This window comes from Anolis carolinensis, unplaced genomic scaffold, assembly GCF_035594765.1.
Source record: "Anolis carolinensis isolate JA03-04 unplaced genomic scaffold, rAnoCar3.1.pri scaffold_11, whole genome shotgun sequence".
Taxonomy (NCBI): domain Eukaryota; kingdom Metazoa; phylum Chordata; class Lepidosauria; order Squamata; family Dactyloidae; genus Anolis; species Anolis carolinensis.
In genome coordinates this window covers 7,653,488-7,797,666 of record NW_026943822.1, presented here as the reverse complement: position 1 = coordinate 7,797,666, position 144,179 = coordinate 7,653,488, and the positions used below count along the sequence as shown (strand labels likewise).

General features: G+C 42.8%; 2 protein-coding genes across 2 annotated transcripts in view; both read right to left on the bottom strand.

The window, feature by feature from the left end:
* The window catches only part of igdcc3 (immunoglobulin superfamily DCC subclass member 3), a 117,747-nt gene extending 86,612 nt beyond the window's left edge, over positions 1-31,135 (bottom strand). Inside the window, exons 1-2 of the mRNA XM_062963240.1 lie at positions 31,005-31,135; positions 10,104-10,409 (exon numbers count right to left, since the gene is read on the bottom strand). Coding sequence (XP_062819310.1) covers positions 10,104-10,409; positions 31,005-31,068 — 370 coding nt within the window. The 5' untranslated portion in view covers positions 31,069-31,135. The remainder of the gene's footprint in view (positions 1-10,103; positions 10,410-31,004) is intronic.
* Positions 31,136-38,097: 6,962 nt separating this feature from the next.
* Positions 38,098-129,572, bottom strand: igdcc4 (immunoglobulin superfamily DCC subclass member 4). Its single transcript, XM_008120841.3, has 20 exons — positions 129,311-129,572; positions 106,071-106,394; positions 103,657-103,798; positions 103,394-103,527; positions 93,564-93,701; positions 84,822-84,977; positions 82,080-82,490; positions 79,163-79,327; positions 77,551-77,688; positions 75,148-75,318; positions 73,982-74,215; positions 70,111-70,218; positions 65,113-65,296; positions 63,077-63,204; positions 55,005-55,175; positions 54,278-54,415; positions 52,762-52,867; positions 52,038-52,278; positions 42,954-43,115; positions 38,098-41,095 (listed from the first exon to the last, which is right to left on the bottom strand). The coding sequence occupies exons 1-20, from the start codon at positions 129,369-129,371 to the stop codon at positions 40,595-40,597; spliced, it is 3,813 nt and encodes a 1,270-aa protein (XP_008119048.2). The 5' UTR covers positions 129,372-129,572; the 3' UTR covers positions 38,098-40,594.
* Positions 129,573-144,179: the final 14,607 nt, after the last annotated feature.

The window sequence follows — 144,179 nt, the reverse complement described above, 5'->3', positions numbered from 1 at the left end:
TTCCTTCCGTCCTAGCCTTCCTTCCCCCTTCGTTCTTTCCTTCCTTCCTTCCTTCCTTCCTTCCTTCCTTCCTTCCTTCCTTCTCTTCCTTCCTTCCTTCCCTTTTTCCCTTCCATTTCCTTCCTTCTTTCCTTCCCTCCTTCCTGTCCTTTTTTGTTTCCTTCCATCCTAGCCTTCCTTCCTTCCTTCCCCCTTCGTTCCTTCTTTCCTTCCTATCCTTCCCTTCTTCCTTTCCCCTTCCTTCCTTCTTTCCTTCCCTCCTTCCTATCCTTTTTTTTGTTTCCTTCCATCCTAGCCTTCCTTCCCCCTTCTTTCTTTCTTTCCTTCCTTCCTTCTTTCCCTCCTTCCTATCCTTCCCTTCTTCCTTTCCCCTTCCTTCCTTCTTTCCTTCCTTCCTAGCCTTCCTTCCCCCTTCCTTCTTTCCTTCCTTCCTTCTTTCCTTCCTTCCTTCCTATCCTTCCCCTCTTCCTTTCCCCTTCCTTTCTTCTTTCCTTCCCTCCTTCCTGTCCTTTTTTTTGTTTCCTTCCATCCTAGCCTTCCTTCCCCCTTCTTTCTTTCTTTCCTTCCTTCCTTCTTTCCTTCCTTCCTTCCCTCCTTCCTATCCTTCCCTTCTTCCTTTCCCCTTCCTTCCTTCTTTCCTTCCTTCCTAGCCTTCCTTCCCCCTTCCTTCTTTCCTTCCTTCCCTCCTTCCTATCCTTTTTTTGTTTCCTTCCTTCCTAGCCTTCCTTCCCCCTTCCTTCCTTCTTTCCTTCCCTCCTTCCTATCCTTTTTTTGTTTCCTTCCGTCCTAGCCTTCCTTCCCCCTTCGTTCTTTCCTTCCTTCCTTCCTTCCTTCCTTCCTTCCTTCCTTCCTTCCTTCCTTCCTTCTCTTCCTTCCTTCCTTCCCTTTTTCCTTTCCATTTCCTTCCTTCTTTCCTTCCCTCCTTCCTGTCCTTTTTTGTTTCCTTCCATCCTAGCCTTCCTTCCTTCCTTCCCCCTTCGTTCCTTCTTTCCTTCCTATCCTTCCCTTCTTCCTTTCCCCTTCCTTCCTTCTTTCCTTCCCTCCTTCCTATCCTTTTTTTGTTTCCTTCCGTCCTAGCCTCCCTTCCCCCTTCATTCTTTCCTTCCTTCCTTCCCTCCTTCCTATCTTTTTTTGTTTCCTTCCATCCTAGCCTTCCTTCCCCCTTCTTTCTTTCTTTCCTTCCTTCCTTCCTTCTTTCCTTCCTTCCCTCCTTCCTATCCTTCCCTTTTTCCTTTCCCCTTCCTTCCTTCTTTCCTTCCTAGCCTTCCTTCCCCCTTCCTTCTTTCCTTCCTTCCCTCCTTCCTATCCTTTTTTTGTTTCCTTCCGTCCTAGTCTTCCTTCCCTCCTTCCTTCCCCCCTTCATTCTTTCTTTCCCCCTTCGTTCTTTCTTTCTTTCTTTCTTTCTTTCTTTCCTTCCCTCTTTCCTATCCTTTTTTGTTTCCTTCCGTCCTAGCCTTCCTATCCTCCTTCCTTACCCCCTTTCTTTCTTTCTTTCCTTCCTTCCTTTCCTCCTTCCTTCCTTCCCCCTTCGTCTTTCTTTCCTTCCTTCTTTCCTTCCCTCCTTCATATCCTTTTTTGTTTCCTTCCGTCCTAGTCTTCCTTCCCTCCTTCCTTCCCCCTTTCTTTCTTTCTTTCTTTCTTTCTTTCTTTCTTTCTTTCTTTCTTTCTTTCTTTCCTTCCTTCCTTCCTTCCTTCCTTCCTTCCTTCCCATCCTTTTTTGTTTCCTTCCTTCCTAGCCTTCCTTCCCCCCTTCCCCTTCTTTCCTTCCATTCATTTGTCTTCCTTTGTCAGTTACCGCTTGCTCTGCCTTTCCTTCAGGCTGTATTTTACTCACACAAACCTCATTGCCATCCCTTGCTCTCTGGCCTGGCGATGAACTTGTTGCCATGGCAGGGGTTTAAGTATGCGCCGCAATGCTTCCAATGGGCTTCCAAAGCCACACTGGCTTTCAGGAAAACCCCATCAAAAGCTTATTTCTCACCATAAGCAGAAACCGGGTCCAGTATCACTGCCTTTCCCAAAGAGGAGTGGCCAAAGCATGAGCTTTAGACCCACACTTTGTGGACCCCAACAGTTCTCTAAACACTCAAACCTAAAATACATGGAAAAAATAGGAGGGCGGGAGGGATCGAATCTGTGGTTCCTATTTTATGTTATTGAAGGTAAAGGTTTTCCCCTGACATTAAGTCCAGTCCTGTTTGGGGGTTGGTGCTCATCTCCATTTCTAAGCCAAAGAGCTGGCGTTGTCCATAGACACCTCCAATGTCATGTGGCCGGCATGACTGCATGGAGTGCTGTTACCTTCCCGCTGGAGTGGTAACTACTGATCTACTCACATTTGCATGTTTTTGAACTGCTACGTTGGCAGAAGCTGGGGCTAACAGCAGGTGCTCACTCCACTCTCTGGATTCGAACCTGTGACCTTTCAGTCCACAAGTTACTGTAGAGGGTGATTAAAATGTCACTCAAATGGTGTTGCAAAAGAAAAACTTGCATAAGAACGTAAAACGGTCCCAAAAGGGCAAAAAAAAAAAAGAATTGAATATGTATCTCTTAAGGGGTTTTAGAGCTCGATGGTATTTGTGGAGTGATCGTTTGGAAATAACGTTCAGCCTTTGCTGCCAAAGAGTCACCAAACGACGGATGCAAGCAATCCATGACACAGAGACAATGGCAAGTAGTATCAAACTGCATTGATTCCACAGTGCAGATGTCAAACACTTCTTGGAAAGCCTCAGCTTTTGACAAAGTGACCAGTTGCTCCAAAATAAAGTTTAGCTAAAGTACGGTAAAGGTTTCCCCTGACGTTAAGTCCAGTCATGTCTGACTCTGGGGGTTGGTGTTCATCTCCATTTCTAAGCCGAAGAGCTGGCGTTGTCCGCAGACAACTCCAAGGTCATGTGGCCGGCATGACTGCATGGAGTGCCGTTACCTTCCCTATTGATCTACTCATATGTGCATGTTTTGAACTGCTAGGTTGGCAGAAGCTGGAATTAACAGCGGTCGCTCACTCAGCTCCCGGGATTTGAATCTGGGACCTTTCGGTCTGCAAGTTCAGCAGCTCAGCGCTTTAACACACTTTGCCACTGGGCAAAGTCTAGCTACAGTGCTTAAAAATTGGGGAGCAAAGGCACATTCGAAAAGAGGAAAGAATTCTTTGGAGAAGGGATTTTTGTCTTCATTCCCTGGAACAAGATGCCTAGAAGATTGCATCATGCCAGACTGTCTCTGAATGCAAAGAAGTGAGAATCTTAAGGGAGCCGAAGGAACACATTCCCATCTTGCTAGAAAAGTACACAAAGCCTTCAAAGACTTGCCTTCAATGGTCAACCCAGAAGAAAGAAGAAGAGAGGGGGCTCATGAGCAATACTGGGCTGTTCGCAATGGAAATACTGATTTTAAAAAGAAAATAATCTCAGAATTCGCTGTAATGTGGACAGACAGACAGGCACTTGGCTTGACATTTCTTGACCTTGTACCAAATGATAACATCCATCAAAGACTAGGAATAAAAGCAACCAGCAAGAAAATGCAAGAAGCAAGGCTGTGGTGGTACAGCCACATCAGTTGAAGGGAAATGTTGACAAGCTGGAAAGTGTCCAGAGGAGGGCGACTAAAATGATCAAGGGTCTGGAGTACAAGCCCTATGAGGAGCGGCTTAAAGAGCTGGGTATGTTTAGGCTGCAGAAGAGAAGGCTGAGAGGAGACATGATAGCCATGTACAAATACGTGAAGGGAAGTCATAGGGAGGAGGGAGCAAGCTTGTTTTCTGCTGCCCTGCAGACTAGGACACAAGGGAACAAGGGCTTCAAAGTACAGGAAAGGAGATTCCACCTGAACATCCGGAAGAACTTCCTGACTGTGAGAGCTGTTTGGCAGTGGAACTTTCTGCCCCAGACTGTGGTGGAGGCTCTTTCTTTGGAGGCTTTTAAGCAGAGGCTGGATGGCCATCTATCGGGGGTGCTTTGAATGAGATTTTCCTGCTTCTTGCAGGGGGTTGGACTGGATGGCCCATGAGGTCTCTTCCAACTCTACGATTCTATGATTCTATGAGAAGATAACCAACAGCACTGCTTTTGGAGATTACAGGACGACCATGACAAAGGCCAAAGAAAAGCTGGATGGACACCATCAACAAAGACATGTGTGCTGCCAACCAGAGACTTGAGAATGCTCAAAACAATGCCCTGGGGAAACTACAGTCACAATGCTATGAGCCAGTGCGGACCTTAAGATCTTCCGGGGAGGTTCTTCTCGCGCTCCCACCACCGTCTCAAGTGCGGCTGGTGGGACGAGGGAACGAGCCTTCTCGGCAGTGGCCCCCGACTCTGGAATGCACTGCCAAAAGAGATCAGGCAATCCCCTACATTATCCAATTTCCGTAAGGAACTGAAGACCTGGTGGTGTCGGCAGGTTTTTGAGTAATTACATTGGACTACCACCGATTTCTGGGCCTGAATATATTGCACAAGATTTCCCTAGCCTAAAATGATACATTTTAATATATTGAGTTTATGGTTCCCGTCCCCTTGATCTGGTCATGTAAGTGTGATTTATTGTTATAATTGTATTATTTTACTTTGTTTAATAATGTGTATTATGTTATGTAATGTTTGTGTTTGCTTTTATGACTGTAAACTGCCCTGAGTCCCATCCGGGAGATAGGGCGGTATATAAATAAAGTTTTTATTATTATTATTATTATTATTATTATTATTATTATTATTATTATTATTATTAATGCTAACCTCTCCATTGGGAAAACAGCTTGAGGAGGAGGAGGAGGATCCATAGAAATCTCAGAAAGTACAGTCTCTGCTGGACTCTCTTCACCAATGCTGCCCCAGGTTAGATCCTCCTTCACAGTGAAACCCAGGAACTTAAAACTGGCCACCCTGGTCTCCATTTATGACCAAAGGCTGGATTTCTGGTCTGCTCTTTCTATTGTCCACTATGAGCTCCTTGGTCTTATCGATGTTAAGAACTAGATGATTGTCCCTGCACCACAAGAGCAGCCGAAATCTTGCTTTGCACATTTATTGTTAATATTTTCAAAAGGAGGCAGCAATGCCGGAGGTGTAACCAATCTCCTCTAGAACCCTCCCTGCCTTTGTGTGCAGTGAAAACAAAAATCCTTCTTCTTCTTTGGGCCTCTGGTCGCAGTGAAATCATTCTAGTCGCCTCCCGCGGCCATTGTTCCCTTCCTGTGATGTGTGAAAACGGAGCCATTGAGCTCAGTGACAACCTCCAGCATCAAAGGGATGGGAAAGGAGGGAGGAGGAGGAGGGGGAGGAGGAGGGGGAGGAGGAGAGGGGAAAGGAGGAGAGCGGGAAAGCTCTCGGCCTTGACAAAGAGCTGTTGCCTCTTTTGAGAAAGTCGCCAGCCCTTTGAAAGTACCCCAAACTTATCTCTGGAGGAGAAAAAAAAGCAAGTTGGATAGGAAAGTATAGCCCTTCTATAGCACAGGGTGGAAACTAGTTTTATAACTCTTGCCTTATTAAGACAAGGACAAAATCCAAGCAATGTGTTGGTTTTGGTGCTCATATAGGGTGCATCCACACTGTAGAATGAATATGGTTTGATCCCATTTGAACTTCCATGGCTTAATGCTATAGAATCATGGGAGTTGTAGTCTGGAGAGATACCAGCACTCTTGGTTAGAGAAGACTGCAGACCTTGGAAAACTACAACTCCAGTCATTCCATAGCAATGAGCCATAGCAGTTCAAGGGTCCTAAAACTCAAAGTATGTAGGTATGTATGTATATTGGAGCCTCTGGTGGCTCAGTGTGTTAAAGCACTGAGCTGCTGAACTTGCAGATCAAAAGGTCCCAGGTTCAAATCCTGGGAGTGGAGTGAGTGCCCGCTGTTAGCTCCAGCTTCTGCCAACCTAGCAGTTCGAAAACATGCCAATGTGAGTAGCTCAATAGGTACCGCTCCGGCGGGAAGGTAACGGCTTCCATGCAGTCATGCCGTCCACATGACCTTGGAGGTGTCTACGGACAATGCCGGCTCTTCAGCTTAGAAATGGAGATGAGCACCAACCCCCAGAGTCGGACACGACTGGATTTAACGTTTTAACGATTTAAGGGGAAACCTTTACCTTTACCTATGTATATTTGTCCCCACCATGGCTGTTGTTAGGTGAAGTGGCCCTTGGTGATATCACTGGACGGGCTGTTTCTGGGTGAAGTGGCCCTGAGAATGAAAGGAGAGGAAGGAGCCACCAAGAGAGCCATGTTTCTCTGGAGACATTGTGAAGTAGGCCCTCTCAGAGCTGAAGAAGGGGCAAGGGGATGGAAAAGAAAGAAGTAAAGGAAAAGAAAGGGAAGGAAAGAAAAGAGGGGAAAGTATGAGGGAAGGAAAGAAAGTGAAAGAAGAGATGAAAGCAGCAGAGAGACAGCTCCTCTGACCCAGGAAATGCCAGGATTTTTTTTTTCCTAGAGAAGGTTCTCCAATGCCTTCCTTGGTGAGGAAGACACAGCCTTGAATAACCCATTCTGCGTGGCCACCTCACTCATTCCTGTTCGGATGGAAGAAACCTGCAATGCCCCAGGAAAAAGCCTGGCTCCATTTGCCTCCCTGCTTTCGGGGTTCAACTCTCTTTTGGGTTCTCTCCCATGTTCTTATAGCACTTTTAACTTCCTCCATGTTTACAAGTCTCAGTGCACTTTGATCAGCCCATCCTTATGTTTTATTGCTGTGCTTTAACTTTGTCTTATTAATGGTTTGATTTAATCATATGTTTTAATTTTTCATTTGTGCGTTTTCGGTGTCTTTGTATGTATACTTGTTTTGCATCTGTAAGCCGCCCTGAGTCCCTGCGGGGAGATAGAGGCGGGGTACAAGAATATAATTATTATTATATAAAAATTATAAAGCAAAAAAAGCCGGAGGGTGCCGAAGGAGAGGAAAGGATGGGTCCAGAGAAAGTCGGTGCCACTTGTGCCTCGGCTGGGAGGCTCTTAAGGATGCCGGCCCTGCAAAAGCCTAGCAATCCCTCTCCAGAATCCATCACCATCTCCCAGGCTCCTGCAAAGCAGGCAGCCTCTTGCTTCTTTTTTTCCAGCAGTGCTTCATTCAAGCTGCTACACAAAGAGGAACAATGGGCACAGGCGAAAGGGGAGCCCGCTTTGAGCGGCGCTGAAGAGGCCATCTGCTCCAGCCGTCACGGCCGAGGCTGGGAACCGGGACGGTCCCAGGTTCAGACGGAAGCCTAGCCACTTAGCAAGCCAGCCGGGGACCGAGGCACAGCTGACCACCCCGCCCCCTCTCGCCCCATTTGGAACAACCAAGACGGCTGCTTTTATTAAAACTCAGACTGAAACAGGGTCAAGTTGAAAGCCCCTCCCTGTCTTGAAGCAGGAGATGCTACAGAGAGAGGATTGTCATCACACTAACATTAGCTTCAGCATCATCACCATTATGACCACCACCACCATCACTATCAACATCACAATTATCACCCTCATCACCATTATTATTATTATTATTATTATTATTATTATTGTCGCTATCATCACAACCAACACAATCACTATAATCATCATCACCATCATCACCAACATCATAATTATCACCATTACCAACATCACCCTCATCACCATCATCATCATCATTATTATTGTCGCTTTCACCACCACCACCACCACCATCACTATCATCATCACCAACATCATAATTATCACCATTACCAACATTACAATTATCACCCTCATCACCATCATCATCATTATTGTCGCTATCATCACCACCACCACCATCGCTATCATCATCATCATCACCAACATCATAATTATCACCATTACCAACATCACAATTATCACCCTCATCACCATAATCATCATCATCATCATTATTATTATTGTCGCTATTATCACCACCATCACTATCATCATCATCATCACCAACATCATAATTATCACCATTACCAACATCACAATTATCACTCTCATCACCCTCATCATCATCATCATCATTATTGTCGCTATCATCACCACCACCATCACTATCATCATCACCATCATCACCAACATCACAATTATCACCCTCACCATCATCACCATCACCCCATCATCATCACAATTATCATCAACATCACCATAATCAACACCACCACCACCATCACCACCAACATCACAATTATCACTCCCATTATCATCACCATCACCCTCATCATCACCACCACCATATCATCATCACCACCATCATCAGCGCCAACATCACAAATATCGCTATCATCACAATCACCATCATCCTCATCATCACCACCATTATTACCATCATCATCACCATTATTATCATCACCATCACCACACCATCATCATCATCACCCCCACTTTTCTCTCCTGATTGTGTCCCAAGGCTAATAGTTCTGTTCTCCAAAGGCCTGGCAGACATTGTTTGGTAATGTCATACTCAGAGAATTCGCTGCCAAAGAGTTCTAACATAAAGGAGACTGGAACTACAATTCCCATCTTTTGGAATCCCTCTGTTAAATGGCTCTGAAAGTGGTTCCTGATGGCAAATAGCAGACATGGCTACCTTCTTCATGGGTACCTTCTATTTTAATATGCTGCTGAAATCTGCTCCGGTTTTTGATCCAAATTTTAAAGGAAAACACCAGGAGTAGTTTTCAGCACTTTGGATAGCTCCCTTAAAGTAATGCAGTCAGCCCTACATAATTGCTGAGGTCAGGGGAGGAAATATGATCATTGTTTTAGAAAACAAGTACTTTTTTCACCTAAGAGAACATCTGTCTGGAGATCTCTACTGTGACTCTATAGTCAACCTCTGCCAGAAGTTGACCACAGAGATGATGATGACGGCAACAATATTATTTATTTCTTACCCGCCTCTGCTCAAGGCAAGGTACAACATAGTTAAGACACATAGATGAAAACATAAAACATATTTTGGAAGACGTAAAATCGGTGTAACGAAGTGTGATTTTTTATTTACAGATGCCATGTTTAACTGTGTTTTAAAAGGGTTAATATTTCAGTTACTCTGCACCATGAGTTGGTTGCCATAGAGAAGGGGGCGGAGCCAACTGGTTTAGCTGAAGAAAGAGTAGAATTTGGAGGGAAACTCAGTGTGTGGTCAGAGAACCACAGGGAAGGTTGAATTTAGTATGGGCTCTGGTGAAGCTCAGGGAAGGCTGATCCTAAGTTAGGGGATCAGGGATAAAATAAGTTTGGTGACTTATTTTAAGGTAGTCTGTAATTGGAGGAATTGCAGTTAGGAATGATTCTCAGTTGGAGAATCAGGGTGGCTCAAAGGTTGGATTTTGAGTCAAGTCTAAAATAAGTTTGGTGACTTATTTTAAGGTAGTCTGTTTCCAGATAAGAAACAGATAGTCTGTGACTGAAATCACTGGGTGACTGCAGTTTTAGGCAGTGGAGAAAGAAGTGACATTTTAGGAAGTTTGAATCACCTCAATATAGCTTTGCAACTGTTCAGTAACGTGCCTCAAACAAGAAGAAAAGTTATTGTAACCATCAAGCTTGTGCCTAAATAAATTTTTCCTTCAAACATCTCAGTCTCTGTCATATACACATATTCATCAAGAATAAACAACAACAAGAAAGAAAAACCAAGATTTAAAAGTCTCCTCTAAGTAACTAGTGGCTACGTATTCCTATAGTGGTGGCAAGAATTGATGATCTCCTTGACATTTGGTGGCAGCATTATAAAACCTCTATAATTTGGTGGCAGCTTTTAAATAAAACATCTTTAATAACTGGTGGAAGTGGATATAAAATATAGAATAATTAATTAATGAAAACAACCTCCATCTCCACAGATGATGATGACGGTGACAATTTTATTTATTTCTTACTCACCTCTCCTCAAGGCAAAGTACAACATAGTTAAAACACATAGATGAAAACATAAAACATATTTTGGAAGACGTAAACATCGGATTCAAAGACATGCGAGTTGTGCTGGAGGAACTAGAGAATCCTATAGAGACCATGTCAATAAAATACTACAGGGACTATCAACAGAAGATGGAGGAGAAGGAAAAAGAGGAAGATGAACAACAACAACAACAAGAAGATTATTTGCCAAGTTCAACCAAAGCCAACAAGGCAAACTTACTTGCAGCCTGGATCCTGGCCTTGCGGCTCACCACCAACCCAAAGCGATTCCGGGCCATGCAGTCATACTCGGCCTCATCGGAAGACCCATCGTCCTTCAGCTTCTGGAAGTGGGCCAAGTAGAGTGAGCCGTTTGCAAGCGTGAAGGAGCCCTCGCTGTCCGCCATCGGCAGCCCATTCTTGCGCCAGGTGATGCTGACAGGGGGGATGCCTTCCACCCGGCAATCCAAGGCCAGGGGCTGCTCCTGGACCGCCGTGTGGTCACTGGGCTCTAAGGTGAAGGCAAGCTCCGTTGAACGGCCAAGGCCTGGAAAACAGAGGCAGGAAAGATTTATTCCAATGGGCATGCAGTTAAGGTGCAAATGCACTGCAGAATGAAGGCAGTTTGATACCACTTGAAGTGCCATGGCTCAAGGCTATGGAACCCTAGGAGATGGAGTTTGGTGAAGCATTAGCAAAGAAGGCAAAAGACCTTCTTTACCCAAGAGTGCATCTATACCGCATTCGTCCTACAGTGTGTCTTCCCACTTTGAAATGGGACTCCCATACCTGACGATAGAACCAATGAGGATTACAGTATGTAACACAATTTTTCTTCCGAGGTTATAAATGCCATTCCCTAATTGGTTCTATCATAAAACATGAGGAAAGTTCATTCAGCTGCACATTTTGCTCTAGTTTTTCAGTGAAAATAATAATAATAATAATAATAATAATAATAATAATAATAATAATAATAATTTATTTATATACCGCCCTATCTCCCGGATGGGACTCAGGGCGGTTTCCAATCATAAAAACATTACATAGCAACATAACACATTATTAAGCAAAGTAAAATAATACAATTATAGCAATAAATAACACTTACATGACCTGATCAAGGGGACGGGAACCATAAACCCAATATATTAAGATGTATCATTTTAGGCTAGAGAAATCTTGTGCAATATATTCAGGCTCAGAAATCAGCGGTATTCCAATGTAATTACTCAAAAGCTCAATGAATATCTCATCGAGGCTCAACCTAGTTTGTGGCAGCCACAAAAACAACTGAGTTTCTGGAGTAGAACAACTACAGTAGAGTCCCGCTTATCCAACCTTCGCTTATCCAATGTTCTGTATTATCCAACGCAGTTTGCCATTTAGTAGTCAATGTTTTTGTAGTCAGATTTTCAATACATTGCGAAGTTTGGGTGCTAAATTCGTAAATACAGTAATTATTACATAACGTTATCATGTACTGAACTGCTTTTTCTGTTGTAAAACATAATATTTTGGTGTTTAATTTGTAAAATCATAACATAATTTGATGTTTCATGGGCTTTTCCTTAATCCCTCCTTATTATCCAACATTTTCGCTTATCCAACTTTCTGCCGGTCTGTTTATGTTGGATATGTGAGACTCTACTGTACTTTCAAAGTAAGGACCACACAGTTAAACAGGAAGAGCACTTTCAAACCAGGAACATGATTTTTTTCCCCAATTTTGTTACTTCTTCTTATTGTTATTCTTCTTATTATTATTATTTGTATCCCACTTTTTTCCTCTGAGGGGGAGACTCAAAGCTGCTTACAGTAAAACCAATATGTTACAACAGAAAACCTAAAAAAATAGAAACATTGAAATAGGATTCAATATTAATAGTATTAAAAATACTATTAAAACTATCCTATAATTATGGAACTCCCTGACTTGACTGTTTAGTGGGTTGACTGCTAAATTTGGAACAGGGTTCCACCATGGAAATAATAATAATAATAATAATAATAATAATAATAATAATAATAATAATAATAATACCAAAAGATTTCAGCCAGCATTTGGAAACAATAGACATTGACAAAATTACGATCTGCCAACTGCAAAAGGCCACCCTACTGGGATCTGCGCGCATCATCTGAAAATACATCACACAGTCCTAGACACTTGGGAAGTGTTCGACTTGTGATTTTGTGATACGAAATCCAGCGTATCTATCTTGTTTGCTGTGTCATACAATGTAATAATAATAAAAGCATTGTGTAGTGGTCTAAGAGTGCATCCACACCATAGAATTAATGCAGTTTGATAGCACTTGTGATGGCTTGATGCTATGGAATCCTGGGCATTCCAGTTTTCAAACGACACCTTCTGCGATTCCACAGCATTGAGCTGAGATTAATTGGTCCCTGCTCCACCGCATTCAATGTTTAGGATTGCTAATCTCCCAATTTCAAACCGGAGGAGCTCTCAGAGGTGAAACCAAGCCTGGCAGGACGACGCCTGATGTTTTTAAGATGGTTAATGGGTTAATAAAAGCATCAGACAAAAGCCATGTTTATTCTCAGACGCCACCACTAAATGGAGTCTCTCTCCATTTGGAAAAATTCTGCAGCCTGGCCTTTGACCCCGGGCTCGGTAACCTTTTCTTCCTTTGTCTGCCCCGTCCATCTGCCTCGTCTCAGGTTACACTCCAAGCTGATCCGCTCATAATCCAATTTAAGTTGCCATCTTATAAAGTGAGAGTATTTTTTTAAAACGAAATGCCCCAGCTTCATAAAGAAGGGAGATAAAAAAATTATCTCGACATATAGAACTTTGTGGCATCTTTCTCTTTGATTTTGCACGAGGAGAAAAAAAAAAAAGGAGGAGCGCTGTATGAAAGGAATGCCATTCCTCGCCAAACAGGCTCAGTTTGGATGCCTGGGAGCAATTACCACCAACATTGGCCGGAAGGGGGGCAAAACAATGGAGAGGCCGTTGTAGAGTGTCCCATTTCGCAATCCCGGAGCATGAAGGTCCACTTGCGGAGTAATGCTTTCACTCTGCATCTCAGTCCTTGGGGTGAATGGCAAGGATGAATCCACTGAATGCACAACCCAATCACGGGTCATGTCCTGGGCCCGGTGCTATCCAACATCTTTCTCAATGACTTGGATGATGGAATAGAAGGCACACTTATCCAATTTGCAGATGACACCAATTTGGGAGGGATGGCTAATAACCCAGAGGACAATGATCTGGATCCAAATGACCTTCACAGTACTTCCCAATCTTTTTTATCAGGGACCGCCCTGACCCGGGACCACCCTGGCCAGGAACCACTCTGACCCGGGACCACTCTGACCCAAGATCACCCTGGCCAGGAACCACTCTGACCCGGGACCACTCTGACCCAAGATCACCCTGGCCAGGAACCACTCTGACCCGGGACCACCCTGGCCAGGAACCACTCTGACCCAGGACCACCCTGACCCGGGACCACCCTGACCCGAGACCACTCTGGCCAGGAACCACTCTGACCCGAGACCACCCTGGCCAGGAACCATTCTGACCCGGGACCACTCTGACCCGGGACCACCCTGACCCGGGACCACTCTGGCCAGGGACCACTCTGGCCAGGGACCACTCTGACCCGGGACCACTCTGACCAGGGACCACCCTGATCTGGCCAGGGACCACCATGACCCGGGACCACCCTGACCCGGGACCACCCTGACCCGGGACCACCCTGACCCGGGACCACCCTGGCCAGGGAAGACTCTGGCCAGGGACCACTCTGACCCGGGACCACCCTGATCCGGGACCACTCTGGCCAGGGACCACCATGACCCGGGACCACCATGACCCGGGACCACCCTGACCCGGGACCACCCTGAGCCGGGACCACTCTGACCCGGGACCACCCTGATCCGGGACCACCCTGATCCGGGACCACCCTGACCCAGGACCACTCTGGCCAGGGACCATCCTGACCTGGGGCCGCCCTGACCCGGGGCCGCTCTGACCCGGGACCACTCTGGCCCAGGACCCCTCTCCAACATTAGTACCAAAAGGGTTACAAATCAGTTTTTAGTCAACTTTAGATTTGGTTTGGTTATTTGGGTTGCTGATTCAGAAAATTGCATTGGATTGACCACATCAGCTCTAGTTTCTGATACAGAACATACGCCGTCCATGTTTAAGTCACTTTCCCATAACAACAGGAATAAATAATGTTGTTAGCAGCAAAACAAAACATTCTTTAACTAGGCTTTTTTCCTGCTTGGAGGCATTTCAACAAATGCTGGATGACCATCTGCTGCATGTGCTTTGATGGTGCTTTTCCTGCACCATCAGAAGGTGCAGGCAGAAGGGAGGTTGGACTAGATGACCTTTGGGAATCTCTCCCAACTCTGATTCCCAGGTGTTTTGATTTCAAATACTATTGTCCTAAAGAACAGGGGTCCCTGGGACTTGTCTGTGACAAGACAAGAGTCCTCTTTGGCAGAGAAGGCCGAAGACCTTGCAAAACTACAACTCCCAGGATTCCATAGACTTGAGCCATGGCTTTTCAAGAGGTGCCAAACTGCATTAACGATACAGCGGAGGCTCGTCTGCCATTCCCAACCCCGTTGCTTCCAGTCTTGGGGGGAGGAAAGTCATTTACAGCCATGTTCACTTCCTTTCGCCACGATTTTACGGGCTTGCCGAACACGCGGAAACAATTATTTTTACTCTCCCGCAAAAGGCAAAACTGTCTATATTTCTCCCACACCAGCCCTCTTTTTTTCACAAGCCCTAACTCATAATTTATGAGTTTTTTTAAAACTCTGTAAAACTTAAAAAAAAATATCCAGTAAACTTCAGAGCAGTTGGGGAGACCGAAGCCATTCCGAGGGAGCACAGCCTGACTCATTATTGGGACTTAGTGGATGTTTATGGACCACGGAAAACCTCTCCGGATTGATTTATGGAGCTAATGTAATTTTTTTAAAAGTTGTTCCAAAAGTTTGGGTTTCCTCATCACCTCTAAACCAAAAAGCCAATTGCAATGAGAAACCAAGATGCATTTATAATCCCAAACAACCACTAATATCGTATATACTCATGTATAAATCAAGTGCAAGTTTGGGAGTTAAAATTATGAATTTTCTATGATCTATGGACAAGTCGAGGGTCGTTCCATGGAGATGGAAAAGTAACCAGAGCCACTTCGGTGACAACCTACCCTTTTGCTACTTAAGAGATTTTAAAAGTCCGTAAAAGAAATAGAGAAGATTGATGCTTTTTAAAGATTCTCCTGTGAAGAGGTCTTGCCTTTTAGGCGCATCTACACTGAAGACTTAATGCAGTTTGATACCACTCAAACTCCCATGGCTCAATGCTATGGATTGATATCTTTGTGTGCTATTTTGTAAGCTGCCCTGAGTCCCAATGTAATTTCTGGTCAATACTATGGAATCATGAGAGTTGTAGGTTTACAAAGTCCATTTTTAACTATGAATTCTAAACTCATGTCTTGTGTTCACCTCGGTTCTGTGTATTTTAATATATGTATTTCATAAAAATACACTTTAATATATGTATTTTGAAAAATGTTTTATCATTATGTGTTTTAAACTAAGGAGCCCCCGGTAGCGCAGTGGATTAAACCCTTGTGCCGGCAGGACTTGAAGGTTGGGTTGCTGACCTGAAGGTTGCCGGTTCGAATCCAACCCGGGGAAAGTGCAGATGAGCTCTCTCTGTCAGCTCCAGCTCCATGCAGGGACATGAAAGAAACCTCCCACAAGGATGGTAAAAACATCAAAACATACGGGCATCCCCTGGGCAACGTCCTTGCAGATGGCCAAGTCTCTCACACCAGAAGCGACTTGCAGTTTCTCAAGTCACTCCTGGCACACACAAAAATTAGAAATATGCTTTAATATATGTATTTTGCATAATGTTTTATCATTGTGTTTTTAACTGTGCAAAATACACATAATGTGCCCTGCTTTGAGGCTTGAGTAGAGGCAGGTAAGAAATAAAAATTACTATTATTATTATTATTATTAGGTCTAATACTAATACTATTACAGTAGAGTCTCACTTATCCAAGACTCGCTTATCCAAGGTTCTGGATTATCCAAGCCATTTTTGTAGTCAATGTTTTCAATATATCGTGATGTTTTGGTGCTAAATTCGTAAATACAGTAATTACTACATTACGTTACTGTGTATTGAACTGCTTTTTCTGTTGATTTGTTGTAAAACATGATGTTTTGGTGCTTAATTTGTAAAATCATAACCTAATTTGATGTTTAATAGGCTTTTCCTTAATCCCTCCTTATTACCGAAGATATTCGCTTATCCAAGGTTCTGCCGGCCTGTTTAGCTTGGATAAGTGAGACTCTACTGTATAACATAAATAATGTATTGATTTAGATAGATCTGTTTATAGATTAGTCCACTGTGTTAATGTGGAATTTGTGTATTGGTAGTGTTTAAATGAAATTTGTGTCTTGCCTGTATTGCATACCGATTGCATCATCCAGAGTGTACTATAGTCTGGAAAGAGTTAATTACTAAGAAGCTGTGATGTCCTTGATGTGTGGCTGGAACTGGGGAGTGTCCAGACACAAGTGTGTGCGCATTACTGATTGCATCAGTTATGTTCTGTTCTGAGTTGTGTTGAGTGCTGTCTGCTGAGAGTCAAATCCTGTGTTCGTCTACAAGTCTGTTTGTCTTTATTACTGCTTTCAGTAAAACTTTGTATATACAGTAGAGTCTCACTTATCCAACACTCGCTAATCCAACGTTCTGGATTATCCAACGCATTTTTGTAGTCAATGTTTTCAATACATCATGATATTTTGGTGCTAAATTCGTAAATACAGTAATTACTATATTATGTTACTGTGTATTGAACTGCTTTTTCTGTTGATTTGTTGTAAAACATGATGTTTTGGTGCTTTTCCTTAATCCCTCCTTATTATCCAAGATATTCGCTTATCCAAGGTTCTGCCGGCCCATTTAGCTTGGATAAGTGAGACTCTACTGTATAACATAAATAATGTATTGATTTAGATAGATCTGTTTATACTGTGTTAATGTGGGATTTGTGTATTGATAGTGTTTAAATGAAATTTGTGTCTTGCCTGTATTGCATACTGATTGCATCATCCAAAGTGTACTATAGTCTGGAAAGAGTTAATTACTAAGAAGCTGTGATGTCCTTGATGTGTGGCTTGAACTGAGGAGTGTCCAGATACAAGTGTGTGCGCATTACTGATTGCATCAGTTCTGTTCTGTTCTGAGTTGTGTTGAGTGCTGTCTGCTGAGAGTCAAATCCTGTGTTCGTCTACAAGTCTGTTTGTCTTTATTACTGCTTTCAGTAAAACTTTGTATATACAGTAGAGTCTCACTTATCCAAGACTCGCTTATCCAACGTTCTGGATTATCCAACGCATTTTTGTAGTCAATGTTTTCAATATATCATGATATTTTGGTGCTAAATTCATAAATACAGTAATTACTACATAGCATTACTGCGTAATGAACTACTTTTTCTGTTGATTTGTTGTAAAACATGATGTTTTGGTGCTTAATTTGTAAAATCATAACCTAATTTGATGTTTAAAAGGCTTTTCCTTAATGCCTCCTTATTATCCAACATATTCGCTTATCCAACATTCTGCCGGCCCATTTATGTTGGATAAGTGAGACTCTACTGTAGTTTTACTAATGTCTCTGGGTGTCTCTTCGTTCTGCGTTCCACTGACTACTGCTAAGCTGCAAAATACTCTGACACACTGATCATATCAACAATACTCGTAAAAGACAAAATTACACAGACAAATAGACACTAATCACTATCCTAAAACTCCTGTAAAATAAATTAAAACATGATTAAATAATGTGCATGGTTTTCAAAGAAGAGAACTGCATGTGAAGCCGAATCGCGGAGGCTTTGGGCCTTTGCTATTCATGGCACACCAAGCAAGGACCTCCATTGCAAGTTGCATAAAACGGCACATCGGTGTCCTGATGGCGCAGATACCATGGGAACAGGAGCAGGGCCTTTCTAACCAGAGCCAGGCCTCTCATAGCAATAAAGCCCGGCTCTCTTGATCTCACAAAGGAGGTGGTGTCAGAACAGAGAGGAGGGAAGGGCCGGGATGAAAGAATGCGCCCAGAATGGAGAGCACACTAACTTCCAAAGGCAATGCGCACAGCAGCTGGACTGTTGAGGCCTCAACACAGAGTCGTCCCTCTCCAGGGAAGGAGAAGAACAAGGAACGGCCAAGAACAAAGCGCAGAAAGAAGGGAGGGGAAGTGGGCAGAACCCATGGAAAAAGAAAACTATCATTCCTAGACATCCGCAAACGAAATCAACAACTGGGCCACACCATTTACAGAAAACCTACACACACTGATGGATAGGTAAAGGTTTTCCCCTCACATTAAGTCTAGTCATGTCCAACTCTGAGGGTCGGTGCTTTATTATGTAATTACATTTTAACTGTGTTATTGGGCATGGCTCCATGTAAGCTGCCCCGAGTCCCTTTGGGGAGATGGGGTACAAAAATAAAATTATTATTATTATTATTATTATTATTATTATTTTATGACACAGCAAACAAGATAGATATGCTGGATTTCGTATCACAAAATCACAAGTCGAACACTTCTCAAGTGTCTAGGACTGTGTGATGTATTTTCGGATGATGTGCACAGATGCCAGCAGGGTGGCCTTTTGCAGTTGGCAGATCATAATTTCGTCAATGTCTATTGTTTCTAAATGCTGGCTGAGATCTTTTGGCACGGCACCCAGTGGGCCCATCACCACCAGGACCACCTGCACTGGTTTCTGCCAGAGTCTTTGAAGTTCAATCTTGAGGTCCTGATAGCGGCTGAGTTTTCCTGTTGTTTTTCGTCAATGCGACTGTCACCTGGGATGGCAACATCAATGATCCAAGCCTTTTTCTTTTCCACAACTGTGATGTCTGGTGTGTTGTGTTCCAGAACTCAGTCTGGATTCGGAAGTCCCACAGTATCTTTGCGTGCTCATTTTCCAATACTTTTGCAGGTTTGTGATCCCACCAGTTCTTTGCTGCTGGGAGGTGGTACTTGAGGCACACCTCCCAGCCACATAGTTGTGCCTCTGTTTGTAGTCCGTCTGTGCAATTTTCTTACAGCAGCTGGGGATATGATCAATGGTTTTGTCGGTTTCCTTGCACAGTCTGCATTTTGGGTCATCAGCTGATTTTTCGATCTTGGCCTGAATTGCCTTTGTTCTGATGGCTTGCTCCTGGGCTGCAAGGATCAGGCCTTCTGTCTCCTTCTTCAGGGTCCCATTCGTGAGCCAGAGCCAGGTCTTCTCCTTATCAGCTTTCCCTTCAATTTTGTCAAGGAACTTTCCATGCAATGTTTTGTTATGTCAGCTGTCAGCTCTAGTTTGTAGTGCGGTTTTCTTGTATTGGTTTTTTGTCTGCTGTGCTTTGAGGAGTTTCTGATTTTTGACTTCAATCAAAGCAGGTTCTTCTTCTTCTTATTATTATTATCATCATCATCATCTCAATTTCTAAGTCGAAGAACCGGCATTGATCGTAGATGTCTCCAAGGTCATGTGGCCAGCATGACATCATGGAGCGCCGTTACCTTCCCACCAGAGTGGTTCCTATTGATCTACTCACATTTGCATGTTTTCGAACTTCTAGGTTGGCAGAAGCTGGGGTTAATAATGGGAGCTCATCCCACTCCCCGAATTCGAACCGGCAACCTTTCAGCCATCAAGTTCAGCAGCTCAGCAGTTTAATCCACTGCGCCATTGGGGGCTCCACACTGATGGATACTTACATTAAAACTCCAACCGTCCCCTAGGTCAAAAAAGAAGCACAATCAAAGGTCCTGGCAGACCGTGAAAAAAGAATCTGTGAACCCCACCTCCTCCAAGGTGAACGGAACCACCTAAACTGGGCTCTACAGGACAATGGGGATGTAATTGGCGATCCCTTATGTCGGAATCTGATTGTCTTCCAAGTGTAGGGTCTTGGTGGAGGGTCCATAGGTGACTGTAGAGAATTATTCTTGACCCGCATGTTCTTCCAGAGTAAGGACATCAGAAGTTGGAAAGCTGTCCTGGTCAGGGTTGGCTTGACATGCCGTCTTCCTCTTGACACATTTCTCCCTTTCGCCCTCATTTTATGTCTCTTTGAATTCCACAGCACTTGAGTTTGTTTGGAGGTTCTAGCAGGAGAGCGTAGCTATCCTATACCTGGGACCGAAGACTGGAGACCTTGGTACACTCCTTCTATACCTGGGACTTCATACTCTTCCACCGAGCACACAACTTCGAGAGGGACACACATGGAGCAGTGATGGAGGAAGAGGACACCTGCCTAGCCAGCCAGATCAGCCGAATCAACCCTGGCGATCAATGGGGTGACAAAACTCACAGTTAGATTGCCCTCACATCCATTTCACAGCACTGTTGGTCACAGCTGACCTCCAGTTAGAGCTCTCAAGGGCCAGGGCTCCCCAGTTCTCTCTCTGTGCCTATGCCACAGTTTTTAAGGTTGGCTTTAAGCCCATCTTTCAATCTCTTTTCCTGCCCACCAACATTCCATTTTCCATTCTTGAGTTGAGAGTAGAGTAACTGCTTCGGGAGGCAGTGATCAGGCTTTCAGACAGTGTAGCCCTCCATCCAACAAAGTTGATGGCGGAGGATCATCGCTTCAGTGCTGGTGGTCTTTGCTTTGACATTTGTCTGCCCGTCTTTCCAAAAGATTTGCAGGATTTTTCGGAGGCAACACTGATGAAATCATTCCCGAAGTTGAGTGTGATGTCTGAAGACATCCACGTTTCGCAGGCATAGAACAGAGTCGGAAGGACCATCGTTTTATAAACAAGCATCTTGGTCTCCCTACGAATGTCACAAACTTCAAACACTTTCTGAAAAATGCTGCAAGACCAAGAATAAGCCAAAGATCCATGTCTTACCATACATCAAGGGAACCCCTGACCACATAGGGAAGCTGATGAAGAAGCACAACTTATCTACAGACGCACTAAGAAAATTCAACAAATGCTACATTCAGCAAAGGATGAAAGGGATCCTCTAACCTTTGCATCTATCTTTATACAACAGCACTTGAGCATCCATGGATTAACATTATGATACCAAGTCTCCACTGTAGAAAAGTCATGTCAACCTTATTCATATCATAGCTATCAAATGATCTGGTTTTCTGGCTCTCTTAAAATGTCAATAATAATAATAACAATATAAAATAATAATAGTTATAATAATAGGAGCCCCGGTAGCAAAGTGTGTTAAAGCACTGAGCTGCTGAACTTGCAGACCGAAAGATTGCAGGTTCAAATCCCAGGAGCGGAGTGAGCGCCCACTGTTAGCTCCAGCTTCTGCCAACCTAGCAGTTCGAAAACATGCAAATGTGAGTAGATCAATAGGTACCACTCCGGCGGGAAGGTAATGGCGCTCCATGCAGTCATGCCGGCCACATGACCTTGGAGGTGTCTACGGACAACGCCGGCTCTTCGGCTTAGAAATGGAGATGAGCACCAACCCCCAGAGTCAGACATGACTGGACTTAATGTCAGGGGAAACCTTTACCTTTACCTTAAAATAATAATAAATTGCATTTATCAGCCGCCTCTCCTGATGGCTCGATCACTGGGTATTTTCTCTCAGCACATCCATCTCACCCAATATATTGGCACTGGGTTGGTTCCAGGACACCCCAGCAGTTGTAGCCCTTTGGAGGGGAAAGGCTTGGAAGACTTGCAGGGACTGAAGCAACACAAAAGCGTGAATAATCGGGGAGAGAAACCAATTGAACCCTTGACTCTGTTCCCATCCATTCGCCTTCGCCAGTCCTTCCCGCGCAATTCCGTTCACACACCATCCAGCCAATCCGGCCTTCTCCCTTTTGTTTAGAAAGGAGAGCGGCTCCAATCTTGCCACTGCTTTCAAGCCCCGCTGAACACCAGCTTGGATTTCATCTATCATGTCAACATTTCTTTTTTTATTAGCAAAATGATACCCAGCATGTATTGTGAGCAAGGGACCAAGGGCAGCATAGCAGCAATTTCGGCCATCCCCTTCGACAGCCAAACCAAAACTAAACCCACACAAGCAAAGGAACGAATGAAAGCTTAGATCCCTGAATAATTTTTAAAAAGCAAAGCCTTGGCTAAATATAAATGGCAAGATTCGATTCCAAGGGCTGTAACTGAACCTACGGCTCCTGTGCTGCTCTTCTTCCTTAAAGCCAAACTCGTGCAACAGAAGACAAAAGCTGCCTATCCACCAAAACAAAGCAATTCCAAGGGGGAAAAGAGGATAGATCAACAAGGCTTGTAGAGGAAACATAGCTGAGACCTTAAAGTCATCCACTGGCATTACAGTTTGAGGAAAAGAGATGTAACCAGATAGTGGAATTTTGCATAGGATACCTGGAGAGAGTATAGGGACTTCAGTAGTATCCATTTAAAAAACCAAGCAGAATGGTAAGATGGGCTAGAAATATTGGCCGCCCAATAAACATGGATGAATGGGAAATATTATGGAAGAAAAAAACTAAATATACTTATGGGATTTAAAGGAAAATTGGTTGAAATCCTTCCACAGGTGGTATATTACGCCTAAAAAGTTGGGGGAAATGTATAAAGGAACTCAAAACACCTGTTGGAAATGCAGAAATCATATTGGGTCATATTATCATATATGGTGGACATGCACAGTAACCAATAAATATTGGAAGATGATTCATGCGGAATCCCAAAAAGTATTACAAAAAACTTATCTGATGAAACCAGAATATTATTGATTGGGTTTGACAGATGCAGAAACAAATTTTACACCAAATGAAGATAAATACTGTAAATAAATAAATAAATAGTTCATGTATATTAGTATGGCAGCAAGAATAATACATGCGAAACATTGGAAATCACAAGTCATCCCTACAAAAGAAGAATGGCAGGGAAAAATGGAAGATATTAGAGATATGGATGAACTAAACTTTTTTATTAAAAATACACAGAGGTCAGCCAATAAAAAAGACAGACTGGACCTTATATAGAGTATAAGAACAATCAATAATAAACAAGCCTTGATTTTGAAGAATTAACTAGACAAGACTAGGGCAACCAGGACTACAAATAAGTAAAATACACAAATTATATGGTCCAGGTGAGGGAAGAATGGAAGTACGAACTATGTTTACCTTTACCTTTAGTATGTGTACTTAGTGGGGTTTTTTTCTTTTTTCTTTTCTTTTTTTCTTCTTTCCCTGATTTTATGTAAAAGATATTTATGTAATGTGTTGTGAAAAACTTTAATAAAAATCATTTTAAAAACCCAAGCAGAATCCATTTCTCCAAATGCATTTATTTATCGTGTCAGAAGTGAACCGAGGGTACAAGTTGTAATGTATTTGAAAACACAAAGTTTAAAAAAACAGCTTGGCATTATACTAAATGTCCTTTGACCAGTAGCTGGCCAGTTTGAGTGCCTCTGGTGTTGCTGTAAGATGGTCCTCCATGGTGCATGTGCTCAGGTTGCATTATAATAGGTGGTCTGTGGTCTGCTCTTCTCCACACTCGCATATCGTGGACTCCATTTTGTAGCCCCATTTCTTAAGATTGTCTCTGCATCTCGTGGTGACAGAGCACTATCTGTTCAGTGCCTTCCAAGTTGCCCAATCTTCTGTGTGCCCAGGAGGGAGTCTCTCATCCGGCATCAGCCACTGATTGAAGTTCTGGGTTTCAACCTGCCACTTTTGGACTCTTGCTTGCTGAGTGTTCCGGCAAGTGAATCTTAGGAAGCTATTTCTTGATTTAAGACATCGGCGTGCTGGCTGATATCCAAACAGAAGATTGGCTGGAGATATCACTGCCTTGCTGCTTTACTGGATGCTACTTCCCAATGGATATCACGTTGTGTAATACCGGCTAAACAGTATAATTTCTCCAAAGGTGTGGGGCAAAGTCATACTGTCTCATTAAGAGCCACATACACTGTTTTAACGTGGCGAGATGTATTTCACTCTGGGCATGCATATTCAGCAGCAGAGTATCACAGCACAAGGGCAGATGTCTTCACTGTGTCTGGTTGTGATGCCCAGGTTGTGTCAGTCAGCTTTCGTATGATGTTATTTCTAGGATCCACTTTTTGCTTGATAGTCAAGCAGTGCTTCTTGTAAATCAGGACACAGTACAGGATAATTCCTAAGTATTTGGATGTGCTGCAATGCTCCAGTGGGATTCCTTCCCAGGTCATCCTCAGAGCTCGAGATGCTTGTCTGTTCTTATGGTAAAAAACACACATCTGTGTTTTAGATGGATTAGGGATCGGCTAGTTTCCCCTGTAATAGGCAGTAAGAGCACCTAAAGCTCCAGAGAGCTTCTGTCCAACCATTTCAAAGCTCCCTGCTTGGGCGGTGATGGCACAATCATCAGCATAGATGAAACTCTCTGTGCCTTCTGGCAATTACTAGTCATTTGTGTAGATGTTAAAACATTGAGGGTGCACTGATAAAGGACAATATTCATCACACTTGATGCACCATTACATCACTATAATGCCATCAATTGTACTCTAGCAATTCATTGGAACCATTTTATTCCACTCTGGATTCATTCTACAGTGGAGATGCACCCCAAGAATCTGGCACTATGTGAGACATCTTCGTAAATCCAAATAGGGAGGGAAATCACTTGAAACCAAAGGATGCTTCGTTCCCTTTGAGTCTCACTGGATTCCAAAGAACCAGAAAGTAAAACTCTCAGATGGAAAAATCACAATGTTTTCCTCTCCTGAATAGCTAACTGTCTGGTGGCTTGCCTTGTTTTGCTTTCCAGAGAGCGCGTGAAAGCATCGTCAGGGAGAGAGAAATCAGCATCCTTTCAATCATCCTAATTGCCTGCTATCATCTACCCTTGGCATCATGGCAAGCACATGCTAATAAGCAGAGCTGCCTAATTGCATTGGGTTAATCAGCACTTTTTGTGCTTCGGAAGGGCCGCAAAAACATGCCTTTGCCTTCACCTTTGCCTGCAAGAAGGTCAAGAGCCAGGGACCTTATTTTCCTGAAATCAACAACCAATACTTCTACTTCTTTCTTTCCAGAGAGTTGTCTGATCTACAATTAACAAAATGCACATTTTTTCTCTCTTGGTCCCCTTTGGAAACCTCCATTACACCATCTCCATCCTGTGGTGATAATTCCATCCTGAGATTTATAGTTTGGGGAGGTTCTCAACATTTTCTGTTAGACCAGAGCACAAGGGAGAGTGGATAAGAGCTCTCAAGTAGTCAATTGTAAGTTCTCTCCAAACTACAAGTCCCAGAATACTGCAGAATGAAACCATGGGAGATAATAATAATAATAATAATAATATCTTTATTTTATATCCCATCTCCATCTCCCCAAAGGGACTCGGGGCAGCTTACATGGGGACAAGTTCAATCCAACAAGGATTAAAACCAAACATAGATTTAAAATATATCAATAAAATCAACAACATTACAACAAGCCAATTAGAAACCAATATAACTGAGTAGTGTCTGCACCACTGGTTGATCATTCTAGCCCATTTGCACTGCACACTCATGGGACTCTGATACTACAGTAGAGTCTCACTTATCCAACATAAACAGGCCGGCAGAATGTTGGATAAGCGAATATGTTGGATAATAAGGAGGGATTAAGGAAAAGCCTATTAAACATCAAATTAGGTTATGGTTTTACAAATTAAGCACCAAAACAACAACAAATATGACAGAAAAAGTAGTTCAATGTGCAGTAATGCTATGTAGTAATTACTGTATTTACAAATTTAGCACCAAAATATCACGATGTATTGAAAACATTGACTACAAAAATGCGTTGGATAATCCAGAATGTTGGATAAGCGAGTGTTGGATAAGTGAGACTCTACTGTACTTCCGTTGTCTTGTGGAATCCTGAACTTGTAGTTTGGTGGGGGGTCCTTGGAATTCTTGGGTCTATGGAGAATCCTAGGCCCCTCACCAAATTACAAATCCCAGGATTTCAAAGGGCAGAGATGCTACAGTATTATATTCAGCAATGTAGCAAAAGTGCATCCCTAGGCAACATGGCAAAAAGAAATCAAGATTGGCGTTTTGGAATACAGCCAGCCCTCTGTATCCACACTCAACCACCCACAGCTTGAAAACGTTACCAAAAACAACAAACTTTGATACCTCCGTTTTATATATACAGAACATTGTATTATTATGTTATCATATATCATAGGCTTTGAGCATTTCTTGGGTATCCAAGAAAGTCCCTGGAACCAGACCCCAGTGAATACCAAGAACCCACTGTTTTGGGTTTGTGTGTATGTGTGTGTATGTGGCAGAGGTGTCTACTTTCACAAACAGCCTCCCACCTCCACAAACAGCTATAGTTCCAAGTGCTAAGAAGCCTTCAAATGGACTCCTTCCACTAACATGGCAGGTTACAGTGAGCGCCATGAACATTTAGCCCAAATCCTGCTGATGTCCTCCCCAAACACCCAAGGATTTGAGGACAATTTCAGTTTAGAGTTTACATGTTTCCTCCACCACAGAAAGGCACCACATGGTTCCTTTCTCTCTCCACTGGTGTGGAATTTGCATGATCCCGCCCACTGCCTCTCCCTTAACCCTTTCCTACCCTTTTCAACAGTGTCTATATAACAAATAGAGCAGAACTGAGCAGCAACTAATCATACTGGAGGGGTTTGGGGGACTGAATCTACATGATGGAAGTTGTAGTTCACCCTGTGTCAAGTCAGAGCACTGTGACCCCCCACCAACAATGGACCCAGGCAACATTTGGTGCATAGAACCCCCATGGCCAACAAAAATACTGGAGAGGTTTGGGGGGAATTCACCTTGATTTACAGCCATTGTAGGTGCTGAGATTTATAGTTCACCTTTTGACTCCTCTAACAATGGACCTGGAAGTAACTTGGCACACAGAATACCCATGATCACCAAAAAATGCAGGAGGTCTTTGGAGGGATTTATAGGAGTTCTAGTTCACCTACATCCAGAGCGCACTATGAACCCAAAAAATGATGGATCTGGATCCAACCTGGCATGCATACTCAATACAGTAGAGTCTCACTTATCCAACGTTCTGGATTACCCAATGCATTTTTGTAGTCAATGTTTTCAATGCATTGTGATATTTTGGTGCTAAATTCGTAAATACAGTAATTACTACATAGCATTAATGTGTAATGAACTACTTTTTCTGTCAAATTTGTTGTATAATATGATGTTTTGGTGCTTAATGTGTAAAATCATAACCTATTTTGATGTTTAATGGGCTTATCCTTAATCTCTCCTTATTATCCAACATATTTGCTTATCCAACGTTCTGCCGGACTGTTTATGTTGGATAAGTGAGACTCTACTGTATTCCCAAATTTGAATATTGGTGGGTTGTGAAGGGAATTGGCCTTGACATTTTGGAATTGTAGGCACTGGGATGTAGGTTCACCCAGCAACACCAGGATGGATGGATGGATGAATAGATATTTAAAACATGGGTGGGTGAATCGATTGACACAGAATCTGTTGCTACAGAGAGCCAACTATGTTTCTGAGTTTTAGATTAAAACTTTGCTGAACATGCTGTGCTACTCATCATTTTTGGAATGTAGGAACCCAACCCAGCATATTATCTGGCAAAGATGCCATGCCCAGGAACAGATCTACTTGGTTAACCATGGTAGACCAGTTCTGCAGATACATCTACCAAGTTCTTGGGAAGAGAAAGGTCCTTCCTGGCTTCTGTTATTGAATCCTTTTCAGCAGAGACTCAGAGAGGTTTGGCATGTGAGGCATGCGCTCTGCACACCGATCTCTGGCTCCGCCATGTGCTCCGATGAGGATATATGAATAATAAATCATAACAACAACAAGGCGGTGTGAGGTTTTCCAGCAGGATCCCCCAAAAGGAGGGGCAGGGAGGGGAAACCACATGTTCTCAATTCACTCCTTCCATGCTTTTCCCCATACATTTGGGGCCTGGACAGCAAAAGAGATGAAGATAGAGGTAGGGAAGCCTTGTAGTTCATCCACCAAGGACTGAGCTCAATGGATCAAAGGGGAAATCCCTGATTTTTGCTGTTTTTGTGCAATACAGTCGACCAGAGTCCTGCTCCTTGCACCAAACGACATCTTTTCCATTCCTCTTTTCCATGGACAGTTGAAACTAACACTTCTGCCAACTGTGTTTATGAAATCATAACACAACCTTTATATCTGTGGGATCATTGATCCACATTTGACAAAATATGACCTAGTATCTGGGCTTTTCCTAAATCTACCAGCATAACACTGTATGGCATTCTGAGAACTGTGCTCCAAAAAAAGATGCAAATACGGATGCTTTCCCTCAGAGACATAAATCCAGATGAGATCTAGCACAAGAGAGAAATCTCCAACAAATCTCCATTCCTTCTGGTGCACAATCCGTTGTGGTCTGATGTATCTTTAAGAAATGCTTTGACACTTTTATATATTGTTTTTTTCAATAGAGGAAGATACTAAAAACCTAACAGCACCACTGTATCACCATCCTGTTATTTTGGGTCTCTCCAACCAGCCGAAGTCTTGGTCTCATGGTTTACATCATGTCAACAAAACTCTAGAGTATGGTCAATATAAGTCAACTTGAAAGCACATCACAACTACCAGTTGAACATCCCTGATCCAGAATTCTGAACATGAAAATACTCCAAAATCCAAAAGTTTTTTTCACTTGGATAGCTGAGAAAATGACACCTTTGCTTTCTTATGGTTCAATGTACAGAAACTTTAAACATTGCCTATGAGTAGAAGGTGTATGTAAAACATTAATGAATTTCATGTTGGGTCCCAGAGACTTATTACATGTGCATATGCAAATACAAGTACAGCAGAGTCTCACTTATCCAACATTCTGGATTATCCAATGCATTTTTGTAGTCAATGTTTTCAATACATCATGATATTTTGATGCTAAATTCGTAAATACAGTAATTACTACATAGCATTACTGCGTACTGAACTACTTTTTCTGTCAAATTTGTCATATAATGATGTTTTGGTGCTTAATTTGTAAAATCATAACCTAATTTGATGTTTAATAGGCTTTTCCTTAAACTCTCATTATCCAACATATTTGCTTATCCAACATTCTGCCAGCCCATTTACGTTGGATAAGTGAGACTCTACTGTATTCCAAAATCCAAACAAAATCCAAAATCCAAGACATTTCTGATCCCAGGCATTTCAGATACAGGATAGGCATACTATATTACTCTTCAAAGCACCATCTAGTCCAAAACACCTGGAGGGCCAAAGTTTGCCCATGCCTGATCTACATCATGGAAAGTGTGACCCATATGGGCCTCGAGACCATTTTGGGGTCCAGTGTGGAGTAATGGTTTGAGTCCTGGACTAGGATTGCAAGGGACTGGAGTCTTGGCCTCCCATTGAGTGGCCTTGGTCAAGTCACACTCTCTCAGCCTCAGAGGAAGGCCATAGCATTTCTCTTCTGAACCAATCATGCCGACAAAACCATAATAGGGTCACCAGAATTCCACTTGAAGACACAGAACAACAATGCCTGACTGTCTCAAAAGTCCCAGGAGATCAAGAGAAGAGCATGGTGAAAAGAAACACGTATACATTTGATCACAAAGAGATATTTATCCCCAGGATCAGAAGTCATTTGCCTCTCCAAATCAGGGGGAATGTCCACCTCTGAAAGGCAGTAGCAGGGCCAAAACCATGGGGAGGTAACCAAAGTATAGAAAACAGAGCTCCCTTTTTCTCCTCTATGCCAACAGATCTCCAAACATTCCCGAAAGTAGAACCAATTTCACAAAAGGAGTGAAGTAACAACCACAGGATCCACAGAGAATATAACACATCTCACATACAAAGGATGCTAGCTATACAAGGAAAACAAGCCATCTTCAGAAGATCTCACACACACACCCCACATACATAACAAACTGTTCACACAAACCTGAAAAACCAAAACAAAGAAAGGCATCTCAAAGTGATTCCTGTGCTGAAACCACCTCTAGTATTTGGTGCTGCCTGTATTGGGATCACTTAAATATAACAAACATGAGGTTCTCCAGAACGTTTGAGTGGACAATAGAAAAATCAAGACACTAAAGAAAGAATGAGTTTTACTCTTTTTTGAAAAAATGTTGCAAATTTTATAAAATATTTCAGACACCACTCTCCTGGCTCACTGCTATGGAATCCTGGAAGTTGTAGCTGTACACCATCTTTCGCCTTCTCTGCCAAAGAATGCTGGGCCCTCACCAAAATATAGATGCAAGATTCCATAGCATTGAGTCAGAGCAGCTAAAGTGGCATCAAACTGCATTAATACTACCATGTAGATGCACTCCGAGTCTTACAGCAGCCATGAGCAACTGTGGCCAAAATAAGTTTCCTTACACAGAGGCAAGTATACTTTTGAGTACCAGATGCTGAGGCTAAATCCCCGACAAATTCTCAATTTCGAGGTGTTCAGTGAATGGTCGCTTCTGGAAACAGAGCAGAAACTATAGGATATTTCCAAGGTGCCAACCTTATGAAATGGCAGAGGGAAAGAATGGATTCCTTTGCAGGAAAGGTGTGAGGATCCAGCAAAGGTTGTGTGTGTGTTTGTGGTGGGGGAGAAGCTGGAGAAAGGAGGAGGAGAGAAACAGCCAGTCGTGGGTTTATTTACTGCAACTTGGCACCTTTCCCTCTTTGGAGGAGGACTTGTTGACGGAACCATGTGCTTTTCCTGAGAAGAGGAAAAAATCAAAATACAGCCAAGTGAGGGAGGAAAAAGCAAGGGATCTTGGAAAAGGGGTCCCAATGTGTCTAGGCTGCATTTCAGACCCACAAAGAGGTGCTTGGGCGAAGCAGAGGGAAGAAAAAAAAACCCTTCCCAAATGGAAAGAAAGAAAGTGCGCCTTCAATGGTTCCTTTATCTTCCCAAGGGATGGATGGATAAGGTTGGAGGATGCAAGGCTACACAGTGGATTCAATTGATCTACTTCTGCAGGGACTGGTTGAAGGGTCCAGGTCGTGTCTCCTGGCAAAGCCACCCCTTCCCTGCCTTTTCTCCCTTTGCTTACCTGCTCCCAAGGCGACCAAAAGGAACCATCCAAGCGCGCGAAGAGGCGCCGGTGAGGAAGCCATGGGGTCCAGGGCGAGGGCAAAGGGGTCTCTTGTGGGCTTCTTGGACGAGAGCCCCTCTCCCCGAAGCCCTTTGGGTCTATCTTCCCGAGCCTTGGAAGCAGTGACCAAAGCAGCAGGCGTGGCGAGGGGCGCACACAAAGCTCTCCACGTGCGCCTTTTTTTCCTCCTTCCTTGCCGAAGAAAGACGGCGTTTGGAGGCAGCTAGAGCTGCTTCATCCTCAAGCCGGGGGCTCGGCGGGTCGTGGAGGGGGCTCAGCAAGTCCTGGGGGGCGAAAACGGGGCCCCACTTGCGCCATTTTGCCGAAGCAAAGGAGGAGGGAGCATCTCCAGCTCTTGCGCGCTGGCGGCTCTTTGCGAGCAGTGCCCGAGCCCCCTCCCTTTCTGCTTGGCCAGCCCCCCAACCCCTTTCTCTCTCCCCTCTCCTTCCTCCTTCTCCTCCTCCTCTTCTTCTCTCGGGAGGCCCAAGCGAAGGGGGCAGAACAAAAGGCCAGCGCCGGTGGGATGCCCAAAGGAAGCAAGGCTTTGGACAAAAGGCAAACACAAGCGCCAAGGCAAAGAGTCTCTCTCTGTCTCCCTCCCTCTCTCTCTCCCTCTCCCACCCACTCAGCCTTTTGGAGAAAGGATCTCACCCTCTCTGAGGAAGGATCTGACTTTATCACACCCCTCGAAGAGGATCTCATCCCCACCCAGCCCTCCTCAGAGCAGCCAAAGGAAAGCGCCCGCGCCCAGGAGAGAGGAGCCTGTGCGTAAAAGGCGAAAAGAAACACACATCTCCTCCCCACGCGCAAAGGAGTAACTACTAACCCCTTTCTTCACACACACCCCAGCAAACTGGAGCGGAGGAGATTGTTCTCTGGAGAATATAATGCACACCTTCAAAGATATATACACATACACACACCCAACACACACACTAAAGACGCCAGGGCTCTCCAAAACAAAAGCGCAAAAGGGAAAAGAAGAGGCGCGCGCGTAAAGGGATTTCACCAAAACCAGGTGGGAAAAAAGAAGAAAAAGTTCACTGATGCAAAAGGAAAGCGAATGGGGTCTTTTTTATGGGCTGGTTGCGTTTTATTGTAAGGGAGGAATCCCCAGGTGTGGGAAATCAATCCAGAAGCAAGAGGCAAAGCCAAAGGGAAACCAAGGGAAGGAAGGAAGGGAAGGAAGGAAGGCCTCTCGCAAAAAGAATAATAATAAAAGTTGGAAGAAACACATGGGCCATCTAGTCCAACCCCCTTCACAGATTGGGGGCTTCAGTCATTTTTTTTTAGGAGGCCAAAGAGGTCCAACCTGGCGTGCTTTTGCTCATGTTTATATGCACAGGTGAAGATAAGCTGGAAGGTGTCCAGAGAAGGGTGACTAAAATGATCAAAGGTCTGGAGACCATGAATCCCTGTGAGGAGCATCTTAAGGAATTGGGTATGTTTAGCCTCAGAAGGGGGGCCCTGGTGGCACAGTGTGTTAAAGCGCTGAGCTGCTGAACTTGCAGACCAAAAGGTCCCAGGTTCAAATCCCGGGAGCTGAATGAGTGCCCGCTGTTAGCCCCAGCTCCTGCCAACCTAGCAGTTTGAAAACATGCAAATGTGAGTAGATCAATAGGTACCGCTCTGGCGGGAAAGTAACGGCGCTCCATGCAGTCATGCCGGCCACATGACCTTGGAGGTGTCTACGGACAACGCCGGCTTTTCGGCTTAGAAATTGTGATGAGCACCAACCCCCAGAGTCAGACATGACTGGACTTAACGTCAGGGGAAAATCTTTACCTTTACCTAGCCTCAGAAGAGAAAGTTGAGAGGAGATATGAGAGCAATGCATAAATATGTGAAAGGGTGTCATAAGGAAGAGGAAGCAGGCTTGTATTCTGGAAACTAGGACTCAGAGCAGATCCCCCAGTGGCGCAGCAGATTAAACCGCTGAGTTGCTGAACTTGCTGACCAAAAGATTGGCAGTTCGAATCCAGGGAGTGGGGTGAGCTCCCGCCTAGCTTCTGCCAACCTAGCAATTTGAAAACTTGCAAATGTGAGTAGATCAATAGGTACTGCTCCGACAGGAAGGTAACAGAGCTCCATGCAGTCATGGCAGCCACATGACCTTGGAGGTGTCTACGGACGATGCTGGCTCTTCAGCTTAGAAATGAAGATTAGCACCAACCCCGAGTCGGACACAACTAGACTTAATATCGGGGAAAACCTTTACCTACATTTTTAGGACTAGGAGCAATGAGTTCAAATTACAGGAAATGAGATTCCAACAGAACATTAGGAAGAACTTCCTAACCATAAGAAGAGCTGTTCAGCAGTGGATCTCTGCCTCGGAGTGTGGTGGAAGCTCCTTCCTTGGAAACTTTTAAACAGAGGCTGGATGTCAATCTGTCAGGAATACTTTGGTTGTGCTTCTCCTGCATGACAGGGGGTTGGCCTAGATGGCCCATGTGGTCTCTTCCAACTCTATTATTCTATTAATCTAAGAATTGGAATTTTAAAAAACTGTTTTGTGTTATCATTGGAATTTTATTAGAATGACCCCTTCCTCTTACCTGAAGCCCCCAATGGAGCAGTGGATTAAACCCTTGTGTTGGCAGGACTGAGGACTTGAAGGTTGGGTTGCTGACCTGAAGGTTGCTGGTTCGAATCCAACCCAATGAGAGCACAGATGAGTTCCCTCTATTAGCTCCAGCTCCGTGCGAGGACATGAGAGAAGCCTCCCACAAGGATGGCAAAAACATCAAAATATCTGAGCATCCCCTGGGCAACGTCCTTGTAGACACTCAGTTCTCTTACACCATAAGCAACTTTTCAGGACACAGGAAAAAAAACCTGAAGCGGAGAATTGTTGTGCACCATGTGCAATCTCAAGGCCCCCAAGGCCGTGTCTACACTGTAGAATGAATGCAATTTGACATCACTTGAACTGTCCTGGCTCCATGCTATGGGATCTTGGAGCTGTAGTTTGGGGAGGCATCAGCACTCTTTGGTAAAGAAGGCTCAAGATTTTATCAAACTCTCACAATTCCATAGCTTTGAGCCACGGCAATTAAAATGCTGCCAAGCTGCAGTGTAGATGCACCCTCCAGTTTCATCATCTTAGTTTCTTGTTTAGGTCTTCTGTACTTGTAAGACCCATTCACTTCCATCATTACAACTCTCTTCCAATGCCACATTACAAATGAGTTTATTCTCTCTCCATAGCTTCCAGTCACTGTCCAAATATAGTCACTGGGAATCTCCACTATTTGTAGTCATAACTTCTTCTGATCCAAAAGAAACTTTGAAGATCCCATAGAAGATGCCACGTATAGACACAAATCTGGGGTTCTAAAACAGCCCAGATTCAGTTGAAAGGGCACACGTTCCATTCTCGCTCCTTTAAAAAAAACTCACACGTCTCTAGCTGAACTAGATTATATTACAAAACATTGAAACCGTATTCGACCCTTTGCCAGTGAGAACAGATTTGGATGGTTCATTTCGCGGCACAGCTACTGAATTCCGCCACCGTCACTAACAGATTAGGCCCAAGCTTGTAATAACAATTCCAGCTGCATCGGTTGCAACTGTGCTTTCTGGGATAATGAGAGCAGGAGGGAAGCCGGGGAATGTGGGAAGCAAGGCATTCCAGTTGGAAAGTGTTTGCAACAACGTGTTTATGGATGTTTTCCCCCCTCAATGTCAAAGTTGTGTGAAACCTTGGCTTCAGAACATTTGATGGCTGTCATGCCCTTAAAGCACTTCTTGGCATAACGTAAACATTGTGTATATTTTAGATCAACAGAAACACATTGGCTTGATTTCTGTTTGTTAGCCGATGGTTGAATGCAAGTTAATACAAAACTGTATTATATTAATTCAATGGGACTACTCCAGTTGACAGTAATGATATGGATTCAGGATTTAAAGTTAAAAGTTATGGCTAGATCTGGATTATTTGTGCAGGGGCCCTTTTACATTACAGAATTACAGTGTGACTCCCATTTCCATGAATTCTGTATCTATAGATTCAACTATCCACAGCTATCTATCTAGGGCATACCTTGATTTTGCCATTTTATATAAGAGATCCCATTTAACTACACCGCTGTATATAATGGGACTTGAGGAACCATAGATTTGGGAAATGAACTCAATGGATACCAAGGATCTAATATATTTGACTCCATTTCACCTGCTTTAATTTAACCCATTGCGGTGGTGCAATGGGTTAAACCCTTGTGCCGGCTGAAATGGTGAATGATTCCTCACCCTCGTGACAGGTCTCATCCTTGTGATCAATACCATATCTGTTGCACTTTATTCTACATTTTCAGCTGGAAATAGCCCCCATGTTTACCTCATCCCAAGCCCCTTACCAATTGTAGCATTTTGTTTACCTACTTCACTCTCTAGTTTACAATTCTCACTCCATGCACTTTTTTTGGCCCAGTTTGTTTTTATGAGCTTGCTCAGGTTTTTAAACTGTTTGTGTTACTTTTGATGTGAGGGTTATTTGATTATGTTCTACAGGGATCTGTATTTTATTTGGATTACAATTGTAATCACCTGGGCATGGCCCCATGTAAGCCGCCCCGAGTCCCTTCGGGGAGATGGAGGCGGGGTATAAAAATAAATTTATTATTATTATTATTATAACTGCTGACCTGAAGGTTGAGTTGCTGACCTAAAGGTTGCCAGTTCAAATCCGCGAGATGGGATGAGCTACCATCTGTCAGCTCTAGCTTGCAGGGACATGAGAGAAGCCTCTCAGCTAACACATCTCAGCATCCCCTAGGCAATGTCTCTGTAGACGGCCAATTCTCTCACACCAGAAGCAACTTGCAGTATGTTCTCTGACCTGACTTAATTTGAAGATGGCTGGATGGCCATCTGTCGGGGGTGCTTTGAATGCGATTTCCTGCTTCTTGGCAAGGGGTTGGACTGGATGGCCCTGAGGACTCTTCCAACTCTACTATTCTGTGATTCTATGAAGTTGTTGTTAGTATATTTGTTACTATTATGATTATTATTATTACCCTGCTATTCTCTCTTGATCAAGACTCAATGCAGCTCACAACATTTTAAAAATGTAATCTTTAAAATCTACACCATATAAAAATACCAGTTAAATCAGTTCAGTGGATGTTTTATCTTCTCCCCACCAACTTCTCTTCAAAACTGGAGAAAGAAAAACTAGACATTTTCAGGAAAAATATAGCTGGCTGAGAAAGGGTTAAACCTTCTTCCAGCCCCTTCCCCATTGCAAATTTTTTGGGATAAAGGGAATACAAGTTCATTTAGTCCAACCCCATAACTTGAATCCAGCCGTCTCTCAAGATCTCGACATCCTTGCACCTCCCTGCGTTCCCTCTCCTTTTGGCATTATGTTTTTCCCTCTTTCCTGCCCATAATTAAACCAACATCTGGTTTTCTGCCCTCAACTGTTGCTACACACAGAGCAGATGTTTCCAACCTAATGGCTGCACCGGGATGTAAACCTATTTCCTGAATGGTTGCAGTTCATTTAAATCCCATCAACGTGTGTATAAATAACCACTGCCAGGTCGAGATTCCTTAGAGTCATACAATCATAGAGTTGGAAGAGATCATATGGGCCATCTAGCCCAACCCCCTGCCATGCAGGAAAAGCACAATCGAAGTATTCCTGACAGATGGACATCCAGCCTTTGCTTAAGGTTCCAAGGAAGGAGCTTCCACCAGACTCCGAGGAAGAGAGTTCCACAGTTGAACAGTTCTTCTTATGGTCAGGAAGTTCTTCCTAATATTCAGGTGGAATCTCCTTTCCGGTAATTTGGTGTTTTGGGGAGGGGATTTGGAGGTAAAAAGCAGTACTATTGGGTCCTATTCTGGGAGAAAGGCAGCAGACAAATGCAGTAAACAAGTAGACTCTATCTATCTATCTATCTATCTATCTGTATGTATGTATGCTTGTCTTTTTGGACAACAAAGGCTGTTGGTAGGTGAGATGGCCCTCTGTGATGTCACTGGATGGGTTGTTGCTTGATGAGGGATTAGGCTGTTGTTAGGTGGAGTGGCCCTCTGTGACATCACTGGATTGGCTGTTGCTCAGTGAGTGGTTGGCTGTTACTAGATGAAGTGCCCCTCTGTGATGTCACTGGATGGGCTGTTGCTCAGAGAGGGATTTGCTGTTGCTAGGTGGAGTGGCCTTCTGTGACATCACTGGATTGGCTGTTGCTTGGTGTTGCCTGTTGCTAAGTTGGAATTTCCCTCTGTGATGTCATTGGATGGGCTGTTGCTCAGTAAGCAGTTGGTTGTTACTAGGTGGAGTGGCCATCTGTGACATCACTAGATGGGTTGTTGCTCGATGAGCGATTGGCTGTTGCTAGGTGGAGTGGTCCTCTGTGACATCACTAGATTGGCTGCTTCTCAGTGAGAGATTATCTGTTGCTAGGTGGAGTGGCCCTCTGTAATGTCACTGGATGGGCTGTTGCTCAGCGAATGATTGGCTGTTGCTAGGTGGAGTGTCCCTCTGTGATGTCACTGGATGGGCTGTTGCTCGGCGATTGAATGGCTGTTACTAGGTGGAGTGGCCCTCTGTGACATCACTGGGAAAGTTGACATGTGTTTCAGGGGAATGGAGGAAGGAAGGAAAGAGCCACAACAAGAGCCATGTTGCCATGAAGATATTGTGAAGTAGAGGGAGAAAGAAAAAGGAGGGAAGGAAGAGAAAGAAATGAGGGAAAGGAAAGAGAAAAAAGGGAAGAGAAAGCAATGAAAAGAAAGAAGAGAGGAAGGTGTATGAGGGAAAGTAAGGAAAGGAAGGAGAAGATGTTGTGAGGCAGACATTTTCAGAGCTGGAGAAGGGACAAAATAGATAAGCAATGGTCCCAATGACACCCAGGCAACACAGAATGTATATGCTATTAATACGAATTTTAAAATGGATTTTGCAGGCCTGGGATTATTGCCCGTCTTCACAGTCGAACGCTCAGCCTCGATATCATTGATCCTCACATTTTGCAGAAATGGATCCCAATTACACACACACCCCAAAAAGATATTAAAAAACAGACCAGCAAAAGAGCAAAATCTATTGCTTTTATTTTTTTCCTTTTTTAAAACAAGCTTGAGGTAGTTGTTGTGTTAAGAAGGAAAAAAAACACAATAGAGAATGGAGCAGTACAAAGGCTAGGCTAAAACACACGCGACTAAATTTTCTCCCCTTTTTTTCTTATATATATAAAAATTAAATAATATAAAGATGCTCTGAGGAAATAAAAAATACATTGTCGTAACATTAAAAAAGGCGGGAGGGGGGATCAATACCTAAAATATTAGGTGCAAGGACCGAAAGGGTGCCGTTCGACCAGAATCTCCTCTGGGTTTGCTTGTGGTTGGATGGACATCCTTGAGATTATCATGTTAATACAAATGTCCAGGCCACCAAGAGTTGGACAAGAGTTCCCTAATATTATCGAAGTTGTTGGAAATACTCTTAGACTCAACCTTCCAAGGCGATGTGAGTTGTGTGTTCAAATTTCCCCCTCTAAACACGAAGACACACAAACCTGTGAGTAGAAAGCTAGCCATGCTGAGCTAGATGGACTCTGTCTCAAGTCAGAGATACTTAGGGCTCTGTTTTTGCACCGGAAAGGGGTTGGACTGGATGACCTTTAAGGTCTTTACCATCACACAGATCCCACTCCTGAGATTTCAAACTTGGGAGTGGATCCACACTGAACAATGACAACAATTCCATACCATGTTAACTCCCATGGCTCCACCCTATCTGTAAGGACGACCTTCTTACAGCAACACCAGAAGCACTCCAAGTGGCCAGCTACTGGTCAAAGGACATTTAGTATAATGCCAAGTTGTTGTTGTTTAAACTTTGTGTTTTCAAATGCATTACAACTTGTACCTTTGGTCCCCTTCTGACATGATGAATAAATATCCTATCTTGACATGTGTACCTTGGTGACAAGATACAGTAGAATCTCAGTTATCCAACGTTCTGGATTATCCAATGCATTTTTGTAGTCAATGTTTTCAATACATCGTGATATTTTGGTGCTAAATTCATAAATACAGTAATTACTACATAGCATTACTGCATATTGAACTACTTTTTCTGTCAAATTTGTTGTATAACATGATGTTTTGGTGCTTCATTTGTAAAATCATAGCCTAATTTGATGTTTAATAGGCTTCTCCTTAATGCCTCCTTATTATCCAACATATTTGCTTAGCCAACGTTCTGCCGGCCCGTTTATGTTGGATAAGTGAGACTCTACTGTACCTTCAAAGTCCACTCCTTTGAACACATAACTCTCAGGACACTTCGGCACAGAATTCTGATTATCTTATGAAACTACTATAGGAGCCTCCGGTGGCCTAGGGGATAAAAGCCTTGTGACTTGAAGGTTGGGTTGCTGACCTGAAGGCTGCCAGGTTCGAATCCCAGCTGGGGAGAGCACGGATGAGCTGCCTCTATCAGCTCCAGCTCCATGCAGGGACATGAGAGAAGCCTCCCACAAGGATGGTAAAACATCAAAAACATCCGGACGTCCCCTGGGCAACGTCCTTGCAGACGGCCAATTCTCTCACTCCAGAAACAACTCAGGTTGCTCCTGACATGTAAAAAAAATGAAACTACAAGTCCCAGGGTTCCATATGACACAGCCCTAACATTTACAACCGTCTCGGAGTGCCTTCATTGCACAGTGTAGATCTAGCTGTGGAATAGCTTCTTCTATCTCAATCTTATTGGATACATGGATCTGAGCTAAACTGTGCAATCCAAGCTCTCCCGACAGATGGACATCCAGCGTCTGCTTAAAAACCTCCAGAGAAGGAGACTCGACTGGACTCTGAGGCGACAGCAGATTTCATTATTGAACTGCATTTATTGTGCTAATGTTTTGGAGTAATCTTTGACTCCACTGCTCTGTGTCCTAGTCTCTGGAGGAACGGATCAGAAGCTTGGTCCATCTTTATTCCACTAGTGCCTCAGTTCCACTTTAACTGCCATTGCAATATCCTATGGAGTTTGCCATTTGATGGCTTAATTCTTTCAAAACTCCACCATAATGTGGCACCATGGCAGTTAAAGCGGAATCATAACATTCTAGTTGTGCCATGTGAAAGGGTCAACACTCTACTGCTCCTGATCCCTTAATGTGGCACCATGGCAGTTAAAGTGGCCATGTGAAAGGGTGACAGCACTGCAATGGGTGGCCAGGGTGGGATCCAGTGGACATTGCGCCACATTTCCTGCCACATCAACCCAATGCCTTACACCTCCTTGGTTTGCTCAACGTTTGGCCTCTTCTCGACTCTTTGCTGTCGACCGGAGAGGACTCGAAGGCAAAGGACAGCCTTTAGGGTCCCCAAGCAACGAGGAAACACTCACACGTGGGCAGGGAGTACAAAAAACAATAAAATAAGGGAGGCACTTCTGTATCTCCTTGTCTTCCAAACCACGAGTTACTGTTTAGTACCACGGGAAGGCTATGCCTTACTTTGTTATGTTACTTCTAGCTCTGCGGTAGCCAAGAGTATGGTCAGTGTGGTCTTCAAAGATGGTGGACACATGTCATGTTCTCAAAACCAGCAGGCGAGCTGCAAAGAAGGGCCTGAGGCTGTCCCATGGGGAAGGCATCCTGCAGGATGGGCTCCTTCTTCCCCCCTTGGAGGGCCTCGGAGTCCCCAAATTGCCCCGAATCCAGGCTTTCGTCCATCCCAAAGAAGCCAGAAGTGGCCGTCTCGAGCAATTCGGTGGCCACCTGGCAAGTCTGCTGGTCAGTTCCCCGCCAAGAAGCGGGGATCTCAGGTTCGCTCTTGTCTCCTGCTTCCTTGCTGAGATTGTCCTTCAAGGAGATGGGGGAAGACTCCGGAGTGAGCTCTTCCGCGGGCAGGGATTCGAGGCTTTGGTCCTCAGGAAGCGTCTCCTCCATCTCCTCTGCAGGAAGCCGGGAGACGTCACCTCGGTGCGAGGCAGAGAAGTCGGAATGGACAATCACCTCGGCTTCCACCTGGTTGAGACTGCCAGGTACGTGCTCCTTGTTCACTTCATTCTGCATTGAAACACATAAGAAAAGAAGCAGAGAAGATGGGTGCAGAGCCGGCCCTAGGTATTTTTCAAGTGTAGGCGAACAGAATTTTGGCGCCCCCCAAACCAATCACTGAAAAATAAAAGCGTTGGATAAGCGAAAATGTTGGATAATAAGGAAGTATAAAGGAAAAGCCTATAAAACATCAAATTATATTATGATTTTAAAAATTAAGCACCAAAACATCATGTTTTACAACAAATCAATAGAAAAAGCAGTTCAATACATGGTAATGTTATGTAGGAATTACTATATTTGCAAATTTAGCACTAAACATTGAACAGGGATATAGGGCAGTGTGGACTTAGATAACCCAGATAGCCCTCAGTATTAAAAAAAAACCTCTAAAATCAGGACAATAAATAAAGAACAACACTCTGAAAACAGAAGAAATCCAGACAGTAAACAATCAGGGACAGCTAACTCCTCCCAAAAAAAGATTCTCCCAGGCAAGAAGAAGCCAGGCCTTGAAGCCACAGGGCCATTAAATGCTAATCAAGGTGATTAATTACAACATTCACACCTGCTTCAAAGAAAAGTTCTTTCTCCCACCCTGGACCTTCTACAGATATATAAACCCCACATACCTAGCTTCCAAGTTCCTACAGACCTCACAATCTCTGAAGGCCCCAAAGGTGGGCTTGCATGGTGCGAAGGTGGGTCTGCGCTGGCCGGAAGGCCCGAAAGAGAAGGAGGTGGAGAGTGGTGCCCTCCTCCCAGGACGATGGTGCCCCCGGGACGATGGCGCCACAGGCAAATGCCTATTTCGCCTTATGGTTGGACCGCCTCTGGATGGGTGTGCCATGGGCAACATCCTTGCAGACTGTCAATTCTCTCACAGCAGAAGCGACTTGCAGTTTTTCAAATCGCTCCTAACATGAAAAAAAATCCATTAACTAACTTCTACGCTTGACTGGGGGGCCCTGGTGGCACAGCTGAGCTGCTGAACTTGTGGACCAAAAGGTCCTAGGTTCAAATCCCGGGAGCGGAATGAGCGCCCGCTGTTAGCCCCAGCTTCTGCCAACCTAGCAGTACGAAAACATGCCAATGTGAGTAGATCAATAGGTACTGCTCCGGTGGGAAGGTAACGGCGCTCCATGTAGTCATGCCGGCCACATGACCTGGACAACACTGGCTCTTTGTCTTAGAAATGGAGATGATCACCAACCCCCAGAGTCGGTCACAACTGGACTTAATGTCAGGGGAAAACCTTTACCTTGACCTACGCTTGACTGCAGTCAACTGTCTACATATCTAAAAGTTAATTTCTTTTGTTAGCACATTACTAATATACATGTAAATATTTATTTTAATTATCTTTCACATAGGCTTTACTTATAATAAATCTTCTTATATAAATGTATATATCTACAGTATCAACCTTCTGCAGCCTTTCCCAATCCAATGTTCTCCAGACATGTTGGACTATTACTACTATCAATCCTTAGCTACTGAGTGTTACAGGACGTTGCCTCTGGAGACCAGCAGGCTGGAGAAGGCTACCACATCTGTGCCAAACACACTGCTTATTGGAGTTGGCCACTTCCAGGTTTGGGCTTTGTTTTAGGAGGTTTGGTAGTCCATGTAGCTTTTGAAAGGTCCTGGGGCAACCACTGGCCTGGAACCTGTTGCAGTTGTCTATCCTATGGTGATGCTTCAGTTCTCCGGGATACAGAACCTATGGCTTTTCTTTATCCGCCCTGATTCAAAAGCTATAGGGGACTCAAAGACCTTAGTACAAGGCTACGAGAATCCTTGAAAGAAACTGTGGGTCTGCTTTTCCTATTCTGAACAGAAGAGCCTTTCTGCTCCGAACACCTACCGCAACCACCTCGTAAACCAAAGCTTGCAATAAGAGCTTCTGTCCCCCGTTGGGTGCCATTTTCAGTGATCCGTTCAAAGCCACGGTCGACTCTTTGGGAACTGTGTCTCCATAGTTGACCATGGTGTTTGCCCAGCTGTTCAGTGATTTCTCCCAAGGAGGCTGCAAAAAGGGGGAAAAGAGAAGGATGGGTTTGTTATGGGTGCAGCTTGCTTGTATTATTATAGGCAAATTAGTATGATATCCATGAAGTGATGCCATGTTTTCTGCCCATTTTCATCCACAGCTGCCCAAGGATACCAGGAGTCCCCATTTCTGGCACCTGACCATAATAAAAAAAAGAAGCCGAGGATTTTGTTGAAGATGGCCTTTTGGGCAGTCGAAGGGAGAGATAATAACAATAATAATAGTTTTATTTCTTGCCTGTCTCTCCTCACGGCTCGAGGCGGGCTACAGCATTACTAAAACATTAAAAACACACAGTAATTTAAAAATACTCTGTAAAATACACATGTTAAAACATACCTCCATAAAATACTATCAAAATGCACTAAACAAAAACAATTCACCACTTAAACTGTCTGGATAGGCCTGCTGGAAGAGATACCCTGTTTCCCCGAAAATAAGATATCCCCTGAAATAAGATCTAGTAGAGGTCTTGCCGAATTGCTAAATATAAGGCGTCCCCTGAAAGTAAGACCTAGCAAAGTTTTTGTTTGGAAGCATGCCCACCAAAGCAGAACACCAATACCATAGATTGTTGTACATGGAAATATTGGTAGTAACAAGAATTTTTTGATAGGATTCACAGTTTGTCTGGTTATGCTGGTTTGTGATGACAACTTCTGTACAGAATATAATAAATGTTCATTTTTTTGTTCAATAATAAATGTGAATTCTTCGTCAATGGAAAAATAAAACATCACCTGAAAATAAGATCTAGCACATCTTTGGGAGCAAAAATTAATACAAGACACGGGAAAACACGGTAGGTCTTCACTTGTATCTTAAATTCCAACAGCTGACCAAGCTGTCAGAGCTCTACCGGCAGGTCATTCCACAATCTTGGGGTGGCCGATGAAAAGGTCCTCTGGGTGGTTGCTGCCAGTTGGGTTCTGGCTGGTTGGGGCAGACACCCCTTAGAAGACCAAAGTGTATGGGGCGAATTGTATGAGATAAGGCGATCCTGTGGGGAACCTGGGCCCAAACCATTGTACGGCTTTAAAGGTCAAAACCAATACCTTGTACTTTGCCTGGAATCTAATTGGTAGCCAGTGGAGTGACTTTAGGATAGGTGTAATATGCTCACTCCTAGATGTTCCCATAACCAGTCTGGCTGCCATATTTCGAACCAGCTGAAGTTTCCAAATTTGGTACAAAGGTAGCCCATTGCAGAAGTCCAATCTTGAGGTTACCAGTGCATGCACTACCATATTCAGGTCCTCCAACTCTAGGAAAGGGAGCAGCTGATGTATCAGCCGTGTTGTGACTCAGCAACAGCATAGCCTGCAGAGCCAGAGTGAGGATTAAGAAGGAGATTCTGGGTTTCAGATACAAGAGCCAGATGATGGGATGCAGGATGAATTTCAGGATGATTGCATGGGGGTGGGAATTATATAGGCTAATTCAGAGGCTCGAGAAATGCAACTTGAGGATGAACTTTTGAACCAGCCAGTCATAGATAATAGCCAGGATGACATTCCCATGGGAAATAATGAGCCGGAGATGTCTCAGGCCCCAGTTCAGGTGCGAGATAATGAGGTAGAAGGCCTTGAAGGAGTGCCATCACTATCTAGAGCAGATCGCTTGCAATGGAAAGGAAAGTCTCAGCCTTGTCGTAGTTTGAGATTGGCTGGAAAGTGAGAGGCTTCTGAAGGAAAAAGAAATGCATTTTTGGGTTGCTTTTAAAACTGTGTGTTTTGAGACAGATCTTTGTCAAAGCAAATTCTCGCTTCATCTAAGTGGATGTCCATGCTTCCCTGCCTTAGAGTTTCTCCTGTTCCTGGATCTTTGTAACCTTTGGGCCTTTGTTCATGTGGATTTACTGACTATTGTTTTGCCTATGGATTATTGGATTTACTGACTCTTGTTTTGCTTATGAACTATTGGATTTTACTGACTCTTTTACAACAACTTTGAGAACTTTATATTTGCCTGCTTTGATTTATATATTTGCTTTTGCTCAATAAAATTACAAAAGACTACCTTCTGTGTGTGTGATTGGTGTCAATAGCAAGGTGAACTATTCTGAGGTGCGACAAGCCAAAGCTTATAGTAAGCACTCTTGACTGTTGAATCTTGCTGGGCTTGGTTAGACAATACATAAGAAGTGGCTCGGGGTGGAAGGGGGGATACACAGTGAAGAAATATAGATGGACAAATGTTAATGATGTAGTAGATATAAATCAACAGTAGATATAAAAGAATGATGTAAGTATTGTATGATACATTAAATATCTGCTATGTGATAAAAGTAATTATTGTATGAAAAATTTTAAATTCAATAAAAACTATTTTAAAAAAAAGAATCTTGTTGGGCTGACATTTGGAGAAAATGGTCCAGGAGACTCCCAAGCTGTGGAATGGTCTTTCAGGAGGAGTGGGACCCCATCCAGAACTGGGTAAAACCACCTCCATCCCTAGATGAGGACCCTTGTTGGAAAGCACCTCGGTCTTGTCTGGATTTAGTTTCAGTTTGTTTGCTCTCATCCAATCCCCGGTGGCGAAGTGTGTTAAAGCGCTGAGCTGCTGAATTTGCAGACCGAAAGGTCCCAGGTTCAAATCCCGGGAGCGGAGTGAGCCCGCTGTTAGCTCCAGCTTCTGCCAACCTAGCAGTTCGAAAACATGCCAATAGGTAAGGTAATGGCGCTCCATGCAGTCATGCCAGTAGCCACATGACCTTGGAGGTGTCTACGGACAATGCCAGCTCTTTGGCTTAGAAATGGAGATGAGCACCAACCCCCAGAGTCGGACACGACTGGACTTAACGTCAGGAGAAAACCTTTACCTAATCCATTACCTTTCCCTTGTATTCATTCTGAGGAGACATGCTATCTTTATCTGAGACTATTTATGAAGGAGTCAGCATACTGCTAACAACCTGTCCCATGCCTACAGGTGATGTTTCATGTAAATATTTAAAAGCATTGGAAAATGAATGACACTTTGTGGGACACCACATAGCAGCTCCTTTCTGGAGGAACAGCTATCCCCAAGAGCCAACATCTGGAACCTGCCTGAGAGGTAAGACTGGAAGCATTGCAACACAGTGCCTCCAATGCCAGAAGGATACCATGGCCGATGGTATTGAAGGCCACTGAGAGGTCTAGCAAAGCAAACCATGTTAGAGTGGAGAAAGCATTCCTGGCACCTGGCGACCATGTTGTTACTCTTGGCCAGGATGCCTTTCCCTAACAAGATCCTGACCTTGGCTCAAGACAAGCTGACCTCCTTTGGCAGACCCCAAATGGAGGAACCAGATGTCGCCTTCCTGCCTTGACCTGCCATTTCCAGATGCAAAGGGTCAAGGAGGGCTCATATTTTCAAGAGGGCAGAGGGCAAAGGGGAAGAGAGAGAGGCGATGACCTTGCGGGCAAAGGTGCCACAGGCCAATGTCCTAAGGCTACATCTGGGAATATGGGAACTTCAGAAAAGCCTGAGGTTCTGGGGCCACTTTTATGCCCTATACACTTTGCGGGTATGCATAGACTACTGAAAGATGAAACTAACAAAAAATAAAATTAATATATAATATAGGTAAAGGTTTCCCCTGTCGGTCCAGTCGTGACCGACTCTGGGTGTTGGTGCTCATCTCCATTTCTAAGCCAATGAGCCGGCGTTGTCCGTAGACACCTCCAAGGTCATATGGCTGGCATGACTGCATGGAGCACCGTTACCTTCCTGCCGGAGCAGTACCTATTGATCTACTCACATTGGCATGTTTTCGAACTGCTAGGTTGGCAGGAGCTAGGGCTAACAGCAGGCACTCACTCCACTCCCGGGATTTGAACCTGGGACCTTTTGGTCCGCAAGTTCAGCAGCTCAGCGCTTTAACACACTGTGCCACCAGGGGCCCCAATATATTATATTATATATATTATATACAGTAGAGTCTCACTTAACCAACATAAATGGGCCGGCAGAATGTTGGATAAGTAAATATGTTGGATAATAAGGAGTGATTACGGAAAAGCCTATTAAACATCAAAATAGGTTATGATTGTACAAGTTAAGCACCAAAACATCATGTTATACAACCAATTTGACAGAAAAAGTAGTTCAATATGCAGTAATGCTATGTAGTAATTGCTGTATTTATGAATTTAGCACCAAAATATCATGATGTTTTGAAAACATTGACTACAAAAATGTGTTGGATAATCCAGAACGTTGGATAAGCGAGTGTTGGATAAGTGAGACTCTACTGTAATATAATATAAAATAAAATAAAAGTCCACCTCAATTTATTATTCTTATTTTTACATTATATAATACAGGGCAGTGGTTCTCAACCTTCCTAATGCTGCGACCCCTTAATCGAGTTCCTCATGTTGTGGTGACTTCCCAACCATAAAATTATTTTCGTTGCTAATTCATAACTGTAGTTTTGCAACTGTTATGAATCGTAATGTAAATATCTGATATGCAGGATATATTTTCTTTCACTGGACCAAATTTGGCACAAATACCCAAACACTGGTGGGGTTGGGGGGGATTGATTTTGTCATCTGTGAGTTGTAGTTGCTGGGATTTATAGTTCATCTACAATCAAAGCGCATTCTGAACTTCACCAATGATGGAATTGAACCAATCTTGGCACACGGAACTCCCATTACCAACAGAAAATACTGGAATGATTTGGTGGGCATTGACCTTGAGTTTTGGAGTTGTAGTTCACCTACATCCAGGGATCACTGTGGACTCAAACAATGATGGATCTGGGCCAAACTTGGCACGAATACACAATATGCCCAAATGTGAACACTGGTGGAGTTTGAGGGAAATAGACCTTGACATTTGGGAGTTATAGTTGCTGGGATTTATAGCTCATGTACAATCAAAGAGCATTCTGGGAGTTGTAGTTGCTGGGATTTATAGCTCATATACAATCAAAGAGCATTCTAAACGCCACTAATGATAGAATTGGGTCAAATTTCCCACACAGAACTCCCATGACCAGTCACTATATAAAACACCTGGTGGCGCAGCAGGTTAAACTGCTGAGCTGCTTAACTTGCTGACCAAAAGTTTGGCAGTTCGAATCCAGAGAGTGGGGTGAGCTCCCATCGTTAGCCCCAGCTTCTGCCAAGCTAGCAGTTCGAAAACATGCAAATGTGAGTAGATCAATAGGCACTGCTTCTGCGGGAAGGTAACGGCACTCTATGTAGCCATGCTGGCCACATGACCTTGGAGGAGTCTACGGAAAACACTGGCTCTTCGGCTTAGAAATGGAGATGAGCACCAACCCCCAGAGTCGGACATGACTAGACTTACCTTTACCTATATAAAACACGCATATTAAAGCGTAGGTCTACAAAATACACATTAAAATACACAGAAGAAAGCTCTATTAATCTCAAGATAAGAGCAAGACTTAAATATGTCTTGCAGGACACTGGGGCTACTGTGACCCAAATCCCGCGCTTGCAGCTGGAGAAACGGCTGCGGTTCATTTCCTTCCCGAAGGAACCTGCTGTTTTCGAAACACAGATGTTGATCTCCGTCCCACATCTGTAGGGAAGGCAAAGCAGAGGCCCACTCACAACAATAACAACAACAACTGGGATCAAATCGATTGAGAAGGTTTATGGTGGGGAAGGAAATTAAAAGGGAAGCAAAGGATTAAAACAATGTCTTTTTCACTGGGCAGACTAATGGGTGGAAAACAGCAAGTTTTCCCCAGCTGTTTTCTTGCAGCTCCAACTGGACAGAGGAATATTAGAAAATCCCAGCCAGGCTGGATGAGGATTAGTTAACGCATCAGAGGTGCCAGGACAAAAGAAACGAGTCTCCAGAGGCAGGATTAAGCCAGTAGTCAAGCCAACTAGAAACGGGGGGGGGGGGGGGGGGAATGAAAGTCTGAAACAGAATATTCTCCCCATCCTTTGTTCAGATCCAACAAGGCTGTCCCAAGACATTAAGCCACCTAAGGAAGGATTGCAAAGATGCTGGATGGTAAATCGGCTCTAATGCAAAACCCATGGATCCAATGGCTGTACTGGAAACTGGAATATTTGGATTCAGGGCACCAGACCTTCTGACCCTTTCCTATTGGTGAGAAAACACAATATCGCAAAGGAAAATAATAATTTGCAGTTCTCCAAAGCATTGTGTCAAGGCAGCCGTTTCACCTTGCCTCACAGAAGTGCCAGCCTTGGAATCCATATTATTATTATTATTATTATTATTATTATTATTATTATTATTATTATTATTATTATTATTATTATTATTTTATTATGACACAGCAAACAAGATAGATATGCTGGATTTCGTATCACAAAATCACAAGTCGAACACTTCCCAAGTGTCTAGGACTGTGTGATGTTTTTTTGGATGATGCGCGTAGATCCCAGTCGGGTGGCCTTTTGCAGTTGGCAGATCGTAATTTTGTCAATGTCTATCATTTCCAAATGCCGGCTGAGATCTTTTGGCACAGCACCCAATGTGCCAATCACCACCGGGACCACCTGCACAGGTTTCTGCCAGAGTCTTTGAAGTTCAATCTTGAGGTCCTGATAGCGGCTGAGTTATTATTATTATTATTAAAGGTAAAGATTTTCCCCTGACATTAAGTCTAATTGTGTCAGACTCTGGGACTTGGTGCTCATCTCCATTTCTAAGCCAAAGAGCCGGCGTTATCTGTAGACACCTCCAAAGTCATGTGGCCGGCATGACTGCATGGAGTGCCGTTACCTTCCCACTGGAGCAGTACCTATTGATCTACTCACATTTGCATGTTTTCGAACTGCTAGGTTGTCAGAAGCTGAGGCTAACAGTGGGAGCTCACCCCGCTCCCCAGATTTGAACTTTCAACCTTTTGGTCAGCAAGTTCAGCAGCTCAGCGGTTTAATCTGCTGCACCACCAGGGCTCTATTACTATTATTATTATTATTATTATTATTATTATTATTATTATTATTTCCTTTTCATTCCGGTAGGAAAAGAATGTAGTTAAGAGATACACAGATAAAAACAAAAGATCATTATAAAACATATGTTAAAAGACCCAGACCTAAGATTAAATGCAGCTTTAAGTGAAACAAATGCACAGAAATGTGTATCATCTGTGTTTGTTGGGCAAAGGGGGATTATTCATCCACATTTGCTCAGCACTTCAGGGATTCCCATTGAATGATCGAGGGACTCAGGGAGTCTCCAGGCTTTAGTTCTTCTTTCCTTCCCACAGAGAAGGAATAAACCGTGAATTTGCTTCCCTCTAGCGGCCGGTTGGGGATGCGGATAACAGGCGAAAGAAGCCAACTAACCCTTGCAACTTGGAGGAAAAATGCGGACTCCCAATGTTTTGGACGGCAACTCCCAGAAATCTTAGCCACCTTAGCCAATGATCAGGAGTTCTAGGAACTGAAGTCCAAGACACCTCAAAATCCAGTGTTCTGAATGTACTTGCTTCTTCTATGCATTCTGCTCAAGGAGTCCCAGTTTTAGCTTCTTTGGGACTCCAGGGAAGCAACGTTCAAGGAATTCCAACAGCAATTAAGAGAACTTTGAGAAAAGTAACAATATTTCATTGTTTGTGTGCCACACCATGAAATATCAAACTTGAGAGAGAGATTTCCCAAGGAGAGGCGGGCAAAATGTGACTTGTATTCCTCCAAATTTGCCTGGGTTCCTTCCTCAAGATCTTGCAATCTCCAATGAAATGAAGGAATTAAAACCATGTGGGAAAATATCCATGGTTGCCCTTGGATGCCTCCCAGAATGCAGCAAAACACCACTTGCAATAGCCCTTAAAAATCCCAGAAATCTTTACAAGAGGCCACTTGTGATGGTGATTTGTTTGCACACACAAAAAAGGGGTAAATAGATGAGGACAGGTGCAAACGTACGGGTGTAAAACCTAGCTCGGATGAAAGTCTCCATTCGAAGTGTATGAGAATGAGGCTTTTTATAAAGCCCAGCTTTTCCAATTCGGCATGATCTCTTGCAAGATATAGTCCCAAAACCTGTTAGATCCCAGCCAGCCATGGCACCAGGGCCTGCAGTGGTTCAGGACTTGCACTTTGACACAGATAATGCTGAGGGTTATACTGACATTTCACCCTCCACGGAGGGGCCTTTACAACTACAGGTGCCCAAAGATATTGGCTCTGGAGACTTACTAATTGGAGAAGATTCTTCTATTCCTCCCTCGCAGATAGAGCCAGATGTTGCTGAGACACCTGGGAACGGGGTTTTTAATCGTAGGGATTTTGTAACTAGAGAAAGAAGTGCAAAACAAGAAATCTGCCGGAGCCAGAGACTGGCAAATAGGTGGGATAATGGTTAGCATTCCCTTGGGAAAGTTTTGGGAGTTTGTACAGTCCAGAATCTGTTAAAGGTGTTTTGGTCAGTAGATTTCCTTGCGGTGTCAACGTTGCTTTCTTGGAGAGAGGTTTCTCCGTCTCCAGCTCTTGTTTCCAAGCCAAGTATTCCAGTTCCAGTCGGGCCGTGCCGTGCCGCGACTCTCGAGTAGACCTTGACTTTACTTCAGTTATTATTCCTTGTTCGTTTCAAGTTTGCCTCAGCTTTGACAACTTTGCTGCCTTGATCGCTACGAAGTATTTCCAGTAGATTGAACTCTGTTTCCTGCCAGCCTTGTTTCCCTGTTTTAACTCATGGACTTTGATTTCTTGGGAGAGCTATCAAGTTCTCATTGTGGATTATGATATCGGACCTTTCCCTTCACCTATTTGGAACCATCACTGACTTTCTAAAAAGAACTATTCCTTACTCAGACTCTATACCCAATTTCCTTTGGATTTATAATTGCTTTAATAAAGATATAGTGTGTTATATTGGCTCTTGTCTGGTTTTCGAGTGCTCACGCTGCCTTGGGGTGCAACAAAACCCAACTGAAAATACCTTTCTCTTGATGAGGCCCATGCCGTCGCTTGGAGGACCACCCTGGATGTGGCCATGGACGTCCGTCAGCTCCATGATGTCTGTCGGGGGCGAAGGAGCCTCTTCGGAGAGCGGAGACATGAGGGACTCCAACTCGTGGGGGTTGGAGGGGGCCACAGGGAGAGGCGGGACCTGGCGACTGCGGTGGTAATGGTAAACATGGTTCCCAGGCGTCTGGGGGTCCAATCCCGGCACAGACTCCCTGCAGGAAAGTTCAGGAGGAAAAACACCCTATTGGCTGACCAGCAATGAAGGATGTACCGTATTGACTTGAGTCTCATGCGCCACCGAATCTAACGCACACCTCAATTTTCAAAACCCTAAAACCAAACGTCATGTGCAGTGGTATAAAGTGCACTCTGTCATTTGGCATTACAGTTGCTGCCTGCTTAGGATTTTAGCAATTGATACATGAAGAACCATTGAGACAATCCATTCCACCATTCAAGGAGAGCTCTTACTGTCTGGAAGGTCTTCCTAATGTTTAGGTGGACAGACCCATCCTGATTTGCATGAAATGTGGAGATATATGGCCCCAAGACAGGACTGCTTGGTACAGTTCAATCAGATATTGACCTGGCCAGTAGGCGATGTCTCTCTCAGCGACTCTATTCCGGAGGTTCAGCACCTTGGAGAGTTTTCAACCCAAAGTGGCTCCACCTTCTCCAGGCGATGTGATACCTACCTCGGTTTGTGGTTGCGGAAGCTGGCGCACATGCAGAAGAGGACACACAGCAAGCCTAAGCAGACGCCAACGATAATCCCTGTGACTGAGTGGATGTCCAGCAGATCTGATGGGTGAGGGACAAAGGAGAGAGTCAACACTACCAGCAAATGGTGGAGACAAAGAGAATTGGGCCGGGCTGTGGGGCAGGCTGGTGAGCAGCCTGCTGCAATAAATCACTCTGACCATGAGGTCATGAGTTTGAGGCCAGCCCATGGCAGGGTGAGCACCCGTCAATTAAAAAAATTAAAAAATAGCCCCTGCTTGTTGCTGACCTAGCAACCCGAAAGATAGTTGCATCTATCAAGTAGGAAATAAGGTACCACTTATAAAGTGGGGAGGCAAATTTAACTAATTTACGAGGTAGGAATGAGGAAGTGCCATCACAGTGGATGATGAAGCAACTGCTCCCCCCTGTGGCCAGAATCGAACATCCCCTCAGGAGAAGGTTAAATTGCCTCTGCCTCTGTCTGTCTCTGTCTTGGTTCTATGTGTATATGGGCATTGAATGTTTGCCCTATATGTATACAATGTGATCCGCCCTGAGTCCCCTTCAGGGTGAGAAGGGCGGAATATAAATACTGTAAATAAATAAATAAATTGGGAAGCTGGGACCGGTCAAGAGGTAAATCCATCTGATTCAACGGTTTTACTCTAGTTCAAGGGCTCTCAAACTTTTTCAGCCACAGGTCTCTAAAAGGTTTGCCATCACTGATCTAGAGTTCCCAGTGACACAATAATAATAATAATAATAATAATAATAATAATAATAATAATAATAATAACTTTATTTTTATACCCCGCCCCATCTCCCCAAAGGGACTCGGGTTAAAGCCTTGTGCATGACTGCTGACCGACAGGTCAACAATTTGAATCCGGGAAAAGCGGGTGAGCTCCCTCTGTTAGCTCCAGTTCCCCATGTGGGGACATGAGAGAAGCCTCACACAAGGATGATAAAGTATCAAACATTGAGCAACGTCCTTGCAGATGGCTAATTGTCTCACACCAAAAGCAACTTGCAGTTTCTCAAGTCGTTCCCGACACAAAGAAAAACGGATATAGAGCAAAGCTATCCCAACATTTCATGTTCACGACCCACTTTTTAGACATGCATCATTTCACAACATTATTTGGTGTTACTAGCAAACCAGAAGTTAAAACCAACCCCTTGTAAGAGGTACAGGCACATACATAAACAGTAATAATGAAATGTATGGGATCACAACATATCTCATAAAAGCCTTTCATATATAGTTTCATATAATATATGATTTATAATTTCACATAGACTCAGAAGTTTCCGGTTCAAGTTTGTGTGGCACACTGACACACTTCATCTGACACACCAATGGGTCATGACACACAGTTTGGAAAGCTCTGATCTAGAGAGTGGATTTTTCTCAACTAAGGTTGATCCTGCAGAACACCAGTTTGTAACAAATGCCTCCCATAAGACTATAGCAAGAATGCTTGGTACCTGAGAACCTCTCCCGCAAGGTTTGCACATCCTTCACGTTCGAGTAGGGTCCTGACCCAACCACCGTCTTGGCTCCCATCTTGAAGAAATATCTGGTGTCGCTTTCCAACCCATGAACTTCAGTGCTGAATGTATTGCCTGAACAGGAGAGAAATTCAGATTCATTTTGGGGTCAAACTCATTTTCATGAAGGGCACATTGGCCTTTTGGTTGCCTTCAAGGGGATCCTGAATCCATGGATGGAGACTCCGTGGAAACAGAAGGCCAACTATAACTGTATTACATCATGATCGGTACTATTTACTTAGTTTCCACCTAATTTTGGGTCCCCAGATGTCATTGAATGACAACTCTTATCACTTTTGATGATCCACCATGTGGACGGAAAATGATGGAAATTGAAACCCAACAGCCCTTGTGCCTCTGAGGTATGGGGAAAGGTTGAAGGACATTTTAAAGTCAGACGTCCTATCTGCAAGCCTTGTATATCTATCCAAAACCCACTCTCCTAACTAAACAGAACAAACTGCCTCCTGCCAGATGTTCCTATATCACAACTCCCATCAGCTCTAGTCATGATGTCTAATGATGAAGAATACAGGAGTTGAAGTCCAGCATCTGCAAGGCCATATAAAATGACATGGTAGACCAGATTTGGCCCACGGTCTTGAGTTTGAGCATCTTAGTCCATAGTTGTTTCCCTACTTCGGCATTTGTGGATACTCACCCTCTTTGGTCAGGAGAGTCCACATCTCGTCAGGCTGAGTGTTGTTGGCATTGTAAAGGATGATATATTCCACAATGATGCCATTGGGTTCGGAAGGGGGGCACCAGTGGACCTGCACGGAATACGGGTTGATGGGGTGCAGCCGCAAATCGGAGGGAGGAGTTGAGGGCCCTGCATAAATGGAACACAATGTCCAATGGCACCAGTCAGCATCAAACTACACATAAATGAACATTAAGACTCGATATAGAGAATATGTTGTGGTCAAACTTCCATTCCCCACATCGATTTCAGACTGCACCAGACTTGGAAATAATAATAATAATTATTATTATTGAATAATAATAATAATAATAATAATAATAATAATAATAATAAAAAAAAATCATTAATAATAATGACTGAAACACAGCAGACAAAAAACCAGTACAAGAAAACCGCACTACAAACTAGAGCTGACAGCTGACACAACAAAACATTGCATGGAAAGTTCCTTGACAAAATTGAAGGAAAAGCTGACAAGGAGAAGACCTGGCTATGGCTCACAAATGGGACCCTGAAGAAGGAGACAGAAGGCCTGATCCTTGCAGCCCAGGAGCAAGCCATCAGAACAAATGCAATCAAGGCCAAGATCAAAAAATCAGCTGATGACCCAAAATGCAGACTGTGCAAGGAAGCTGACGAAACCATGGATCATATCCTCAGCTGCTGTAAGAAAATTGCACAGACAGACTACAAACAGAGGCACAACCATGTGGCCCAAAGGATTCATTGGAACTTATGCCTCACGTACCACCTTCCGGCAGCAAATAACTGGTGGGATCACAAACCTGCAAACGTATTGGAAAATGAGCACGCAAAGATATTGTGGGATTTCCGAATCCAGATTGACAAAGTTCTGGAACACAACACACCAGACATCACAGTTGTGGAAAAGAAAAAGGGTTGGATCATTGATGTCACCATCCCAGGTGACAGTCGCATTGACGAAAAACAACAGGAAAAACTCAGCCGCTATCAGGACCTCAAGATTGAACTTCAAAGACTCTGGCAGAAACCAGTGCAGGTGTCCCGGTGGAGATGGGCACATTGGGTGCCGTGCCAAAAGATCTCAGCCGGCATTTGGAAACAATAGACATTGACAAAATCATGATCTGCCAACTGCAAAAGGCCACCCTACTGGGATCTGCGTGCATCATCCGAAAATACATCACACAGTCCTAGACACTTGGGAAGTGTTCGACTTGTGATTTTGTGATACAAAATCCAGCATATCTATCTTGTTTGCTGTGTTATACAATGTTGTTGTGTCAATAATAATAATAATAATAACAACAAGATAAAATAATATATATATTATAAAATAATAATATATAATAATGATAATATATAATGATAATGTATAATATATTATTATTATTATTATTATTATTATTATTATTATTATTATTATTATTATTATTATTTCTTACCCACCTCTCCTTGTAGCTCGAGGCAGACTAAAACACAGCTAAAGCACAGAATCATCATAAGCATTATATAAACTACACATATTAAAACGTATTTCTACATATATTAAAATACACCGCACAAAGGTTAAAACAGTGAACACAAGATGTGAGTCTAAAATTCATGATTAAAACCGACTGGGGAGGCCTTCTCCTAGAAGAGATAGGTCTTCATATGTGTTTGAAATATAAATTAAGTCACTAATTCTTAAATATAAACCAGAATTCATAGAAGTAGTGAGTTAGGGCCATCAAATCCAACTAACAACCAGGTACCAGAGACCTGTGAGCTGTAGAAAAGTTGTCGCAACTAGTAGTGGACCATGGTTTGCACCTCATCATCCCTAATTCTAGCGGGATTAAAAATGAAACAACTATAGAATGGCACCTATATCTGTGGCTCACCCACAATTTCACTTTAAAGATATGTTCTCCCTAGACATTTTTCTCCAGATCTTCCAATGCAATTATCTGGCATCCTTCTGCCCAAAGTTGGCCACAGAGTCATGCTGGAGAGCCAAGAACTGCTAAAAAAGTGTTGTCTCTAAGCATTTTCCAGGTCCTCCAGAATAATTCTGTAGTATACTCCCACTGCAAGTTGTCAATAGAGTCATGCTGAAGAATCCAGATTGGCTGGAGAGGTGTTATCTCTAGGCATTTTCTAGATCCTCCAGCATAATTCTATGGTATAATTCCATAGGAAGTTATACCATAGAATTATGCTGGAGGATCTAGAAAATGCCTAGAGATAACACCTCTCCAGCAAGTCTGGATTCTTCAGCATGACTATGGACAACTTCCTATGGATGTCTGGGTTCTTCAGCATGACTCTATTGATAATTCCATAGGAAATTGTCAATAGAGTCATGCTTAAGAACCCAGATTTGCTGGAGAGGTGTTATATCTAGGAATTTTCTGGATCCTCCAGCATAATTCTATGGGATACTTCCATAGGAAGTTGTCCATAGGCATGCTGAAGAATCCAGACTTGCTGGAGAGGTGTTATCTCTAGGCATTTTCCAGATCCTCCAGCATAATTCTATGGGATACTTCCATAGGAAGTTGTCCATAATCATGCTGAAGAATGCAGATTGGCTGGAGAGGTGTTATCTCCAGGCATTTTCTAGATCCTCCAGCATAATTCTATGGGATTCTTCCATAGGAAGTTGTCCATAGTCATGCTGAAGAATCCAGACTTGCTGGAGAGGTGTTATCTCGAGGCATTTTCTAGATCCTCCAGCATAATTCTATGGGATACTTCCATAGGAAGTTGTCCATAGTCATGCTGAAGAATATAGATTGGCTGGAGAGGTGTTATCTCGAGGCATTTTCTAGATCCTCCAGCATAATTCTATGGGATTCTTCCATAGGAAGTTGTCCATAGTCATGCTGAAGAATATAGATTGGCTGGAGAGGTGTTACCTCGAGGCATTTTCTAGATCCTCCAGCATAATTCTATGGGATTCTTCCATAGGAAGTTGTCCATAGTTATGCTGAAGAATACAGATTGGCTGGAGAGGTGTTATCTTGAGGCATTTTCTAGATCCTCCAGCATAATTCTATGGGATACTTCCATAGGAAGTTGTCCATAGTCATGCTGAAGAATACAAATTGGCTGGAGAGGTGTTATCTCGAGGCATTTTCTAGATCCTCCAGCATTATTCTATGGGATACTTCCATAGGAAGTTGTCCATAGTCATGCTGAAGAATACAGATTGGCTGGAGAGGTGTTATCTCCAGGCATTTTCTAGATCCTCCAGCATAATTCTATGGGATACTTCCATAGGAAGTTGTCCATAGTCATGCTGAAGAATCCAGACTTGCTGGAGAGGTGTTATCTCTAGGCATTTTCTAGATCCTCCAGCATAATTCTATGGGATACTTCCATAGGAAGTTGTCCATAGTCATGCTGAAGAATATAGATTGGCTGGAGAGGTGTTATCTCGAGGCATTTTCTAGATCCTCCAGCATAATTCCATGGTATACTTCCATAGGAAGTTGTCCATAGTCATGCTGAAGAATCCAGACTTGCTGGAGAGGTGTTATCTCGAGGCATTTTCTAGATCCTCCAGCATAATTCTATGGGATACTTCCATAGGAAGTTGTCCATAGTCATGCTGAAGAATCCAGACTTGCTGGAGAGGTGTTATCTCTAGGCATTTTCTAGATCCTCCAGCATAATTCTATGGGATACTTTCATAGGAAGTTGTCCATAGTTATGCTGAAGAATACAGATTGGCTGGAGAGGTGTTATCTCTAGGCATTTTCTAGATCCTCCAGCATAATTCTATGGGATACTTCCATAGGAAGTTGTCCATAGTCATGCTGAAGAATATAGATTGGCTGGAGAGGTGTTATCTCGAGGCATTTTCTAGATCCTCCAGCATAATTCTATGGGATACTTCCATAGGAAGTTGTCCATAGTCATGCTGAAGAATATAGATTGGCTGGAGAGGTGTTATCTCGAGGCATTTTCTAGATCCTCCAGCATAATTCCATGGTATACTTCCATAGGAAGTTGTCCATAGTCATGCTGAAGAATACAGACTTGCTGGAGAGGTGTTATCTCGAGGCATTTTCTAGATCCTCCAGCATAATTCTATGGTATACTTCCATAAGAAGTTGTCTATAGTCATGCTGAACAATACAGATTGGCTGGAGAGGTGTTATCTCTAGGCATTTTCTAGATCCTCCAGAATAATTCTATGGGATACTTCCATAGGAAGTTGTCCATAGTCATGCTGAAGAATATAGATCGGCTGGAGAGGTGTTATCTCGAGGCATTTTCTAGATCCTCCAGCATAATTCTATGGGATACTTTCATAGGAAGTTGTCCATAGTTATGCTGAAGAATACAGATTGGCTGGAGAGGTGTTATCTCTAGGCATTTTCTAGATCCTCCAGCATAATTCTATGGGATACTTCCATAGGAAGTTGTCCATAGTCATGCTGAAGAATATAGATTGGCTGCAGAGGTGTTATCTCGAGGCATTTTCTAGATCCTCCAGCATAATTCTATGGGATACTTCCATAGGAAGTTGTCCATAGTCATGCTGAAGAATACAGATTGGCTGGAGAGGTGTTACCTCGAGGCATTTTCTAGATCCTCCAGCATAATTCTATGGGATACTTCCATAGGAAGTTGTCCATAGTCATGCTGAAGAATATAGATTGGCTGGAGAGGTGTTACCTCGAGGCATTTTCTAGATCCTCCAGCATAATTCTATGGGATTCTTCCATAGGAAGTTGTCCATAGTTATGCTGAAGAATACAGATTGGCTGGAGAGGTGTTATCTTGAGGCATTTTCTAGATCCTCCAGCATAATTCTATGGGATACTTCCATAGGAAGTTGTCCATAGTCATGCTGAAGAATACAAATTGGCTGGAGAGGTGTTATCTCGAGGCATTTTCTAGATCCTCCAGCATTATTCTATGGGATACTTCCATAGGAAGTTGTCCATAGTCATGCTGAAGAATACAGATTGGCTGGAGAGGTGTTATCTCGAGGCATTTTCTAGATCCTCCAGAATAATTCTATGGGATACTTCCATAGGAAGTTGTCCATAGTCATGCTGAAGAATACAGATTGGCTGGAGAGGTGTTATCTCCAGGCATTTTCTAGATCCTCCAGCATAATTCTATGGGATACTTCCATAGGAAGTTGTCCATAGTCATGCTGAAGAATCCAGACTTGCTGGAGAGGTGTTATCTCTAGGCATTTTCTAGATCCTCCAGCATAATTCTATGGGATACTTTCATAGGAAGTTGTCCATAGTTATGCTGAAGAATACAGATTGGCTGGAGAGGTGTTATCTCTAGGCATTTTCTAGATCCTCCAGCATAATTCTATGGGATACTTCCATAGGAAGTTGTCCATAGTCATGCTGAAGAATATAGATTGGCTGGAGAGGTGTTATCTCGAGGCATTTTCTAGATCCTCCAGCATAATTCTATGGGATACTTCCATAGGAAGTTGTCCATAGTCATGCTGAAGAATATAGATTGGCTGGAGAGGTGTTACCTCGAGGCATTTTCTAGATCCTCCAGCATAATTCTATGGGATTCTTCCATAGGAAGTTGTCCATAGTTATGCTGAAGAATACAGATTGGCTGGAGAGGTGTTATCTTGAGGCATTTTCTAGATCCTCCAGCATAATTCTATGGGATACTTCCATAGGAAGTTGTCCATAGTCATGCTGAAGAATACAAATTGGCTGGAGAGGTGTTATCTCGAGGCATTTTCTAGATCCTCCAGCATAATTCTATGGGATACTTCCATAGGAAGTTGTCCATAGTCATGCTGAAGAATACAGATTGGCTGGAGAGGTGTTATCTCGAGGCATTTTCTAGATCCTCCAGCATAATTCTATGGGATACTTCCATAGGAAGTTGTCCATAGTCATGCTGAAGAATACAGATTGGCTGGAGAGGTGTTATCTCCAGGCATTTTCTAGATCCTCCAGCATAATTCTATGGGATACTTCCATAGGAAGTTGTCCATAGTCATGCTGAAGAATCCAGACTTGCTGGAGAGGTGTTATCTCGAGGCATTTTCTAGATCCTCCAGCATAATTCTATGGGATACTTCCATAGGAAGTTGTCCATAGTCATGCTGAAGAATATAGATTGGCTGGAGAGGTGTTATCTCGAGGCATTTTCTAGATCCTCCAGCATAATTCTATGGGATACTTTCATAGGAAGTTGTCCATAGTCATGCTGAAGAATACAGATTGGCTGGAGAGGTGTTATCTCGAGGCATTTTCTAGATCCTCCAGCATAATTCTATGGGATACTTCCATAGGAAGTTGTCCATAGTCATGCTGAAGAATACAGATTGGCTGGAGAGGTGTTATTTCTAGGCATTTTCTAGATCCTCCAGCATAATTCTATGGTATACTTCCATAAGACGTTGTCCATAGTCATGCTGAACAATACAGATTGGCTGGAGAGGTGTTATCTCTAGGCATTTTCTAGATCCTCCAGCATAATTCTATGGGATACTTCCATAGGAAGTTGTCCATAGTCATGCTGAAGAATACAGATTGGCTGGAGAGGTGTTATCTCTAGGCATTTTCTAGATCCTCCAGAATAATTCTATGGGATACTTCCATAGGAAGTTGTCCATAGTCATGCTGAAGAATACAGATTGGCTGGAGAGGTGTTATCTCGAGGCATTTTCTAGATCCTCCAGCATAATTCTATGGGATACTTCCATAGGAAGTTGTCCATAGTCATGCTGAAGAATACAGATTGGCTGGAGAGGTGTTATTTCTAGGCATTTTCTAGATCCTCCAGCATAATTCTATGGTATACTTCCATAAGAAGTTGTCTATAGTCATGCTGAACAATACAGATTGGCTGGAGAGGTGTTATCTCTAGGCATTTTCTAGATCCTCCAGCATAATTCTATGGGATACTTCCATAGGAAGTTGTCCATAGTCATGCTGAAGAATACAGATTGGCTGGAGAGGTGTTATCTCTAGGCATTTTCTAGATCCTCCAGAATAATTCTATGGGATACTTCCATAGGAAGTTGTCCATAGTCATGCTGAAGAATACAGATTGGCTGGAGAGGTGTTATCTCTAGGCATTTTCTAGATCCTCCAGAATAATTCTATGGGATACTTCCATAGGAAGTTGTCCATAGTCATGCTGAAGAATACAGATTGGCTGGAGAGGTGTTATCTCTAGGCATTTTCTAGATCCTCCAGAATAATTCTATGGGATACTTCCATAGGAAGTTGTCCATAGTCATGCTGAAGAATACAGATTGGCTGGAGAGGTGTTATCTCTAGGCATTTTCTAGATCCTCCAGAATAATTCTATGGGATACTTCCATAGGAAGTTGTCCATAGTCATGCTGAAGAATACAGATTGGCTGGAGAGGTGTTATCTCTAGGCATTTTCTAGATCCTCCAGCATAATTCCATGGGATACTTCCATAGGAAGTTGTCCATAGTCATGCTGAAAAATTCAGATTGGCTGGAGAGGTGTTATCTCGAGGCATTTTCTAGATCCTCCAGCATAATTCTATGGGATACTTTCATAGGAAGTTGTCCATAGTCATGCCGAAGAATACAGATTGGCTGGAGAGGTGTTATCTCGAGGCATTTTCTAGATCCTCCAGCATAATTCTATGGGATACTTTCATAGGAAGTTGTCCATAGTTATGCTGAAGAATCCAGACTTGCTGGAGAGGTGTTATCTTCAGACATTTTCCAGGTCCTCCACCATAATTTTACGATGTTCTTCCAATGGAAGCTGACCTAGAAATTACCATGTTGTGGTGCAGCCTCTGGAACTACAGCATTGTTTTTCTCTTACCAATATTTTGATGTTGGGTTGGCCGGGCTGTGGCGCAGGCTGGTTAGGAGCCAGCTGCAACAAATTACTCTGACCAAGAGGTCATGAGTTTGAGGCCAGCCCGTGCCTGTGTCTGTCTCTGTTCTATGTTATGGCATTGAATGTTTGCCTTATATGTGTGCAATGTGATCCGCCCTGAGTACCCTTCGGGGTGAGAAGGGCAGAATATAAATACTGTAAATAAAATAAATAATACTCACGGTCTGGAAGGGTGAACCATTCCACCACGTTGCCAAATGGACCATCGATGCCGACCCCATTTGACTGGACGGCAAACTCGTATCTGGTGAATGGCTTCAAGCCGCTGATGAGGATGTCTTCATTTGAGCTGCGGCAAGAAGGAACAGTCATGAGAAGGGAGAGAAATGTTACAGCACAGGTTGCTAGCTGTGCCACTTGCAAAATGCTTGGTGAGCGTTTGGCAAGCCAACAAGGCCCAGCAGAGTTGCCAGGTCTTGCAAGATGAAAAGGCATCACTGTATATGCTGGCATTTGGCTACTCTCGACAGAGCCATAGGTGCCTTTTGAAAAGCAAGCAGGAAGCCTCTTGATGCGAATCAGCAGTGGACACGCACTCTGCAACCACAAAGGGCCGGCAAGTATAGGTAGGTCTCCTGCCACAAAGTTTTTAGCCTCCCACAAAATGAATATTCATTTAGAACACTATCTGACTATTCCAGTTCCGTTACCCTTAAGAAGAATATAGACCAGGGCCAGGTTTGAACAATTCGGTATTATGATGCAAACTGGTCGCTACTGTAACATCCCAAGAAATGAGAGATTTTGTGTTTGGGGAGAACAAATAGTGGAAGATATCGAACATTTTTTGATTGACTGCCCAGCATATGCTGAACTTCGACACAGATATTTACATCCATTACTATCTAATTTTAGGTCTCCCAACAGAAATGATCTTCTGACCGTCCTCTTGCAAGGACAAGAAAGATCCACCATAATCAGAGTCAGCCTTTTTATCCTGAAAGCTATCAAGTAAGAGCACATTTCCTGAAAGAAGAATCAGGAAAATATATTATTATTATTATTATTATTATTATTATTATTATTATTATTATTATCATCATCATCATCATCATATTGTATGACACAGCAAACAAGATAGACATGCTGGATTTCCTATCACAAAATCACAAGTCGAACACTTCCCAAGTGTCTAGGACTGTGTGATGTATTTTCGGATGATGTGCGCAGATCCCAGGCGGGTGGCCTTTTGCAGCTGGCAGATCGTAATTTTGTCAATGTCTATTGTTTCCAAATGCTGGCTGAGATCTTTTGGCACGGCACCCAATGTGCCCATCACCACCGGGACCACCTGCACTGGTTTCTGCCAGAGTCTTTGAAGTTCAATCTTGAGGTCCTGATAGTGGCTGAGTTTTTCCTGTTGTTTTTTATCAATGCGACTTTCACCTGGGATGGCAACATCAATGATCCAAACCTTTTTCTTTTCCACAACTGTGATGTCTGGTGTGTTGTGTTCCAGAACTTTGTCAGTCTGGATTCAGAAATCCCACAGTATCTTTGCATGTTCATTTTCCAATACTTTTGCTGGTTTGTGATCCCACCAGTTCTTTACTGCTGGGAGGTGGGACTTGAGGCATAAGTTCCAATGAATCATTTGGGCCACATAGTTGTGCCTCTGTTTGTAGTCTGTCTGTGCGATTTACTTACAGCAGCTGAGGATATGATCAATGGTTTCATCGGTTTCCTTGCACAGTCTGCACTTTGGGTCATCAGCTGATTTTTCGATCTTGGCCTTAATTGCCTTTGTTCTGATGTCTTGCTCCTGTGCTGCAAGGATCAGGCCTTCTGTCTCCTTCTTCAGGGTCCCATTCGTGAGCCAGAGCCAGGTCTTCTCCTTATCAGCTTTTCCTTCCATTTTGTCATGGAACTTTCCATGCAATGTTTTGTTGTGCCAGCTGTCAGCTCTAGTTTGTAGTGTGGTTTTCTTGGTACTGGTTTTTTGTCTGCTGTGCTTTGAGGAGTTTCTGATTTTTGACTTCAATCAAAATTATTATTTTATTATTTATTATTATCAATTATTATCAATTATTATTATTATTATTATTAAGCACAAAGGGCCGGGAATATATGATGGATGCTTCCCTGCAATTACTTCTGGATAAGTCAGTAGGGAAGAATGCTGAACAAATAGCAAGTTATGCTGATACAAAAGGTATATCATTGCGTTTGCTGCCTTGTTCTTCAGCTGATCACTTACCTTGTGTAGTAGGTCACAAGGGAAGCGTTTTTGAGTCCCCACGGGCTGAAACGCACAGTGTAATTGACAATCTCCACCGTGGAGAAATCGGGTTTCTTCCACTTCAACCAAATTGAGGTGGAGCTGTTGGATTCCACATAGACATGTGCTGGAGGCAGCGGTGGTCCCTTCTGAACTGGCGGGTCTGAAAAGTAAGGAAGCAGCAAGGAATGGGGCATGGATTGAAAAGAATGAAGGGAAGTAAATACATACAAGTACAATGTTCCCTCACTTCTTTGCGGTTCACTTTTCGCGGATTCGCTGTTTTGCGGTTTTTCAACAAACTCTAAAAGACTATTATAAATTATAAAAAATTACAATTTACAGCCTAAGGAAGGGAGGAAGGAGAAGCCAAAGGGACAGAAAAGGAGTCCAAGTGGCAACGGGAGGAGAAGGAGGCAATTTATCAACACAGGATTGGTTGATAAAGACTTAAAATAGTATATACTGTATATACTCGAGTATAAGCCTAGTTTTTCAGCCCTTTTTTTAAGACTGAAAAAGCCCCCCTTGGCTTATACTTGGGTGAGGGTCCTGGTTGGCTTATATTTGGGTCAGCTTATACTCGATGGTAAATATGGTACATTTATTATTTTTCTCTATTATTGTTGCTACTACAGTAGAGTCTCACTTATCCAATTAATTGACTTATATTATTAGTTAATTGACATATTATTAATCAATTCACAAATGATATATAGTACATACTTGGTTAAGAAATACAGTAGAGTCTCGCTTATCCAACGTTCTGGATTATCCAACGCATTTTTTATTAAATGTTTTCAATACATCGTGATATTTTGGTGCTAAATTCGTAAATACAGTAATTACCACATAGCATTATTGCGTATTGAATTACTTTTTCTGTCAAGTTTGTTGTCAAACATGATGTTTTGGTGCTTAATTTGTAAAATCATAACCTAATTTGATGTGTAATAGGCTTTTCCTTAGTCCCTCCTTATTATCCAACATATTAGCTAATCCAATGTTCTGCCGGCCCGTTTATGTTGGATAAGTGAGACTCTACTGTATTACATTTGTTTTACTCTATTCTTATTTTTATTATTAATACATTTATTATTTCACTCTGATCTTATTATTGACACAACGACATTGTATGACACAGCAAACAAGATAGATATGCTGGATTTCGTTTCACAAAATCACAAGTCGAACACTTCCCAAGTGTCTAGGACTGTGTGATGTATTTTCAGATGATGCGTGCAGATCCCAGTAAGGTGGCCTTTTGCAGTTGGCAGATCGTAATTTTGTCAATGTCTATTGTCTCCAAATGCCGGCTGAGATCTTTTGGCACGGCACCCAGTGTGCCCATCACCACTGGGACCACCTGCACTGGTTTCTGCCAGAGTCTTTGAAGTTCAATCTTGAGGTCCTGATAGCGGCTGAGTTTTTCCTGTTGTTTTTCTTCAATGCGACTGTCACCTGGGATGGCAACATCAATGATCCAAACCTTGTTCTTTTCCACAACTGTGATGTCTGGTGTGTTGTGTTCCAGAACTTTGTCAGTCTGGATTCGGAAGTCCCACAGTATCTTTGCGTGTTCATTTTCCACAACCTTTGCAGGTTTGTGATCCCACCAGTTCTTAACTGCAGGGAGGTGATACTTGAGGCATAGGTTCCAATGAATCATTTGGGCCACATAGTTGTGCCTCTGTTTGTAGTCTGTCTGTGCAATTTTCTTACAGCAGCTGAGGATATGATCAATGGTTTCATCGGTTTCCTTGCACAGTCTGCACTTTGGGTCATCAGCTGATTTTTCGATCTTGGCCTTAATTGCATTTGTTCTGATGGCTTGCTCCTGGGCTGCAAGGATCAGGCCTTCTGTCTCCTTCTTCAGGGTCCCATTCGTGAGCCAGAGCCAGGTCTTCTCTTTATCAGCTTTTCCTTCAATTTTGTCAAGGAACTTTCCATGCAGTGTTTTGTTGTGCCAGCTGTCAGCTCTAGTTTGTAGTGCGGTTTTCTTGTACTGGTTTTTTTGTCTGCTGTGCTTTGAGGAGTTTCTGATTTTTGACTTCAGTCAAAGCAGGTTCTTCACTTTGTTTTACATATTCTGCCAGGGCATGTTCTTCTTCTTTGACTGCTTGTTTTACTTGCAAGAGTCCTCTGCCCCCTGATCTTCTAGGCAGATACAGCCGGTCAACATCACTGCGAGGGTGCAGTGAATGATGAATGGTCATGAGTTTTCTTGTTTTTCTGTCCAAATTGTCCAGTTCCATCTGTGTCCAGTTTATAATGCCAGCAGTATATCTTATGACAGGTATGGCCCAGGTGTTTATGGCCTTGATGGTGTTGCCTCCATTGAGCTTGCTTTTGAGAATTTTTCTGACCCTTTGTGTGTATTCTTTACTGACCACAGTTTTCACATGTTCATGCTTGATGTTGTCCAGCTGTAATATGCCCAGATATTTATAGGCCTCTGGCTGGTGACACTTTATTGTTTGGCCATTGGGCATATTGATGCCCTCACTTTCAATTATTTTTCCCTTCTTCAATGCCACTGTCGAACATTTGTCCAAACCAAACTCCATGTTGATATCAGTGCTAAAAATTCGGACAGTGTTGGTCAGAGATTGGATTTCAGTTTCCGTTTTCCCATATCGCTTCAGGTCATCCATGTACATCAAATGTGAAATTTTGTGAGAATTCTTAGATGTTTGGTAGCCGAGATTTGTTTTTTGTAAGATTGTTGACAGAGGGATCATGGCATTTATTATAATTATTGCATTTATTATTTACTCTATTTATTATTATTACATGTATTATTTTACTCTATTATTATTAAAAGGATACATAAGCATATTTACATTGAAGAAGAAGAGAATCATGATTTGATCAGAGTAGGACAGTCTTATCTTAAATTTGAGCTTTATGTAAATATTCAAAAGCATTTGACCTTCTGATGCCTCAATTAATGTAATTTTATTGGTATCTATTTTTATTTCTGAAATTTACCACCCTTGACTTATACTGGAATCAATGTTTTCCCAGTTTTTTTGTGGTAAAATTAGGTGCCTCGGCTTATATTCGGATCGGCTTATACTCGAGTATACACGGTAACTGTTGGATTATGGTTGTATGTGTATGAAATGTAAATCAAGTGTTTTCTGCTAGGCAAGAGTGCGTGTTTCAGTAATGAAACAGTTAACAGTAGGCTGGTTTGACTGACAGCTTGTTGTGACTGCTATGACCTATCAGGCCTTTGGAGGTCGGAACTTCCTTCAGACTGAGGAATGTGCTTCTTATCTCTGTGTGTGTTGAGCTGTGCTTGCTGAGGCGAGAGGCTGAAGAGAAATGCCAGCTCAGAGTGATGGCTTTTGCTATGCTTTGTAAATATGTATTATAGATATTGAATAAATGTTTGGACCTCAGACTACTGATGTGTTTGAGTATGACATCAAACAGTAATTGGTGAGGCAGACGGTTGCAACCAATTCATCAGGGTGCTGGAGCAGATGTGTGAAACCTAGGGCACCTTTGGCCCTGGACCTGTGCCATTTCCTGACCAGGATGAAGAAGAATTGGGTTTTCTCCCAAGTCAGCAAGTTTCAACACCCTTCCAGATACCTCATGTTGACATTTCCGAATCAGAGCCAATTAAGAATGCCCTTGAAACAATGCAGGCTCTCCCAGATTATCCGGAAAACTTGGCGTTTGATCGTAGGGCATTTGTATATTCAGACAGATCAAACAGACAGAGTCTCCGGAGAAGCGCCAGATTAGCGGAGCGTGGTAACTATGGTTAAGCCCAGTTCTCTTGGGAAGAATTGGGGAGTTAGACACCTGGTGTAATAACTGTAACAAGCTCAGTTCTCTTGGGAAGTTTTAGGGAATTAGGCACCTGGTTTGGGGGAGCTTATGAACTTCAATAAAAGTGTTGTGTTGAGAACTTGCCTTTGCGGTGACAACTTTACATCTCCCTGAGAAACATTATCGTCTCCAGCTCCTGGATTTCCAAGCGGCCTGACGGTGCACTTACTCTTGAGTAGACCGGGCACCTGTCTACCTCCTTGCCAAGTTTGGACTGTGTTTCAGCTCCAGAACATCTAGTTTCTGCCTTGCCCTGAAACCCTGTTTTTGGACATTTATTCAAGAGAACTCTTCTTGCTTCTTGCTCTTTTCCCTACTCAAAACTCAGGCGGAGTTTGAGTGTGTTTCAGTTTCTGGATTTTGAACTCTAATACTGGACATAAGAATTTTACTTATTGGACTAACTTTGATCTTTTCTGAAAGGTCAATTGCTTCTACAACTTTGCTGCTTATTTCCTATTGGAACTTTACTTGCTTTAATAAAGATATTATATCGTTATTGGTCTTTGTGTTGGTTTTCGGTGCTCCAGCTGCCTAGGGCGTAACAAGATGATTGATGAAGTTTGAAGAAACCCACCCGGCGCGCACCCTGACCTCCACGCTCACAGTAACTACTAAAATAATGTATAAATATTAAAATAAATATAGTGTCCCTACTTCGCGGATTTTCACTTATTGCGGGTGGTCCTGGAACCTAACCCCCACGATAAGTGAGGGAATGCTGTAGCAATATAGGGATGAGCAAAAGGCAGTTGTGTGTCCTCCTGGGAAACTAATGTAGCCTCCACGACTCCCATGTTCATTACTGCTTTAAAAATGGATTCATGAAGAAAAAAACTTTTATAAAATGTTTCACAGGTGGTATATCACTCCAGTAAAACCTGCCAAGATGAATAAAAATCAAAGAATGTTGCAATAAATGTTGGAAATGTAAGACAGTTCTCTCACGCCAGAAGCGACTTGCAGTTTTTTGAGTCGCTCCTGATACAAAAACTAAACGATTCCCCATCCTTCTCCAAAGAAAATTTACCATTTTCAAGCTCTGATCTAACCTCAAGTATTGGTTCCATTCTTCCTAGGAAAGCCATCCCTGACTGGCAGAAGGAATCCAGGTGCGGAGGGACAACCCACCTGCTGCTGCGGTCGGGGCTCTCTCGGTTTTGCCCTTCCAAATCGCTGCGTAGCCATCTTCGTGCTTGTTGAAGGCCACCACCTTCACCTCATAGAGCCTCCCAGGAACTGGATGGAGAAAATAGAAGAGTGAGCTAGATCTAGCTCTTTTATTCCGTTTCCAGTGAGACAGAGTTATGTCAGGCAGTGGGCTGTTGTGAATTTTCCGTGCTGTATGGCCATGTTCCAGAAGCATTCTCTCCTGACGTTTCGCCCACATCTATGGCAGGCATCCTCAGAGGTTGTGAGGCATATACAACCTTTGAGGATGCCTGCCATAGATGTGGGCAAAATGTCAGGAGAGAATGCTTCTAGAACATGGCCATACAGCACGGAAAATTCACAACAACCCAGTGATTCCGGCCATGAAAGCTTTCGACAACACATTATATCAGGCACTTTACAGAGCAAGAAGGCAGACATACAGACTAGAACTAGACTGGTGACACAAACAAAGGGGACCACATTTTACTCATATAAACATCCACTCTCTTTTTTATGTTAGGTAATGGTAAAGGTTTCCCCTGACGTAAAGTCCAATCCTGCCCAACTCTGGGGGTTGGTGCTCATGAGGAGCGGCTTAAAGAGCTGGGCATGTTTAGCCTGCAGAAGAGAAGGCTGAGAGGAGACATGATAGCCATGTACAAATACGTGAAGGGAAGTCATAGGGAGGAGGGAGCAAGCTTGTTTTCTGTTGCCCTGGAGACTAGGACACGGAACAATGGCTTCAAACTACAGGAAAGGAGATTCCACCTGAACATCAGGAAGAACTTCCTCACTGTGAGAAGGGCTGTTCGACAGTGGAACTCTCTCCCCCGGGCCGTGGTAGAGGCTCCTTCTTTGGAGGCTTTTAAACAGAGGCTGGATGGCCATCTGTCGGGGGTGCTTTGAATGCGATTTCCTGCTTCTTAGCAGGGGGTTGGACTGGATGGCCCATGAGGTCTCTTCCAACTCTACTATTCTATGATTCTATGATCTCCATTTCCAAGCCCAAGAGCCAGCTTTGTCCATAGACACCTCCAAGGTCATGTGGCCACTGGCATGACTGCATGGAGCGCCGTTACTTTCCCGCCGGAACGGTACCTATTGATCTACTCACATTTGCATGTTTTCGAATTGCTAGGTTGGCAGGAGCTGGAGCGAACAGCGGGTGCTCACTCCGCTCCTTGGATTCGAACCTGTGACCTTTTGGTCCACAAGTTCAGCACCTCAGTGCTTTAACACTGCGTTACCAGGGGCTCTGCCACTTGGAAAGCTGCTGTGAATTGCAGACCGGAACAGATTCACTCATATATGAGAACCGTACTAATTTAAAGTAGGAAAGCCAAACAATTGCTATGAAGAAGCAAGGATCTCAACTCCATCTCACAAACCAACCAAAGCCAAGTGCTGGGCCAGGAGGGCTCCTGCTCTGGAACAACCGAACCAGGGGGAAAACCTTATTCCACGCTCCCCTCGACCTCCCTCATGGTAGGAAACTGGGGCAGGGCTTTTAAGCGTTTCGATTCCCCATTGCCAAGGGATAAATAGGGCAAGCTAAGACAAAGGCGCCCATTAAGTAATTGCATGGGCCGGTTTGTCTCCGTTGCAGTGAAACAGCATCATTACACACTCCCTGAAGAAGAAGGCTTAGAAGGGTGCACCATTTCGGACATCATCAGCTGAGCGTTCTGGGCACCGTTTCTTGCGGTAAGGGAAGCCAAGCCTCCTGCGGACATCCAAAAAAAGAGCTCTTTCAAAGGCCTCCTGCCCCACTTTTCCTTCCCTGGTCCTGTTGGGGCTCATTCTCCATCCCGTTTCTTTTTGAGATGGGCTCATTCAAGGGGAACCGCTTGAGCGACTCCGTGTTTACAAATAGAGCAAAGAATGGGGACAATTCTCTCTTTAGGCACCCGGTTCCCTTTTCCCGCACGGCCTCCCGTCTTGTCAGCCTCCACTGACGAAGCGCCACTAATTAAGCTAAGGATCGCCAGCTCCGTTGGCAGCCACAATGCGGCCCACACAAAGCAGGCTTTCAGCGGTGCCAGAAGGATCTCTCTCGCTGGGATGCGGGTGGGAGATGCTAGCAATGCCACTCCACCCCTGTTTCAAGGAAAAGCTTCAAAAGGTTATTTTGCCCTACAGCCCACCTTTGCCATCTGGAAGGAAAGTAATATTTCATTGCCTTTCTCTACTAAGAGCTCTACAGCAAAGTTGGCACTTGAAGTTGCATTGGCAACGATTGTTGTTCTTTACAATTATGGCTCCATGTTACCTTCCACCATTTCAGAGAAAAATAGAACAAATGGCCAGATAACATGAGACAGCAAAATATTATCAACAGGGAAGAAGAAATGAGCTAAGAGCAGCAGTTTGTTTTTGCCTGAGTGCACTGAGAAGGACAAGGTGTAAAAAATTTTGTTAGGGGTCGTAAGTGAGAATCCAAAAGTAGCAGGTAAAAACCCAGAACCTCAATCAGTGGCTGAGACCAGATGAGAAGCTCCATCCTGGGCATACAGGATGTTCAACATCTTTATTAACGACTTAGATGAAGAGCTAGAAGGCACAATCATCAAGTTTGCAGACGACACCAAACTGGGAGGGATAGCCAACACTCCAGAAGAAAGGAGCAGAATTCAAAACGATCTTAACAGACTAGAGAGATGGGCCGAAACTAACAAAATGAAGTTCAACAGGGACAAATGCAAGATACTCCACTTCAGAAGAAAAAATGGAAGTCAAAGATACAGAATGGGGGACGATGCCTGGCTCGACAGCAGTACGTGTGAAAAAGACCTTGGAGTCCTCGTGGACAACAAGTTAAACATGAGCCAACAATGTGATGCAGCAGCTACAAAAGCCAACGGGATTCTGTCCTGCATCAATAGGGGAATCGCATCTAGATCCAGGGAAGTCCTGCTCCCCTCTATTCTATTCTGCCTTGGTCAGACCACACCTGGAAACACACTGTGTCCCATTCTGGGCACCACAGTTGAAGGGAGATGTTGACAAGCTGGAAAGCGTCCAGAGGAGGGCAACTAAAATGATCAAGGGTCTGGAGAACAAGCCCCATGAGGAGCAGCTTAAAGAACTGGGCATATTTAGCCTGCAGAAGAGAAGGCTGAGAGGAGACATGATAGCCATGTACAAATACGTGAAGGGAAGTCATAGGGAGGAGGGAGCAAGCTTGTTTTCTGCTGCCCTGCAGACTAGGACACGGAACAATGGCTTCAAACTACAGGAAAGGAGATTCCACCTGAACATCAGGAAGAACTTCCTCACTGTGAGAAGGGCTGTTCGGCAGTGGAACTCTCTCCCCTGGGCTGTGGTGGAGGCTCCTTCTTTGGAGGCTTTTAAGCAGAGGCTGGATGGCCATCTGTCGGGGGTGCTTTGAATGCGATTTCCTGCTTCTTGGCAGGGGGTTGGACTGGATGGCCCATGAGGTCTCTTCCAACTCTGCTATTCTATGATTCTACGGGGAGACTTGGAAGACGCTGAACAGACTGCGCTCTGGCACCACGAGATGCACAGCCAACCGTAAGAAATGGGGCCACAAAGTGGAGTCCATGACATGCGAGTGTGGAGAAGAGCAAACCATAGACTTCAATGAAGTCTGAGCCCTGCCACGTGCACAATGGAGGACCTTCTCACTGGCACTCTTTGGCAAAGAAAGATAAAGAGCTTGTAAAACTACCACTCTCGGGAGCCAGGAAAGTTAAAGTGGTATCAGGCTTTATTCATTCTACAATTTAGTAGATGTGCCCAGAGTCAGCAGTAACAACTTAACCGTGACACACAACCCTGCCCCCCCCCCCCCATTGCATGGCTTAAGAACAGGACTGACTGAACGTACCTAAGTTTATCAGCTCATATTGCTTGACCTTCTTCTTCAGCTTGATGGGCCCCACGTCCCAAAGGCCGTCCCCGGTGCCTTCCGAAGGGCTCTCCTCGCTTTTCTCCTCCGCAGCCACTTCCCGGTAGTAAAGCTTGTAGCCTGAAATCTGGGCATGGTTGGCCGGAGGTTGCCAACTGACCAAGAGGGATTGCACTCTGGCTCTGACTTTTAACTCAGTTGGGGCAAATGGAACTAGGGAAATGGGAAAAATATCCTGCTGAGATTAAATTGCTTAAGCGATGTAAGCCTAAGGAACACAAAGAAACTTCAACAAGCATGATTTTATTGCTTTTTTTGTATGTTAGCACCTGAAATATTCAGTGAGTGGTATTATTATTATTATTATTATTATTATTATTATTATTATTATTATTATTATTTTATGACACAGCAAACAAGATAGATATGCTGGATTTTATATCATTATTATTATTATTATTATTATTATTATTATTATTATTATTATTATTATTATCTTTATTTATATCCTGCCTTTCTCCCCATAAGGACCAAAGCGGCTAATAATCACACAATCTAATGACACAATGACACAAGCTATCTCATATTATATATCTCATATTAACTTCCTTTGAGGGATTTCTTCCCAGCCCACCACAGAGATTGATTTACTCAACCAGTCCTTCTCTTTGCAGATCCAATCATTCATTGGAACTCTGGCTGGATGCTGAGAATTCTGGGAAATGTAGTTTAGGGCAGGGCCTGCTGAATTCTCTGCCATAGGGCTCCTCACCTTCCCAAACTACATTTACCAGAATGTTGTGCCTTCTCTGTCTCTTTCCCAGCAAACTCTGCTCTTTCCCTGCTGCTTCCCTCTCCTCATAGTGAGAGGCCATTGATTTAAAGAGGAAAGGCAGCCTTTTTGGCTTTGCTTTGCTTGCTTGCACTGACTTTGGGAGGCTTCCAAAGTTTACAAAATACAAACAAAAAAGTATTGGATGAGTTTCAATTCTTACGTTTTTGGCGCAGGCCACAACCATGTGTTGGATATCACGTTGTAAGTACGAATTTAACCAATTTGATACGACTTATGTTGACTAATAAAAAATTTGCACACCCTTATTCACTTTGACATAGATCAGTATAGAAACAAGAAGCAGCCCTACCGTGGGTTTGGTTGTCTCTGTCTCGGGTACGATGCTGCGTCCACTCCGAAGGCGCCCCATAACCCACGCTGCTGCTTGCCGCAATCCGGACTTTGTAGACCTTATTGGGGTGCAGGGCATGGAGTGTGAGCTGTGTCTCATTCGCCCCGACCTCCGTGGAAGAAATCAGATCTGTATCACAAAGACAAAGGACAGCTCCTTTGAGAAAACCATAGAAATCCTAGGGTTGGAAGAGACCCCAAGGGCATCTTCCATGTAATACCACTATGTAATATGATTTTTGTTCCTGCGTTATAAATGTCATTTCCTGATTGGTTCTAGCATAAAAACATGGGTAAACGTATTGACAAAGACTTTCATGGCAGGAATCACTGGGTTGCTGTGAGTCTTTCTGGAACATGGCCATATAGCCCGAAAGACTCACAACAACCCAACTTGGGTAAAGTTTATGAAACTACCAAAATTTTGTGTCTGCAAGAGGGACATCTTGCTGCATATTTTGCTCCAGTTTTGCCATGAACATCTCATCATCGTGTCTCAACCAATTCAACACAGTTTGTGCCACAAAAATAAAGTTTCTGGAGAAGAACAACTACTTTCAAAGTAAGGATCACACAATGAAACAGGAAATAATACTTTCAAACCAGGAACAGGAACATTTGTCAAATTTAGTTACATAGTAACTAAATTTGCTGTGGCGCAGGCGGGAGAGCAAGCCAGCTGCAACCAGCTGCAATGAATCACTCTGACCAGGAGGTCATAAGTTCGAGGCCCGCTCAGAGCCTATGTTTGTCTGTCTTTGTTCTATGTTAAAAGGCATTGAATGTTTGCCTATATGTGTAATGTGATCCGCCCTGAGTCCCTTTCGGGGTGAGAAGGGCGAAATATACATGCTGTAAATAAATAAATAGAATAATAATAATAATAACAACAACAACAATACATTTTATGAATTATTTTATCATTTATCATTTTATGAACTTCAAAGACTCTGGCAGAAACCAGTGCAGGTGGTCCCAGTGGTGATCGGCACATTGGGTGCCGTGCCAAAAGATCTCAGCCAGCATTTGGAAACAATAGACATTGACCAAATTACAATCTGCCAACTGCAAAAGGCCACCCGACTGGGATCTGCACACATCATCTGAAAATAAATCACACAGTCCTAGACACTTGGGAAGTGTTCGACTTGTGATTTTGTGAAACAAAATCCAGCATATCTATCTTGTTTGCTGTGTCATGCAATGATGATGATGATGATGATGATGATGATGATGATGATATGCTTGGAGGCATTCCGAGAAACCTCAAAAGCACCGAAAAAGCCTTAATTTGGAGAGAACATCAATGCAGAAGGCAGCACTTCTCAGAACTGCACACTTTCTGGAAAAATACCTCCAATATCCTAGGTCCTTGGGAAGAGCCTGATATTCAGAGATAAATCCCAGACATTTGGACCTAAGGTGCACATGTGCTGTGTTGTTATGTACAAATAAATCTATTATGATAATAATAATAATAATAATACACTTTATGAATTACCCACTCTTCCTGTTAGCTCAAAACAGGGCACAACCAAGTCAAAAATGTATGAACATAAAATATATACAATAAATTTACACAAAAATGTAAAAAAAAAACATACACCAAACACAGACACAAAATTGGCATATAACAGCAACAGAATGTCAATCAAAACTTTTGAATAACAATTAGCAGCACTAATTACATCATGCACGCTGGAACTCAATTGACAGACTCAGTCTTTTAAACCAGAACACGCCCATTTGTATTTTATAAGTGTTTTTTATAAATGTCTGATGTAATTTAATAACTTTTTAATTAATTTGCAATGTACTGCAGAATTGCAATATGAATATATGACTCATTGACAGACCTGAACATGAAAAATGCGCCTGAAATGTATATTTAGATGTATAATTATGCTGTTTTTAATTTATATTTTAATCTTTATTGTAATTTTTAATCTTGGATGACTTTTAATTTGATGTAAACTGTGTTTGTGATGTATGTTGTAAGCCGCCCTGAGTCCCTTGATGGGTGAGAAGGGCGGGGTAGAAATGATGTAATAAATAAATAATAAATAAATACTGTACAATTTATATATATGTTTTATTGTAAGCCGCCCTGAGTGCCCTATTGGGTGAGAAGGGCAGGATATAAATATTGTAATAAATAAATAAATAAATAAATAAATAAATAAAACTCATGATTGAAAGTTGACTGGGCTGGCCTTCAGCCGGAAGAGTTGGGTCTTCAACTGTCTTTTGAATTCCGACATTAAATATAATTTTTTAAGCTGCAGGATCTCTTCCTTTGGCAGGTCCCAAACTGGCGCTATAAAGTATTCCATTGGAGCCCCATATATTGTCTCCTCCTCACCATCCTTAACCGGGGCATAGTCGATTTTGTATTTGGTGATCCTCCCGTTGCTCAGTTCCGGCGGAAGTGGCAGCCACATCACCTTGATATCTGTTGGCGTCACACTCGAAAGTGTCAACTGGGGGGCTGCACTGGGAACTGGGAGGCAAGCCACAAAACCAGTGAGTCTACATCATCTTCATCCAAGACACAAACAAGACACCAAGTATTCAACCGACATTTAAAAATGCAATAGACCATCCCTGCAGCAGAGGGTACTGAGCTCAGGTGCATCTAAACCAGTGGTTCCCAACCCGTGGGCCGCAACCCACTGGTGGGCCACAAGACCTAAAATAAGGTCCACAAGACATGCAGGGAAAAGTGGGTTCCTGGGGTTATTTGGGGTGCTGATTCAGAAAATTGCATTGGATAAACTACATCAGCTCTAGACTATTAAATATGGTTTTCTGTGGGCGAGCAGATGGCGACTACTGGATGGCATATGTTCTGTATCAGAAAGTAGAGCTGATGTGGTCTATCCAATGCAATTTTCTGAATCGGCACCCCAAATAACCAAACTGGATCTAAAATTGACCAAAACCTGATTGGTAACCCTTTTGGTACTTATGTTAGAGAGTGGTCCCTGGCCAAGTGGTCCTTGGTCCTTGATCAAAAAAGTGGTCCTTGGTCAAAAAAAGGTTGGGAACTACTGATCTAAACTGTAGAATTAATGCAGTTTGACACCACTTGGAATACCCTGGCTCAAGGCAATGGATTTCTAAGATTTGTAGTTTGCAAGGGTGAAAAGCCTTACAAAATCAACGTTCTTGATTCTGTAGCTTTAGGCATGACAGTTAAAGTAGGGACAACCTGTATTAATTCTACAGTGTAGATGTCATTGATGTTGACAGGTCAATGATCAAAAATAGCTTTCAAATAGCACATGGCACACGTCCCACATACAGTCTTAGGCTACTTTAGCCCCTTATGGTATCACTCCAAGACAGGGCTCCATGGCAGGGCACAACCTTTGCCACCTGAGAAGCTTGTGGGTATTAGGGGTGTGCAATCTGGTTAAACCCCATTCTATTTTCGGTATCCAGATTTCGGTGGACTCCCAGATCTGTTTTTCGGGAGCTTCCCAAATTTAGTTAGGGGGGAAAAAAATCTGGTTTTCAATCTAGCAACCAAAAGATCCAAGAAGATCTGGCCCATTGGCGGCAAAGGGGAACTTACGAGGCTCCTCTTTCCATCATTTTAAGGCAATCAGGTATAAGAAACCCCCCCTTTCTGGGATCCCTTTTTCTTATATCTTTCAATAAGATCTGGATTAAAGGCATCAGACTTAAGAAACCCCCCTTTCTGGGATCCTTTTTTCTTATATCTTTCAATAAGAGCTGGATTAAAGGCATCAGACTTAAGAAACCCCCCTTTCTGGGATCCCTTTTCCTTATATCTTTCAATAAGATCTGGATTAAAGGCATCAGACTTAAGAAATCCCCTAAAATCATCCTAAACATCATATCAAATACACAAAATAAAACGTATTTCTGGAAAACAGATATGTGAAAATAGACCAAACCAAATATTAAAATATTGTAAACACAAGACACAGGTTGAATATTCTACGCACCGTCCTCCAGCGTCTGTACATTTATGGGAGTTGAGGTCCGGCTGGCGCCAAGCTGAGAATAGGCCACGATGTAGAAAAGGTAGCTGCTGGCGGGGTCCAAGTCCCTGACCTGAAACTCGGTGGTGTCATTGTTCACGGCAAACTGGTACTCCACGTTGTTGGTGCCTAGAGAGGGTACACAACGCTGTCAGACAAAAAAAAGGAGAAGGGTTTGTCCTTTCTTCCAACTTAGCTTCCTTGGCAAGAAGCACAGAAATGTTCTCAATACATCTTTCGCCCAATTTGGGGCTTTTCATATCTTGGAGCAACCTTGTCACGGCTTCAACACATTCCTAGTTACTAGGGATGTGCGATCCATTAAAAATTCTTCAAAAGTCATTACAAAACTGGAGGTGCTGGTGCTTTATTTCTAAAGTGTTTCTAAAGTATACTTAGTGAAATTTTCGTTACTATAAAAAGACTAACGAAATTTCGTTACTACAGTAGAGTCTCACTTACCCAAGCTAAACGGGCTGGCAGAAGCTTGGAGAAGCGAATATCTTGGATAATAAGGAGGGATTAAGGAAAAGCCTTTTAAACATAAAATTAGGTTATGATTTTACAAATTAAGCACCAAAACATCATGTTATACAACAAATTTGACAGAAAAAGTATGCAGTAATGTTATGCTGTAATTACTGTATTTATGAATTTAGCACCAAAATATCACGATGTATTGAAAACATTGACTACAAAAATGGCTTGGATAATCCAGAAGCTTGGATAAGCGAGGCTTGGATAAGTGAGACTCTACTGTATTTCGTAACAGTAAAGGCACATAATTCAATTACAATAATTGGGGAAACTTCAGAGGCTCCTATCTCCCTCATTTTTAAAGCTATTGGTGTGAAACTTGCTACAGTGGTAGAACCCAATTACCACTTTTAGCCCACCAAATTTCAGAACATTTCACTTATCCATAGATTTCTGGTGAATTTTCAAAGTTTTTATAAACAATGTTTTTAATAATAAAGGAGATCCTAGTTTCAAAGTGTTATTTCCTGTTTAATTGTGTAGTCCTTACTTTGAAAGTAGTTGTTCTACTCCAGAAAGTTTGTTTTTGAGGCAGAAACTTCGTTAAATTCCAGTGTAATGAACTTTCACCATGTTTTTATGAGACAACCAATTAGAAACTGCCATTTATAACCCAGGAACAGAAATCATAGTGTAAAATATTACCAACTGTACTGGAACTCTGGTTAGCTATAAACTGATCTCCACTCCTAATTAGGGCTTTCTGATGCTGGTGCATACTGGGAAATGTAGTTTAAGGCAAAGCCTTTTGAATTCTTTGTCATAGGGCTCCTCCCCTTCCCAAAACTACATTTCCCAAAGTTCTATACTGTTTGCAAAATGCACTGCTCCCTCTTTTCACCTCTCCTAATGTGGAGACTCCATTAATTCCAGGCAGGCAGACTTTTTAGCTTAATGGCTTTACTTCCTTGCACTGAATATGAAAGTGACTTTGGGAGCCTTCCAAGATATACAAACCTAAAATGAAAAAGTATGGGGTAAATTTCAATTCTAAAATATTTTGTGTGCGCCACACAAATGTTTCGGATATGGCTTCCGACTTACAAAACTTCCAATTTTCTTACGATTTGTGACACTTCTGAATTTTTTGCACATGCCTACTGGCTACTTTAACTGCCATGGCCCAATGCCATGGAAATGTTGGGATTTCTAGTTTGGTGAGCCATATGCAGCCTTGGGCAAGAAAGACCTTGTAACAACAACTCCCAAGATCCAATAGCATCGAATCACGGCAGTTTAAGTAGCGTAAAGCAACATCTGTCTCACAATGTAGGTGCACTCCATCACAGCTGATGTCAATGGGAACCCAAGTTTATTCGATGTGGCATCAACCCTTGCCTTTGCACATTTTTCTAAGAACAATTTCTATGTATTTTAACAGTGTTTTGTTTTATCTCACTGTTTTATGTTGTACCCTGCCTCAAGCCACAAGGAAAGGCAGGTAATAAATACAACATTATTATTATTATTATTATTATTATTATTATTATTATTATTATTATTATTATTATATTGCATGACACAGCAAACAAGATAGATATGCTGGATTTCGTTTCACAAAATCACAAGTCGAACACTTCCCAAGTGTCTAGGACTGTGTGATGTATTTTCGGATGATGCGCGCAGATCCCAGTAGGGTGGCCTTTTGCAGTTGGCAGATCATAATTTTGTCAATGTCTATTTTTTCCAAATGCCGGCTGAGAGCTTTTGGCATGGCACCCAATGTGCCGATCACCACCGGGACCACCTGCACTGGTTTCTGCCAGAGTCTTTGAAGTTCATAAAATGATAAATGATAAAATAATTCATAAAAAGATAAAATAATTCATAAAATGTATTATTATTATTATTATTATTATTATTATTATTATTATTATTATTATTATACTATGTAACTAAATTTGACAAATGTTCCTGTTCCTAGTTTGAAAGTATTATTTCCAAATGCCTGCTGAGATCTTTTGGCATGGAACACAATGTGCCAATCACCACCGATGATGATTATTATTATTATTATTATTATTATTATTATTATTATTTTATTTTACATGTACATATACATAACAACACAGCACAGATGTGCATTAGGTCCAAGTGTCTGGACTTCATCTCTAAATATCAGGCTTTTCCCAAAGGCCTGGGATATTACAGGTATTTTTGTAGAATGTGCGCAGTTCCAAGAAGTGCTGACTTCTGCAGCATGTGGACTGATGTTCCATCTCATGTGTGTGTGTGTGTGTGTACATGTGAGCTTTGGATAGCATAGGGAAGGGTGAACAGTCCCTTGTGGTGCTTCCTTTGCTGTCTGCGGACTATCTGTATTTGGAAAAAGGAAGGTACGCACCCAAGGCTTTCTGATAATGCAAGGAGAAACCAATGATCTGCTCGCTGTTGAACTCAGGCCGTTCCCAGGAGACCAGGACGCTGGTGCTGGAGAGCGAACTGGCCGAGAGCTTCTTGGGTGCGCTGGGCAGCCCTTCGCGCACAATGACCTCCAGCCGGGCGGTGGCGCACGCCATGCCCAGGTGATTCTCGGCCACACATTGGTAGTAGCCAGCATCGTCCAGCCCAATCTGGTTGATGACCAAGGTGCCGCTGGGCTGTATCTTCACCCGCCCTTTGGATGAAAGCGGCTCCCCGTTCTTCATCCAGGAGATGATGGGGGGAGGCTCGCCGTCGGCTTTGCAGACAAATCTGGCAGTGCCGGCGCGGGTTCTAGAGATGGTTTCCGGAGCCTGGGAGATGTTCGGAGGAGCTAGATAATGGAGGGGAGAGAAATATAATTCAGTACAAACCCCTCTTAGGAATAACAAAGGATGCCTGCAATCCACCCAATGCACACAGAATTGGAAACATGGATACAGTAGAGTCTCACTTATCCAACATAAATGGGCCGGCAGAATGTTGGATAAGCAAATATGTTGGATAATAAGGAGGCATTAAAGAAAAGCCTATTAAACATCAAATTAGATTATGATTTTACAAACTAAGCACCAAAACATCATGTTATACAACAAATTTGACAGAAAAAGTAGTTCAATATGCAGTAATGCTATGTTGTAATTACTGTATTTACAAATTTAGCACCAAAATATCATGATGTATTGAAAACATTGACTACAAAAATGCGTTGGATAATTCAGAACGTTGGATAAGCGAGTGTTGGATAAGTGAGACTCTACTGTATATTAATTCTCTCCCCAGGGAAATTAGGTTAGCACCCACCCTGTCCACTTTTCATAAAGATCTAAAAATGTGGACTTTACACAGATATATATAAATCTTCCGGAGCCTCGGTGGCGAAGTGTGTTAAAGCACTGAGCTGCTGAACTTGCAGACCGAAAGGTCCCAGGTTCAAATCCCAGGAGCGGAGTGAGCACCCGCTGTTGCTCCAGCTTCTGCCAAACTAGCAGTTTGAAAACATGCCAATGTGAGTAGAGCAATAGGTACCGCTCCGATGGGAAGGTAATGGCGCTTCATGCAGTCATGCCGGCCACATGACCTTGGAGGTGTCTACGGACAACACTGGCTCTTCGGCTTAGAAATGGAAATGAACACCAACCCCAGAGTCAGACATGACTGGACTTAACGTCAGGAGAAACCTTTACCTATACCTATATAAACCTTCCTTGCTTAGTTTCTCCATACCTCACAACCTCTGAGGATGCCTGCCATAGATGTGGGCAAAACATCAGGAGAGAATACTTCTAGAACATGGACATACTGCCCGGAAAATATACAACAACCCTGTGATCCCGGCCATGAAAGCCTTCGACAACACATTAAAAATGTGGTTGTTCTACTGTGCTTTTGATTAGTTGGTTCCCCAGATAATTGTGGCCCCGGCTTTGACCCAAGATCTATTCCCTGTGCTTTACTTTTGTCCCCTGCCCATAGATATAGTATTCTACTTCATATTGCCCTTCTACTCCTAATTCTGTCATCTGACTTTTGCACTTTATCCATCAGCCCTGTCCTTGCAACCAATTGCACCACCCCACCGCCCATCAGAGCCCAGTAAATGTTTACTATGTCAGGCTACTGGTTATTAGCTCAATGGTTATTTTATACTGTGTTTTGACGTTGTTAGCTTTATATTGTTTCAGGAATTTTATTGTGCTATTTTAAACTATGTTGATCAGGCATGTCCCCTTGTGAGCCGCTCCGAGTCCCTTCGGGGAGATGGAGGCAGGATACAATAATAAAGTTGTTGTTGTTATTATTATTGTTATTATTATTATTACTGCTACTACTACTGACACAGCAAACGAGATCTATATGCTGGATTTCGTATCACAGAATCACAAGTTGACCACTTCCCAAGCGTTTAGGACTGTGTGATGTATTTTTGGATGATGCGCACAGATCCCAGTAGGGTGGCCTTTTGTAGCTGACAGATCGTAATTTTGTATATTATTATTATTATTATTATTATTATTATTATTATTATTATTATTATACTTTAAAAAGTATTCACAAGCTGACAAAATTAAATATTTGCAGGTGGACAAAATTAATAGTGACCTGCCAATCCGGACCCGCTTCAATTCCAGGAATTATCCCAGCCCTCTGTTCTTTTTCTCCTTTTTCATAGAATCACAGAATAATAAGAGTTGGAAGAGACCACATGGGCCACCTAATCCAACCCCCCACCATGCAGGAAAAGCATAATCAAAGTATCCCTGACAGATGGCCATCCAGCCTCTGTTTAAAAGTTTCCAAGGAAGGAGCTTCCACCAGTCAAGAAGTTCTTCACCAGTCAAGAAATTCTTCCACCAGTCAAGAAGTTCTTCATAACGTTCAGATGGAATCTCCTTTCCTGTAATTTGACCCCATTGCTCCTAGTCCTAGTTTCAAGGGCTTCATATCACGATCACCTTCTTCTTCTCCTTCCATATAACTATGCCATTGGTGTGTATAAGATCTGGACAACGTGTCTGGCAGAGAGCCCTGCAAGCAAGCTAAAGAAGTGCTGGTTCGATAGAAACACGATCTTCACCTTTGTCGTACCCTTGAGGTTCACCTGAACAGAGCCCGGCAGCGATGAGAGAAAAGCAAGGGAATGTTTTGTTTTATTATGTCTTACCAAGGACCGTGAGCTCAGCCGCAGCCATCACAAACTGCCTGGTTTGGGGTTTATTGGCCCGGCAGACATAGACGCCGGCATGATGAAGCTGGGCCTGAGGGATCAAGAGGTTGGTGCGTCCCACCACGATCACATCGGTGGCCACAGGGTCTCCATCTGGAAAGGGAAGGCGCATCAAAGCCACATCTGAATAGTGAGCAGCAACACGCTGCCATGGTAGAAACGGAGCTTGGAGGCAGACTACAACTTTTAGGATTTCTGGGAGTTGTAGGCCAAAAGCATCTGGGGACCCCAGGTTGAGAACCACTGTTTTAGAGGCATCGTCTCGTAACACAATTTGGAAAAGTTTTTTCTATGGACTGCAATGCCCAAAGTCTCCTCCTCCTCCTCATCCAATGGGACAATCTGGGAGTTGTAGTCCACCCAAAGGATCCAAAAGTGGGACCATTTGCTCTGAGTCAGATCCGGTTCGCTTTCCCGTGCCAACTGGGAAAACACAACCTTTCTTCAAAGGGACAAGCACCCAAACCTTCCCAACCGCTTCAGCACTTCAGCGATCTCTATTGCATCTTCTAATCCATCGTTGCTCAACCCCTGGGGAGGTCACGAGGGGGTGTCAGAGGGGTCACCAAAGACCACCAGAAAATATATTTCTTTGGCAGAGAGGGCTGAATATCTCTTCGCCTGTCCTTCTCTTCCTTTTTGGAAACAAACAGTGAATCTTCCCACCAAAAGCCCAATTTGCCCAATTTGATCGTTGGTGTGGTTCAAGAAGCTGTTTGATTGTAGGTGAACTATAAATCCCAGCAACTACAACTCCCAGATGACAAAATCAATCCCCCCAACCCCACCAGTGTTTGGGTATTTGTGCCAAATTTGGTCCAGTGAATGAAAATACATCCTGCATGGAGCTAATGGCGGAGAGTCGGATCTGCTAGGAGCTGCTAGCGGATCAACCTTTCTAGGCGATCGGGTAGAGCAGAAAGCTCCCTCTCCTTGCACCGACATAGCGGGAGACAGCGTAACCCGGGCGCCGTCCGACGGCCTAAAAGGGGCCCCCTCCTCAAGGGGGGGCACCTACAAAGGTCCGGACAAGGCGCCACAAGGGTACGGCGGATCGCAGGAAGGTGCACCTGGCCAATCCAGGCCACATCTCCAGCCGCTCAACACATTTTAAGATATAGCAGGATCGTACACGGAAGAGAGAAGGGAAGGATGGGGGATCCGAAAGAAGAACCGTGGCAGCGGTAAGAATCCTCGCTTCCTTATTCCTTTACCCCTAAGAGATAAACACCCACCCCTTCTCCCCTCGGTTGCAATTTACGGGAACTCTTCGGAAAGAAACTTTTGAAAAGAAAATAACCTATCCCTGGACCCTATTCTCACCCAAACAGTTGGGACTGGAAATCAGAGAACTTGGATTCCCGGAGACTCTTAGTAAGAGCAGGCTCAAGACAAGGCACTGCCAGGGGGAAAAAATTACTTGAAGACAGGCTGGGGGGAAATGGCGCGGCACTAATACAAAAGAAAAATTTCTGACCTTGAAGACGCCTCCGTTCTTGATAAGAGTGGGGGGGAAGAAAAAAAAAAAGACAAAAAACAAAAACAAGCAGAGAGTACTCCCCAAGGCCAGACTCAAGGCCACTCTCTGGACTGGAAAGAAAAAGAGCCGGGAACCCGGCGAGAACCAGGCTCCCCAAGGTTTCTCTCGCGAGAGGAGAGAGGGAAGACCTGCCAGAGACCTCTCCCAAGTAGCGCAGCGTCACGCGAGAGAGTCACAAGCCCTGCGAGACCACCAATACGGAAGGAAGAGAGAGAGAGAGAGTCTCTAAGAGAACTAGGGAGCACCGGGTACCCTCCCCAAAGGAAAAAAAAAGATTAAATCAAAAATAAAATCAAAAATAAAATAAAATACAAAATAAAAGAATTAAATAAACAAACAAAAAACCAATATAAGAGGCACAGTTAAAGAGACCATACAAACAAAAGAGAGCATTAAAGGAGCTAAAAGATATCAAAGCAGCTTCAATTTGCTAAATATATATACATATACGTATAAAAGATCTGCAAAGCAGAATATATAAATACACAATAATACAAAGACTACAAGGGAAGAAAACAAATCTACAGTAAGTAGAAGACGGGTTAAATCGAGAGGATTTGCATATACACACACACACACATATACACACACACATATATATATATAAATACAAACACAAATCTACAAATCAAACCCAAAACAATAAAAACAATAAAAGGAAAGAGGGAGAAGGGAAAGGGAAGGAAAAGAGGAAGAAGAGGAAGAAGGAAAGAGGAAGAAGGAAAGAAAAAGAAGGAAAGGGGAAGTAAAAGAAAGGGAAGAAAGGGGAAAGTAGAAGGATAGAAGGGAAAGAAGAGAAGAGGGAGAAGAAAAATAAGAAAAAAAAAGAGAGAGAAAGAGAGGAAATTTAAGAAAGGAAAAACAATAATAAACAAATAAATAAAAATAATAATAAAAACAAAAATCAAGGAGGAAGAAAGGAAAAGGGAAAAGGTAAGAGGAAGTTCTCTCTAATATACAAGACTCTGGGCAACAAGAGAATCTGAGCTGAAGAGTAAAGTGAGAATTAAAATAAGAGTTAAGATAGGATCAAGGGTTTTTGTTTTGTCTTGTTCTGTTATATTTCTATGAGAATTGAATAAAATATTCCAGCACATCGAATTGTTAAACGAACTAATATCAACTCTCAAATACTGTTTTCCAATATCAAATCTCAAAGTAAATAGTAAATTTAATCATTAATTGCACTTTCTCTCCCACCTCATATTCCCTAGCTTACTAACCAAGCAAGGGATCATAGGTCTCTCTGAATGAAAAATCTCATAAATAATATTTTAGGGAGACCAAATAGAAAGATGGACAGAGACCTCAATGAAGGGAAACTCCTAAGGAGAGCCTCGCTCTCAGAACAGATAAGTCTCAGAGACATCATGAGAGAACTCCAGAAGATGCAGGAAACGCAGAGTATGTACCAAAAAATTTCGCAAGAGCAACTCCTGGATTTTAAGAATGATATGCAACAAGAGTTAGGTACAATGAAAAGGGAAATTCACAACATCCAACAAGAGATCAAAGAGTTGAGACAAGAAAAAGCAGAGCTGAGAACCGAATGGAAGAGCAACTTAGAACAAACAGAGTTAAAGGTTGAAAGCATAAAAGTCAAGAACGATCAGTTAGAACAAAGGCAAGACAGAATGGAAACAAAGGAATTAGAATTCCAGCTCAGATTCCGGAATATCATAGAAGAAAGAAACGAAGATATAAGACAAATAACTTCAGAAATAATTGCCCAGATATTAGAATGCACACAACAAGAGGCAGAAGATGGCCTAGATAGAATGTACAGAATAAATACAAGATATGCGAGAAGATTCAATGTACCGAGAGACACCATTGTAAGATTTGTGAAGATGACTACAAGAGATGAAATACTGAGAAGAAGTTACGAGAAACCAATCATTTACAAAGAAAGAAAAATAGCGATTCTAAAGGAACTTCCTTATGCAGTGCTAGAAAAAAGGAAAAAATACGCAAACTTAACAAAGGAACTAAGGAGAGGTCAAATCAGATATAGGTGGGAAAAAGTGGAAGGGTTAACAATCTTCTACAAAGAGCAAAGATGGTCAATTAACACAGAAGAAAAAGCAAACGAATTTCTAAGAAGACTAATCCAAGACGGGAAAAAAGGGAAAGATCCGGATATAGGCCACACGGAAAAGAAAAAAAGAGCCCGAACGGAATCTCCGGAAAAGACAAATTCCGAACCTGAAATGGAGCTGGAACAATTACCAACAGGAAAAGAAGCACTAACCAAAAATATTCCAGAGAAGAAAGACTGCGTCGACCACTAAAACTTAACATGGACAGGGTACTTAAATGTTTTTCAAATAATGTAAATGGGCTAAACTCACCAAATAAAAGAAATAAAGTATTCAATGAAATTAAAAAAGGAAATTACGATGTGGTGGCTATTCAAGAATCACATATCTCACTAAAGCATGGGAAATATTTAAACCAACCAGAGATTGGAAGGGAATATTATTCTTCCGCGAAAGAAAAAAAGAGAGGGGTAGCAATCTATATAAAAGAGGAACTATCCTCTAAACTCGCGTTTAAAGATAAAGAGGGCAGAATGGTAGGGGTTTTGCTAGACATTCAAAACACAAAACTATTGATATGCAGCATTTACGCACCAAACAACTCAAAATCAAATTTTGCCAGAGAACTCACAGAACATCTAATGAAACAAGAATTTGATAAATTAATGATACTAGGTGACTTCAACGCTGTGGCAGATAGAAGGTTCGACAGAACACAAAATAAAAAGAGGGAAAAAGAAAGTAATTCGGGAAATCTACCACAGGTGCTGAAAAATATCCAGAAAGAATTTGACCTCCAGGACACCTGGAGAGTCCACCATGAAGATGAAAGTGATTACACCTTCTACTCAGCCAGACAAAAAAGCTGGTCTAGAATTGACATGGTATGGACATCGAGATCTTTAACATCTAAAGTAAAATCAATAAAAATTCTACCCAGAACACTATCAGACCACTGCCCAATAGAGTTAACAATAAATCATAAGAAAAAAACTCAAAGATGGAGACTAGAGGATAATTTTCTCAAAAAGGAAAAGGACATTACAAAATTCAGAATTTTATTGAAGGAGTACTTTGATCTAAACTCGACCCCAGACATCACCACACAAACGCTTTGGGATGCAGGGAAGGCAGTAATGAGGGGCTATTTCATGCAGCACTCGGCATGGAAGAAAAGGATGAGAAATGCAAAAGAAAGAGAGTTAGAAGGGAAAATAAGAAAGACAGAACAACAATGGAAGGGAGAACCGGAAAATAATGAACTGAAGTGCAGATTAGAAGCCCTACGAAAACAGAGAGAATTATGGGAGCAAGAAGAAAGAGCAAAACAACTAAAATTCATAAAACAGTACCATTTCTGTAATGCAAATAAACCAGGTAAATGGTTGACAAGGAAATTGAGGAAGAAGAAAGAAAAGTCATACATAAACATCATAAAAACTAATGAGGCTACCTTTACAAAAGAAGAGGACATACTAAATCAATTCAGAACATTTTACAATAAACTTTACAAACAAGAAAACATAGAAGAGGACAAAATAACAAATTTCCTGGATCAACAAAACTTAATCAAAACAACGGACGAACAGAAAAGAGAACTAAACAAAGAAATTTCAGACAAAGAAATAAAAATCGCGATTCGCAAATTAGATTCTCACAAAGCGCCAGGCCCAGATGGACTGACGGCCGCATACTATAAAACATATGAAGAAATTCTGATACCTCATTTGAAAAAGGTTATGAATGAAGTAATGACAGTGCGCAAGATCCCACAATCATGGCAGCAAGCTACCATCACAATGATCCACAAAGAAAATTCGATAGAAACAAATATGAAAAACTACAAGCCCATCTCTCTCTTAAATGTCGATTATAAATTATTTACAAATATCCTAGCAAGCAGATTGAAATCATTTCTAAAAACATGGATAAAAGAAGAACAATCCGGCTTTTTGCCCCACAGAAGAATAAGCGACAATGTCAGGACCATCATTAACTTAATTGAATACTATGAAGTGACAAAACAAAAAGAAGTGCTTTTTCTATCACTGGATATTGAAAAGGCTTTTGACAGCGTCGACTGGACCTTCCTTAAAGCTGTACTAAGAAGATTAGAAATTGGCACAGAACTTCAAAATGCGATAGAGACAATCTACGACACACAAGAAGCCAAAATTTTAATAAATGGAACAGTCTCGGAGAATATAAGGATACAAAAAGGAACCAGGCAAGGATGTCCCCTCTCACCCCTTCTTTTCATAATGGTTCTGGAAATATTACTAAACACCATTAGAGAAGATAAAAGTCTAAAGGGAGCAGAAATTCTAGGCCATGAATATAAGTGCAGAGCCTTCGCGGATGACATGATGTGCATCATTGAGGACCCAATAAATACCACAAAAAATTGGATAAAAAGATTGGAGGAATATGGAAACATGTCGGGACTCAGATTAAATCTCGAGAAGACTCAAGCGATGACGAAAAATATCTGCGAAGATAGACAAAGAAGACTCATGGAAAGAACAGGCCTAAAAATAACAACGAAGATTAAATATTTGGGAATATACATATCAACAAACAATCACCAACTTTTGAAATATAACTATGAACAAAAGTGGAAAGAAATCAGGAGAGATTTAAACAATTGGAACAATCTGGGGCTATCGCTACTAGGGAGAATTGCGACAATCAAGACTTATATACTCCCAAAGATGTTGTACCTATTTCAAAATATACCAATTATTGGGACCCTAAAACCCTTTTCAGATTGGCGGAAAGACATTTCCAGATTCATATGGCAAGGAAGAAAACCGAGAATAAAACTCAAAAATCTCTCAGATGACAGGACCAGAGGCGGTATGAACCTTCCAGATCTGCGCCTATATTATGAAGCAACAGCGATATCATGGATCAGGGACTGGCTTCTCCAAAAAAAACAAGAAAATGTTGAATGTAGAAGGCTTCAATTTAAAATCGGGCTGGCATGTACATTTATGGGGGTCACCGGACAAAAATGAAAAGAAATCTTTTAGAAATCATATAATAAGAGACTCCTTAAATAGGATCTGGGAGAAATACAAAAAAAGGATGTTTCCAAAAACACCAATGTGGTTATCGCCACTTGATTTAATCCAGAAGAGTTATCCAAGAAAATCGAATTGGCCAACTTATAGAGATCTTCTAACAACACAAGGAAACAATTATGTCTTAAAATCCCAGGAAGAAATCGTGGTATCATTCAAGCAAGTAACATGGCTCCACTTCAGACAAATAAAGGAACAATTTAATATAGATAACCGAACAGGCTTCATGAGGAAGGACTCAGATTGGGAAAAAATATTGGAGTCCGAAAACAAGACAATCACAAAAATCTACAAAAAACTATTGGAGTGGGACACCGAAACTGAACATGTCAAGACTTGCATGACACAATGGGCCAGAGACATTGGCAGGCCAATCATGTATGAAGACTGGGAAAAGATTTGGAATAAAAATATAAAATTTACTTACGCTGCGGATCTAAAAGAAAATCAATACAAAATGCAATACAGATGGTACATCACCCCAAAGAAATTAGGACATTACAGGAAAAACACGCGAACAAAATGCTGGAAATGCCAGGAAAAAGAGGGGAATTTCTTCCACATGTGGTGGACATGTACTAAATCAAAGGAATATTGGAACGAAATACACAAAGAATGCGGAAAAATAATGAAAAAGAATCTTCAGATGAGGCCAGAATTATATCTGCTAGGACTGACAAACACGAAACTTGACATGAATGAGGAAAAGGTATTAAACTATTTAATCATAGGAGCCAGAATAGTTTTCGCAAAGGTATGGAGATCAAACCAGATACCATCCATTACCCAATGGTTATCAAAGATATGGGACATAAAGAATATGGACAAACTGACGTTCTTGATGAGAAAGCACCAAGGCACGCCAATGAAAGAAACCGATTGGTCAAACTTTGAGGAGTACACAAGATCAAGAACGACTCATGAGGGGAAGGTGATATAACCTACAAGAAATCCAAAAAAGAAGAAGAAGAAGAAGAAGAAGAAGTTAATAATTCAGCAAAATAATACCGAAAGTAAAGAGGAATACCCTCACTTGAGATAACCAAAGATCCTCCACATCAAACAATTAACCACAGGGACCTTCAAGAGACAACGTGTTACCACAAATCCAATATCTCACTATCTCTTCCATAAGTACCTGCACTCCCCATCTTACCTGCATGCCCCCCCTCACCCCCCCCTCAAGTTACTATAAGTTCTATCCCCTACTCTTCTTCTATAACAGAACTGTTTCTCACAGAATACGATCCTGTAACAAAAGCTATCAATAAAAATTATTGAAAAAAAAAAAAGAAAATACATCCTGCATATCAGATGTTTACATTATGATTCATAACAGTAGCAAAATTATAGTTATGAAGTAGCAACGAAAATAATTTTATGGTTGGGGGTCACCACAACATGAGGAACTGTATTAAGGGGTCGTGGCATTAGGAAGGATAAGAACCAGGGTTCTAATCCTAAAGATAAGCAGGAGTTATTTCCGCAAAGCACCAACAGATGCGCCAAAATTCCCAACAGCCCAGCAAAACCGCTCCAAAAAAGACCCCTTTGATGCCCCCTTGACCTTCCAAGCGAGAGGCAGAGGACCGTCATTCAATCCTATCCATGACTAATTTAGATCAAAAGGCATCCGTAACGGGAATTTCGTCTCTTTTACGGATCAAACGGAAGAACTAAACAGCTCCTTGGCAAGCGGCATGCCGGTGAAAACTCCAGCTCTGCCTGGTTCGCCTGCAGGGTGCAGCTACACTGTGGAGTTAACACAGTTTGGCACCACTTTAACTGCCATGGCTCAATGCTATGGAATCATCGGTGTAGTCATTTGGTGAGGCACTTACACTCTTCGGCAAGGCAGAGACGTCTTAAAAATAACAATTCCGAAGAATCCACAGTATTGAGCCATGGAGGTTAAAGTGGGATCAAACTGTACTAATTCTACAATGCAGATGCACACAAAGGGATTTCAACATCACCTCCACAAAGGGCTCAATGTTGTTTTTCCAGCAAGGTTTACCTTCCCGTATCCACGAAACAAACGGGGTCGGGTGAGCCAATGCCATGCACTCCATCACTGCGTTTTCGCCCACCACGACTGTGGCATTTTCCGGAGCGGCAACAATGAGGACATCCCCGGTCACTGGCAGCTGGGGACCTGAAGGAAACAAAAGTCAGATTTCCTCTTCTTTATTCTTCCAATAAAAGAGAGATTCAAAAAGGTTTTGCAACCAACACACAGACCCCCTTGATTATCACTTCCAATTTGAATATACTTGTTTTCTTTCCCTGAAAATTGGGTTTCCCCACGAACTTGGCACAGTTTGAGACTCATATCCATAACATCTGTACCCAAAGGCATCCTCTCTTGGCATTTTCTAGGTCACCCAGCATACATGATTCTATTGCAGGCACGGGCAAACATTGACCCTCCGGGTGTTTTAGAATTCAACTCTCACAATTCCTAACAGCCTACCGGCTGTTAGGAATTGTGGGAGTTGAAGTCCAAAGCACCCGGAGGGCCAAAGTTTGCCCATGCCTGTTCTATGGTACTCTTGGACAGAAGATCTTCATGTCCAATGGATTTCATAGTTTTGTGTATCCATAAAATTATGGTTTCATGCATCCATCAAGGAATGTTTCCTCTGCAGATTATGGGCACCATATCTCCTCAATTCTAAGGCACACTTTTCCCCCCATATATAAACATCGGGTGCATCTTAAAATCGCAGGTGGATCTTCTGTATTTTTGCCGGTGGTGGCAATGCTGAAATTAGGGTGGCGTAGCGGGTTAAACTGCTGAACTTGCTGAACTTGTTGACCGAAAGATCGGCGGTTCGAAACCGGGGAGCGGGGTGAGCTCCCGCTGTTAGCCCCAGCTTCTGCCAACCTAGCAGTATATCAATAGGTGAGAAGGTAACGTCACTCCATGCAGTCATGCCAATGGCCACATGACCTTGGAAGTGTTTACATACAACACTAGCTCTTCGACTTAGAAATGGAGATGAGCACCAAATATATATATATATAAATAAAATAAAACTTTATTTATTTAAACCCTGCCACCATCTCCCCGCTGGGACTCGGGGGATGGGGGGCTAACATGGGGCAACGGCCCAAACAACATAAGGACAAAATATAAGCAACATAGTACAAATCACAATATTAAAAAGATAAAACAGTAATATAATATATCAACCAACCCCAGAGTCGGACACGACTAGACTTAATGTCGGGGAAATCCTTTACCTTAACTACTACAATTGAAGAAATACTATTACAATTGAAGAAAGTGTATCCGAAAATAAAGCCTCTGCTCTTTTTGGACTGCTATTTCCCTGAAATATATTCACAAGGAAAGGGGAGGTGAAGAAGGGCAGATTTTTGTTTTTTTGCAAAGCTCTCCAAGAATCCTGGCAAGCTGGCCTCTTTTGCTGTCTGCAGAAGAATGGGCCAAAGAATGAGAAGGAAAAAAGAAATCATGCACGGATCCCTTTTCTCTCTGAACAGCTGCTGAAAAGGCTGGGCTCCATTTCCTCCGTTCCCAGGAGAGGTTTTCGGGGAGGGGGCTCAATAAGGTTTCAAGCTCCTCCTCAGGCAAAAGGGTGAGAAAGTTCACAACAAAACAGCCGAAGAGAGTGCTTGACAGCCCGGTTGTCTCATATACGCAGACAGCTGGGAACAAAAGCTCTCCTCCATCTCATTCCCTTCCTCGAAACCAAAGTGTGTTGGCGCTCCAAGAGTGAAATGTTTTCGGGAACGGCTTCCAACGTCTGGGCATCCCCATGGTGCAATGGATAGAGCAACCAGTGTGTGGCTCAAGCATATTCAGAATTAGATTCCTTGCCAAAAAAAATAATGTTCCCCAATGGTTATGGGTGCATCTTGCATATTTACTCGAAAGGCTGAGAATCCAAATGCTGCTGGACTGCAAGGTCCAGCATTCCTAGGCTATACAGTCAATGGTGAGGAATGCTAGGACTTGAAGTCCACTTAGCATTTGGAGTTCCGCCGAATCCTCATCCCTAGCTGAAATCCAAATATACAGACCCAACAAGTTAGCACAAAGGATGCATCTACACCTGTGTTTCTCAACCTGGGGGTCGGGACGTGAGAAGGCTTCAGAGGGGTTGCCGAAGACCATCAGAAAACACATATTTCTGATGGTCTTAGGCAACCCTTTTGGCAGAAAAGACTGAAGATCTCTCCGCTTGTCCTTTGGCTCGATTCTATCGTTGATGAGGTTCATGGGCTCTTTGATTGTAGATTAAATGCCAGCAACTGCAACTCCCAAATGTCACAGTCTATTTTCCCAAAACTCCACCAGTGTTGGGCATATTGAGAATTTGTGCCAAGTTTGGTCCAGATCCATCATTGCTTGGAGTCCACAGTGCTTTCTAGATGTAGGTGAACTACAATTCCCAAACTTAAGATCAATGCCCACCAAACCCTTCCAGTATTTTCTGTTGGTCATGGGAGTTCTGTGTGCTAAGTTTGATTCAATTCCAGCATTGGTGGAGTTCAGAATGCACTATACTGAACTATAAATCCCAACAACGACAACTCCCAAATGGCAAAATCAATCCCTCCCCAACCCCACCAGTATTCAAATTTAGGCATATCGGGTATTTGTGCCAAATTTGGTCCAGTGAATGAAAGTACATCCTGCATATCAAATGTCTACATTATGATTTATAACAGTTGCAAAATGACAGTTATGAAGTAGCAACGAAAATAATGTTATGGTTGGGGGTCAACACAACATGAGGAACTGTATTAAGGGGTCGCGGCATTAGGAAGGTTGAGATCCACCGATCTACACTGAAGAATGAATGCAGATTGGTACTATTTGAGCAGCCGTGTCTTCATGAAATGGAATCCTAAAGGTTAAGGTAAAGGTTTCCCCTGACATTAAGTCCAGTCATGTCTGACTCTGGGGATTGGTGTCATCTCCATTTCTAAGCCGAAGAGCCAGCGTTGTCTGTAGACACCTCCAAGGTCATGACTGCCGTTACCTTCCCGACGGAGCAGTACCTATTGATCTACTCACATTTGCATGTTTTTGAACTGCTAGGTTGACAGAAGCTGGACCTAACAGCGGGCGCTCACTCCGCTCCCGGGATTTGAACCTGGGACCTTTCGGTCTGCAAGTTCAGCAGCTCAGCGCTTTAACACACTTCGCCACCGGGGCTCCTATAATGGAATCCTAGGACAGTGCAAATTACAGTCCCAGGATTCCATAGCAATGAGTGATAAGTGATGCCAAACTGTATTTATTCCACAATATAGATGCATCCCATCTAGATTTCTCCCTGCCTGCACTGCCTTCCCGCGTCTTGTGCAAATATTTGATGGCGCAAAACAGGCTGCGCTCTGGGATCTAACCACAATGAGCGATTAGGGCTGTCAGCTTCAATGACGTTCTGCCAGGAGCAATCTCCGTCGTGTCATCTCCAATCACAGCTGATTAAATCCCAATTCTCCAGGGACATATTTTCCTGCCAAAGCGGCGGTGTCCCCACACTGATTCCCCGATGTTGCCGAGCCGCCGTTTTAACAGGATGGGCTCAAGGGGCCAATCTCCTGCCGCCTTTTCTGCACAAAAAGTAATGCACCGACTGGGGTCCTACGTGGGGGGTGTTTGTGGCATAAATATCCACGGAAACGGTACCATGCACCCGTTTTTACGGAATGGCGGGGAAAGATCCCAAATGCATGAATGAAGGATGCCACTGCAAAGTCTGTTTTGCGCCAACCAATATTTGCACAAGACACAGGCAGAAAGAGCAGGCAAGAAGAAATCCCTCTTTTGCCAAGATGAAGCCTGGGATGCATTTATGCTGTGGAATGAAAGCGGTTGGACACGATTTACGGCTCATTGGGAGCTATAGTTTGCACTTTTTGGCAGAGAAGCCTAAACAACACCTTCTAAAACCCCAACTCCAAGGATTTCATAGCATTAGGAAAAACTACCCGGCCAGTTTTAAACATGATTTTAAAACTTATGTTTTGTTTTTAATCTCTGCTCTGTGTATTTTGATGTGTATTCTATAGAAATACGTGTTAAGGCATATCTTTATAGAAATACATTTTAATATGTGCATTTATAGATTTTTTACAATTATGTGTTTTAACTATGCTGTAATTCACCTCGAGCAATGAGGAGTTAAACCCTTGGGCTGGCAGGACTGCTGACTTGAAGGTTGGGTTGTTGACCTCAAGGTTGCTGGTTTGAATCCAACCAGGGGAGAGAGTGGATGAGCTCCCTCTGTCAGCTCCAGCTCCATGCAGGGAAATGACAGAAGCCTCCCACAAGGTTGGTATCAAAATATCTGAGCATCTCCTGGGCAACGTCATTGCAGACAGACAATTCTCTCACACCAGAAGTGACTTGTAGTTTCTCAAGTCTCTCCTGACATGGAAAATTATTATGTTGGAGTCTCACTTATCCAACATAAACGGGCCGGCAGAACGTTGGATAAGCTAATATGTTGGATAATAAGGAGGGATTAAGGAAAAGCCTTTTAAACATCAAATTAGGTTATGATTTTACAAATTAAGCACCAAAACATCATGTTATACAACAAATTTGACAGAAAAGTAGTTCAATACGCAGTAATGCTATGTAGTAATTACTGTATTTACGAATTTAGTACCAAAATATCACGATGTATTGAAAACATTGACTGCAAACATGTGTTGGATAATCCAGAATGTTGGATAAGTGACTCTACTGTATTATTATTATTATTATTATTATTTTATTATGACACAGCAAACAAGACAGATATGCTGGATTTCATATCACAAAATCACAAGTCAAACACTTCCCAAGCGTCTAGGACTGTGTGATGTATTTTCGGATGATGTGCGCAGATCCCAGTCGGGTGGCCTTTTGCAGTTGGCAGATCGTGATTTTGTCAATGTCTATTCTTTCCAAATGCCGGCTGAGATCTTTTGGCACAGCATCCAGTGTGCTGATCACCACCGGGATTTATTCACCACCGGGATTTATTCATCATCATCATCATCATTATTATTATTATTATTATTATTATTATTTGAAACACAACAAGATGAGTCCACAGCAGACACTCTGCTGGCTGGTGCATTAGATCATACGTCAGACACTTCCCAAGTGTTTATTATTTTATTATGACACAGCAAACAAGATAGATATGCAGTCTATTATTATTATTATTATTATTATATAAGTGGTGTCGAGCTGCATTCATTCTACAGTATAGATGCACTCTGAGACTGGATCTATACTACCATATAACACAGTTCAAAGCAAATAATCTGGGTTTTATATGGTAGTGTAGATGGGGCCTGAGTTGCCATCTGAACTTTTAATATATGATGCTGAATCTTAATTTAAAGCTGGTTATGGAGGAAGGAAGATGGGAGTAGAGTCCACGGCTGAATCTCTAGACGTTGCAGGAGGGTTGTAGAGAGCATCTAGAGCAAAATATATACAATGTTTTCCCAGTTTTTTTGTGGTAAAATTAGGTGCCTCGGCTTATATTTGGGTCGGCTTATTTTTTTTTTTTTTTATTTGCGACATTTATATACCGCCCTTCTCACCCCGAAGGGGACTCAGGGCGGTTTACAAGTATATATACATACAATATATTATATTATACAACTATATAGCAATATACATGTATACTCGAGTATACATCTATATATATAAAAGAGTGATGAAATCGCGGCACCGAGCAAAACAGCTAAACTACGGGGCCCCCAACCTCGAAATTGGACAACACAACCCATCATCCACGCCTTAAGGTTGAAACAACACAAAATCACTTCACACACCTCCACATGGACAGAACCCACAACGCACCATCATGAGCCATGCCGGGAGGGAGGGAAAGAGAAAGCATAATGGCTGCCGGCAACAGGAAAGGCAGGCAATGGGAAAAAGCTGTCCCCTGGGTCCTAGTGCCCGCCCATCATCTGTGGCCAGCCAATATCTCCACAATCTCCACCATAAAAATAATAATAGAATCCTACAGTCACAGAGATAGGAGAGACCCCTAAAGGCCAGCCAGTCCAACCCCTTCCTGCCATCGAGAACACAATCCAAACATTCCCAGCAGATGGCCATACAGCCTCTTGATAATAATAATACTAATAACAATATCATGGAATCCTCATGTTTGCAGACAGCCCTAAGAATCATCCAGTACAACCTCCTTCGACCATGCAAGACCACACAATCCAAACACTCCTGACAGATGGCCATCCACCCAATATATAATAATAATGATGATAATAAAGATAATAATCATGATGATAACAGCAACAATAATAATAATAATAATCATCATCATCATACAACTATACCATCCAATAATTTGGAGACACCCCTAACGGCCATCCACCCCAACCCTTTCTACTATGCACCAAGACACAATCTAACCATTCACAACACTTGGACAGCGTATGCATACTATACAATACTACACAGCGACAAAGACCCCCTCTACTCTCACCACTTTCACATTACACAAACAACCAAATACATACTAAACATAAAGACAACCATACAACGGACATTCAATACCACCACTAACTCAACAATTTCTCACCAACACCACCAGACAACGCCACAGCAACGCGTGGCCGGGCACAGCTAGTGGTATATAGAATGGAAATGTATAAAGATAAAGATATAAATATTGTCTCAAAAAGAAATGAATATGTAAATGAAAACAATCCTCGTGTTGGTGGAGGGAATTGTAAATGTTTTGTATGTGAATGGTATGTATTTTTTTGTGTTTTAAAAAATAAAAATTCGATTTTAAAAAAGAGAGAGCATCTAGAGCAGGGGTCCTCAAACTTTTAAAGCAGAGGGCCGGTCCACAATCCTTCAGACTGTTGAGGGGCCGAATTATCATTTGGGGGGAAAAAACGGACAAATTCCTATGCATACCGCACATGTCTTATTTGTAGTGCAAAACAACAACAATGAAAGAACAATACAATATTTAAAAATGAAAACAATTGTAACCAGCATAAACCTATCAGGATTTCAATGGGAAGTGTGGGCCTGCTTCTGGCCAATGAGATAGTCCAGTGAATTAGGATTGTTGTTGTTGTTGTTGTTGTTGTTGTTGTTGTTGTTGTTGTTGTGTGTCTTCAAGTCATTTCAGACTTTGGGTGAGCATAAGTCTAAAATTATTTATTTATTCATTTACTACATTTATTTATTATATTTATATCCCACCCTTCTCACCCTGAAGGGGACTCAGAGCAGCTGTATGTACATACAATATGTATTATATTATTAGCATAGCACAATATTAGCATTATATATTACTATATTGAACGATACCACTATACTGTAATATTATATGTAATATATAACATATAATTAATATTATTATATGGTATTATTATTAATATTATATTGTATAACATATTATTATCAGTATTATATGTATATACATTATATTATATTATTAAAAATGATATAAAATATTATATTATAAAACTGAAGGTAGGGGCCAGGTAAATGACCTTGGAGGGCTGCATCTGGCCCCCAGGCCTTAGTTTGGGGACCCCTGCACTATACTGTAATATTAAATGTAATATATAACATATAATTAATATTAGTACATGGTATTAGTATTATATTGTATAACATTATAATATTCTTATCAATATTATATGTAAATACAATATATTAATAAAATGATATAAAATATTATATTATAAAACTGAGGGCGGGGGCCAGGTAAATGACCTTGGAGGGCCGCATCCGGCCCCCGGGCCTTAGTTTGGGGACCCCTGATCTAGAGGGTGAAATGAATGCAGTTTAACACCACTTTGACACCTGGTTCTGCAAGAGCTGTAGGAAATCCCACAAGGCAACTCTGACTTGCAGAATGACTCTCCTTGCCCTTGGAAAAAGGAAGCAACAATCTTCCACTTGACCCAGGGTGCACGCATGGGAGATTCATGCTCCGCAGCATTGCACCAAGGTCTGAATCTCCTTGGAAGGTCACCGAGTGTTGTTGGCTTCTGTGTCGGTAGCAGGGTTGGGGTCCGGGCAGCAACTGCGGTCGTGGGCAACGGGTGAGGAGAATGAGTGGCAGATGTTTCGGCCCGGCAGACTTCATGGTGTAAATTTCCAGACACTCCATAGGGAGCTGCATGCCAAGGATCGGGGAGGAGGGAATGGGGGCTTGGCTGCACAAGCAGATCTTTTTCACAGCCCTGAAATGGAGACGTTGTTGTCATGCGGGGGAAATGTCTTGGTGGGGAGAGAAAGGGTGGGAAGGAAGGGGTTGGAGACGGAGGAGCTGGTCACTTGACTTCCCTTTTCAAACCTCTGGAAGTCCCCTGCTACTCACTTCCCATCTTCTTTTGTTTCCTACACCAGCAAAGTCTAAAGTCCGGCCCGAGGGCCAATTGTGGCCCATGTTCAAATCTCCACCGGCCCGCAGCCTCTCTCATAAAAATCAGCACTGTTGACCACAATATAAACTACAAGAATGCAAAAAAACCTATTTTACCAAGATGATCAAAACCAGAGTTTTGAATATGCACCAAGACTTTTTAATCCATGTATAATTGGTTCTTTTGTTTTTCCAATTCACAGTGAAACCAGGTCTCGTAAACCCGACCAATTAAATAATGAAATCAAATTTGATCCGGCAACCTGTTTTTCCATTTCATACTTTTGATCTGAGTCTAAAATTGAAATAATGAACAGTATTGAGGAATTGGTGATAGTTAAGGTAAAGGGTAAAGGTTTCCCCTGACATTAAGTTCAGTCATATCTGACTTTGAGGGTTGGTGCTCATCTCCATTTCTAACCCGAAGAGTTGGTGTTGTCCGTAGATTCCTCCAAGGTCATGTGGGATGACTACATGGAACGCTGTTACCTTCCCACCGGAGTGGTACCTATTCATCTACTCTCATTTGCATGTTTTTGAAGTTTAGGGTTGGCAGAAGCTGGGGCTAACAGTGGGGACTCTCTCTGCTCCTCCAATTCAAACCTACGACCTTTCCGTCCAGAAGTTCAGCAGCTCGGCGCTTTAACACGCTGCGCCATCAGGTGATATTATTTCCTAAAGGTTGTGAATATACAATATTTTTGATTTTTTTAACATGATGTTTTGGTGCTTAATTTGTATAATGATTACCTAATTTGATGTTTAATCAGCTTTTCCTGAATCCCTCCTTATTATCCAACATATTCACTTATCCAATGTTCTGCCGGCCTGTTTATGTTGGATAAGTGAGACTCTACTGTATATTTATAATCTTATACTATCTGCTTAGAACTGGATTATATGAGGCCCCTTCTACACAGCTGGATAAAATGCACACTGAAGTGGATTATATGGCAGTGTGGAGTCAAGATAATCCAGTTCAAAGCAGATAATAAAAGATGATAAATGGGTTATATAGCTGTGTGGAAGGGCCTCGAGTCTACACTGCCATATAATCTAGTTCAAATCTGATAATCTGTATTTTATAGGCAGTGTGGAAGAGGCCTAAGTGAGGCCTAACTCTGCCTGTCCCCTGAGCTGAGTGGGTTGCTAGGGGGCGGACCTTAGCCTTCTAACTGGCAGCCATTGGATAAAAACAATTATTCCTCTCCCTCTAATTAGGACTTTATTTTTCTTTTCTTTTTGTTGTATCAACCTAGAGGCGTGGATGAGGGGTTGTACTGTCAATTTTCGAGGTTGTGGTGTGTTTGGTTTTGTTGTTTTGTCTGCTGCCGTGACTCCATCAGTCTTATATATATATATATATATATATATATAGACAGATATAGATCATCCACATGCCACATACTGATATGCAGAAGCGTTGGATGGAAACCCTTACCTTCTAAAAGATCGAGGGCTGCGCCGGAGCTGTAGCGCTTTCCTGCCCTGTTTGTGGCCACACAGCGGTAGACCCCCGCGTCACTCTCTTGCACATCGATGATCTGGAGGATGCCATTTGGGAGGATGATAAACCTGCAGGAAGTGAAACCCATCAGAAGACCACTTCTCCACCATGCTGAATGGAACCAACATCTCCATTCCTACCATGCTCACGTCTATCTCACCCTTGAAGGCTATGCCTGTATTCCTCAGACATCTCACCTGTCTCCTGAAGAAACTTCTACTCCATCCTTCTCCCAGGAGATTACCGGCGGGGGCAGCCCTTCGATCCGACACTCAAAGCGAGCCATGCCGTTCTCTTCCACGGTTTGGGACTCCGGATGGCGAAGGAATGGGGGCAAATCTGGAGAAAAAATAATGACAAAGAGTGGAGAAGCTGAGGAACATGACAAAGTTGAAAGAAGACTTGTTGCACTGGTCATTTTGGGGGAAATCGGGAAAGTATTTCCCTGCAAACCAAGAAAGGATGTTGTAGAAGGGATGCCAACATGGACTGGCATTCTCTTGAACAATTGCAAGTGAATTGGCTAAACTTACACACTTATAACTGCTCACTACAGTGTAATAATAACAATAACAACAACAACACTAAAATCACAATTATCCCTGAATTATCATCATATTATCATTATTGGGTTGCATTACTGGGAAGCATTCTGGAACATGGTCATACAGCCCGGAAAACTCACAGCAACCCAGTGATTCCAGCCATGAAAGCCTTTGACAACACATTATTACTATTATTATTATTCCAGTAACTGCAGTAACTTATCATGGAAACACAAACCCGTGGATAATAGTGAACCCTATTGAAATGAACAGCTTCCAACAAAAGTTACCCTAGAGTCACCCAGGAAGACCAAGAAAATGTTAAGGGGTATTCTCTCTAGTAATCTGCTAGGTCTTCCAGGGTGAGTCTATGGTAATATCTGGTATTTGTATATCACAGGATTGGCTGGAGGACCTAGAAAATCCTCAGACAGGACTTGTTTTGTTGAATGCTGGGAGGGCTGTAGCACAGCTGGTAAATCACCAGCAGTCATAAGATCTACCAACCAAAAGTGGCCAGCTTGAAGCCTGGTCAGAGTGAGCACTCAACCATCAAGCCCAGCTCACTGTTTACCTAAGCAGTTCAAAAACAGCTTAGAGCTGTAAGTAGAGAAATTAGGTACCGCATTGCGGGGGAGGTATTTTACGACACCATAAAGAACAAGACTAGAAATGCAGTGACCAAGAGAAAAGTGGAAGGAGGAAGTCCTGACGGCTCTTGGTCATAGAGAATAGAGCAACATCACCCCCGTGACTGAATCCAAGCTCAACCTCAACCTCCAAGGTGCCAAAAAAACTGGACTTCAAAGAGAACATACTTCTATCTGTCCGTTCTGTTTCGTCCTGTTTGACCAAACGGCAGCGAATGTTTGCTGTGTATGTGTACTGTGATGCGCCCTGAGTCCCCTTGGGGAGATATCCCCTTGGGCAGAATATAAATAAAATGTTATTATTATATAATGTGGGGAGGTCTGTTTCTGTTGATGGTGATTATCACAATCATGAATGGACACCCAAACTGATTTTAGCACTCAGTAGCTGCATCAGGTGTTTGAGATCAGTTCTGGGAATTAATAATAATAATAATAATAATAATAATAATAATAATAATAATAATAATAATAATTTTATTTTTATACCCCGCCCCATCTCCCCAAAGGGACTCGGGGCGGCTTATATGGGGCCAAGCCCGAACATCAACAATATAAAAACAAAGCAATAAAACAAATGAATCAACAACAACAATAAAACAGTAAAACAGGTCATAAAATCACATACAAATACAGTAGAGTCTCACTTATCCAACACTCGCTTATCCAACGTTCTGGTTTATCCAACGCATTTTTGTAGTCAATGTTTTCAATATACCATGATATTTTGGTGCTAAATTCATAAATACAGTAATTACTACATAGCATTACTGCGTATTGAACTACTTTTTCTGCCAAATTTGTTGTCTAACATGATGTTTTGGTGCTTAATTTGTAAAATCATAACCTAATTTGATATTTAATAGGCTTTTCCTTAATGCCTCCTTATTATCCAACATATTCGCTTATCCAACATTCTGCCGGCCTGTTTATGTTGGATAAGTGAGACTCTACCGTATAATGATAAAATCTAGGGTTGGCTCCAAATATACTGAGCCAAAAGTGCAATTATATCAGTATCAACGGGGGGGGGGGGGGGGGGTTACCCGAGCAATCATTCCCATTAACGTGCCGGGGAAGACGTAGAGAAGGGACTATTGAAGACCAGACTTAAATGTTGGGTTGGCAAAGTCCAACCGACATGATCCAGCGACAATTCTGGATAATTAGAGGCACAGGATAAGTGCAAAACTCAAGGTCAGCTGGTGGACCAACGGTTAAGTTGCAAGGCTGGATGTTTGCATACATCCCGCATCAGTTGTATCCAAAGCTGAGCCTACCCAAACTGAAGAATGGTAGTTTCAGCTTCCTAGAAGGCCAGGCAACCTTAGAAGGTGGTCTTCAAGACCAAGTCAACACAACTTTGAAATGGTGATCAACTCTTGCTTTATTGCAATGGATGTGGGGAATACTCACTTGCAACACGAAGGACGACTGTTTGCCCTGCGACTGAACCAAACGGGCCGTGAGAGATGCAGGAGTAGTTGCCCTCCACAATGCTTTCTCTTAGAGACCTGTCCTCCTCCGAAGCTGAATAGACAGATGAGATGAACAAAGAGCCGTTGGGGAGGACATGGAGGTTGTCTTCTTCTTCTGCGAGTGGAAGTCCATTCTTCCTCCAGGAAACATTGAAGACTTGCTCGACGGGAGACAGGCTGCAGCTCAACTCCAGCGTCTGGTTGGGCTCCAACATCACCTGGTTGGGGCCAAGGCCGCAGCTCAGGTCCAAAGACAATATCTCTGCAACAAAAGAATACGAGTTTCTCAGAGAGGGTGCATTTGTTAGACAGACAATGCATTGTTAGGCAGGAATGCACTGACTGTAACCCTATTGTATAAACCTGGTGTAAAAATACAGTTCTAATGGACATGTGATCACACGCCTGCTGAAGGGTTAAATAGGTGGTGATGTGGAACTTATGGGACATGCTGAAGAAGCTGACTCATGGCCATGTGAGCGTTATGACAAGGGTTACATCATTCATTTTTGTCCCCGATTGATGACAAGCAAGCAATTGGTATAAAAGAGGGCAGGAAGCATGTGTTCTTTCTCTTGTCAAGATTCTCTTCCTTCTTGATGCACATCTGTTGCTGATATCTGCTATCTACATCATGAGTATATCTCTGTTTATGCCACTGACTGATAGATCAGGGGATCCTGATGTGACTATATAGCTGTACATAAAACAACGTGTCAAGATTAAAAGCCTCCACTCTGAGTTTGGATGAGAACTAAGTCAAAGAGTTTTCTTAAACAGTGAGTGGCCCAAGGTCAGACTCTGCAGTAAACCTCTACTGACAACTGACAAGGACTCTGCAATGTATGGGTTATTTTTCCTACTTTGCCTCTGCGACAATCAGTCCAGTGCACAGTGTATTTAGGGAGGGCGTGATTGGAAGGAAAAAAACTATAAATCACACACCTATCCCCACTTTCGACAGCACTGACGTGGTAGAATTACACAACTTGAGTTGCCACAACTTAGTGGGGTCCTGGGATTAGACCATTTAACACAAACAAAATATGGTCTATGTACAAAGAAAATATGTCCAAATAGCATATAGTATTATTAAAGTTCCCCGTTCCTGTAGACTTGGGACTTTATTTGGACTTTACTTGCAAAGACTTTCTTGAGAGCGGTGCTCCATCATAATTAAGTTCAACAGGGACAAATGCAAGATACTTCACTTCGGCAGAAAAAATGGAAATCAAAGATACAGAATGGGGGACGCCTGGCTTGACAGCAGTGTGTGCGAAAAAGACCTTGGAGTCCTCGTGGACAACAAGTTAAACATGAGCCAACAATGTGATGCGGCTGCTAAAAAAGCCAACGGGATTCTGTCCTGCATCAATAGGGGAATAGCGTCTAGATCCAGGGAAGTTATGCTCCCCCTCTATTCTGCCTTGGTCAGACCACACCTGGAATACTGTGTCCAATTTTGGGCACCACAGTTGAAGGGAGATGTTGACAAGCTGGAAAGCGTCCAGAGGAGGGCGACTAAAATGATTAAGGGTCTGGAGAACAAGCCCTATGAGGAGCGGCTTAAAGAGCTGGGCATGTTTAGCCTGCAGAAGAGAAGGCTGAGAGGAGACATGATAGCCATGTACAAATATGTGAGGGGAAGTCATAGGGAGGAGGAAGCAAGCTTGTTTTCTGCTGCCCTGCAGACTAGGACACAAGGGAACAATGGCTTCAAACTACAGGAAAGGAGATTCCACCTGAACATCAGGAAGAACTTCCTCACTGTGAGGGCTGTTCGACAGTGGAACTCTCTCCCCGGGGCCGTGGTGGAGGCTCCTTCTTTGGAGGCTTTTAAGCAGAGGCTGGATGGCCATCTGTCGGGGGTGCTTTGAATGCGATTTCCTGCTTCTTAGCAGGGGGTTGGACTAGATGGCCCATGTGGTCTCTTCCAACTCTACTATTCTATGATTCTATGATTCTATAATTTTCTTCATTCCAGTATACAGCAACAGGACCAACCATCTGTTTGCTTTGTTTGGAAGATATTTTCATTGACTATGTATCCCTGAAGCCTATATACATTGGAACCAATATCAGACTTGGGTAACTATTGTGTTAGAACTGTTGCTCCTTTTCATTTTGTCTGGTACTGCCAAATTGAGCTTTGTACGGGGAACTTTAATAATACTATATGCTATTTGGACATATTTTCTTTGTACAGAGACCATCTTGTGTTTTTGTAGATACTTTACAAGTATTCTGGGATTTTGTATATTAGACCATTTTAGCCTGTGAATTTTATTCTGCATTGATCAGTGAATTTTAACTGTGTGCATCTTGCATTTTAATAGTGTTTTGTCTCTTTGTTTTAACGATGTCGTACTTCCCCTTGAGCTGCCAGGAGAGGCAGGTAATAAATTTATTATTATTATTATTATTATTATTATTATTATTATTATTATTATTATTGGCTGTAGTTACACTTACAAAATGTACCTGCATATTTTTATTTATGGATGATGTTTCTTGTGTCAATGTAATACATTTGGTTTTTATTTTCATACTGATTTTCTTATTGTTTGTTAGATTTGATTTAATCGTAAATTGGTTATTGTACTGTCATATTGTTGTTAAGCCGCTCCAAGGCTCCTCGGAGCTATGGGGCAGGATATAAATACAGATGATGATGATAATAATAATGATTATAGAGTTTATCAAGCCACCGTTCCCACGATCCCATAGTATTGCACCATGGCAGTTAAAGTGGTGTAAATTCTACAGTGTAGATGCACCCAGGAACATGGTGACATCTACAGTTGACTTTCAACATTTGCAAGATGGAATTTAATTACAGTAGAGTCTCACTTATCCAAGCCTCGCTTATCCAAGCTTCTGGATTATCCAAGCCATTTTTGTAGTCAATGTTTTCAATATATTGTGATATTTTGGTGATAAATTCGTAAATACAGTAATTACAACATAACATTACTGTGTATTGAACTACTTTTTCTGTCAAATTTGTTGTATAACATGATGTTTTGGTGCTTAATTTGTAAAATCATAACCTAATTTGATGTTTAATAGGCTTTTCCTTAATTCCTCCTTATTATCCAAGATATTCGCTTATCCAAGCTTCTGCCAGCCCGTTTAGCTTGGATAAGTGAGACTCTACTGTATTTTCAGATTGGATGAAAATCTCCAGGTCCTCTGAAATTGTCAACTTAGGCCGATGTCATGCTGAAGCACCTAGAGTAGTGGTTCTCAACCTGTGGGTCCCCAGATGTGTTGCCCTTCAACTCCCAGAAATCCTAACATCTGGTAAACTGGCTGGGATTTCTGGGAGTTGTAGGTCAAAACACCTGGGGACCCACAGGTTGAGAACCACTGACCTAGAGATTGCTGCAGGAAAAAATTCTCTATGCATTTGTCACTCCTCCAGTGCAATTCTATGATCAAAATCTGGCAGATCTGAACTACAAAGCTGCAGAATCAAATGTAGTTTGGGGAGGAGCCAACACTCTTTGGCTGAGAAGGCGAAAGATCTTGGGAAACTACAGCTCCCAGGACTGCATGGCTGTGAGAGTGGCGCCACACTGCATTCATCCTGCAGTGTAGACTCACATTTGGGCTCAAGGGTCAACGGAGACGCCACTGAGACCTGCACGGCAGCTGCCACTGCCTTTGTGCATGACCCGCACACTCACAAACACACACTGGTTGGCCGCGCTATTCGACGAGGGGGCCCCAAATGATTTTGTCACGGTGCCAACAGCAAATGTTTCCGGGACCCATCGTGAGTTTATCAGCCGGGGCTATGAATCCAATGGCTCCGTGCCCAGATCGTAGATTGATTTTATAGCCATTCCAAGCACCCTATTAAACCTCCCGATTGCTCCTTGCGGATAGAAAAGGCCACCTTTGTGGAGGTGGGAAAGTGAAAGGAAGGGACAGGAGTTTGGGAACGTCATTGCAATGAATGGAAACCGCATCCAACACAGAGAAACCGCTTGCTGTGAGGAGCTCAACTTTGAATATGTTTTTGATGGGTTTTAACTGTGATTTTTTTTAGTGCACTTTGTGTTTAGTTCTGCTTCAATGTTTGTATATTTGTATAGCTTATATTGCATACTAATGTTCTTATGTCAAGCCGCTTTGAGTCCCCTTTGGAGAGATAAAGTGTGGTATAAATACTGTATAACAACAACAACAACAACAACAACAAGGAAAGCAGGTTGGAAATGCCTTTTTGGTTATAATAATAATAATAATAATAATAATAATAATAATAATAATAATGTGTTAAAGCACTGAGCTGCTGAACTTGAGGACTGAAAGGTTGCAGGTTCGAATCCGGGGAGCAGAGTGAGCACCTGCTGTTAGCCCCAGCTTCTTCCAACGTAAACCTTTACCTTTAAATTCAGTTTGGCATCACTTTCATTGTCATGCCTCAATGCTATAAAATTACGGGCACTATATTTTGGTGAGGAACCAGCACTCTTGGGTCAAGAAGACTTCAGACCGTGCAAAACTGCAATCTATGATTCCAAAACATTGAGTCATGGCAGTTAAACTAGAGTCAAACTGCATCAACGCTATAGTGTTGAGATGCACTTTATGATTACAGATGGGTGCTTTAAGCCAGCAGTTTATGGTTAATGATTAGATATAATTTTACTATTTAACTGTTTGTGTAATTTTAAGTCTTACATTATAATGGGTTGTTCGATGACGGTTTGCTTCGGGATTGGGTGGGCCATTAATGTATTCATGTTTATACTTGTCTTGAGGCACTGAATGTTTGCCTCTGTGTTTTGTTTGTTTGTTTGTATCCACCTTTGAGTCCAATAGGGAAGATAAGGTGAAATACAAATAAATAATAATTATTATTATTATAAAGGTAAAGGTTCCCCCTGACGTTAAGTCCAGTCATGTCTGACTCTGGGGGTTGGTGCTCATCTCCATTTCTAAGCCGAAGAGCCGGCGTTGTCCATGGACACCTCCAAGGTCATGTGGCCCACATGACTGCATGGAGCACCGCTACCTTCCCGCTGGAGCGGTAGCTATTGATCTACTCACATCTGCATGTTTTCAAACTGCTAGGTTGGCAGAAGCTGGGGCTAACAGCGGGAGCTCACTCCGCTCCCCAGAATCAAACTGGCGACCTTTTGGCCAGCAAGTTCAGCAGCTCAGTGGTTTAACCCATCGCACCACTGGGGGTTCCTATCAAACTGAATTAATTCTACAGTGTAGAACACATTTCGTAGCCAAGTATCGTGCCTCCGAACCCTCCGATTCATCCTCTGCTGTCCCATTTTCTCCACTGCTTTGAAAACGTACCAGTTTCTCCCTCTCCTTTCCATTTTCCCCTTTGTCCTCGGCTTATTTCAGCTGCTGCAAATATAGTTCGAAGTAGAGTTTGCACACATTGGGTCTTTTTTAGGGTCATCAGAAATCAGAAATGACTTGAGGGTCCACACAGGTAGCTATTCATATAATCATGGGTCCCACATTCTTTGGCAGAGAATGTGACGGCTCTTGGAAACCTACAACCCCCACATTCACAAAGTCTGCCTACCTGTTTTCATAGCCCATCCCTGCTTACCGTGTTTCCCCGAAAATAAGACAGTGTCTTATATTATTTTTTACTCCCAAAGATGCGCTAGGTTTTATTTTCAGGGGATGTCTTATTTTTCCATGAAGAAGAATTCACATTTATTGTTGAACAAAAAAAATGAACATTTATTCTATAATGTACAGTAGTTGTCATCACAAACCAACATAACCAAACCAGACAAACTGTGACTTCTGTCAAGAATTTCTTGTTACCACCATTATTTCCATATACAACTGGTATGTACATTTGCCAATCTTGCATGCTATGGTTTTGTTTGGTGGGCACCGGGCATGCTTCCAAACAAAAACTAGGTCTTACTTTCAGGGGAGGCCTTATATTTAGCAATTCAGCAAAACCTCTACTAGGTCTTATTTTTTGGGGATGTCTTATTTTAGGGGAAACAGGGTAGTTGGCTCTTTGCTCCCAGTTGGAGAGATCAGAAAATTCAAAGATCCTTCTAACGCTTGATAAATCATTTTCTATCCCAGGATCTCAACTACATCAAAGCCAATCAAGGACCTTGGCCCATAATGGCAACTAAAGTCTATTTGGGGTTTAGCTCCAGGCATGTAATTTATTTGCAAACCCAAGGGGATCCATCAGAAAGAGCAGCAAGAAGAGGTGGATAATAAATTCATTATGACGACGATTACCAACAACAACAACATTTAAGGTAGACTCATAGCAGCAGAGTACAAGTTGAGTGTTCCTCCGAATACCAAAAATCTGAAATACTCCAAAATCATCCAAACAGTTGGCTGAGACAGTGACCCCTTTGCTTTCTGATGGTTCAATGCACACAAATCTACAAATATTAGTAAATGTCCCCGTTTCTCTCTCTTCGCCTTTCCCCATCATCCTCGGCTTATTCCAGCTGCTGCAAATAAGGTTCAAAGTGTACCTTTAGGTGTCTATGAACCATAAATTGATGTTGTGTCTTGTTTCCAAGATATGTGCAAACACAGGGGATTCAAAATCCAAAATACTTCTGGTCCCAGGGCTTCCAGGTAAGGGATGCTCAATGAAAAAGCAATGCAAACCTAAGGAGGTCTTCAATTATACCATGACAAAGCTTTCAGTTGCTGGCGTATTAATGGAGCCGGATAGGCTACCATCCATAATCAGAAATACTGAGCCTCTAATGCTTGCAAATTACGTGAACGACTTGATAGAGACAAAATCCATCAAGTTAATGAGTCAGCACATGATGGCATGGGTTGATTTCTAGAAGCACCATTTGCCAGGGCATTTTATTGCTTCGGCGATGAATGGATGGATGGCTTTCTCCTGTAATTGCATGATTGAGAAGTATCTCAGAAAGCCATCCAGCCTGGTTTTCCCCGCGGCGCAATGACGCATGCACAGCCACACTCGAGAGTCACTGGTGTTCTTGCATTGACCCATGCCTAAAAGAGTCCAACTTCAGCACCAGGCGATTGTTTGACAATAAACCCGCTGCTTGCAAAGATGAAGAACAGCGACTTCGAAGATCAGACTAAAACCTGGAGTTGATATACCTTGCATATCAACGAGGAAACCACCAATCTCAAGTCATGCTGAGTTCCCATAACATCACATGTTCTTCAAGGCCTTACATGGTCTAGGGCCAATGTACCTGAGGGACCGCCTCACTCCCTACAAACCCCAGAGATCCCTCCTTTCTGAGGACCAAGACCTACTGGAAGTCCCCAGTTTTAAGACTTTGCATCTAACTGCAACCAGACGCAGAGCCTTTTCAGTAGTGGCGCCATATCTCTGGAACACCTTGCCACCTGAAGTTCGTGCCTTGCGGGACTTGTTGGCCTTCTGCAGGGCATGTAAGACACACCTGTTTCGACGGGCTTTTGAGTTGTTGATGTTTCAAAAGGTGCTTTTAGGATGTTTTTAATATGTTTTTAAAGATGTTTTTAAGATGTTCTTTAAATTGTTGATTTTAGCCGGTTCTTGTAAGCCGCTCCGAGCCCTAGGGGAGTGGCGGCATATAAGTTTGAAAAATAAATAAATAAATAAATAAATATATGATTCCAGGGTGCACCTACACTGTAGAATAAAATAATAATAATAATAATAATAATAATAATAATAATAATAATAATAGGAAGAAGAAGAAGAAGAAGAAGAAGAAGAAGAAGAAGAAGAAGACGACGACGACCTGGCTCTGGCTCACGAATGGGACCCTGAAGAAGGAGACAGAAGGCCTGATTCTTGCAGCCCAGGAGCAAGCCATCAGAACAAATGCAATTCAGGCCAAGATAGAAAAATCAGCTGATGACCTAAAATGCAGACTGTACGAGGAAACCGACGAAACCATTGATCATATCCTCAGCTGCTGCAAGAAAATCGCACAGATAGACTACAAACAGAGGCACGATTATGTGGCCCAAATGATCAATTGGAACTTATGCCTCAAGTACCACCTCCCAGCTGCAAAGAACTGGTGGGATCACAAACCTGCAAAAGTATTGGAGAATGAGCACGCAAAGATATTGTGGGACTTCCGAATCCAGACTGACAAAGTTCTTGAACACAACACACCAGACATCACAGCTGTGGAAAAGAAAAAGGTTTGGATCATTGATGTCGCCATCCCAGGTGACAGTCGCAGTGACGAAAAACAACAGGAAGGACTCAGCCGCTATCAGGATCTCAAGATTGAACTTCAAAGACTCTGGCAGAAACCAGTGCAGGTGGTCCCGGTGGTGATGGGCACACTGGGTGCCGTGCCAAAAGATCTCAACCGGCATTTGGAAAAAATAGACATTGACAAAATCACGATCTGCCAACTGCAAAAGGCCACCCTACCGGGATCTGTGCGCATCATCCGAAAATACATCACACAGTCCTAGACACTTGGGAAGTGTTCGACTTGTGGTTTTGTGATACGAAATCCAGCATGTCTATCTTGTTTGCTGTGTCATAATAATATTTAAAAAACCTTTATTTATACCCCGCCACCATCTCCCCGCGGGGACTTGGGGCGGCTCACAATGTTACAAAAGTAACAACACAAATACATTAGCACAAAATGCACAGGTTAAAACACAATAAGATAATAAAACAAAAGTTAAAACAAAAGTTAATACAACAGAATAGTATCAAACAACCACCAATACAGAATTAATGGACTTTTGATACCACTTGCACAGACATGGCTTAGCGCTCTCCTTCCCATCCTGTTTACCACTGACTTTCCAGTTCAGACTAAAATCTAGCACAGATACACCTTCCATATTAATGTGGAAGACACAACCACAAGTCATGTTGAGTCCCCATAACATCACATGTATCAAGTCTAGGGTACATCTACACTGTAGAGTTAATGCAGTTTGATACTACAGTAGAGTCTTGCTTATCCAACATTCTGGATTATCCAATGCATTTTTGTAGTCAATGTTTTCAATATATCGTGATATTTTGGTGCTAAATTCGTAAATACAGTCATCACTACATAGCATTACTGCATACTGAACTACTTTTTCTGTCAAATTTGTTGTATAGCATGATGTTTTGGTGCTTAATTTGTAAAATCATAATCTAATTTTATGTTTAATAGGCTTTTCCTTAATCCCTCCTTATTATCCAACATATTCGCTTATCCAACATTCTGCCGGCTTGTTTATGTTGGATAAGTGAGACTCTACTGTACTTTAACTCCCATGGCTCCATGCTCTTCCTCCCAAGCTATTTACTACTGACTTTAAAGTTCAGACTAAAATCTGAATTAGATACACTTTCCACACTAACTTGGGAGATCTTGAGCCCCTTATATTAATTCTAGGGTCGAAAGTGAATGCAGTTTGATGCGTCTTTAACTCCCACGGCTCCATGCTCTTGATCCCAACCCATTCGCCACATCAACGGAGTTTTGAATCCGAATCGACAGATGGCCCCTCACAGCGCCATGTGGCTCACATCATTGACCCAAACTATTTACATTTTGATGGGTTTCTCCATCAAGAATTTATGAAAGGGAATATGGTTGCCAGGATGCTCTCATCCCCTTTCCGCCCATTATGGCTGTTATAAAAATAAAACAAATTAGCTGTAATTTTTTCCCAATGCTCAACATGAAAGCTCGGGCTTTCTAAAAGAAATGAAAATTGATTTGGATTAGTAATCGGCATTGAGAGCGTTTTTTGAAAAATTAAGCCGGGTTCTTGACATGTCAATCCAGGGATAGATTAGCTGAGACTTTTTGTTGGGTGAAAGCATCTCATCTGCGCAGTTTCTCGAATCCTTGGAAGCTATGACCTCAGTTTGACAGGTAGCCACATATGTAAAACTTACATTTTCAAGGATTCTATAGCATGGAGCCATGGTAGGTAAGGTAGTGTCAGACTGCACCCCTGGGGTTTTAAGTGGCCTCATGGGCTATTGAATCCCAACTTCTTCTCAATGCAAGATCTCCATCTAAATTATCCTCAGCTGTGAGTTATGTTGCCTCCTTGTCAAGAGTGATTCAATTCTCAAACTGCTCTTAAGCTCAAGAAATCCACTCTAATGTTCACTTGAAATCTACCTCCCCACAGCTTAAAATAATTAAACCTGGTCCTATCTTCTGAAGCATCAAGGAACAGGACTTAAGGCATTTAAAGAGTGCCCTTCTCTTTGCCAAGTTAAACATGCGCAGTTCCTTCAATCTTTTCTTCTATGTTTTGCTCTCCACAAGTCTTAACCATCTTGTTGGCCTTTTCTGACTTGACCCCAACTTATCAATATCCTTCTTAAAACAAGGCACCCAAAGCTGAATAAAATACCTCCAAATAAGACTTCCTTCATGTAAGATCTTGCCCATATAATAATAACAACAACAACAACAGCAACAGCAACAACAACAACTTTATTTTTGTACCCCACCTCCATCTCCCCGAAGGGACTCAGGGCGGCTAACATGGGGCCAAGCCCATATCTCCATGTGTTGTGAATGCACCTTCGGAGACTGTGAATGATAGTGGTGGGATCAGGAGAGGAAGGAAAAACCCTCGCGAGGAGGGCTCGTTGGAGGATTTGTTTAGGAAAAGGGTCAGGGGGACTGATGGGGAGTCTTCTGAGGAGGATTCGGAGGAATTGGGCACGGACTGGGCACGGGCACCAGAGATGCTTGGGGACGAATCGGGGCCCATGGATACTGCTGATGCTGGGGAAGCTTGGGTGTCTTCAGAAGCAGATCCCACTTGGTCTGCTTGGAGGAGTGAGAGGGGGTCCACAGGTGTGGATAGAGTTGGGCATGGGCAGGATGATTGGGACTCTGATGAGGAATTAGGAACGCCTGACCCAAGGGCGTTGGCTGTGTGGAGTTCTGATTCAGATTAAGAAGTTGAGACACCTCCTCTTTGGACATGGATAGTTTGGAAGCCCAGGGAGACCTGGATATATTGGGGTTGTTTGACCATTATAGCTTGCATGTGGCAAGGTGTTGCTGGGCGCCATTGGGTTTCTTGTGTGTGTTACTGAAGACTGGACTGGGACTTTGCAACGGATGTAAGTTTAATCTGGGTTATTCTGCAACGGAGGGCTGGAATTGTGTGGGTTTTCCTGGACTGCACTGTTATTACTATTTTGTATTAGCTGCTGTTCGCCCTTGTTGCTTTGGCTCTCTGTGCCATTTCGTGTTGTGACCTTATTGGATGACTTCAACCTCTCGGACCTTGGACTGGAACTTGACTCGGCTTTGCTCTTCGCTCTCAATCCATGGCTTGAGGTCTCCTTCATGTAAGATCATGGCCATATCTTCATGACTTCCCAAGGTCTCCTTCATGTAAGATCTTAGGCCATATCTCCATGACTTCCTGAGGTCTCCTTCATGTAAGATCTTGGCCATATCTCCATGACTTTCTGAGGTCTCCTTCACGTAAGGTCTTGGCCATATCTCCATGACTTCCTGAAGTCTCCTTCATGTAAGATCTTAGCTGTATCTCCATGACGTCCTGGAGTCACCTTCATGTAAGATCTTGGCAATATATCCATAATTTCCCAAGACCTCTTTCATGTAAGATCTTGAGCCATATCTCCATAACTTCCTGAGGTCTCTTTCATGTAAGATATTGAGCCATATATCCATGGCATCCCGAGACCTCCTTCCTGTAAGATCTTGACCATATATCTGTGACTTCCTGAGATCTCCTTCATGCACTTCTGGACCATATCACACACTACCTACCAAATGAAACTTTCAATGGGAGAACATGGCATAACTCATGCTAGATAATGGCAATACCTGGCGTCTTAACCTGCTTCTCATACAAACTTGATGACTGTAGTATTTAGCCCTCAAATTAAATAACATCAGCTTACTTCTACTTGTAGTAACATCTACTGTTCTTCAAACATTATATTGATGACCTATTGCAATGATCTCTAAAACATGCAACAATGGGTTGCCAGTTGTTTGTACATTTCTCTATCTTATTATGCTTAATCGGAATTGCCAGTTGATGCGGCCCTCCAAGGTCATTGACCTGGCCCCTGTCCTAAACTTTAGACTTAGGGTTGACCTAAGTCTACCTGGTCTTTGGAGGTCTCTTTGCCTACTTATGGCCTTATGAGATCGTTTAGATGGTTTTGAAGGTCTCTTTGCTTAGCTACGGCCTTATGAGGCCTTATGCTTCTTGGCAGGGGGTTGGACTGGATGGCCCATGAGGTCTCTTCCAACTCTACTATTCTATGATTCTATGAGACCATCTAGATGGCTTTTGGAGGTCACTTTCTTTACCTACGGTCTTATGAGATTGTCTAGATGGCCTTTGGGGGGCCCTTTCCTTATCTATGGTCTTATGAAACCATCTAGATGGTCATTGAGGTCCCTTTCCTTATCAATGGTCTTCTGGTAGCCTTATGAGATCATCTAGATGGCCTTTGAGGGTCCGTTTCCTTACCTATGGTCTTATGAGACTATCTAGATGGTTTTTGGAGGTCTCTTTACTTACCTATGGTCTTATGAGATTGTCTAGATCAGGGGTCCCCAAACTAAGGCCTTCCAAGGCCTCTGCCCTAAACTTTAGACTTAGGGTTGAACTAAGTCTGGAATGACCTGAAGGCACACAACAACAATCCTAATTTTGGACTATTTCATCATAGTCCCCCCCCCCCCCACCAACAGGCCGAGGGACTGTGAACCAGCCCTCCACTTAAAAAGTTTCAGGACCCCTGCTCTAGGTCATACATCTTCAGCAGCTGATCTTCTATTGACAGGATCTCTGTCTCTTTCCACTTTGGCACTGAGAGTAATCTTGCAACTGAACTGAGAAGAAGACTCCATGTCATTCCAGGATGCCAGATATCCCATCAAGGATCATAATAGAAGATATTCAAATCATAACAGTATACAGTTGGAAGAGATCCCAATTCCAAGCGTATTCTGCCAGCTCAAGCAACCCAAAAGGTGTTCATCCAACCTTGGTTTAAAGACCTCCAAATCATACAGTTAGAAGGCAAGGCAAAGGATGGGCAGGGCAACTGTTTGAGGATCCAACACTATGCCTTTTCACTAACAAGCAACCAATGGCTCTCATTACAAAATGGAGATAAGGGCATTTTTTCTCCCTTCTTCTCTTCAGGTGGAGTTCATGACCTGCAACCTAATCTTTCTTTATTGGCAGAGAGAGCGAAGAGGCAACCTTCTCTGTACCCATCAATGGCCCACATCTTAGTGCTCCCAAAAGAGAGTTAAACAATTCTACTGTGTAATTTGGCAGCTCCGCTCAGTTCCACAATGTCCTGGGCTCACAACACAAGGTTATGCATTCAGAGACTCATACATTGGGATTGGTTAGAATGAGTACAGCTGGCGTAACGTGGAAAAGGTTCCCCCATAGTGCAGCCTGACCCAAGAAAGCAACACCTGTATTTCCTTCCCAAAGACACTCCGAGCGCAAATTCTCCGGAGTCCAGAGGGGAATATAGAAATGAAAACAAACAATCCACTCAGCCAGCTAATGGCCTGCTTGGTCACACCAATTAAGTTAATTATTTATTGACTGCCTATTTAAAGATCAGCTCAAAGATCGAGAGTCCGCAGGGGAGGAGGAAAACCTGATCTTGCTTTATGCCGACCTTGCAGGTGCCCTGATCAAAAAGACGATCCCAGGAAAAGATTTGGCCAAGACAGCCCCCATATCCTCAGCTGCTTTGAGAAAGTCTCAGGGTGGATCTACACTGCCCTGTATCCCAGGATCTGATCCCAAATAATCTGCTTTGAAGTGGGCTATATGAGTCTACACTGCCAAATACTTTATTTATTTATTTATTTACAGTATTTATATTCCGCCCTTCTTTCTCACCCCGAAGGGGACTCAGGGCAGATTACAATGAACACATATATGGCAAACATTCAATGCCAACAGACAAACAACATATATAGACAGACACAGAGGCATTTAACATTTTTTTCCAGCTTCACGATTCCGGCCACAGGGGGAGCTGTTGCTTCACTGTCCACTAGTGGCTGTACTTCCTCATTCCTTTCTTCGTGTTTTGCTGACAGTTTTATGATGTTGTAAATTAGTTAAATTAGCCTCCCGCATAAAGCGTACCTAAATTTCCCTACTTGACAGATGCAACTGTCTTTCGGGGCTGCATAGGTCAACAGCAAGCCGGGCTTAACCCGACCCGGGCTTCGAACTTATGACCTCTCGGTCAGTAGTGATTTATTGCAGCTGGTTACTAGCCAGCTGCGCCACACTCTGGCCCAAATAATCTGACGAAGCTGCAAACAAAGACATGGCATTTATATCCTGGTTGAAGAGGCCAAAAGCTTTAGGTCCCAACACTTCTTCTTGATCTCTACAAAAGAGACACCCCAATGTGGTCCCATTCCAGAACCCCCAAAATAGTCTCTTCTGTTTACCCCGACATACAAAATTAACTTGTTACCCAAACAACAATACTCTCATTAAGCGCTTTCGCTTCCCACCCACCGACTTGACTGCAATGCAAATATACAGCCGTGGAAAACATTGGGATCTGGGCCAACACTAAATTACACTGCAATTAAATACTCAAGTCTTCATTTAATTATATAAACTAGTTCATTGTGGTGGCAAGCGGCGGAAAAGCAGATCTGGTGCCGAATAGGGATGCTGTTTCTATGCCAGAAGAAAGCGAAGACTAACTTCCAAGCTTCAACCCAAGATACCCACAACTGGATACAGTTCTCCGACCTTGGGAGCATGGTCTTTGGACTACAACTCCCAAAATGCAGCAGATAGTTGACCACAGAGATTCCTAGAAAGACCATCTCTTTAAGAATCTCTTGGAAGTTGACCAAAAGGTTATTCTGGAAGAGCCACTATATACAGTAGAGTCTCACTTATCCAACGTTCTGGATTATCCAAGCCATTTTTGTAGTCAATATTTTCAATATATTGTGATATTTTGGTGCTAAATTCGTAAATACAGTAATTACTACATAGCATTACTGCGTATTGAACTACTTTTTCTGTCAAATTTGTTATATAACATGATGTTTTGGTGCTTAATTTGTAAAATCATAACCTAATTTGATGTTTAATAGGCTTTTCCTTAATCCCTCCTTATTATCCAACATATTCACTTATCCAACATTCTGCCAGCCCGTTTATGTTGGATAAGTGAGACTCTACTATATGTAATATCTTTATTGGAGATTCTTCACTTTCACAGAGGTCCTATGCTTCTAGCCCCAGTGAATGTTGGAAGGCTGACTATACAAATATTGTAAATCCAATGTGTTGTCGAAGGCTTTCATGGCCAGAATCACAGGGTTGTTGTGTGTTCTCCGGGCTGCATGGCCATGTTCCAGAAGTATTCGCTCCTGACGTTTCGCCCACATCTATGGCAGGCATACTCTGAGGATGCCTGCCATAGATGTGGGTGAAACGTCAGGGGAGAATACTTCTGAAACATGGCCATACAGCCCGGAAAACACACAACAACCCATTGTAAATCCAGTTTATCATCTTGCAACGGATGCAATGTTTTGGTGTTGAAAAAGAGTGCCATTTAGAGTTGTGTTCTGTGCCCTTTCCAAAGAGATGCTATGCCAAGGTTGACTTGGGATGCATCTACACTGTAGACTTAATGTGATATGACACCACTTTAACTCCTCAATGCTATGAATCCTGGAAGGTGTCATTTGGTGGAGAACAGAGAAGGCGAAAGACTTTGGCTGAGGCAGGATTCAAGGTAAATGTAAAACATTAAGCCTTGTCGTGTCCAACTCTGGGGGTTGGTGCTCATCTCCATTTCTAAGCTGAAGAGCCGGCGTTGTTCATAGACACCTCCAAGGTCATGTGGCCGGCATGACTGCATGGAATGGAGTTACCTTCCTGCAGAAGCCGTACTTATTGATCTACTCTCATTTGCATGTTTTCGAACTGTTAGGTTGGCAGAAGTTCAGCAGCTCAGTAGTTTAACCCGCTGCGCCACCAGGGCTGGATCTACACTGCCCCTTATCTCAGGATCTGATCCCAGATTATCTACCGTACTTGAACTGGATTATATGAGTCTACACTGCCATATAATCTGGTTCAAAGCAAATAATCTGGATTTTATATGGCAGTGTAAGTGGAGCCTGTGGCTCGATCTACACTGCCATATGATCCAGTTTCTGAATCCAGATTATTTGCTTTGAACTGGATTATATGAATCTACACTGCCATATAATCTGGTTCAAAGCAAATAATCTGGATTTTATATGGCAGTGTAAGTGGAGCCTGTGGCTCGATCTACGCTGCCATATGATCCAGTTTCTGAACCCAGATTATTTGCTTTGAACTGGATTATATGAGTCTACACTGCCATATAATCCGGTTCAAAGCAAATAATCTGGATATTATATGGCAGTGTAAGTGGACCCTGTGGCTCGATCTACACTGCCATATGATCCAGTTTCTGAATCCAGATTATTTGCTTTGAACTGGATTATATGAGTCTACACTACCATTAGTGTAGAGCAATTAATAAGTAATTAAATGATGATGATGATGAGTCTACACTACCATTAGTGTAGAGCAATTAATAAGTAATTAAATGATGATGATGATGATGATGATGATGATATAATCCGGTTCAAAGCAAATAATCTGGATTTTATATGGCAGTGTAAGTGGAGCCTGTTGCTCGATCTACACTGCCATATGATCCAACTTCTGAATCCAGATTATTTGCTTTGAACTGGATTATATAGCAATGGAGACTCATATAATCCAGTTGAAAGCAGATAATCTGGATTCAGAAACTGGACTACATGGCAGTGTAGATAGGACCTGAGTGATCCACTGAAAAAGAAGAATGGATACGTGAAAGTGCGGATAATGGGAGACCCGCACTTCTCAAGGGAAAGGCAACAGGTCCATTCAAATTCAGTGGGGAATAAGGGATAGAAAGTGAGAAAATGAATGGGAGAAAGGAGGAGAATAAAGCCATGGCCAAAAAGAATAGCTTTAAAAGTCAAGGGAGAAAATCCACCAAAACGAAGAATGATTTAATCGGATCAGTGGGAATGATTTAATCGGATCGGTGAGCCGGAAAGGCGGCCTATCCCAGAGTGGAGCCCGTCACCTTCGAGAGCCCCATTGCCACACAAGTGGCGCACACAGGCACACGCCCTCCTGGGAAAACCAAAGGCCTCCCGTATGAGGTGTATCTAAGCAGAGAAAATCCACAAAGGAAGAGCTTTGCTTTCGACAGGGTCACCTGCAGAGGAAAACAAAGCCTGCAGGTGACGTTTGCAGCCAAGACATACCTGCAGTTCCAAGAATCATAGAGGAGACCACATGGGCCATCTAGTCCAACCCCCTGCCATTCAGCAAAAGCATAAGCCGGCGTTGTTCGTTGGCCTGACTGCATGGAGCGCTTTTACCTTCCCGCCAAAGCAGTACCTATTGACCTACTCACATTTGCATGTTTTCGAACTGCTAGGTTGGCAAAAGCTGGGGCTAACAGCGGGAGCTCAGCCCGCTCCCTGGATTCAAACCACTGACCTTCCAATCAGTAAGTTCAGCAGATCAGCGGTTTAACTCACTGCACCACTGGGGGTTGCACTGCTCTCTATCCCAGGATTTGATCCCAGATTACATTTGCTTATCCCAGATTTTATCTGGCAGTGTAGACTCATATAATCCAGGTCAAAGCAGATAATCTGGGATCAGATCCTGGGATATAGGGCAGCGTAGATCCAACCTATGGGTACATCAAAAGCTCCCCAAAGTCATATTTTTGCCCTTGCCTGCATCCGCTGCCATACACTTTACTGCCATCAACAGAAGTAGTAAAGGGTATGTAAAGGGTAGTAAAGAAAGAAGTGCACCCCCAAGGTGGAGAAAGAACAGCAGAGAAGGGCTGAGCTCTGCAGACAAGAATTTTATAGCACATCAGCTGTGCCCGGCCATGAGTTGCTGTGGTGTAGTCCTAAGTGGGCTTTTCTTCGTGGCATTCAAGGTGGCCTAGAGAGGATTCCCATAGATGTGAAGCAGCCAGGCTTTGAAGATGCGAGGCTATTCAATGGTATTCAAGTTGGGTAACAATGGAATCCCCTGGGTATGAAGCAGCCAGGTTTTGAAGCTGCAAGGGTATTCAGTGATATTCAAGTTGGGTAACAATGGAATCCCCTGGGTATGAAGCAGCCAGGCTTTGAAGCTGCAAGGGTATTCAGTGATATTCAAGTTGGGTAACAATGGAATCCGCTGGGTATGAAGCAGCCAGGCTTTGAAGCTGCAAGGGTATTCAATGATATTCAAGTTGGGTAACAATGGAATCCCCTGGGTATGAAGCAGCCAGGCTTTGAAGCTGCAAGGGTATTCAATGATATTCAAGTTGGGTAACAATGGGTTTGTTTTGACTCCAAGCCAGGTTTGAGCCAATTGATTTGTATACTGATATATTTAGTTTCACAGCATATTACATACCATTTTGGAGAGACTGAATGTACACATACTGTGTCGCTAACAAATTTTAGTTAGAGTCTTGTTGATATATGTCTGATATATGTTCTGTGTTAACATTATTATGTATATGATGCTCTAATATACATATTGTGTTCTATGCTTTGAACCTTTATCGTGGTACATATTTTTCAGATATTGTTTAGAATATTATAACAATGGAATCCCCTAGGTATGAAGCAGCCAGGCTTTGAAGCTGCAAGACTATTTTTTGATGGTCACTCCTTGGAAAGTGATGAGTATTATGGCCAAATTTGGCCCAGTAGTTTTGTTGTTAACTTGGTCCCAATTATTTACATTACATAACATATATATGGTTTTGGAAACTAATCTGGATTTTAGCAGCTTCTTTCTCTCCAAAGTGAGGCAAGACTGGTTCCCATGCGATTTGAAGGATGGGAAGCAGATGATCCAATGAATTATGCAAAGCCCTGACCTTATGCACACCTTGGAAATGAGAAAGAGCAGGAGAGAAAAGGGAAAGAACAGAGGTTTGTTGTTTTGGTTTGGGTAGGGTTTTTTTTTTTTTGGCTCTGGCTGTAGTTCTTCTTTTTTCCCCAAGCTCTCTCTTCTTTCCCCTTTCTATCTCTTTCCCAAGGTGTATATAAGGTCAAGGCTTTGTACAAGAAAGGGGGGGAAGGGTCTCTTCGTTTCCTTCCGAAATAGCCTAACTTTTGCTGACGGAGGCTCTGACCGTGTTAACAATTTACAGGCCTGGGCTCAGCGGGACTGCAGCAAACGTCTCCATTGCCTGAGTATAAAGTTACAATCCATATCCGTGATGTTGGATCTCAGCTAAACACAAACTAAGCTAAACAAACTAAGCTTACAATCAGCTTTCCATAAAAGTGAAAAAGTGTAAACATAGGGGATTTTTTCCACCTAATACAGCCCCGTGGCCATATGCAGCCCTCAAAGGCTCTGAGGCCCCTTCTACACTGGCATATAAAATCCAGATTATCTGCTTTGAACTGGATTATATGACAGTGTAGGATCATATAATCCAGTTCAAGAAGATAATCTGGACTATCTGCTTTGATAATATGGATTATATGGCAGTGTAGAAAAGGCCTCAGTTGGAAACACAGCTTGCAAAGGTTGTTGGACTCAGGTTAGAGTAGGGATGAAATTTTAAAGTGCATTGGACCATTTTTCAGGAATGGTGGACTCTTGAGCTCCAGATTATGTGAAAATTTAATATTATATTGTCTGTTATAGAGGGAAAGGGAGGCAGTAAAGAGGAAGGGTCTCAGTTCATGTCTTTACTCTTTAGGTTGCCTCTGTCATGTCCTTCTCGTCTTGTATCTCTACGGCTTCCAGTCAACATCACATGGAAAGACCTAGAGATTCCTTTAGATGTGTTCTTTATAGGTATCTCTAGGACATCTAATAAACATCTAGCAGAATCACGTGGAAGGAACTAGAGATTCCCAGAAAAGTGCTCCTTCTAGGTATCTCTAGGACCGCATGTCAACATCTACCAGAATCATGTCAAAGGAGCTAGAGATTCCTAGAGAAGTGTTCCTTCTAGGTATCTCTAGGGCCTCTAATAGACATATACTAGAATCATGTGAAAAGAGCTAGAGATTCCCAGAGAAGTGCTCACTCTAGGTATCTCTAGGGCCTCCAGTCAACATCTACCAGAATCATGTGAAAGGAGCTAGAGATTCCTAGAGAAATATTCTTTCTAGGTATCTCTAGGGCCTCCAGTCAACATCTACCAGAATCATGGGGAAGGTGCTAGAGATTCCCAGAGAAGTGTTCTTTCTAGGTATCTCTAGGGCCTCCAGTCAACATCTACCAGAATCAAGTGGAAGGTGCTAGAGATTCCCAGAGAAATGTTATTTCTATGTGTCTCTAGGGCCTCCAGTAAACATCTACCAGAATCATGTGGAAGGAGCTAGAGATTCCTAGAGAAATATTCTTTCTAGGTATCTCTAGGGCCTCCAGTCAACATCTACCAGAATCAAGTGGAAGGTGCTAGAGATTCCCAGAGAAGTGTTATTTCTATGTGTCTCTAGGGCCTCCAGTAAACATCTACCAGAATCATGTGAAAGGAGCTAGAGATTCCTAGAGAAATATTCTTTCTAGGTATCTCTAGGGCCTCCAGTCAACATCTACCAGAATCATGGGGAAGGTGCTAGAGATTCCCAGAGAAGTGTTCTTTCTAGGTATCTCTAGGACCGCTAGTCAACATCTACCAGAATCATGTGAAAGGAGCTAGAGATTCCTAGAGAAGTACTCCTTCTAGGTATCTCTAGGGCCTCCAGTCAACATCTACCAGAATCAAGTGGAAGGTGCTAGAGATTCCCAGGGAAATGTTATTTCTATGTGTCTCTAGGGCCTCCAGTAAACATCTACCAGAATCATGTGGAAGGAGCTAGAGATTCCCTGAGAAATATTCTTTCTAGGTATTTCTAGGGCCTCTAGTCAACATCTACCAGAATCATGTGGAAGAAGCTAGAGATTCCTAGAGACGAGTTCTTTCTAGGTATCTCTAGGGCCTCTAATAGACATATACTAGAATCATTTGGAAGGAGCTAGAGATTCCTAGAGAAGTGTGCTTTCTAGGTATCTCTAGGACCTCCAGTCAACATCAACTAGAATGATGTGAAAAGACCTAAATATTCCTTGAGATATCTTCTTTCTTGGTATCTCTAACGCCTCCAATCAACATCTACCAGAATCACATGGAAGGACCTAGAGATTCCTAGAGATATGTTCTTTCTAGGTATCTCTAGGGCCTCCAATCAACACCTGTGCCTGGTAGTCTTGGATACTCTAGGTCAGTATCCATTAAGCTTGACTAGCTTGGGTCAGTGCCTGGTGGTCTTGGCTAATATGCAAGGCTATTCAATGCTAATCAATGTGGCCAATTACAACATTCACACTGGCCTCCAACAGACAAGAGTTCTTTCCCCCACCTTGGACCTTCCACAGATATGTAAACCTTCCTTGCTTAGTTTCTCCATATACCCCACAACCTTTGAGGATGCCTGCCATAGATGTGGGCAAAACGTCAGGAGAGAATACTTCTGGAACATGGCCATACAGCCCGGAAAACACACCACAACCCTGTGATTCCAGCCACGAAAGCCTTCGATAACAGATAAATACATTATATCCAAAGGGCCAAGCTGACAAATAGTAGCAGAGGAGCAAATAGCGAAGAATTTGTAAACAAATGGGAGGCTGGCACTTGGGTGTCTGGGAAAGAAGACAGAGTTGAATATTGTCATAAAGGCTAGCTTGGGTCAGCACCTGTTGGTCTTGGCTACTCTTGGTCAGTGTCCATTGGGCTTGGCTACTCTTGGGTCAGTGCCTGGTGGTTTTGGTTACCCTTGGTCAGTGTCCATTGAGCTTGACTAGCTTTGGTCAGTGTCTGGTAGTCTTGGCTACCCTTGGTCAGTGTCTGGTGATCTTGGCTAGCTTGAGTCAGTGTCCATTGAGCTTGACTAGCCTTGGTCAGTATCAGGTGGTCTTGACTAGCTTGAGTCAGTATCTATTGGGCATGGCTAGCTTTGGTCAGTGCCTGATGTTCTTGACTAGCCTTGGTCAGTTTCCATTGAGCTTGGCTAGCTTTGGTCAGTGCCTGGTGGTCTTGGCTACCCTTGGTCAGTGTCTGGTGATCTTGGCTAGCTTGAGTCAATGTCCATTAAGCTTGACTATCATTGGTCAGTATCAGGTGGTCTTGACTAGCTTGAATCAGTTTCTATTGGGCATGGCTAGCCTTGGTCAGTGCCTGATGTTCTTGGCTAGCCTTGGTGGGTGCCCATTGAGCTTGGCTAGCTTTGGTCAGTGCCTGGTGGTCTTGGCTAGCCTTGGTCAAGTATCCATTGAGCTTGACTAGCTTGGTCAGTGCCTAGTGGTTTTGCCTAGCCTTGATCAGTGTCCATTGGGCTTGGCTACTCCTGGTGAGTGCCCATTAATCTTGGCTAGCTTGGGTCAGTGCCTGGTGTTTTGGCTAGCCTTGGTCAGTGTCTATTGAGCTTGGCTAGCTTGGTCAGTGCCTGGAGGTCTTGCCTAACCTTGGTCAGTGTCCATTTAGCGTGGCTAGCATGGGTTGGTGCCTGGTGGTTTGTGGGTTAGAGAGATAAGAAAGGTAAAGGTACAACAACTGTATGGCCAAATTTGATTTTTCACATGTTTAATGAGTGCTGAATATATACCATTTTGCAAACTTGCTTATTCTGTTGTATTTTTTTTTCTTTTTTCCTCTTTCTTTTTTTTACTGTTTTATTTTTATATACACTATAAAATAAAATAAAAATATTTTTAAAAAGGCAGCTTGCATTGGAGAGAGAGTGAGAGAGAGAGCCTGCCGGGGGCGCGCACGAGGCCATCTCCTCTCCAGGAGGCGCGCCCCCGCCAACAATAGCCCCTTTCCCAATGGAGCCACACACCTGTTTGCAATCATCAGGGACGCGCACACGCGGGGAAGAAGCAGAAGAAGGAGGAGATGTTGTGATTCCCCAACACTGTTGCCTTCGGGGGTCCTTTGCCCAGCTCCGTGGGGAGAGGAGCTCCCACCCTGTTCCTCCCACGCCTTCCTCTCCCTTCGCCCCTTTCTTTCGGGCTCCAAAAGCGGACCCTTCTCTGCGCGCCCTCCCAGCACAAAAAGAACCACCCCGGGGCCCAGGAAAAGTGGACGGGGCTTACCTGGCAGGGCCCAGGTCAGGGCCAGGAGGGTGGCGAGGCCGAGCCGGGCTCCCGTCGCCATGGGGAGAGCCCCTCCGCCCGGGCGGGGGTCCTAGAGTTGCCCGGCAGGCAGCGGACGAGGTGGCTCCCAGGCTGCCTTCGCCATCTTTGCGCGGAGGAAGAAGAGGAGGAAGGAGCGAGGGAGGGAGGGAGGGAGGGAGAGAGAAGGGGAGAACAATGCGGAGGCTGGGCGCGGGCGGGGAAGGGGACGGGGGCGAGCAGGCGCGCCCCCCGGCACACCCGGGCCCCTCGCTCCCGCCCAGCCCTGGCCCCTCGCCCGCCTTCTCCCAAGGCACATGGGACATCCTACCCTCCGGAGGGAGGGGAAGGGCTGCTGCTTCTGCCCTGGGCTAGCCAAGAACACCAGGTACGGGCCGAAGCTAGCCAAGGCTAGTGGACACTGACCAAGGGTAGCCAAGCCCAATGGGCACTGAGCAAGGCTAAGCAAGACCACCAGGCACTGACCCAAGCTAGCCAAGCTTAATGGACACTTGACCAAGGCTAGCCAAGAATACCAGGCACTGACCCAGGCTAGCCATGCCCAATAGATACTGACTCAAGCTAGTCAAGACCACCTGATACTGACCAAGGCTAGTCAAGCTCAATGGACACTGACGCAAGCTAGCCAAGATCACCAGACACTGACCCAAGCTAGCCAAGCTTAATGGACACTGACCCAAGCTAGCCAAACCCAATGGAAACTGACCAAGGTTAGACAAGACCACCAGGCACTGTCCAAGCTAGTAAAGCTCAATGGATACTTGACCAAGGCTACCCAAGAACAACAGGCACTGACCAAGGTTATCCATGCCCAATAGATACTGACTCAAGCTAGTCAAGACCACCTGATACTGACCAAGGCTAGTCAAGCTCAATGGACACTGACCCAGGCTAGCCAAGCCCAATGGACACTGAGCTAGCCAAGACCACCAGGCACGGACCCAAGCTAGCCAAGCTTAATGGACACTTGACCAAGGCTAGCCAAGAATACCAGGCACTGACCAAGGCTACCCAAGAACATCAGGCACTGACCCAGGCTAGCCATGCCCAATAGATATTGACTCAAGCTAGTCAAGAACACCTGATACTGACCAAGGCTAGTCAAGCTCAATGGACACTGACCCAAGCTAGCCAAGATCACCAGACACTGACCCAAGCTACCAATCTTAATGGACACTGACCCAAGCTAGCCAAACCCAATGGAAACTGACCAAGGTTAGACAAGACCACCAGGCACTGACCAAGCTAGTAAAGCTCAATGGATACTTGACCAAGGCTACCCAAGAACAACAGGCACTGACCAAGGTTATCCATGCCCAATAGATACTGACTCAAGCTAGTCAAGACCACCTGATACTGACCAGGCTAGTCAAGCTCAATGGACACTGACGCAAGCTAGCCAAGCCCAATGGACACTGAGCTAGCCAAGACCACCAGGCACTGACCCAAGCTAGCCAAGCTTAATGGGCACTCACCAAGAGTAACCAAGTCCAATGGACACTGATCAAGGCTAAGCAAGACCACTAGGCGCTGACCAAGGCTAGCCAAGCTCAATGGACACTGACCAAGGCTAACCAAAACCACTAAGCACTGACCTAGACTAGCCAAGACCACCAGGCACTGACCAAGACTAGCCAAGAACATCAGGCACTGACCAAGGCTAGCCATGCCCAATAGATACTGACTCAAGCTAGCCAAGGCCACCAGACACTGACTCAAGCTAGCCAAGCTTAATGGACACTTGACCACGGCTAGCCAAGAACATCAGGCACTGACCAAGGCTCCATTTGTGCCTCTTCGAACTCCGCAGCACTGCTGGTCACAGCTGACCTCCAATTAGAGCATTCAAGGGCCAGGGCTTCCCAGTTCTCAGTGTCTATGCCACAGGTTTTAAGGTTGGCTGTAAGCCCAACGGACACTGACCAAGGTTAGACAAGACCACCAGGCACAGACCAAGCTAGTCAAGCTCAATGGATACTAGCCAAGAAAACCAGGTACTGACCAAGGCTAGCCAAAAACACAAGGCACTGACCAAGGCTAGCCAAGTACAATAGACATTGACTTAAACTAGCCAAGACCAACTGATACTGACCGAAGCTAGCCAAGGCTAGTGGACACTGACCAAGGGTAGCCAAGCCCAATGGACACTGAGCAAGGCTAAGTAAGACCACCAGGCACTGACCCAAGCTAGCCAAGCTTAATGGACACTTGACCAAGGCTAGCCAAGAATACCAGGCACTGACCAAGGCTAGCCAAGAACATCATGCACTGACCCAGGCTAGCCATGTCCAATAGATACTGACTCAAGCTAGTCAAGACCACCTGATACTGACCAATGATAGTCAAGCTTAATGGACACTGGCCCCGGCTAGCCAAGCCCAATGGACACTGAGCTAGCCAAGGCCACCAGGCACGGACCCAAGCTAGCCAAGCTTAATGGACACTTGACCAAGGCTAGCCAATAATACCAGGCACTGACCAAGGCTACCCAAGAACATCAGGCACTGACCCAGGCTAGCCATGCCCAATAGATACTGACTCAAACTAGTCAAGAACACCTGATACTGACCAAGGCTAGTCAAGCTCAATGGACACTGACCCAAGCTAGCCAAGATCACCAGTCACTGACCCAAGCTACCACTCTTAAGGGACACTGACCCAAGCTAGCCAAGCCCAATGGACACTGACCAAGGTTAGACTAGACCACCAGGCACTGACCAAGCTAGTCAAGCTCAATGGATACTTGACCAAGGCTAGCCAAGAATACCAGGCACTGACCCAGGCTAGCCAAGACCAGTGGACACTCAGCAAGGGTAGCCAAGGCCACCAGGCATTGACTAAGGCTATCCAAGAGCACCAGGTACTGACCCATGCTAGCTAATCTCAATGAACCTGACCACAGCTAGTCAAGACCACCAGGCACTGATCTATCCTAAACAAGCCCACTGGATACTGACCAAAGCTAGCCAAGAACACCAGATATTGACCAAGGATAGTCAAAACCACTCAGGCTAGCCAAGATCAATTGATATTGACCAAGGCTAATCAAGACCACAAGGCATGGACCCATGCTAGCCAACACCACTGGACACTCACCAAGGCTAGTCAAGACCACCAGGCACTGGCCCAGACTATCCAATCCCAGTATGGACTGACTCAGGCTAGTCAAGCTCAATTGATATTGGCTAGTGGTAGCCAAAACCACTGGACACTGACGATGGCTATTCAAGCCTACTGGATAGCGTGTTTGGTAGTCTCCCTGGATGCAAAATCCATGGATATGGAGGGATGTCCATACTATAAAACCCGCTCACAATACGAAAAGCGACAAATACACAGAGAGGTACCCACGCCAGCCGTCCGTTCTGTCTGGGTGAGCCCTGCCAAGGCGGAGCAGCTGGCTGCCTTTAATAGCCGACCTCATATAAGTGAACAACAAAATACGCAATTTGCTCAACAATTCATGAGATATCAGGGCAGTTCCACGCCGTTCGAGGGAGAGGAGGGGAAACCTTTCAATGCGGAGGCCCTCGGGGAACTTGCGGATAATAATAAGCTCATTTCATTACACCAGTCCTCATAAATATTTATTGAAGGCAACCTCTCATTGCTCTTTAGAGAGCGTAAGGTGGATGCATTATGGCGAGGCAGGAGGTTCCCTACTTCATGCAGCGAGAGAATAAAACGAGACTGGACTCTCTTGTTTGTAAAGTGCAGTGTACATAACCTCCAACTGTCCCGATTTACTAGGAACGGTCTTGCCGAATACACTTTTCTGGCTGATTTTAAAACGTCCCAGTTTCTCCTTCCTCATCTCAGTTTCTCCTTTTGTCCTCAGGTTACTTCTCTTGCTCTAAACTGAGTTCAAAAGTCGTGTGTACTCAAGGGGAGAGCAGAGAAAACGGTGGTATGGTGCACTTCCCAGGAGACTTGGGCAACAGCAAACCGCTGCAGATCCTCTCCTATCTTGTGTTTCCTTCTTCATTCATTATTTCTGCTATTTGACCACATTCTGATATTTATTTCATGGCAACATGTGCTCCGGTTTTCATCTATGAAATGATGAATGATATGCTTTTATTCTAATATGGTATTATCAGTGGCATAGCTTATTTATTTGAATGCCTAGATACTAGACATGTCCAAAAAATCGTTTTGAATCGTATATCGGAATTATTTCGGATTGTTCTCGCTTTTTGATACGCATTCCGAGACATTGTCTCACAGTGCAACCAGCAATGTAATTCGAACCATTGTTGGCCCATTCTCTAATTGTCTCTTAATGTTTCGTTAATTTCCCCCCCCCCCCAAAATTTTTTTTAAAATATATTTTTAAAAATATTTTTTTTAAAATTGTTTCTGCAACCTACCTTGAATGGGAGCTTAGCGCAGCCTAACTTGGCTGCCACTCCCCGGCCAATCAGAAGCTTCCACGATGGATGCAAAGGTGGGGGCTAACGTCCTCTGCGTCCACATGGAAGATTGCCATACAAGCCCAGTGTGTAGCGATTGCGCATGCGCGACCGCCAGTTTAGAAACATTTAGAATCATTACGAATTTTTGGAAATATCTGAAATTTTTGGGTGAAAAAATTGGAAATACTTTCTATATCGAAGCGCCAGCGCCCCCTACTTTAGAAACAAGAATTGAAACATTTTTTTCATTGATTGGACATGCCTACTAGATACAAGGCAAGAAGTCATGCAACGGTTTGCCCTTGCCGCCCATGCCATCCATGCTGTCCATGCCCAATGGTGACAATGCACTTGGAGCCCACGTCTGAGATGTCATGCAACTCTACTCCCAGAATTATATGCATGTGTGATCTGAACAAGCAACAAAGAAGTCCATTCCAAGCTTCAAGGCCTTTGGAGTTTTGGCATGACAAGGCTGAGACCTTGGCATTTGGGAAAACACATCCAGCAGAAGAGGTGGAAATAACAGGCAGACACTGGAGCTTTGGGAAAACAAATTTAAAAGGCTACCACTAATTTAAAAGGCTACCACAAATTTAAAAGGCTACCAGTTGGGACTGCCAAAAAGGATGCAGAGAAAGTACTATCACCTGAGATACAATTCAGTTGCCAGTTTAAATAGTTTCTATGTTTAGCAAGGCGGAGGAAAAGGTCTCCTTTGCCCTGGATGGCAATGAATTACTTTCTTGACCAGGGGTCCCCAAACTAAGGCCCGGGGGCCGGATGCAGCCCATTGAAACTATTTATCCGGCCCCCATGGCACAAGGGCAGAAGGGGGTTGGACTAAATGACCCAAGGGGTCTCTTCTTCTCTTACAACCCTTATTATTATTATTATTATTATTATTATTATTATTATTATTATTATTATTATTATTAACATTGAGGCTGGGTGGCCATCTGTCAGGGGTGCTTTGCTTGTGCTTTTGGTGCACAAAGGCAGAAGGGGATTGGACTCAATGGCCCAAGGGGTCTCTTCCAACCCTCTTTATTATTATTGTTCTTGTTGTTGTTGTTTTTATTATTCATTATTATTATTTTATGGTATAAAACAGCAAACAAGATAGATATGCTGGATTTCGTATAACAAAATCACAAGTCGAACACTTCCCAAGTGTCTAGGACTGTGTGATGTATTTATTATTATGATTATTATTAACATTGAGGCTGGGTGGCCATCTGTCAGGGGTGCTTTGCTTGTGCTTTCAGTGCACAAAAGCAGAAGGGGGTTGGATTAAATGGCCCGAAGGCTCTCTTCCAACCCTCTTTATTATTATTATTATTATTATTATTATTATTATTATTATTATTATTAGTTTATTGTATGACACAGCAAACAAGATAGATATGCTGGATTTCGTATCACAAAATCACAAGTTGAACATTTCCCAAGTGACTAGGACCATGTGATGTGTTATTATTATTATTATTATTATTATTATTATTATTATTATTATTATTATATTGTGTTGTCGAAGGCATATATAATATATATATAATTATTATATTGCTTGGTGGCCAACTATAGTCCAGCCCTCCAACGGTCTGAAGGATCGTGAACTGGCCCCCTGTTTAAAAAGTTTGGGGATCCCTGTTCTTGACCATCCCTGGAACAGAATTGTTTCATGCAAGCTTCTAAACCCATGCTTCTCATCACTCTCCAAAACTCCCAGTCCACAACTCTTCACTCTTGACGTTTCCAGGACATCGCCGGCTTCCCTTTGAACTGTCCCATTAAGTTTCCCCCCAAACAAAGCCATTGTTTTACAGCTGTCTTGCTGCAGGGAAAGGATGGGACGGAATGGCTAATGAGATCTTTGGCCACTAATTGGTCCGTAGCGCATTGGTCCTTAACGCTTCCCAAACCGAAGTCGTGATGCGCCCTGTGTGCGTTTGTGCATCAGACAGATGGGATGCGCACACATTTGCAGAGCGGGAAGAGTGGAAACCAGGTTATAGTGAAGGCTGCCAGAGACAAAAGGAGTCATTGCAGAAGAAAAACATTGCAACAAAGAGGCGGAAGACTAGAGAGAAACCAAAGATAGTCAGTAGGCCTTTCCTTTTTCTGTGAGATTGCACTATAGCACACTAGAGACTGCCATCTCCATCATCATCATTGTGATTAATAGTGCCTTTCACCCACTCATGAGAGAATTTAGACTAAAAACTAGACAAAAACTTTGCCGTTTTTCTATAATTGTTGTTGTGATTGTTAAGGAGCCCCCAGTGGTGCAGCGGATTAAGCCACTGAGCTGATTAACTTGCTGACCAAAAGGTTGGCGGTTCGAATCCAGAGTGAGCTCCCACTATTAGCCCCAGCTTCTGCCAACCTACCATGTTTCCCCGAAAATAAGAAAGTGTCTTATATTAATTTTTGCTTCCAAAGATGCTCTAGGTCTTATTTTCAGGGGATGTCTTACTTTTCCATGAAGAAGAATTCACATTTATTGTTGAACAAAAAAAATGAACATTTATTATATATTGTACAGTAGTTGTCATCACAAACCAGCATAACCAGACAAACTGTGAATCCTATCAAGAATTTCCTTTTACTACAATTATTTCCATGTACAACTAGTATGTACATTTACCAATCCTGAATGCTCTGGTGTTCTGTTTGGCAGGTGGCTGGGCATGCTTCTAAACAAAAACTCTGCTAGGTCTTACTTTCAGGGGAGGCCTTATATTTAGCAATTCAGCAAAACTTCTACTAGGTCTTATTTTTCGGGGCTGTCTTATTTTCGGGGAAACAGGGTAGCAGTTTGAAAACATGCAAATGTGAGTAGATCAATAGGTACTGCTTATGCGGGAAGGTAACAGCGCTCCATACAGTCATGCTGGCCACATGACCTAGGAGGTAAATATACCTCACAACCTCTGAGGATGCCTGCCATAGATGTGGGCGAAACATCAGGAGAGAATGCTTCTGGAACATGGCCATACAGTCCAGAAAACACACAACACCCCTGTGATTCTGGCCACAAAAGCCTTCGACAACAGAAGATAATCATATATTATTTATTTTTAGTTATCACATCCTGTTGTCATCTTCTTTTGGATTTCCACAAAGTCTATAATAGATTTCTATTCTTGTAGATTCTGCCAATTGGCTTGCTGTAAGGCTAAAGTTAGTTTGTCCATCTCTTCCATTTCAAAGCCTTTTGCAATCCAGTCCTCTGTCGTGGGTGTAGCTTGTTGTTTCCACAATTTTGCATATTTGATTCTTGCTGCTATTGTCATGTATAAAAAGGTTCTTTCTTGGCGTTTTGGGAGCTGGGAATTCTTTATTATTTATTAACCGAAAGGTTTCTAATATCCTGCCTTTCTGCCCTATCCCCGAAGCACTGGAGGCAGGGCATATCATTGTAATCATAAAACAAACAGAACGCAGGACAGAAAGGTCACCGAGGAAAGACGTTTCAGGGTTTTCCAATGAGGGCAAAAGTATGGAAATCCCTCTCTTGGTGGTAGGTTCAAAGGGTGCATCTACACTGCAGAATTAGTGCAGTTTAATACCATTTGAACTGCCATGGCTCGATACTATGGGAGCCTGAGAGTTGCCGCTTTACAAAGACTTCGCTGTCAAAGAGTGATGATGGCTCACCCAACTACAACTCCAAGGACTACTGTATATACTCAAGTATAAGCCTAGTTTTTCAGCTCTTTTTTAAGACTGATAAAGCCCCCCTCGGCTTATACTTGGGTGAGGGTCCTGGTTGGCTTACATTTAGGTCAGCTTATACTCGAGAATATATGGTACATTTATTATTTTTCTCTATTATTATTGGTATTATTACATTTATTATTTTTCTCTATTATTGTTGCTACTATTACATTTATTTTACTCTATTTTTTATTATGAATACATTTATTATTTCACTCCGATATTATTATTATTAATACATTTATTATTTCACTCTGACATTATTATTATTATATTTATTATTTTAGTCTATTTATTACTACAGGTATTATTTTCCATTATCATTATCATTATTATTATTATTATTATTATTATTATTATTATTATTATTATTATTATAACATGTATTATTTTAGTCTATTACAGTAGAGTCTCACTTATCCAAGCCTCGCTTATCCAAGCCTCTGGATTATCCAAGCCATTTTTGTAGTCAATGTTTTCAATATATCGTGATATTTTGGTGCTAAATTCGTAAATACAGTAATTACAACATAACATTACTGCGTATTGAACTACTTTTTCTGTCAAATTTGTTGTATAACATGATGTTTAGGTGCTTAATTTGTAAAATCATAACCTAATTTGATGTTTAATAGATTTTCCTTAATCCCTCCTTATTATTCAAGGTATTCGCTTATCCAAGCTTCTGCTGGCCCGTTTAGCTTGGATAAGTGAGACTCTACTGTACATGTATTATTTGCCATTATTATTATTATTATTATTATTATTATTATTATTATTATTATTACATGTATTATTTTACTCTATTATTATTAAAAGAATACATAAGCAGCACATTTACATTGAAGAAGATGAGAATAATGATTTCATCAGAGTTGGACAATCTTCTCTTAACTCTGAGCTTTATGTAAATATTCAAAAACATTTAACCTACTGATGCCTCAATTAATGCAATTTTATTGGTATCTATTTTTATTTCTGAAATTTACCACCCTCGGCTTATACTGGAGTCAATGTTTTCCCAGGTTTTTTTGTGGTAAAATTAGGTGCCTCGACTTATATTCGGGTCAGCTTATACTTGAGTATATACAGTAACTCCAAGGTTAAAACCCTTGTGCCGCCAGGACTGCCGACCAGGAGGTTGGCGGTTTGAATCTGGGGAGTGGGGTGAGCTCCCGTCTGTCAGCTCTAGCTCCCCTACACTTGAAGCCTATGTCATGTGATGAGCACAATAGGTTGCAGCTTCTTAAGTGTGTAGCTCAATAGTCTTTAATGGATTTGATGAAGTGACAAATCATAGCAAGCAATCCAAAACAGCCCTCTTTCGAGAGTTGCAAACTCTTGCAAACGAACCTAAAAAAGGATTTGCAAGAATTCCAGCGCTGGAGTGGTCTTAATTGGTAGTGCGGCCACTTCGGGCAGCCGGGATGTAATTAAGCGGTAACCATGGAAACCAAAGCACCTTGACAGGAGGATGACAAACACCGCAGCAAGATCCATGCAAAGGCAGGAGGAAAGAGCCAAGCCTAATGATGGGCAAAGAACTGACGGCAGCGGTGTTGCAAATCGATGTGTAAAGACAAATGTGGAGTGCATCTAACACTGTAAAGTTAATGCACCTTGACCCCACTTTCATTGCCATGGCTCAATGCTAGGAAGTCCTAGAAGCTGTAATTTCACAAGGCCTTGAACCCTTTGTGCCAAAGAGTGCAAACTACAACTCCCAGGATTCCTTAGCATTGACCCATGGCCGTTAAAGTGGTGGCAAAGTGCTTTAATTCTTCAGTGCAGACACACCTTCAAAGGACAGGGTCCCAGCAACAATGTGGTCCAGATGACTAGACAAAGATTCCAAAGATTCTCACTTATCCAACATAAACAGGCCGGCAGAACATTGGATAAGCGAATATGTTGGATAGCAAGGAGAGATTAGGGAGAAGCCTGTTAAACATCGAATTAGCTTATGATTTTATAAATTAAGCACCAAAACATCTATATATATATATATATATATATATATATATATATATATATATATGAGTGATGGCATCAGGGCAGCGGACAAAACAACAAAACTACAGGCCCCCCAACCTCGAAATTTGACAATACAACCCATCATCCATGGCTCTAGGTTGATACAACAAAAAGAAAAGAAAAAGTCTTAATTAGACGGAGAGGAATAATTGTTTTTATCCAATTGCTGCCAGTTAGAAGTCTAAGCTCTGCCCACTTGGTCTCCTAGCAACCGACTCAGCCCAGGGGACAGGCAGAGTTAGGCTTCACTTAGGCCACTTCCACAGATTATCTAAAGCCCCAGCTTCTGCCAACCCAGAAGTTCGAAAACATGAAAATGAGAGTAGATGAATAGGTACTGCTCCAGCAAGAAGGTAACGGTGCTCCATGCAGTCATGCTGGTCACATGACCTTGGAGGTGTCTATGGACAACGCCGGCTCTTTGGCTTAGAAATGGAGATGAGCCCCAACCCCAGAGTCAGACACGACTGGACTTAATGTCAGGGGAAAACCTTTACCCTGTACCTTAAGTACAACCAATACCTCAATACTTTATTTCCCATACCACCAGACTTCGCCACAGCAACGCGTGGCCGGGCACAGCTAGTCATGTTATACAACAAATTTGGCAGTAAAAGTAGTTCAATATGCAGTAATGCTACATAGTAATTACTGTATTTACGAATTTAGCACCAAAATATGACGATGTATTGAAAACACTGACTACAAAAATGCGTTGGATAATCCAGAATGTTGGATAAGCGAATGTTGGATAAGTGAGACTCTACTGTAGTTGTTCTACTCCATAAACTTTGTTTTCGTGGCACAAACTAGGTTGAATGGGTGGAGACTGGATGATGGAAAAACTAGAGCAAAATGTGCTATAGCAGGACGTCCCTCCCACAGAAACAAAGTTTTTCCACTTTAATAAACTTTTCCCATGTTTTTATGATTGAGCCCAATTAGGAAATGACATTTATAACCAAGGAACAAAAATCTTGTTATATAGTATTACTAGTTTAGGGTTCCGGCAGTGCCCAGGTTATTAGACGAAGGCATTGTTCGTTTTGGGATGTTAGGTAATACAGTAGAGTCTCACTTATCCAAGCCTCGCTTATCCAAGCCTCTGGATTATCCAAGCCATTTTTGTAGTCAATGTTTTCAATATATCATGATATTTTGGTGCAAAATTCGTAAATACAGTAATTACAACATAACGTTACTGTGTATTGAACTACTTTTTCTGTCAAATTTGTTGTACAACATGATGTTTTGGTGCTTAATTTGTAAAATCATAACCTAATTTGATGTTTAATAGGCTTTTCCTTAATCCCTCCTTATTATCCAAGATATTCGCTTATCCAAGCTTCTGCTGGCCCATTTAGCTGGATAAGAGAGAAGTTTGGTCCATATCCATCAGTGGCTGGGTTCATTACCATCTGGATATGGGTGAACTACAACTCCCAGATTCCCAGGGCAGTCACCCCCAAACTCTGTCAGTATTTGCAGTTGGCAATGTTATGTCTGTGGTCCAGAACCATCGTCAGCTGGGTTCAGGACTCTCTGTATAAGGGTGAACTACAAATCACAGATCTGAGGTCATTCACCACCAATCCACACCTGTATGCACAATTGGCCATGTTGGGTCTGTGTGCCAAGTTTGGTCCAGATCTGACATCAGTTGGCTTCAGTGCTTTCTGGATGCAGATGAACTACAACTCTCAAAATGAAGGTTCATTCCCACTAACCCCTACAGTATATTCAGTTGGTCATGGGGATTCTCTGTGCCAAGCCTGGTCCCAGTCCATTGTTGGTAGGGGTCAGAGTATCAGTGAAGGTACTGCAAATCCCATTATCTGTGACAAGTTTGGTCCAGATCCATCGTTGGTTGGGTTCACGGTGCTCTCTGGATGTAGGTCAAGTACAGCACTTGTAAATCATAGTGAATTCTGCCCAGACCTCTTGTTCAGTTGCTGATCAATTCCTCTGTTAACGGTGTGCCATAGGAAAGGGTAGGAAAGGGTTAAGGGAGAGGCAGTGGGTGGGGCCATGCAAATTAAGGAACCCTGGGGTGTCCATTCTGGAGGAAAAACAGAACATCTAAGGTGAAATTGTCCCCTTGGGTGGGGGGCAGGATGGTGTTTGTGGAGGACACGGGCAGGGTTTGGGCTCCATGTTCAGGGCACTCACTATAACCTGCATGTCAGTGAAAGGAGGGCCATGGGTGTCCCTTGCTCAGTGGGAACTAGAGCTGTTTGGAGGTGGGAGGCTGTCTGTGGAAGTGGACACCTCCTCCACATACACACATACACATTTACACTTTTATTATGTGTATAGACAATAGATCAGGGGTCCTCAAACTTTTGAAGTGGAGGGCCGATTCATGGTCCCTCAGATTGCTGAGGGGCCGAATTATCATTTGAAAAAAAAAATGAACAAATTCCTACCCTGTTTCCCCGAAAATAGGACAGTGTCTTATATTAATTTTTGTTCCCAAAGATGCGCTAGGTTTATTTTCAGGGGATGTCTTATTTTTCCACAAAGAAGAATTCACATTTATGGTTGAATTTTTAAAAAAATGAAAATGTATTATCTACTGTACAGTAGTGGTCATCACAAAGCAGCGTAACCAAACTGTGAATCCTTTCAAGAATTTCTATATTATATTTTATTGCTATACTGTTTTTAAATTACTGTTTTAAATTTCTGTTCATATGTAAATGTATGTTGTTGTTGGGCTTGTCCCTGTGTAAGCTGCCTTGAGTCCCTTCTGGGAGATGGCGGTGGGATACAAGAATAAAGTTATTATCATATTATTATTATTTCTTGATATTACCTTTATTTCCATGCACAACGATCTATGGTATGTACATTTACCGATCCTGCATGCTTCCAAACAAAAACTTTGCTAGGTCTTACTTTCAGGGGAGGCCTTATATTTACCAATTCAGCAAAACCTCTACTAGGTCTTATTTTCTGGGGATGTCTTATTTTCAGGGAAACAGGGTATGCTCACTGCACATGTCTTATTTATAGTACAAAAAAACCCCCAAACATTTATTTATTTATTTACTACATGTATCCCCCACCCTCTCTCACCCCAAAGGGGACTCAGAGTGGCTTACAAGTTGTATGTACATACAATATATTATATTATTAGCATAGCACAATATTAGCATTATATATTACTATATTGTATTATACCATTATACCGTAATATTAATAGTAACATTACATTTAATATATAATATATAATTAATATTATTATAATATACAATATTATTATACTGTATTATTATTATTAGCCGCCCTGAGTCCTCTATTGGGTGAGAAGGGCGGGGGTAGAAATACTGTAATAAATAAATATTATATTGTATCTATATATATAAAAGAGTGATGGAATCCTGGCGACCGCCAAAACAACAAAACTAAACACCTCACAACCTTGAAAATTGACAACACAACCCATCATCCATGCCTCTAGGTTGATACAACAAAAAGAAAAGAAAAATAAAGTCCTAATTAGATGGAGAGGAATAATTGTTTTTATCCAATTGCTGCCAGTTAGAAGGCCGAGCTCCGCCCACTTGGTCTCCTAGAAACCCACTCACCCAGGGGACAGGCAGAGTTAGGCCTCACTTAGGCCTCTTCCACACTGCCTATAAAATACAGATTATCAGATTTTAACTGGATTAGATGGCAGTGTAGACTCAAGGCCCTTCCACACAGCTATATAACCCATTTATAATCTTATATTATCTGCTTTGCACTGGATTATCTGTACTCCACACCTTTACCCATTACCTTAACTACCACCAATTCCTCAATACTTTATTTCCCATACCACCATACTTCGCCACAGCAACGCGTGGCCGGACACAGCTAGTTACATTATAATATTATTATCAATATTTTATGTATACACAATATATTATATTATTACCATATCATTCATTTACAATATTTCATTTACAATATTAGTAAATGAAAGAACAATACAATATTTAAAAATAAAAATAATTTTAACCAACATACTGTAAACTTATCAGGATTTCAGTGGGAAGTGTGGACCTGCTTCTGGCCAATGAGATAATCAAGTAGGATTGTTGTTGTTGTGCCTTCAAGTCATTTCAGACTTTGGGTGAGCCTAGGTCTAAAACTGAGGGCGGGGGCCAGGTAAATGGCCTTGGAGGGCCGCATCTGGCCCCCGGGCCTTAGTTTGGGGACCCCTGCAATAGATGATCTTGGGGGCAGCCCTTGGCTCCTTCTCTCCTCCTCGTTTGCCTTCCCACATTCCCTCCTTCGCTCCCCCTTTCCCTCCCTCCTTCATGAATATTCAGAGACGGCTGGCGGTTTGGAAGCTATTGAAGACTCTTGTTAACACTTGGACTAATGAATAGGAGACAAAAAACCAAGATAAGAGCTTGTTAGGAAAGCAACCTTGTCCTTCACCTAACAAGGTTCCCATTGACTCAGGGAAACCTTCTAGCACTGGAGAGGAGTTTATTATGATGCTTCCCTCTCTTTTGCTTCCATAGAAGAACTTTAATTCTGTTTCAATGTTTGCATGGTTTTGTGTGATTTCTTATGTTCACGGCTTTGAGTCTCCTTTAGGAGAAAAGAAGTGAGCTATATAAATACTATTACTTACTACTTGTGCTGGTATGGCTGTACCAGAA

What these genes read in the sequence shown, in the direction of transcription:
- igdcc4 (XM_008120841.3), bottom strand. Translation starts at nt 129,371, where the DNA reads ATGGCGACGGGAGCCCGGCTCGGCCTCGCCACCCTCCTGGCCCTGACC. An exon ending in TGTTTCGTGGATACGGGAAG is followed by an intron (nt 84,978 to 93,563) that starts GTAAACCTTGCT and finishes TTCCCTTTCCAG; the next exon opens with ATGGAGACCCTGTGGCCACC. An exon ending in CTATGCCCCGGTTAAGGATG is followed by an intron (nt 75,319 to 77,550) that starts GTGAGGAGGAGA and finishes TTTGTGATACAG; the next exon opens with ATCTGATTTCTTCCACGGAG.